General features: G+C 37.0%; 14 protein-coding genes across 27 annotated transcripts in view; 8 read left to right on the top strand and 6 right to left on the bottom strand.

The window, feature by feature from the left end:
* The window catches only part of LOC131348980 (C-type mannose receptor 2-like), a 6,794-nt gene extending 6,661 nt beyond the window's left edge, over positions 1-133 (bottom strand). The window contains exon 1 of one of the 2 annotated variants that reach the window (XM_058384238.1): positions 39-133. The gene's annotated coding sequence lies outside the window, so the exon portion shown is untranslated. The remainder of the gene's footprint in view (positions 1-38) is intronic. The other variant, XM_058384240.1, reaches the window with a different exon arrangement.
* A 16,402-nt stretch (positions 134-16,535) lies between these two features.
* On the bottom strand, positions 16,536-21,749 carry LOC131348915 (E-selectin-like). Of its 4 annotated transcripts, none has more exons than XM_058384156.1 (6): positions 20,676-20,698; positions 20,443-20,499; positions 19,164-19,544; positions 18,541-18,870; positions 18,360-18,451; positions 16,536-17,742 (listed from the first exon to the last, which is right to left on the bottom strand). In XM_058384156.1, the coding sequence occupies exons 1-6, from the start codon at positions 20,680-20,682 to the stop codon at positions 17,635-17,637; spliced, it is 975 nt and encodes a 324-aa protein (XP_058240139.1). In that variant the 5' UTR covers positions 20,683-20,698; the 3' UTR covers positions 16,536-17,634. The 4 variants fall into 4 exon arrangements, with proteins under 4 accessions (XP_058240139.1, XP_058240142.1, XP_058240141.1 ...); XM_058384159.1 differs by lacking the exon at positions 20,676-20,698 and adding an exon at positions 21,548-21,749 and having other exon boundaries at positions 16,537-17,742; XM_058384158.1 differs by lacking the exon at positions 20,676-20,698 and adding an exon at positions 20,768-20,865 and having other exon boundaries at positions 16,537-17,742.
* Positions 21,750-28,011: 6,262 nt separating this feature from the next.
* Positions 28,012-31,876, bottom strand: LOC131348943 (uncharacterized). The gene is made up of 6 exons (XM_058384193.1): positions 31,760-31,876; positions 30,809-30,861; positions 30,242-30,622; positions 29,632-29,961; positions 29,406-29,497; positions 28,012-29,109 (listed from the first exon to the last, which is right to left on the bottom strand). Exons 2-6 carry the CDS (start codon positions 30,837-30,839, stop codon positions 28,972-28,974), a joined length of 972 nt encoding a protein of 323 aa, XP_058240176.1. The 5' UTR covers positions 30,840-30,861; positions 31,760-31,876; the 3' UTR covers positions 28,012-28,971.
* A 2,686-nt stretch (positions 31,877-34,562) lies between these two features.
* On the top strand, positions 34,563-42,241 carry LOC131349515 (uncharacterized). Of its 2 annotated transcripts, none has more exons than XM_058385272.1 (3): positions 34,563-34,702; positions 35,456-35,613; positions 37,324-42,241. In XM_058385272.1, exon 3 carries the CDS (start codon positions 37,346-37,348, stop codon positions 38,951-38,953), a length of 1,608 nt encoding a protein of 535 aa, XP_058241255.1. In that variant the 5' UTR covers positions 34,563-34,702; positions 35,456-35,613; positions 37,324-37,345; the 3' UTR covers positions 38,954-42,241. The 2 variants fall into 2 exon arrangements, with proteins under 2 accessions (XP_058241255.1, XP_058241254.1); XM_058385271.1 differs by having other exon boundaries at positions 34,577-34,702; positions 35,440-35,613.
* Positions 42,242-42,246: 5 nt separating this feature from the next.
* On the top strand, positions 42,247-56,171 carry LOC131349516 (putative C-type lectin domain family 20 member A). Of its 2 annotated transcripts, XM_058385273.1 has the most exons (6): positions 50,411-52,127; positions 52,362-52,420; positions 52,953-53,342; positions 53,597-53,950; positions 54,074-54,168; positions 54,842-56,169. In XM_058385273.1, the coding sequence occupies exons 2-6, from the start codon at positions 52,384-52,386 to the stop codon at positions 54,947-54,949; spliced, it is 984 nt and encodes a 327-aa protein (XP_058241256.1). In that variant the 5' UTR covers positions 50,411-52,127; positions 52,362-52,383; the 3' UTR covers positions 54,950-56,169. The 2 variants fall into 2 exon arrangements, with proteins under 2 accessions (XP_058241257.1, XP_058241256.1); XM_058385274.1 differs by lacking the exons at positions 50,411-52,127; positions 52,362-52,420 and adding an exon at positions 42,247-42,412 and having other exon boundaries at positions 53,050-53,342; positions 54,842-56,171.
* Positions 44,693-48,344, bottom strand: LOC131349517 (uncharacterized). Its single transcript, XM_058385275.1, has 6 exons — positions 48,259-48,344; positions 47,298-47,356; positions 46,739-47,122; positions 45,897-46,226; positions 45,652-45,743; positions 44,693-45,486 (listed from the first exon to the last, which is right to left on the bottom strand). Exons 2-6 carry the CDS (start codon positions 47,341-47,343, stop codon positions 45,370-45,372), a joined length of 969 nt encoding a protein of 322 aa, XP_058241258.1. The 5' UTR covers positions 47,344-47,356; positions 48,259-48,344; the 3' UTR covers positions 44,693-45,369.
* A 3,449-nt stretch (positions 56,172-59,620) lies between the features above and the next one.
* Positions 59,621-63,696, top strand: LOC131348956 (putative C-type lectin domain family 20 member A). The gene is made up of 6 exons (XM_058384210.1): positions 59,621-59,707; positions 60,023-60,066; positions 60,708-61,097; positions 61,898-62,245; positions 62,492-62,580; positions 62,960-63,696. The coding sequence occupies exons 2-6, from the start codon at positions 60,033-60,035 to the stop codon at positions 63,065-63,067; spliced, it is 969 nt and encodes a 322-aa protein (XP_058240193.1). The 5' UTR covers positions 59,621-59,707; positions 60,023-60,032; the 3' UTR covers positions 63,068-63,696.
* A 1,321-nt stretch (positions 63,697-65,017) lies between these two features.
* Positions 65,018-68,902, top strand: LOC131348910 (C-type mannose receptor 2-like). 2 transcript variants are annotated; one of them, XM_058384150.1, is made up of 6 exons: positions 65,034-65,162; positions 65,502-65,545; positions 66,119-66,508; positions 67,303-67,650; positions 67,897-67,985; positions 68,154-68,902. In XM_058384150.1, exons 2-6 carry the CDS (start codon positions 65,512-65,514, stop codon positions 68,259-68,261), a joined length of 969 nt encoding a protein of 322 aa, XP_058240133.1. In that variant the 5' UTR covers positions 65,034-65,162; positions 65,502-65,511; the 3' UTR covers positions 68,262-68,902. The 2 variants fall into 2 exon arrangements, with proteins under 2 accessions (XP_058240134.1, XP_058240133.1); XM_058384151.1 differs by lacking the exon at positions 67,303-67,650 and having other exon boundaries at positions 65,018-65,162.
* Positions 68,903-70,272: 1,370 nt separating this feature from the next.
* Positions 70,273-74,337, top strand: LOC131348909 (macrophage mannose receptor 1-like). The gene is made up of 6 exons (XM_058384149.1): positions 70,273-70,418; positions 70,634-70,677; positions 71,313-71,702; positions 72,478-72,825; positions 73,090-73,178; positions 73,569-74,337. Exons 2-6 carry the CDS (start codon positions 70,644-70,646, stop codon positions 73,674-73,676), a joined length of 969 nt encoding a protein of 322 aa, XP_058240132.1. The 5' UTR covers positions 70,273-70,418; positions 70,634-70,643; the 3' UTR covers positions 73,677-74,337.
* Positions 74,338-75,731: 1,394 nt separating this feature from the next.
* Positions 75,732-79,759, top strand: LOC131348934 (macrophage mannose receptor 1-like). Its single transcript, XM_058384182.1, has 6 exons — positions 75,732-75,843; positions 76,059-76,102; positions 76,733-77,122; positions 77,898-78,245; positions 78,510-78,598; positions 78,989-79,759. The coding sequence occupies exons 2-6, from the start codon at positions 76,069-76,071 to the stop codon at positions 79,100-79,102; spliced, it is 975 nt and encodes a 324-aa protein (XP_058240165.1). The 5' UTR covers positions 75,732-75,843; positions 76,059-76,068; the 3' UTR covers positions 79,103-79,759.
* Positions 79,760-81,391: 1,632 nt separating this feature from the next.
* On the bottom strand, positions 81,392-84,931 carry si:cabz01076231.1 (calcium-binding protein 2). 3 transcript variants are annotated; one of them, XM_058384946.1, is made up of 8 exons: positions 84,703-84,931; positions 84,103-84,147; positions 83,670-83,823; positions 82,593-82,623; positions 82,280-82,423; positions 82,091-82,200; positions 81,821-81,968; positions 81,392-81,612 (listed from the first exon to the last, which is right to left on the bottom strand). In XM_058384946.1, exons 2-8 carry the CDS (start codon positions 84,138-84,140, stop codon positions 81,584-81,586), a joined length of 654 nt encoding a protein of 217 aa, XP_058240929.1. In that variant the 5' UTR covers positions 84,141-84,147; positions 84,703-84,931; the 3' UTR covers positions 81,392-81,583. The 3 variants fall into 3 exon arrangements, with proteins under 3 accessions (XP_058240929.1, XP_058240930.1, XP_058240928.1); XM_058384947.1 differs by having other exon boundaries at positions 84,103-84,154; positions 84,704-84,931; XM_058384945.1 differs by having other exon boundaries at positions 84,103-84,141; positions 84,703-84,930.
* Positions 84,932-87,407: 2,476 nt separating this feature from the next.
* On the top strand, positions 87,408-92,966 carry LOC131349316 (butyrophilin subfamily 3 member A3-like). The gene is made up of 9 exons (XM_058384913.1): positions 87,408-87,605; positions 87,773-87,829; positions 89,465-89,827; positions 89,988-90,278; positions 90,463-90,561; positions 90,662-90,712; positions 90,844-90,879; positions 91,486-91,524; positions 91,793-92,966. Exons 1-9 carry the CDS (start codon positions 87,599-87,601, stop codon positions 92,398-92,400), a joined length of 1,551 nt encoding a protein of 516 aa, XP_058240896.1. The 5' UTR covers positions 87,408-87,598; the 3' UTR covers positions 92,401-92,966.
* A 3,137-nt stretch (positions 92,967-96,103) lies between these two features.
* On the bottom strand, positions 96,104-102,085 carry LOC131349328 (serine/threonine-protein kinase TAO2). Of its 2 annotated transcripts, none has more exons than XM_058384928.1 (9): positions 101,880-102,085; positions 101,090-101,196; positions 100,519-100,603; positions 100,212-100,410; positions 100,067-100,135; positions 98,752-99,710; positions 97,677-98,449; positions 97,371-97,568; positions 96,104-96,961 (listed from the first exon to the last, which is right to left on the bottom strand). In XM_058384928.1, the coding sequence occupies exons 1-9, from the start codon at positions 102,065-102,067 to the stop codon at positions 96,702-96,704; spliced, it is 2,838 nt and encodes a 945-aa protein (XP_058240911.1). In that variant the 5' UTR covers positions 102,068-102,085; the 3' UTR covers positions 96,104-96,701. The 2 variants fall into 2 exon arrangements, with proteins under 2 accessions (XP_058240911.1, XP_058240912.1); XM_058384929.1 differs by having other exon boundaries at positions 96,104-96,940.
* Positions 102,086-134,982: 32,897 nt separating this feature from the next.
* Positions 134,983-142,393, top strand: part of LOC131349384 (serine-rich adhesin for platelets-like) — an 18,717-nt gene continuing 11,306 nt past the window's right edge. For 2 of the 4 annotated variants that reach the window (XM_058385016.1, XM_058385017.1), the window contains exons 1-8: positions 134,983-135,181; positions 136,946-137,001; positions 137,101-139,596; positions 139,860-139,967; positions 140,089-140,219; positions 140,475-140,536; positions 140,646-140,764; positions 141,039-142,393. The exon at positions 141,039-142,393 is cut by the window's right edge. In XM_058385016.1, coding sequence (XP_058240999.1) covers positions 136,968-137,001; positions 137,101-139,596; positions 139,860-139,967; positions 140,089-140,219; positions 140,475-140,536; positions 140,646-140,764; positions 141,039-142,393 — 4,305 coding nt within the window. In that variant the 5' untranslated portion in view covers positions 134,983-135,181; positions 136,946-136,967. The remainder of the gene's footprint in view (positions 135,182-136,945; positions 137,002-137,100; positions 139,597-139,859; positions 139,968-140,088; positions 140,220-140,474; positions 140,537-140,645; positions 140,765-141,038) is intronic. The other 2 variants (XM_058385018.1, XM_058385019.1) reach the window with 1 other exon arrangement.

The following is a 142,393-nucleotide window of genomic DNA, read 5'->3' as shown; positions in this document are numbered from 1 at the left end:
GCAATATGAGCTACAAAGAACGTGACATCAAAACATACCTGAAATGTAATAATGTAAATCTGCTACTTCTTGTATCGCTCCTCCTGACTATCTTCACCTTTCTGTCTTCTGTCTTCAACTTTCTACAAAGCCTTACTGGCTACTGTGGTTTTACAATAATGCAAACCAAGTCCTTTTTTTGAGTTTGTTGACGTTGGAACGGTGAGATGTTCTGACATTGATGACAAACTGATTTTCATTTCATTTCCTTTTGCTGTTCTTGAGCCAGGGCAGCACGGTGGCTTAGTGGTTAGCACTGTTGCCTCACAGCAAGAAGGTCCTGGTTTTGAATCCTGGGTTTGAACAGGCAGGGGTGTTTGGAGTTTGCATGTTCTCCCCATGCTTGTTTGGGTTTACTCCAGGTACTTCAGTTTCCTCCCACAGTCCATAAACATGTACATTAGTTTGATTGGTAATTCTAAATTGCCCATAGGAGTAAATGTATCTGGTTGTCTGTCTATATGTGGCCATGTGGTGACCTTTCACTCAATGTGTGCTGGGACAAGCTTCAGCAGACCCCCGTGAGCCTAATTAGGAATAAAGCAGGTATAGAAGATGGGTGGATGTTCTTGAGACACTCTGTTTATTCAGGGTCCTTATTTGAACAAACCAAAAACCATGGAAATGAAGGGAAATGTACATGTCCTTCAAAGTCCATCCTGAATAGGAAAATGGAACAGGTTTCCTTGATTGTTTTTTTTTTCTCTTTATTTATTTATTTTTTAATTATCTGGTCATTTTCATATAAATATATTAAATGGTGCAACTGGTATCTTAACCATTTGGTGAAATTTGCATCTTAAAATGAGCTAATCATTCATATTTTTAAGAAATATATTTGTAGATTTTGTTAAATGAAATATTGTGCTTTGTATATGTAGAAGATTTATATTTAGGAATGTTGAGAACTCTCAGCGGTGGTCTTAAGCCCGTATAAAATGGGAGGGTTGCATCAGGAAGGGAATCCGGTGTAAAACCTGTGCCAAATCAAAATGTGTGGACTGGGTGATCTGCTGTGTGATCCCGAACAATGAGTATGCGAAAGAACAACAACAAAAACAACCTTTTTTTCCTCTTTATTTTTTATCTTTCAGTTATCTGGTCATTTTCAAATAAATGTATTTAATGGTGCAATTGGTATCTTAACCAGTTGGTGAAATTTGTATCTTAAAATCATTCACATTTTTAAAAAAAATGTTTGTTAAATAAATTATTGTGCAATGTATATTTAGGAATTTAATATTTAGCAATGTTGACGATCAAGGATAAGTGCTGTCATGAAACACATGATCGTAAAAGTGAACTTAATTCCAGTGATTGAGAGGACATTCCAGTCCTCAAAGCTACTCAAAACAGTACTTTAATAATAATTTCAGAGGAACGACTCCATCCATCTAGTTTATAAATTGAAAACTCAGTTATATCTTAACATCTTAGATGCTATTTGATTTAAAAAAAAAACAAAAAACAAACCCCAACAGGTTATGAAAAAAAATCTGCCAATTATTAAGACAATTCCTGTTTGAAACTGAAAAAGCACAAGACGTTTCTCAGGGCACAATTCCTTGTGAGTACATCTCAGACATCCTAACATGAACTAGTAAAGGGCAATGAAACACTGGGAAGCTTAAAATGATGTCAGGTGGCATGAATGGCTGCAGTTGCAAATTCCTGATTTCAGCATTGATGTACTGAAAGGTATACAGGACTGTTGTCATGCTGGATGCTTATAATAAGAACATGGGCAGCATTGATCTTTTATTACATCATCTCATTCTACAGGACAGCATTTTTAAAAAGTGGAGGCATTGCTTAGAGAAAGGAACTAATCATGGCAATCTTAAGTACATTAAGCCTATATAATAATAATAATAATAATAATAATAATAATAATAATAATATAAATGATATACATTTCTCTCTCTGTTTATATTTTGTCACATTCAGATCTGTCTACCTGCACAGGCCTTTGCTAAACCAGACCAAGTGGCTGGTGCAAATAATGCAAATATGGAAAGCCTTAAAATAGCAACAAACAGTAAACACTGTAAAATGTTCTGTACTGTACTGTAAAAATAAAATAAAACAAATTCAGAAAATAATTTTTGACAGTAAAAACAGGTGGAGAAAGAAACAGTTTTCCCCAGGCTACAACTAAATTCTTATACAATTTGTATGCCAATTTGAGAAGGCTAGGCTCGAGTTCTGTCACACCCGGCAACCTGCATACAATTTTAACCAGTAACTAATAACATGAAAAGAATAAAACAGAAAACAAAACATACAACTGCAGGAAATTGTGTTTGCAATCTGCCATGAAAAAAACTTATTAGGACTCAAATACCTTGTCTTATGCAGGAAACTGAGTCTATATTTACAGAAGCTTCGACACGTGTTTGAGCCAGCTACAACATTTTCGAAATAGCAGGAGTTAGTGATAGCTTTAAGTGTGCAAACCACCTTATTTACATTACACTTCATAATAACTATGTGTAGGCCTGGTCACGAGAAACATTAAAAATGTTATGTTATTGATATTCGCTCATTAACCATTTAAAATCATAACTATAAATTTTTTGATCTGAGACTTGCTGCACTCCTGGACTGATGTCTCTTTAATTTTCTAAATGAAAGAGAAAAAAAAACTATAATAACACAGGCTGTCATCACCACAACAGAAGGGTTAACAATTTTTATTTTTAATAAATTAATTTTTTTTAAATTTAATTTAATTTTAAATTAATTTTAAAAAATTAATTAATTTCAAGCCCACTACCAAATCTATTGTAATTTGATTCTTTGACAAAATAAAATAATTTAAAAAGTAGTAACAATAGCAGTTCATTTATTTGATTAGAGAAACTTGCTTTACAAATATAGAAATGGACAGACATCAACCTTGAGAAATACAGCAAAAAGCTGCACTAAAAATTTCTTTATTACACATGTTGCTTGCTTAGGTATGACTCATTTTTTTTTAAAGGTTATCTTTAAGTTTATCTTAATATCTATTTATGAATTTGGCTCTTTGGATCTTTTCTTAATCTTTATCTTAATCATTTTTCTTCACAGAGAGGTGAATTTTTGATGATTTTGTTTTTCTCTAAAGCTGGATCCAACTGAATTAAGTAGAGAATAAACTCAAGATAGAAAAACCTAATGTACAATCAAACCATGCATTTCTGCTTGTCTTTTATTCCTGTTTGGGTTCTGATATTTTGATAGCTGTGATATGACTATCAACTTAACACAAATGTTAATATTTTTTGACTTCTTATTATATATTTCTTGCATTTAAACTGTGTTTAATAATTGTATTGATTGTGTCAAATAAAACATTTGCACATGGATCCTCTCACCTCTTCTGAGACTGTTCAGTTACATTCTGTTACCACAACATGAAAGTGACCACAGGAACAGAAACTGTGTGAGCTTATTAATACAGCTAAAGGTCAGGTATTAAAATATGAGTGAGGAATGTATTTCAATTCATTCACAGTACTGTATTTCTGAATTTAGATTTCAAATCACTACAGCGAAGTCTGACAATAACCTTTTTAAATATTTTTATTTACTTAAATGAATTAAATGAAGACAAACTGAAGACATGAAGAAATGAACACAATACAGAACAAATTAATGAAAAAGCAATGAAATGAAATTTCTTAACAATTGACTCATTCAGTAAACACAAGGATAGTATCAAGATTCATAAGCAAGAATGTTCTTAGTGAGATGTGTGGCTTGCATCTGTTTAGCACAGTGTGAAGGTTTATATATGTGGTTATAATAATGTATAAGATGTTCAACACAATCTTCTATTCCCTTAATAAAATTGAGATGCAGATACAGAAACAAGGCTGTTCAAACTTATCCACTGTTGGCTTTCATTCCATCTTCACATGATGGCTGATTAGAGACTAAGATGAACTGATTAAATGGCCCTTTGTAGATCAGATCGAAGACACCTGCTATAGACCATGAGTAGGAAAATGTACAGTAGTATAAAAGAAGAAAAATAACTATAACTTCCAACTGACATAAATACAAATATTTAATAAAATCAATATTTTAGACACATGATTGAAATGAATTAATATTTAAATGATAATAATCATGAATATATAGGAAAAGTAACCATGAAAGAAATCTAACCAGACACATCTATGATATTGTACAAAGCAGGTGTCCCTAATTAGGCTACAAATCTCTCCATTAGTCCAGCCACAACATTCAGGCTAAACTTGTTGATAAAAATTAAAAACATAAAATTAAAATAAAATAAAATTTAGGTAGACGCTAAAGTTAACAGTAATTAAATATAATTATTATGTATTATGAGACCATATTTGAAGACTAATATAAACTCCTGATTATATTTTTGCTAAAACACTATTTTCAGAACATGTTCACTCATCTTGGTTGTGCCATTCTGAAAAACTATTATACAGAATGAGCTATAAAGAGAACCATTCAGCTAGTAAAACTCTATATGCAGTTCATCGTTGCTTTTCTTGTGAAAGATTTTTCCATCTGGCTGCATCCTTCAGGTGACATTTATCTCCTTCGCTATGCCATGGTCCTCCAGTTTCTGCTTGATCTGGAAAAAAAAAGAATCAGGATTTTGCTGCTGAATAATCCAACCTCTTAATTTAATTTATAGCACAGAGTTGTTGAATGAGTAAGAAGGTGGAGATTAATTTTCTCACACAAAACTTCCAGGTGTACAACAAATTGCATTTATAGCAACTTTGTGTGATTTACCTGCTGTAAAATCGCTGCCTGAGAAGCACACTATTGTCTCCTCAAAACTTCAGTTTCACTACCTGCTGCATCACTGTGTACACTGTAGAAGATTATTAGAAGTGTAGAAGTGGATTATTAATGGTGGATGCTTTCACAAATGACTTGTAACAGGAACCAAAACCCAAGACTCACGTGTCTAACAGAAGATATAGTATTTGATGTTGCATAGTCAATCCTCTAATAGGCTGTTATTAAGAAAACACAGTTGTTAATTTGATCAGCATTATTTGAATGGCTAGGACGCCACGGAAGTCCAGACCCTTCAGGCCCACATATCCAAGACCAACCAGGCCTACTTATGCCAATCCAAGTGCTCTGTGGTGACAGCAACTGTTGAATCTCATTATTCTGTGTTTCATATTTTTGGACTGGCCAAATCTGTGTGATAGGTCAAGCAGTATCTCTGACTTCCTCACCCTCTCCCCCAGACTCTACATGGGACTTTGGGGCTATACAAATTTTACTCTTGTTAATTAATCAACTTTACTTAAATAGCATTGTTTTAGATCCTTTAGAACTAATTGATTTTATGATAGCTTTTTCAATCGAGAAAATAATTACAATAATATACATTTTGGGTACATCACACCACATTAGCAGATGAGTATTGTAAAAACTGCTGTTTCTTGTCTCTCTCCTCCTGATTGTCTTTAGTCTTTCTTAAAAGCTTTACTGGCTACTGTGGCTTTAAAATAATGCAAATCAATCCTCTTATTGAGTGTGTTGACATTGGGATGGTGAGATTCTTTGACATTGTCAAACTGATTTTAATTTCCTTTTCTTAAGACATTGTGTTGTGATCAGACCCCTTATTTGAACAAACCAAATGAAGGGAAATTTACATGTCCTTCAAAGAGGTTTCCTTTTTTTCTCTTTTAAAAATGTCTAAATGTAAGATGGTAAAGGCGGGGCTTCAGTGGGGCTTTTGAGTGCCATAATTCATCTTCAGTTGATCTTTCAGCTCCTTCCTACATGTGGGAGGGGTCACCACAACAGTCCACACAACAACTTAGCACAGGTTTTACACCAGATGCCCTTCCTGATGCAACCCTCCCATTTCTTTCCAGACTTGGGACCAGCACTGGGAATCAAACCCAGGCCTTCCACATGGTAGGCAAGAAACCTACCACTGAGCCACCAGCACCCAAGTCATGTCCACTTATTTTAGAATAAGTATATTAAATGGTGGCTTTATTAGCATGCTAGTTGGTGATATTTATGTCTTTGAATGAGACTAATCACTTATGTTTTTAAATATTTGTAGATTTTGTTAAATGAAATATCTCAATGTATATTTCAGAATTTTATATTTAGGAATGTTGAGGGTGAAGGATAAGTTCTGTCATGAAGCTGACTGTAAAACTGACCATGATTCCAGTGACTGAAAGTACAGCCCAGGACAACAGGAAGAGGTCATTTAAAATGTTCAAATTTAAAAATATAAAATATTCATTCTAATATTAAGATTTCACCACTCTGTGAGAATTCTAGGCATTCACATAGGTCAAGGCCTATTTTCAAGCATGCAGCATATAAAATGAAATGAAAACAAAATAGACACGTCAAACCTACTTGATTTGAAAAAAAAAATTACATTTTAATTTTAGTTATATATAAATAAGGTTATATATAAGGTTATAGGGGACAATGAAACACTGGGAGGCTTAAAATGGTGTCAATCAGCAAGTCCACAGTGCATTTTCATAGACAGAGTTTGTTGCTGATTCCGGCATTGGAGTCGTCATACTAAGCGTCAAACATTAGCACATGTGAAAGAATGCTTATATAAAGAACATGAGCAGACTCGGAGCTCACAGGGGAAATAATCATGGCAACCCTGAGTACATTAGGCCTATGTAGTAATAATAATAATAATAATAATAATAATAATAATGATACATATTTCTCGCTGTGTTTATAGTTTTCAGTGTCACATTCCTGCACAGTCCTTTGCTAAACCAGACCAAATGGATGGCTTTAAATAATGCAAATGTGGAAAGCCTTTAAAAAGAAACAAACAGTAAACAAGTTGTACAAATTCAGAACTTTTTTAACAGTAAAAACAGGTGGAGAAAAAAAGCTACAACAAAATTCTTACACACTTTGCATGGCAAAAAAAAAGAGAAGGTAAACTAATGTGGTACAGTATGTCAACACAACTGGTAAACAAGGTCAAGTAACACCAACAAAAAACAGCATTCAAAACTATTTTTAAATATTTAATTTTTCAGTATTCAGTATTTTATTTGTATGTTGAAAAAGGATGTTGAAAAGTAAAAATAAACAAACACTGAAGTATACTCGTAATGTGAAGATAATCTCTGTGCGTCTCACTGAGCCATTATAATACCAAATCACTTATTTAAACCAGCCATGCGTGTACAGGGTATGGACAAAGGAATGGTCAGAATTCACCACACAGATGACACACACTGATCACTAAAAGGAGGAGACTTATTACTAAAACGATAAATGTGTCCAAGTCAGCAAAACCTGAGGAATGGAAATATTAATGGAAAGATAAACAAGCTAATGGACAGGAAAGAAAAATGTCCTGGAACTTAGGCACAACAGAGCTCTGAACCTACTTGACCCTGTGTAGGATAAGCACAACATGGATGGATGCATGGTGTTATTTTGTCTTAAAATGGTGTAACCAGGATAACACAAACTGAACACCTGCAATTCTGTCTTATTCATTTGCAAACATACCAATTGCTTGACTGCTGTAAGGACTCACCAGAGGCAGGAAGTGCAGGATCCATATGCAGTTTATTAGGTCTAAGACAGCAAAACAGAATCGTAGTCGGAAATGTAGGAGACAGGATTAATCTGCTGAACTATCTTGTAGGGGCAGATGAATCGAGGGCTAAGTTTGCGACATGGCAGTTGAAGTCTGAGGTTTTGTGTGGACAACCAAACTCGTTTTCCCACTTGGTACTGAGGGTGTTGGTGTCTCTCAGTCGATCCGCCTGAATATGCTGTCTCCTGATGGCCCGCTGTAGATGGACATGGGCTCTCTCCCATACTTCCTGACTGCACTGGGCCCACACATCCACCGCGGGTCTGACCATGGAAACAGTGGTGGTTGGTAGCCAAGGACACACTGAAATGGCATCAGCCCTGTAGAAGAGTGCGTAAGGGAATTCTGCCCAGGGAAGGATCCAGGATCATTGTTCACGGCTACAATACGAGAGAAGGAATCTTCGATCTCCTGGTACGGATGTTCCGACTGACCATTGGTTGAAGGATGGTACCCAGATCTCAGGCTTACGTTGATACTGAGCTGAGTGCAGAATGCTTGCCAAAATCGTAAGGTGAATTGGGGCCCAGATTGGAGACTATATCCTCTGGTAATCCATAAATCCTGAATAGGTGATTGAAGGAATCAGTAGGATTTCGAGAAATGAACAATGACCACAAGGATGGTGGTAAATCCGCCCCTTTAACTCAGATTTGACTGTCATTTGCACTTTGGTTCAGATTCTATAAAATTACTTTTATTGTAGAATGTTCTGGTTTGAACCCAGACTGGTTGGGATCTTGGAAGTTGTTCTGGGAGAGATAGTCAGACAGTTGATTATAAACAATAGGTTCAAGAATTTTAGAAAGAAAGGCGAGAAGCTACCGGTCTGTAGTTGCTGATGTCTGAGGGATCCAGAGCAGGTTTCTTCAGAATGGGGATAAACCATGCTCTATTGAAGAAAGTTGGTACATGGCCAGATGCTATGGATCCATTGCTGACTGTGGTGATGAAGGGTAGGAGGTCTTGTGAGATGGTCTGGAGCATACTGGAAGGGATTTGATCCAGTGGGCAGGTGGTAGGATTGCAAGACTGGATGATTTGCAAATCTCTGGTGAAGGTCTGGTATATGTTGTCAGTCTTCTTGTTGAAAAAGATGGCCAAGTCTTCAGCAGTCAGGGAGGATGGAACAGGTGAAGCCGGGGGTTGAGGAGTGAAGAGATGTTGTGGAGTTGTCACCACAACAGAAGAATTACCAAGTTTTATTTTTAATAATTTAATTTGTTGCAAGCCCATAGCCTATTTCAATTAGATTCTTTGACAAAATAAAATAATTAAAGTAATTAAAATAATATACTGCTCAAAGAAATTAAAGCAACACTTTGAAAACAGAAAAGATCTCAATAGGGAAAAATATCATGCTGGATATCTATACTGATATGCACCAGGTAATGCGTTAGGAACAAAAGGATGCCACATCATTTGATGGAAATGAAAATTATCAACCTACTGAGGGCTGAATTCACCCTGAATTGAAGACACCCTGAAAATTAAAGTGAAAGAATAATGCAGCAGGCTAGTCCATTTTGCTAAAATTTCATTGCAACTCAAAATGGTACTCAGTAGCATGTTCAATGGCAAATGCCACTTAAGCTCCACAGTGCCAGGCAGTGGGCACAGGGCCCACTGGAGGAGATTGGGCCCTCAGGCCACCCTCATGAAGTCTGTTTCTTATTGTTTGGCCAGAGAAATTCTCACCAGTGGCCTGCTGGAGGTCATTTTGTAGGACTCTGGTAGTGCTCATCCTGTTCCTCCTTACACAAAGGAGCAGATACCAGTCCTGCTCATGGGTTAAGGACCTTCTATGGCCCTTTCCAGCTCTCTCTCAGAGTAACTGCCTTTCTCCTCGAATCTCCTCCATGCTCTTGAGACTGTGCTGGGAGACACAGCAAACCTTCTGGCAATGGTATGTATTGATGTGCCATCCTGGAGGAGTTGGACTGCCTGTACAACCTCTGTAGGGTCCAGGTATCACCTTATGCTACCACTAGTGACACTGACCCAAATGCAAAACTAGTGAAAAACAGTCAGAAAAGATGAGTAGGGAAAAAATGTCAGTGGCCTCCACCTGAAAACCATTCCTGTTTTGGCGGTCATCTCACTGTTGCCCATCTACTGTAGGGCACCTGTTGTTAATTTCATTAACACCAACACTCTTTGCTAGTTAACTGACCAGATCAATATCCCAGAAGTTTAATTGACTTACTCTGCTCTGCTATACTCTGATTAAAAAGTGTTCCTTTTATTTTTTTTGAGCAGTATAATAATTATAAGTTATAATTATAAAAAATAAATACAACATAAAGATGCAATAATTTCTTTTTCTGTAAATCTTGCTTGTTTGGGTATGATTTGAAGGCTGTCTTTGTAGCAGTATTGACTCACTCTAGATGTTGGGGCAGGTTTTAATTGCACTCTTGTTCTGAGAGTATAAAAACAACTGTAGTGACATCATATGGAAGCTCCCCTACCTATATCCGGCATGCTGAGTTCACAAGTGCGGACTGAGGATCTTTGCAGGATACTTTTAGCAATGGCCATCTTTACAGGAGTGTATGCTGTACACCACTGTGCTGATTATGTGGTGCAAATTGCCATTTAACAGTTAACATGTGGTTAAGAGACATTGGGACGTCTCAGTGGTTTGACTTTTAGGTCCACTTTGGGACGAATGACTGACAGAACACTGGACTGCATGAATGCAGCTGTTATATCCCTTAGATACTGATCATCAGGACTGCATGAGATCAGCATGTGTGGTTGTCCAATTAGACAGGGTTGTTGGGTTGGCAGTATTAGCAGACTTGCTGCTGTGAGCATATATTCACTCTGTGTTGCTTTTTGAATCTTTCTTTCTATCTGGCAAGACTCGTAGAACCGGCACACGTGATCTGGCCTGCTGCCTGGTGCTTTATCCTCCCCTAACTTGAATGGTCATAGGTTTAGCCATCAAGCTGTCACCATTTTGTCTTGTCCTTCAAATTTCTTTTTGCTTCTCTTATTTTGCTTCTCTCATTTTTTTTCTAAAGTAGTGATGTGTTTCTGTTTTATCTTTAGGGCAAATTAATTAATTTTGTGTTATTTGTCTTTCTTAATCTTGCCTGGCATTTTGATTTGAGTTGTGGTTTGTTTATTTAGACTGTGAACCTGCTGTTTCCTCGACTGCACATGACTGGTTTGGATGTTTTTGTTTATTTTATTTCTTTTCTTGATAGCACATGTGCTGATTACTTTGACAAGAACATTTTGTAGAGTGTCTGTGTGTGTGTGTGTCTGTATGTGTGTGTATGTGAGCTTGTTTGAATTCCTAATTAATTTATTTCCATTCAGAATTGGGATGGCCAGCAACAGCAAGAATGGCACCTGTATGTGTTGGTGGTGGTGCTTCTGACAGTTTGCAGTGCTCACAGTGAGGTGTGTGTGCTGTGATGTTGAGGTGCACATATAATTGGAGTCCTCTGAACTAGTTGTTTGACCTGTACATGTGTCTATGTCAGGGGTCTCCAATGCATCTCACTATCAAGTATTTGACATAGTGTTCAATTATGGAGGATGAACTGCAAGAAATTAGGGACTACGTGGCCCAGTTGTGAGCAGACAATGAGAGACTGAGGCCTGAGCTGACAGCAGTTGAGTGACCCTGGTGCAGCCTCTGCTAGTATGGCACAGCCAATTACCCTTCAGCCAGCTGATGCAAGAGTAGGTGCCGTTTTTGTTCCTTCCTAGAGAGTGTAGTTGTCCAAGCTAAAGCATGTATGATTGTACATAATGTAGCACCTGCCGAGCAGGCTTTTTTCTTGTTTGAGAGTTGAATATTGGATTGCAAGAAGCCTTTTTTTCTGATTGTGAGGTACTGGTAGTCCGTGATCCCCCAGGTGGTGGCACTGACACCCTGGGCACGTTGGGTATGAATTTGCTCAGTCCGTGCTACCAGGAGCTTTTTGGGCTGTATGGGCTCACTTTATTTGAGCTACCGCCTGTGATGACTGGGATGCTTTCCTGTTGCCTACAGTGGCAATGCTTCTCAGCCAATTAGACCAGTTTGGGCAGGAGAATGTGATAGTAATAACAGACAGAATTTAGCAAATTCATTGTGGCAGTACCCACTTAGGATCATCGAGCTGAGTCTGTGGCCTGTGTCTTGGTGGAAGAGTGATTCTTTAAGTTCGGGGTTCCTGGGAGGATCCATTTAAACCAGGGCCATAACTTTGAGTAAACTTGATTCACAAGTTGTGCAGCCTCTACCAGGTGGCTAAAACTCACAGTACTCCTTACCATCTGGCCAGTAATGGCCAATGTGAAAGGTTCAATTGGACTCTGTACAATTTGCTGTGAACCTTGCCCACTGGAAGAAAGAAGGACTGGGCATCTTGCCTAGCACAGGTGGTTTTTTTTTTTTTTTAAACACAGCCCCACACCAGGCCACTGGTGAGTCTCTCTTATATTTAATGTTTGGGCACGAACCAAGGCTGCCCATTGACTTTCTGAATGGCCAATGGCCATAATCAGGACTGTGCAAGACCAGCGCATGTCAGTGTCCAACTGGACCAGGCCATTGGGTCGGCAGTATTAGCAGACTCGCTGCCATGTGTGTATATTCTCTGTTATCCACCCAATGATCTGGTCTGCTGCCTGGTGCCTTATCTTCCCCCAACTTGAATGGTCATAGGTATAATGTTAAAGTCAAGCTGTGCACGGCGTATGATAATGGGTTTAGCCACCAAGCCATCATCATTTTGCTTCTCTCATTTTGCTTCTCTTATTTTGTCTTTTTTTTCTAAAAGTAATGTTTCTGTTTTATTTTTAGGATGAATGTTTTTATTTTTTCTGCATTGTTTATCTTACTTCATCTTGCCCAACATTTTGATTTGAGACTGTGATCCTGCTGTTGTGGTTAATGGTTGAAGTGTTTCCTCGTCTGCACATGATAGTGATGTGTTTTGTGTGTGGTGTGGTGTTGGGGTGCACGTGCGATTAGTCATCTCTGGATTAGGGGGGCCAGCACCAAATTCTGGAGAGATAATAATTGTGATCACTTGTTCTCCTGAGACTGAAATAATTTCATGTGCTATCTGAAATAAAGTCTATTTTGTATTTAACCCCTGATTCATCTGTAATTAAATCAAACCTGTGTGTCTCATGAACTTAATGCAAAGGGCAAGTTCCCAGTAGTAGGCCCCTGGGATAGCATAGTCGGTTACTTTGTTTAGCATTCCAAACTCAATGAATTACCTTTTCGTTTATGTGGGTAAACGATTGAGGGATTGGGGCAAATATCCATTTTTAGTGCTTTTGGGTTATGTCTTCATTGTTCCCAGCCACATCTTGCTTTCCTTTGTTTCAGTAGTTATTTTCTCTTCAGAGAAATGAATTTTATATATGTTTTTTATTTTAGATTATTGATTTTTTTTTCTAAAGCTAGCTCCAACTGAATCAAGAAAAAAATAAACATAAGACAATAAAACTTAAAGCACAATTAAACCATGCATTATGCACCTTATCAACTGAACTGAAAGGTTATAATAATAATAATAATAATAATAATAATAATAATAATAATAATAATAATTATTATTATTATTATTATTTGACTTTTGCCCATTGACCAACAGGGCGCCGGTGGAAATTGGGCTACTGTTGGTTGAAGAAGTAGAGGAGGGAGGAGAGTGTGTAGACAGAGAGAGAAGAGGAAAGGTAAAAGTGTGGTTCAGCATAGGACACCCTCACACTGTTTGTGTAGTGGGTACGCCTGTAAATGTACTGCGCATGTGCCACCTGTACCTGTTGAAGTTCGTGTGACAAATAAAGTAGAAGCCCATGTGCAAACTCTGCTGTGTGTTATTGCTTATTATACGAGTTGAACAAAACATACAACATACAGGAGACCAGGTGGAAGGGTAGCAAGGCTCTTAGTATAGTATCAGGAGTCAAGCTGTTTTATTATAGTGTGGATAGTAAGAGAAATGGGGTAGGTGTGGTCCTAAAGGAGTTTGTGAGGAATGTTCTGGAGGTGAAGAGTGTCAGACAGGGTGATGAGTCTGAAGTTAGAGATTGAAGGGGTGATGTTGAATGTTGTTAGTGGTTATGCCCCACAGGTGGGTTGTGAGTTAGAGGAGAAAGAGATTCTGGAGTGAATTAGATGAGGTGAAAGAGAGTATTCCCATGGGTGAGGGAGTGGTGATAGGAGCAGATTTTAATGGACATGTTGGTGAGGTGAACACAGGTGATGGGCAAGTTTGGAGTTAAGGAAAGGAACCTTGAAGGACAGATGGTAGTGGACTTTGCTAAGAGGATGGACATGGCTGTGGTTAACACTTATTTTCAGAAGAGGGAGGAGCTAAGAGTGACTTACAAGAGTGGAGGTAGGAGCACACAGATAGACTACATCCTATGTAGAAGAGGCAATCTGAAAGAGATTAGTGACTGTAAAGTGGTAGTGGGAGAGAGTGTAGCCAGTCAGCATAGGATGGTGGTGTGTAGGATGACTTTGATGGTCTTTAAGAAGAAGAGGTCAAAGATAGAGAAGAAAACCAAGCGGTGGAAGCTGAAAAAGGAGGAATGTTGTGAGGAATTTAGACAGAAGTTGAGGCAGGCTCTGGGTGGTCAGGTAGTGCTGCCAGATGACTGGGAAACTACAGCAGAAGGGATCAGGCAGACAGGAAGAAAGGTGCTGGGTGTGTCATCTGGAAGGAGGAAAGAAGAGACTTGGTGGTGGAATGAGGAAGTTCAGGATGGTATTCAGAGGAATAGGTTAGCCAAGAAGAAGTGGGACATGGACAGGACGAGTGTTGGGCTGTAACGTGTTAATATAATAATATTACTTTTCCTGGTAGCGAGTAGTGTAAAAAGTTACAAATAGTGGTACTTTTATTGACACCATTGCAAACACTGATTTGAAATCAGACATTTTATATTTGTAGTTGTCGTGCATGCACACGTCACTATTAGCAGCACCATAAGCAGTAAGCTAGCAATCTTGGAAGACCTTATGTTCAGCGGCTGGCATTTTTCCAATTACTTTGATTTTATCGGGACGAAAAGTGATAAGAACATTGTTCATTCATTCATTCATTCATTGTCTATACCTGCTTATTCCTAGGGTCACGGGGGTCTGCTGGAGCCTATCCCAGCGCACATAGGGCGAAAGGCAGGGGTACACCCTGGAGAGGTCACCAGTCCATCGCAGAAGAACATTGTTGTAAAATGTAAATTGTGTGCAGGTAGTGGTAAGACTCTTTCCACTGTGGAAAAACACGACCTCAAACCTCTAAAAACATGTATTAAGACAGCATGACAAAGTTAAGTTAGTGGAGATACACCCCAACAAAGATGAGCCCTCTGCAGCCTCGGAAGATGGCTGTAACCCTTCAATGGCTAATGTTGCCCATTTCCACTATTGATTCTCAATCTTTCAGATAGATCAATGGGAAAATACCGCTCACGGGCACCAGCACACTCCCAGGTAAAAAGCCATTTACAATCTTGAGATGGAATATGCTTTAATGGAAGCTGAGCTCAAGAAAACATTTCAAGAGGTAGAATATGTCTGTACCAATGCCGACATCTGGACTGCTAATCACAAAAGTTTTCTTGGGATGAGAGTTCATTGGATCAACGGGTCGAGTTTGCGGCGTGAGAAAGAATTTTTAACTAGTTTGTTTAACAGGGTTTTATAGAGTGAGAAGATGCCTAAGGAATGAAGAAGTGTATTAGTGCTGATCTTTAAGAATAAGGGTGACGTGAAGAGCAGCTACTATAGAGGGATAAAGTTGATGAGCCATACAATGAAGCTATGGGAAAGAGTAGTGGAAGCTAGGTTAAGGAAGGTAGTGGAAATTTGTGAGTAGCAGTATGGCTTCATGCCCAGAAAGATGACAACAGATGCAATTTTTCTCTGAGCATTTTGATAGAGAAGTATAGGGATGGTCAGAGAGAGTTGCACTGTGTGTTTGTAGACTTTGAGAAAGCGTATGACGGGGTGCCAAGAGAAGAGCTGTGGTACTGTATGAAGAAGTCAGGGGTAACCGACAAGTATGACAGGAGCAGTCTCCTTGGACAATGATGTTTGCAGATGACATTGCGATCTGTAGTGAGAGCAGGGAGCAGGTAGAGGAAAACCTGGAGAGGTGGAGGCTTGCACTGGAGAGAAGAGGAATGAAAGTCAATCATAGTAAGACTTAGTACATGTGTGAAAGGGAGGGAAGTGGAACAGTAAGATTACAGGGTGAAGAGGTGAAGAAGGTACAGAAGTTTAAGTACTTGGGGTCAACAGTCCAGAGTAATGGAGGGTGTGGGAAAGAGGTAAAGAAGTGAGTGCAGGCAGGTTGGAATAGGTGGAGAAAGGTGTCTGGAGTTCTGTGTGATTGAAAAAATATCAAGAGGAAGATGTACAAGACAGTGGTGAGACCGGCCACACTGTATGGTTTAGAGATCGTGTCACTGAGGAAGAGACAGGAGTCAGAGCTGGAGGTAGCAGAGCTGAAGATGTTGAGGTTCTCTTTGGGAATGACACAGTTGGACAGGATTAGGAACGAGTACATCATGGGGACAGCTGTTGGACGTTTGGGGGAAAAATTTAGGGAGGACAGATTAAGATGGTTTGGACATGTTCAGAGGAGGGAGAGTGAGTATATTGGTAGGATAATGTTGGACATGGAGCTGCCAGGCAGGAGGCAAAGAGGAGGTATATGGATGTAATAAATGAGAATATGAAGCTAGTGGGTGCAAGTGTTGAGGATGCTGTGATAGGGATAGGTGGAGAGAGATGATTCACTGTGGTGACCCCGAAGGGAAAAGAAGACTGTATTTCTAAATCTAGATTTCAATTCACTATAGCAAAGTCTGAAAATCACCTTTTTGAACATTTTTATTTACTTGTGAATGAAGACAAACTGAAGACATGGTAAAATTACCTAAACCAATTACAATACAGAGCAAATTTAATTAAAAAGCAATGAAATGAAATTTCTTATAACAACTCACTCCTTCAAAAAAGCCCATGGACAGTATTCATAAGCAAGAATGTTCTCAGTAAGATGTGTGACGTTTGCATTTGTTTAGCGCAATGTGAAGGTTTATATATGTGGTTATAATTATTTATAAGATGTGACACACACAATCTTTAGTTTCCTTAATAAAACTGAGACGCAGATACAGACACAATGCTTTGAACACAGGAATGCTTACAGTACATCCACAAAGAGATGATGTGATGGCTTTCATTTCAGCCAAACCTGATAATTAATTAGAGATGAAGATAAACTGATTAAACTGCCCTTTGTGGTTTAGATTGAAGACACCCCTCTATAGACCATGATTAGGAGAATGTACAATAGTATAAATGAAGAAAAATACCTATCAACTTCCAACTGATTCCAACTTCTAAATATTTTAGACACATTACAAAGATTTAAATAAATTAATATTTAAATAGCAATAATAATAATAGCGAATATATATGAAAAAAAGAGAAAATCTAAAGAAATCTAACCAGACTCATCTAAGATATTGTATAAAGCAGGTGTACCTAATTTGGCCCAAATCTCTCCATTCCTCCAGCCACAACATCTAGGCCAAGCTTGTTGATAAAAATTATAACGATAGTAGAAAAATAAGTAGAAGCTACAGCTAAAGGTAATTAAGCATAATTATTATCACATTATGGGGATTATGAGACTATATCTGAAGACTAAGATAAACCCAGAGTAGACGTTTGCTAAAACAATTTTTTTCAAAACATATTCACTGATCCTAGTTGTGCCATTCTGAAAAACTATTATACAGAATGAACCAAATTATCAAGAGAATCTTTCATCTAGTAAAACTATTTTGCACTTTTTTTTAAACCCATTTTAGTTACCCATCAAGTTATAAATTGAATACAAATTGATTTTAATATATATATTTTTTCCATGACACTACATTTACATCACAACAGAACCTGATACAGAATTTAAAAGTTATAGGCGGAGAACTGAGAAATTTATTTACAGTCCATTGCCACTTTTCTTCTGAAAGACACTTCCATCTGGCTGCACCCTCCAAGTTACGTTCATCTCCCTTGTTATGCCAAGGTCCATCAGTTTCTGCTTGAACTGAAGAAAAGAATCAGGATTTTACTGCTGAATAATACAATCTCTTATTTTCATTTTTATAGCACAGTGTTGTTGAATCAGTCAGAAGGTGCAGATTAATTTTCTCATACAGAACTTTCAGGTGTACTTCTAACTGCATGTTTTTATTAATACCCTGCTTGTTATATGTTATCGTTTCAATTGTATGAACTAATTCACAGGGACTTAAACAACACATGGACATGATGTAGCTTCCTGTAAGAAGGAATTGTTATTGCCAGTGTTATTTATGGTTACCTTGAGAAAGAAAAAAGATAGGATGTTTTCAGCTACAGAGGCATATTGAGTAAGATGGAGAAGCCCTGTCCTTCTCTGTGTGTGATTTTTCTCTTCTTTTTTATTTATGTGACTGGATAATAAAATAAAGTTTTGTAAGACCTATTTGGAAAGATGATCCTATTCTGTTACCATTAATCCCAAACCTTCTAAGTTAAAGCATTTTCTTGAGTTTTAATGAGCAGCCTGGTGGTAAACTGCTTTATGTTTTTAACAGTGTTGAAGTGTTAGCATGGTTCAAGGATTAATAATGACACAGGACTACTTCTGTCTACAAAATATAGCAACTTTGCATAACTTACCTGCTGTAAAATGACTGCCTGAGAAGTAGCATCAAACACACTATTGTCTCCTTGAATCTTCAGTTTTAATACTTGTTTTCTCACTGTATATGCTGTAGAAGGCACAGTGGCTTATTGATGGTGAGTGCTTTATGGCTTTCACAAATGACTTGTAACAGGAACGAAAAACCAAAAGGCTTACGTGTATGACAGAAGAAATAGTATTTGTTGTTGCAAGGTTTATCCTCTAACAGGCTGTTATTAACAAAACCACAGTTGCTATTTCGATCAGCATTATTTGGATAGCCAGGACGCCACGGAAGTACAGGCCCTGCAGACCCATTTGTCCAAGTCCAAGCAAGCCTATTTATGCCAATCCAAGAAGTACCCTGGGGTGACACCAACTGTTGAAACTCATCATTCTGTGTTACATTTTTTGGGCTGGCCAATGCTGTGTGATAGGTCCGGCAGTAAACCTGACTTCCCGACCAGCTCAGGGGTGAAGGGTTAGCAGTAAACCCTTTTAAGGTAGCTGTAAAATAATAAAGTTACAAATAACCTATTAAAATGAATTTAGAAATGAACATGCAGCATGTCACACTGCCACTATCATGACATTGGTTATACTTATGCCCTCTTTCAGTAGTTAGCAAGTATTTAGTGCAGAATTCAGCAATCTTATTTGCAAATAGTGCTTGGGAATGTGGCATAAAGCAATGGGTTAGTCGCCCTCTATACTTTTGTGGATAGACAGTTGAGTTACAGTCTGTAAGCATTAAATCAATGATTCTAACAAAATAAATCAAAATGCAGATTTTGGCTTACCACTGTAACATATGCAGGGTTTCAGATCTGTGCAGGGATAATCCGCCCAGGTTCCATTTGAGTTCATTGCAACACAGGTTTCATTCCCACCAAAATTATCAGGCTGTCCAGTGGCCCAGTGGAATCCAGCTATAGTCATTGCTGCCCCATAAACGGTAAAGTACCAGATACCGACTCTATTGTATAATCCGACCCAGCCAGTTACCGTCAGGCCATGTCTTTCTGCCTCAGCGGTCAACCTATTCCAGTCATCTGCAGTCTGCATCATGGCTAAATTTTTATTGTTTTTCTCGCAGTAAGTTCTCGCATCTGCCCATATCATTGGTGTTTTAATCAGATAATAATCACGACGGACATCTTGCAGGGTAGTTGAGACAACACCTGTTGATTTTTAAAATTTTCATTTTAAAAATCCAAAACAATGGACAATTAAGATTTTCTAGATATCATGATCACATACTTGTGTAACTTATACCTGACCATCAAATCTAAATATAGGTCTTTCCCACACTGTTGCCACAAAGTTGGAAGCACACAATTTTCTGGAATGGTTTTATATGCTTTAAAAACAAGATTTCCCTTCACTGATCCTGTTCCAACATGACAATGCGTTTGTGCACAAAGCAAGCTCCATAAAGAAATTGATCTAAAAAGTACTCAAGTGGCCTGCACAGCTCTGATCCCAATGCAACTGAGCACCTTTGAGGTTAAATACAGGTGTTCCTGCATTTGAGCCTTCTGTGAAGAGTGGAGATTATCATAACAGCCTGTGTATAGATGCCTAAGTTTTTGAAATGTGATATTCAAGATACATAAAAGTTCCACATACTTTTGGCCATATAAATGTTAAAAACATACAATTCTGCTTACCAGTACTGTTATACTGTAAACATGCAACCCTCAAGTACAGAGGTACTTGTACTTGTATTGCTCCATCTTGATTTTTTGAATGATAAATAATTTAACTGCTGTTTAATAAAGGTGTGAAAAGTTAAATAGAAATAGACCTGGACTTTGGGGCTACTCAAATTTTGCTCTTGCAGAACCGAGTAAAAGTATTTGCGAAGTAAATTAATTAGCTTTCGATGAAAAGCATGCCATTGTCTTTGGTTTCTTTACAACAAATCAGTTTTATAACATGATGGATTTTCAAGCCGATATTAAAACTAGTCGTTAGATGTAGACAGTACTGTTTTCAAATTCTTTACAATTCTTCCTTTTATTTCATTAGGAGTATAAGAAGTATGAACACAAAAGTGATGTATTAACTTGCTCTTACCAGTGAGACACAGGAGAAAAAGATTCAACTTCATGATGGATGTGTAGGATGAAAGTACTAAAACAACGAACACAATCAACAGGTTATGAAACACATTAAAAGCAGTCCTCCCATCCTGCACACAGCCATAAACACTCAACAGAGTATGATTACAGAGTGGTGTGGAGACAACAATCTCTTATCTCCTGCCTAGCCAAGAAGGCCAAGTAGCACCTCGACTTCCAAGAGCCTACCTCCCATCCTCACCACACTGTAAAAAAAGTGTTTAGTTAAAACTATGGCATTCCATCTGTAAGAAAGACCGCATTGATAATTAAACGATCACCTATGCACAACTCCGAGGCGGACTGACGTGCTTCACCGCAACCTGAGCACACGCAATAAGCAAGAGCAGCGCCTTGTTATGCGCAGAGAGGCGCAAGAAAGAGAAGCGCGTGCAGGAGGCGGGGCTCTGCTGATGAGAGTATTTACGCCATTTAAGGATAAAATATAGTTATACTGTGTGCGTTAATGCCTTATAGTAAGTTTTCGATTCTCATTCTTTATTTAATAATTAAGATTAGCGTGTTTGTGTGCTATATTATGTACATAGTTCAATCAGTAATACTCGCTATAATCCGCGACGCACGTGACGGATTATATTTAGTCATGTTTCTGTACGTGTGACAATGCTTAGCATGGGTTATTAATACTTTGAACATGCAGGTAGTTATTGCACGTTACTGTTTAGTTTACTGCTGGATGAATGTATAGATGCTAATTTGATAATGCGGTTACTTATATTTGTTATTTGTTTAATTGCAGAGCCACACACATACACCCATATCCTGTAAAGTCAAATGAACGACTGTTTGCCCATGCCTACTCTTCATCAAACACCCTTAATTCAGCTATCGGCCTGGTTCCTGTGTTCTGACCGACACCCGGGAGTGATTACCACACAGATTAAGACTCGGCAACAGAATTTATATACAGTCCTTCTAAACACCATCAAAACACTAGCACTGCGCCATAAAAACAGAATGCATAGTTTGTAGTGTATATTATTCGAGAAAAATGAGAGCAACATGATATGCAAAGGCAAAAATGTGACATAAAAACATACCTGAAATGTAATAATGTAAAAACTGCTGTTTCTGGTATCGCTCCTCCTGACTGTCTTCACCTTTCTGCAGTCAGTCTTCACCTTTCTACAAGGCTTTATTGGCTACTTTGGCTTTACAATAATTCAAACCAGTCCTTTTACTGAGTTTTTTGACAATGGGATGGTGAGATTTTTTGACATTTGACATTTGATATTGACATTGACTGATTTTTTGACATTTTATCTGTCTCCTTATTTGAACAAACTAAAACCAATGGAAATGAAGGGAACTTCACGTCCTTCAAAGTTTCATATCCTCAAAGTTCCTCCTAAATGGAAAAATGGAAGAGATTTCCTTTATATTTATTTTTTTTCTCCTAATTTTTTTGTCTGGTCATTTTCAAATAAATTTGGTGAAATTTAGATTTTAAAATCATTCATATATATATATATATATATATATATATATATATATATATATATATATATATATATATATATATATATATATATTAAGAATTTTATATTTAGGAATGTTGAGGATTAAGGATATGTGCTGTCATGAAACACATGATGGTAAAAGTGATCTTGATTCCAGTGATTGAGAGGACGGTCCGGGAGAGCCGAGAGGTTATTTTAATATGAGCATGGGCTAATTCACCACTGTTTGAGAATTCTAAGCTATCTAAGAGGTGAAAACCCTGTTTAATGTTCCAGCATACTTAGACCTATGCCACTGGTAAAGTAAATAAAATGAGAACAGAGTGAACATCTCAAAGCAATGCAAAACAAAACTTTAATTATGATTTCAGATGTATGGTCAGTGGTCCAACTAGCATACAACCTTGAAACCACTCTATCCATCTAGTTTAGAAATTGAAAACTCAATTACACATTGGATGCTACTTGGATTTTTTAAAAACCAACAGATTATCGAAAATCCTGCCAATTATTAAGAAAATTATTGAGTCCTGCCTGACGAGCAAATGCTTCCTTTTTTCTGGGGCCACAATTCCTTGCGAGTACATGTCAGACAGCCTAACATGATGTGGTAAGGGGCAATGCAACACTGGAAGGCTTAAAATTATGTCAGGTGGCATGAACAGCTGCAGTTGCAGATTCCTTGGTTCAGGTAGATCGAGTTTGTTGCTTATTTCAACACTGATGTAATGACAGGTACAGTATACAGGACTGTTGTCATGCTAAGGGTCTATGACAAGTGCATGTGATATGATGCTTATAATAAGAACATGGGCAGTGTTGATCTTCGATTACGTCATCTCATTCTACAGGACTGGCATTCTTACTAAAAATGGAGGCATTTCTTGGAGAGAGCTCAGACAGGAACTAATCATGGCAACCTTAAGTTAAGAGTACATTAAGCCTATATAATAATAATAATAATAATAATAATAATAATAATAATAATAATAATAATAATTAATAATAATAATAATAAAAAAAATAATAATAGAACTCTTAGACATTCCTCTCTCTGTGTTCAGTGCCACAATCAGATTTATATACCTGCACAGTCCTTTGCTAGACCAGACCAAATGGCTGGTTTAAATAATGCAAATACTGAAAGCCTTAAAAAAAGCAACAAACAGTAAACAGGTTGTACTGTAAAATAAAACAAATTCAGGAATGAACTCTTAACAGTAATACAACAGGTGGAGTTGGAATCATTCTTTCCTAGGCCACAACAGAATTCTTATATACTTTGCATGGCAAATAAATTAAAAAATGAAAAGTTAATTAACACGGTTCACGATGTCAAAAACACTGGCAAACAAGGGTCAAGTAACACCAGAAGGTAAACAGCATTTAGAACTATTTTTAAATACTCAGTTTCTTTTATTTGTTTGTTTTTTCTTCAAATGAGGGTGGCAATAATTAATGTAGTGCCAATTCAAAGCTTCAATTATATAATTAGAGAAACTTTCTGTATATTTTTCTTTCAACTTACAAGTCAATTTTTACTGTATAGCATGTTGAAAAAGGCTTTTCTAAAAACACACAAACACTGAAGTATAATGTGACGATCATCTCTGTCCGTCTCACTCAGCCATTATAATACCAAATCACTTATTTAAAACAGTAGTGCACAGGGCATGGGCAATGGAATGGTCAGAATTCACCAGACAGCTGACAGACTGATTTTCATTTACGCATTTCCTAATTTGAACAAAAACAAAGTATGGAAAGTGATGGAAATGTAAAATCTGGTGTCCTTATTTTGAAGGTAGTTGTATAGAAAAGACTAGAAGATCACTAAAATGATCAATGCCTCTGTTGCATAATTCAACAAAACCTGAGGCATGGGAACATTACAGCAAAAATGAACAAGCTAGTGGACAGGAAAGAAAAAGGTCCTGGAACATAGACACAAAAGATCTCTTAATCTACTTGACCCTGTGTAGGATAAACGCTACACAACATGGATGGATGGATGAATGGAAGGATAGGTGGTGTTATATCATCACGATCCAGACTGTGTTTGGTTCACTGCTATGTTGCTGACTCATGACTATGCTGCAAAGTACAACTCCAAATACATTATGATGATACTACAGTTTTGGGACTCAATGTGAGAACAATATTAGTGCAGCATACAGGAAGCAAGTGGAGCAGCCCAGAGTATGGTGTATAGACAACAAACTTATTTCCTGCCGAGAAAAGAAGCCCCAGTAGTGCCTCTACATCCTATATCCAACCTCCTATCCTCACCACCTTCTACAGAGGATCATAAAGAGCATCCTGACCAGCTGTGTTGCTGTTTGGGACAGGAAATTGACCCTTAAGCCCCTAAAGCCAATTGTGAGAACAGATGGAAAGATCAGTTGGGTTTCCTTACCCAACACTGATGCCTCTTACATCAGCTGCTACATATGCAAAAACACTACTATTGTGGACGTCCTCTCTCACCTCTCTCATCGACTACAAACCCTACTGACATCTGGCAGTTGCCACAGCTTTCATGCCACCACCACCACCAGCAAAAGTTTCTTCCCTGAGGCAGTCACTATACTCAACTTGCCCTTTTTCAACACTCACTTGGATTATTCATACCCATAACCCAATATGATCCTCTTGTGAGAGTCTTTTTTTTATTGCTGCTACATCTATTACTGTTACACAACATGGTGTATTGTCTCATCCAGCACTGTCCAGTTCTTGACCATAATTCTTTCTATAGTAACAGTTCATTCAGGAACTCAGAGACTTGGATAGTGGACACTCCATAATAATCTAATACTAAAAAGATAAGAAACATTTATTTAGGTACAACTGGACATACAGTATATTTAATATTTCATGAAAGCAGCCTCTAGTTTCAGAGCATCGCAACAGTCAATAAAATTTCCACCATAGGAAAGTCATTATAGAAGATTATGCAATTTAACAAGACATTTAGATATTCAGCATTTTCTAATCTGAGAACTAATCCACACTGTTTTACATTACCATTAAGTCACTGCACCCAAACAGACTAAATGTTTTTCAGCATATAACCATATTAGTATAAAAAGGCATAAATGAGAGAAAATGAAGTTATAAAAACATTAAACCATTTACTGCCTACTGTGATTTACAATAATACAAACCGGTCTATTTATTGTTGACAGTGAGTTTGTTGATATTGGGATGATGAGAAATTTTTACACTGTTGACTGATCTGATTTTCACTGTGACCTGTTCTGAGACATTGTGTGTAATCAGTCTCTGTATTTGAACAAACCAAAAACCATGGAAATGAAGGGAAATGCACTTGTCCTTGTGTATCCTCAAAGTTCAAAATAGAAACGTGAGAGTTTTTATTAGTTTTTGTTTCTTTCTTTCTTATTATTTTTTTAATGCAGAAATTAAAGACTTGGCACTTTATTTCTTCTTATGTACACTGATTTTAAGTGACATGTTCATGTTTGGTTATCCGGTCATTTTCAAATGCATGTATTAAATAGTGCTTTGTTTAACATGCTAGTTGGTGAATTTTGTGTCTTAATATGAACCTAATCATTCATATTTTAAGAGATATTTGTAGACTCTGTAAAATTAAATGAAAATCTTGCATTTATGTTTAAAATATGTCCTTATATTACCAGATTAGTGACTACAGTGTTGGGTCAAGCATAAGCACTGTCATGAAACTGATTGTGAAAGTGATTGAGTAAAAGGAAGAGGTCATAGACAAATGTTTATTTTAATATTGAAATGAGATATTTCACAACTCGAAATATGAGTATTCTAGGCTATCTACCCCTTTTGATGATTCAGCGTATTTCGACTAAGGGCCATAACACAACAAAAAATTGAGGACGGAATAGACACCTCAAAACTACTTTAATAATGAATGATTTCTGAGGTCTGGTCAGTGGTGAAACTAGCATGTGAGTTTGAAACCACTCAAGTTGAAATCAGACACTTGATTGATTCACACATGTTGATGATACTTCTATGTACCAGATTCAAGAGTGTGCTGCTAGCTTGAAGTAAACTACTTCAGCCAACTAGTTTAGAATTTGAAAAAATAAATAAATAAATAAATAAATAAATAAAAAAGTTGCTATTGATAAGCAAATGATTCCTTTTTTCTTGGGCCACAGTTCTTGTATGTAAATGGCAATGAAACACTGGAAAGCCTAAAATGGTGTCAGAAATGGCTGCAGTTGCTGCTGTGCATTCTGTTAGGTCAAACCTGGGCATTTTACGGCTTTGGACATCCCTGTCCCTGCATTAAGTCAGTCATAAACATAAATGAACAAGTATTTATGCTGTGCACACAATACAACTGTGTTGCTTTTATTTTGTAAACCGTTTTCTGACGGAGAGTTTATTAAGGAGTGTACAGTATGGTGGACTCTGCTGCCCTGATATGCCCAGAGAAAAAGGGAGCATTTGAGAACGTGCCCCTCTCCCGACACACTGTAACGACAAGGGTTGAGGACATCACGGGAAATCTGGAGCTTCAGCTGAAGAACAGAGCGGTCAACTTTGACTATTTTCCACTGGCTCTGGATGAGAGCTGTGATTTGAATGAAGTCGAGCAGTTGCTTATCTTTAACATAATGCAAAACACCTTTTTCAGTATTTGTGAAGATTAACAAATTAAAAATAAAATGAAACAGTGATGCAATGATTTTTTTTTTTGTTTTAAACTGTTTATTACTTCTATATTTTATCTATATTTTCCTCTTTGACCTACACAATTCTTGAATTTACATAAATATTTACAGAATATCCTTCTGATTACCAGTAGCAGCTAATCAAAATATAGAATTTATTGCTTTTTAGAATGGGAGAAAACCCTCCAACACAGTTCATATTTGTTATGTGGCCCCCTGTAGAAATTAATTGCCCAGCCCTGTATTAGATGATGTTGCTGATTCCGCAGATGTGATGAATGAGAAAAAGAAAAAGCTATTGTGCCTCATTTATAAAGAATGTGTAGACACAAAAATGAGCCTGAAATGTAAAGTTTATGGAACCTCCCATGCAGATACTGGGATTTTTAAAGACATTTTTGGCGGAATTGACCTTATTCTGGAAACTTTGATCCACGCCTACAGCAAGCTGCAACATTTTACCACCAGCAATTAGTGACACCGTGTGGATTTCTAGAGAAGTACAGCTAAATATTCAAGCCACCCGACTCACGTTACATTCCTTTTCTAATTATGCAACTCAATAATAACTGCATATAGGCTTTCTGGACAGAAGCATTAAAGCATAAATCATAAATCATAACTATGTATATTTCTGTGTATTGTTATTTATTGTTCATATGAACTAATTGCAGTAAACTGTTTGTTTAAACCTCTTTCTGAATGGAACAATATGTTGTTATGTATTTGTATTATGCTAAAACAACACCATTATTTTTATTTTATTACAGGGGGGTCCAAAATCTGACTCCAGGGCCAAATGCGCCCTGAACAGATGTTAACTGGCACACAATTTCTTTTTGATTCTGTTTGTGGTCCATCAGCAAATGTTGCAATATTTCATTTTGCCTGATGGTGGCAGCAAATTAGCAAAAATGTAAAAGACTCATGGCTACAGAAACAACAACAACAACAAAACGTGGCAGTGACAAGGAGCAAATTGAGCATTGAAATCCTCAACCCTGTTTTCCTCAGCTGTCCATGGTGAACCACCAAACCACCAATTACCCAACCATATGATGGAAAGAACTGTGGGATGCTGGAGAGTTTTAAAAAAAATCATTTAAGTTTTAACACAGATACATACTGAAATAGACAGATATAAAATTGAAGCTGTCATATCATTAAATAAGTTTTTTAATCCACAAATATTCCAAACAATAACTTGCATTTCAAAAAATAACATCAGTTAATTGGTCTTATCTGGTAATAAATTTCTATGTAAAAACTTAAAGAAACAATTAAAAAGTGTCATTTTATTTGAATATCTTTATGCTTTATGCATTTCCAATAAAGTATGAAGTATATTTCATTATAAGATGAAGATCAGTATTGTACACACAATGCTATCTGAAAAATAAACAGTTCTGTACAGAAAAATATTAGTTGTTTTTGAAAGAAAGAACTTCCTAAACAAAAAAAACTCTCAATATTCTTCTTCCTTTTACAGACAGTAAATTTTAAATGTATAGCATTTTGAAGGCCAAGTTCAACCCAGATTTTTGTCTTCTTAGGTAATAAATGATTTTTATTAATAATTAACATGGGTATCTGGAGCTTAACTTATTCTAATTATATTATCAATGATCTTCACATTAATATAGATTTTTAGAAATTACTATTTTGTACTTTGTTTTCATTTAACTGGTTTAAATATGCCGTATTATATGCATTCAAGTTACCTGTTACATAATGTTCCACATCTGTGTATTCATTTCCTGAATGTTAAGCTTAAGAAATTGTTTGAATGTTTTTTTTAAACCACCACTTATGTTTTAATGAAAACATTAACGGCTAGCCTCAAAGCAGGCTTGAGCCCCAAAACTTGATCTTCTCTGGTTGAATACATTCCCCAAAACACTAACAAGTCATTCTGCAGTACATTTCTGCATGAACTTTTGTGAAGTAGGCTATTCTAGGTAGGCTAGTTAGAAGTAGGCTGTGTGTATCAGAATATTCTACATTCCTATTCTCTGGTTAACATATGCAAGTTTCATTTAAGAGATTCATGAGACATTTGATAAATAAATGTTAGGAAAACATTAATCTACCCTCCTTGCAACTAGCTCCCTCTGATAGTAATTTAGGCCCAAAATGATTCTGAAAGACAAGCTAAGTAGAAATAGAAGGGAACCAAATTCTGCATTCAAATTCCAGTAAAGCTGAAGGTGCTAGTCTGCCACTAAAAGTGCTATGCAAATCAAACTGAATATATAAAGCTGTTACATAACAATAAGCCACAGTGACATGGAAATGCTGAAGAAACTTTCACCACTTGCTTTACTGCGATCCACAACTAAAAGTCTTGAGGTACAGGCTACTGATATGTTTCTTTTGAAAGACGTATCCATCTGGGTGCACCCTCCAGGTCACCTTTATCTCCCTCGTTATGCCATGTTCCTTTAGTTTCTGCAAGACCTGAAGAGCAGAATCAGGATTTTACTACTGAATGGTAAATTTCATTTATACCACAGAACTCTCAAATTCCTAATTCTGATTGGCCAGAAAGTCCTTTATTAGTTTTATATTAATGTGCTTGTTGTAATACATTACTGTTTTTACAGTAACAGCTAATTCACAGGGAGTACATAATCTATGGTTAATAATAATAATGGTTTAATCTGTTTCTTTTGTGCACAATGAGTCTGGAGTTAGATTTTAGGGTTTATGTTATCATAAAGTGTTAGTTAAACTAGCAAAATGTCATGACTTACCTGCTGTAAAACTGCAGACTGAACAACAGGATCAAACACACTCTTGTCACCTTGAATCTGCAGTTTTACTACTTGATAGATCTCTTTATACTCTGTATAGACAACAGGCAGACAAAACATAGGCTTATAAGTTCCTTTTTGGGAATGTAAGTTTGCCACAGACACAATGGTTTACACTGCTCATGTAGGACTTATGGTAGCAAGTCAAAAAAAAAGAAGGACTCACGTGTGTGACAGAAGAAATTGTACAGGTTGTTGCATTGTCGATCAAATAAAAGGTTGTTAGTTGTCATAGCACAGTTGTCATCATGATCAACATTATTTGGTAAGCCAGGACCCCACCGGACTAGCAAAGGCGTGATCCAATCCGACCACAACCAAGTGTCCCTATATAGGCCGAACCAAGAAGTTCCCTGGGTTGCTGCCACTTGTTTTAATCGACTGTTCTGTGTGCTAGTGATGGCTCTGGCTAAATCTGTGTGATATGTCTGGCAGTGAAACTGACTTCCCCACCATGTCATGGGAGATGTGTAAGAAAAAATCGCTCCTGTGGCAGCTGTGAAAACATAATATTACAAATATATGTTAAAACATTTGTTTAAAGACCAAGGAATGTGCTATAAACATGAAGCATATCTGAATTACAGTACGTATGAGTGCTGTCTGTTATTCTCTGGTACAAACCAATTGTGATAACTTTGATATATATCAATAGCTATCCTAGTTCTTAAGAAAACCATCTAGGCTGCCACAGAGTAGAACAAATAATTATGTATATGAATGTGGCTTAAGCCTTGGGTCACTCAGGATGAGCATGAGATAGTGGATTAGCTTACCATTGAAACATATGAAGGGTTTTAAATCTGTGCAGGGATAATCTGCCCAGGATCCAGTTGAGTCTATTGCACAACATTCCTCATTTCCACCTAAATTATCAGGCTGCCCAGGAGCCCAGTAGGTTGCAGTAGTCATCAGATAGATCACTTTATTGGACCAGTACCAGTCATAGACATCGAGGAACAGTCCAACCCAGCCAGTTGTTTCCAGACCTTTGCTTTCTGCTGCAGCGTTCAACCTGTACCAGTCATCGTCTGTCCGCACCGTAGCCAGATTAAGATAATTGCTTTTGCAGTACGCATTTGCATCTGCCCATGTTGATGGTATTGTGATCATATAATAATCATGGCGGAAAGTTTGCATGGCGACTGGGACAACACCTGTTGCAATATTTTATTTTAAAATGTGTATATAATGGACGAAATAAACAAAACAATGTTTTTGGTTTTATTTAAAAAGTAGCCAGTACTAATCATACTGAAATTTATATTCACTGGAAGCTCAGAAAGTCAAGTACATGTATTTAAAAACATGAGCACAAATGTATATAATAAATATATTCTCACCAGTGAGACACAGGAGCAGAAAAAGACTCATGGTGGATGTGGAGATGAAAGCACTAAAATAAATAAGATGGTATGTTCAACTGGTTCAAATTTGCTTAACTTAATTCTAAGGAATGCATATAAGGGGGTAATTGAGGTATTATTTGTTTTCTATAAATACATTTATTTCTGCAAACAGCTGAGCATCTCATAGCATTCTATATATTTTTTTCTGTATCATATATCTGGATTTTTTTCCCCAGTCAGTAGTTTGCACAAAAAGGTTTTAACAAAGCACATATTGGGCATTATCACAACAAATATTACGAGTAGTTATTTTTATGTAATATATATTCCAGTTGCATAGCAATACAGGTTATATGAGGTTGAGGTTATATGAGGTTATATTTTAGGTTTTGTGTTATCAGAAAGTGTACTTTTTAACATATGGATCAAACACACTTGTCGCCTTGAATCTACTGTACGGTTTTACTGTTTGATAGCTTGCTTTATACACTGTAGAAGAGACAGCAGGCAGACAAAACATATGCTTATAAATTCCTTCCTTGGGAATTTAAGTCTGTGACCGACACAATACTTTACGACTCTCACATAGGAATTCTAGCTGTAGAAGATCTTCATAGATGTAGAAATGCTGTCCAATTCACCCATGTTATACTTTCAGAGCATCGCATGGTGTAAAGGATCAGTTATTCAGTTTGAAAGTCTACAGGATCTACATTTAGCATTTTATCAGAACAAAGATGTTCTGATATAATAAACAGTTAAAATCATGTCAATGATGTCATTGAATCACTGCATTATTCCAGCAGTTCAATTGGGTAAATTTTTTTCACAATATAATTAAAGGTCAAATGACAGAAATTGAAAGCCATAAATAATAAATCATTAAACCAGTTAAGCAACATGGGCAGTAAACAGTAAAGAGAAGAAGTTAATGTCAAATCATACCTGGAAAGTAATAGTATGTCTGCTGTTTCTCCGGTGGCTCTGGATGTTTTCGATTTCTGGTGGCAGCCTTTAACTTAATAAAGCTTAACTGGCTTCTCAGTGTTTACAATAACAAATTCACCATGTAAATCAAGTCTCTGTTCAAAGATTTCAAAGCTCTACTGCCATCGGGATGGTGAGAATATTCAACAGACATGAGAAAGACTGATTTACATTTCGACTTTTCCTAGGACACCCTGTTATCATAAGTCTCCTGATTTGGACAAAACCAAATTGTTTGCAAATTAAAAGAAAGGAAATATTCTTTCAAAGCTCATGAGGGAGAATTAAAAGGGGGGGGGTATTTTATTTTATTTTTGTATTTTATTGTAGAATTATTTTGAAGACTACTACAGCAATACAGTATTAAATGTTTAGCCTTAAAGATGCCTCTGATGCATGTCAGGAGTTAGATTTTGAGTTCATGTTCCTGGTTTTCAGAAGCAAGCAGTCCATATAGGAAAACTGCAGTTTGGCAAACAACTGGGGGTGAGGATATCTCATCAAGGGCCTAGGAAAGTCAAGCAAAATGGATTAGTGCAAATCTATTAAGTTTAATGTGTTGCAGTCAGGAATTTTGCAGTATTGGCAAGTTTGTGGTTAAACAAACTGACGTAGATTTCATAAATATATGATTTAATGTGTAAGTGATGGCAATGGCGGACCGTCAGGGCCAGCAAGGCCTTCTCTGCTGGCCTAAACAGCAGTGATCTGAATCACTGACTTGCATTTTAATATATTTAATATATTTTTCCATGAATGTATATTAAATTATTCCCAATAGTCTATTCTCTACATTTCATAGCTTTTCCCTTGGTTGCACTGCTTCCAGTAGTGTATATTTATGATAAGAGTATTTATCCAATCATATTTCAGCTAGTGGCTAGTAGTATCAATAGTGCAGGCGCCCGTAGCTTACAATAAGTGGCAATGAAACTGTTCCATTAGCCAATCAGATTTCGAGTTGGCGTCACTGGGGCCATCTAGCAGGCCCCATGTCTTTTGATTGGATAATTGGAGTAGTCAGAGGCAGCAAACCGCACAAACTGAATAAAATATATACATTTTAACTCACAATGGCTGACAGAGGAGAAGAAATCGATTTGGTCGCAGACATCCTTACAAATGCATTTTCAAGGCGGACTTTTCAAGAAAATACTTTTGAGTCTTCAAAATAGTTGATAAGCTTTTTCAAGAACCATTTATGCTTTTGGGTTTTCTTTCTTTTCTGGGTTTTCAGTTTGCCTTCATTCCAGATCCCCGGGGTGGGCTGTGGGTTATTTATTTTTTATGTTTTTTCTGCAGTGAAAGGAGACTTGTGAGACTGAATTGTGTTAATTTGTTTTTTTCTATATGTAATGTAATTTTATTCATGTTCGCTACAAGAGCCTGCGACACAACGCACTGTTATACAGTGTTTCTATATTCGCTGCGTCTCATTTCGGATGCTGCATTCATCATCAAGAATGTCTTTTTTGAGAAAAGTAACTGTAATAAAATTGACTATTCCTTGTGAGGTGTGAAATACTGTAGACTAATTTCTTTTTTACTTTGTTTTTAACGGTTGATTAGTATCTATTGCCGTGGCGTCATAATGATGCTATAGAGGTGGATTAATTCAGGAAGGACACCAGTGAAGGCCTAGGTGTGAAACGGCCCGCCACTGAGTGATGGTGGCTTTCTGATTTGGCTCAGTGTAGTGTGATATTTGTTTATTTTTAAATTAATAACAGTACACAGTAATAACTGTACAGTTGTTGTTGACTTTGGTCAACAAGTTGATTTACATAAGCGTGTACAGCTAATGTACCATGAATTTGTTATGAGTTTACAAATAGGCGACTCAAGTTTCAAGACTCAACAGGACAGTTCTTGGACTGTAAAATGGCTGTGGTGGTTTGCTTAACTGACGATTCTCAATGCTAGACAATGCACTGGGTGAAGAGTTTTGAATAATATGCAAATGGTATGAATTTGGAGACATATTTCTGCCATTAAAGGTTACATAATGCTTTGCTGAACAACTATAGCTGTTGTTAACTGGTATTTTTACTAGTTTTGCTTCAATACTGTAAGGCTGTATTTTGCAGGTTCCCATTACTGAACAAGATTCAACTGTGACCTGATTTGGAAACTATTTGGAAACCAGATTCAGAAATTTCTGATTCAGGAGTGATTATGCTTCTTTGCTTTATTATTACTATGAACCAATACACCAAGACAAATGTGATTTGTACTATGAAAGCAATTGTTCCATTGTTAAATCAGATTCAGGAGTGACACACTTTAGGAGTGTCTCCTTTGCACTGGATATCACACGACGTATTACAATGGTTATATGCACCAATTCATCTTTCACAACTGATATGTTGCTAACTTGCCTGAATCCAATGTGTACATCCAACAACATATAAAGATATAAACATTGCTTAATCAGAATTAGGATTAACTCGATACAGAAGCTATTGTAAATCAGATTCAGGAGTGACTTCCTATAGTAGCCATTGCTAAATCAGAATGAGGAGTGCTATTAATCCAGTGATGTGTTTCAGAAGACATGTTCTGTAATCTGTATGTATCCAAACAGACCATTTGCCTCTGTATTTGTGGCCTGTTTGACAGGAAATTGGGTGAATCTCTAACATTTAGAAGAAACAATCCTCCTTCGCTCCTTAGACTTGAGGATTAATTTACATTTACGTCATTTGGCAGATGCCCTTATTGAGAGTGACTTACAATTGTCACACTCACACACACACATACACACACACTCAAAGGTTTGATGGCAGTCGAACCTGGAGGCAATTTCCCCAACTGGGACTCTCTTAACCTTGTTCTAGTAGTTTAACAGCCTCTGGTGGATTTCTGGTTAACATTTCCTTAGTCACAAGGGTTAATTAGAAGGTAATTTCATTCATTCATTATTCAATTCATCTTTCATTATACATTATTTATGTATTTTATTGAAGATCAACCCACCAACTAATTTTTAAAATCTCAGAATTGCTGACCTTTTCATACTGCATGACTTTTTTTTCCACTTAAGTTTAGACTTTTAGATATAGTGTTATCGATGCTATGCAATCACTTGAGACACATAGAATACAAATGTTGAGTGTCAATCACCTAGGTTTGCCGTTGTATTTATTTTAATTTTTGCTGTTCCTTACAAGAATTGGGATATGACATGTCTATAGGAAAATGAAAGTATCTATGGATTATTGTCCTTACATTTTACAATTGCCTTCCTAAATAAAAATATGGTCGATAGAACTGGAATAAGGTTTCAATAAGTTGCATCTGATAAGAGAATTGATGTGAATTCAAACATGCTTGAAAATATCAGAGCCACTGTGATTGCTCCCAGACTGGGAATGATAGAAAAAACAGCATTCAAAAACAAACAAATATACACAAGTGTATAAATTTAACCTTAATACAAAGCAATCAATCATATGTACAGTATATTGCAGTGTTAGGATTAGGTAGTGCAATTATTTTAAGTACAGTTATAAAGTATGCATATTATTGATGTCTATATTACCATCTTTATATGTTGTTGGATGTACACATTGGATTCAGGCAAGTTAGCAACATATCAGTTGTGAAAGACGAATTGGTGCATATAACCATTGTAACAGATCGTGTGATATCCAGTGCAAAGGAGACCCAATGAACCAAACTAAACAGACAACTCTGTGGATGGACATGTAGAGCTTTTCCTATGAGTAGGGAACACGGAGGCAGTGTCCAGGATGGGATTGTTCCAGGAGTTTCACACTGAAGATAGGCCTCATCTTCTCCACTTGTTGCAGGTAATTCAGATGCTTTCCACAGTACCATGCCATTTTCTAGTAGTTGCTGTGGTAGGCTGGAGCCTTTCACCTTCTCCACAATATGGAATATGTTTAGCTACCAGGACAGGTCCTTAGTCACACAGATTCATAGATACTTGGGTTTGGTTATGCCATTGGGTGTCCTAATGCCCCATCAGTGTTCAAGGCATTGACAGGTAACAGACAATAGGATATATTCTTGGATGATCTTCTTATAGATCAGCACATCCAGCATTTACGGCAAGTTCTAAGAAAATATTGAATAATTTCCTAAAAATAGAATATTCGATTTTTGATTCAGTCGTTTGACCATTTGAACACTTTTCCAAATCTCATTAAAGGAGTGAATGCACTTTTGGAGAGTCTCCACAACTAAAAACAAATAATTGTTGAAGACAATCTTGAGTATAGTAAGCACTCATAACATAGATTTAGAGTCACATTCAGAGCTGTCACCATAGACAGGCCTTTGCATTGTAAACAAAAGGCTGATTTAAATTATTAAATACTTAGGACAAAGGTTGCAGAATGGACATGATGACTGCGACAATGCCAGCGTTTTATAATGCACATTAGCTTCAGATTATGACATCCAAATATATAGTATAAATTGAGGACATTTTTTTAACAGTAAAAACAAAGAGATAGAGAAAGAATTAGTTTAGCCTAGGCTTTAACAACGTTCTCAGAAGCTTTGAATGGCAAATGAATGAGGGGGAAAAGAGGCCATTAGATAAAATAAAGTAACACAGGCTGTCAGCAGCACAAGCACAAGGCTTTGCAGATAAAACAATATCAGTGGTAGTAATAAACTGATTTTTTATTTTATTAAAGTAAATGTCATCATATTCATTTGGCATCTTATGCATTCATAGTAAATTCATTTCAAAAGGCTTTTCAGTGTAACTAAAATAAAATGAAATAAAATAAAATAAAAATAATGCAGCAGGAAGTACTTGTTATGTAAGATTTGAAGGCTGCTGATTTTAGATCTTTGCTGCCTGCATCTGATCTACTGAGCCATTACAATACCAAATGTCTTATTCAAACCACTCCTATGGTGTATACGGGTGACAGAATGGTCAGAATTTACAACACAGATGACTGATTTCCATTTTCCTTTCCTTTGAACAAAACCAAATAGGTGGAAATAAAAAAAACAAAAAATAAACCAGATCCATTATGTAATTGATAATGAAGTTCAGTGTTCAGTGTTTGGTCCTAATGGAAATGAGTTTATTTGCCTTCTTGAAAGGGAAGGGACATGAAGAACGATCATCATTAATTAAAAAGGATTTTGTTATTATTTTATATGCATTCAACAAACAAAATACACAAAAAGGTACACGATCCAGGTAATCATTTCCACTCAAATCTTTAAGGCACCAGATCCTGCTCTGGTATGTTTAGCACAAATTAGCTTCTAGTCTTCAGGTGTGTGATAATACTGCAGGACTGCAAAACTAAATAACACAGGCTTTCCATGCCCCTGATTTCCATTTACCTTTCCCTTATTTGAACAAAACCAAATAGGCTATAAAAAAGTCATTCTTTTTTTTTTCTTTTACCATATCCATGATGTAATTGGTAATGAACTTCAGTGTTTGGTTGTAATTGAAATGAGTTTATTTGTTTTATATTTTTATTTATATTTGTTTTATATTTATATTTATCTGGTGTGTGTGACAGGAATTTCAGCTGTAGTGGCCAAATGAGGTATGTAGGTGGTAAAATTGCTGTCTTTACCGACACCACTGCTGTCTTTACCGACACCACTGCTGTCTTTACCGACGCCACTGCTGTCTTTACCGACGCCACTGCTGTCTTTACCGACGCCACTGCTGTCTTTACCGACGCCACTGCTGTCTTTACCGACGCCACTGCTGTCTTTACTGACGCCACTGCTGTCTTTACTGACGCCACTGCTGTCTTTACTGATGCCACTGCTGTCTTTACTGACGCCACTGTTGTCTTTACTATTGCCACTGCTGTCTTTACTGACACCACTGCTGTCTTTACTGATGCCACTGCTGTCTTTACTGATGCCACTGCTGTCTTTACTGACGCCACTGCTGTCTTTACTGACACCACTGTTGTCTTTACTATTGCCACTGCTGTCTTTACCGATGCCACTGCTGTCTTTACCGATGCCACTGCTGTCTTAACTGACGCCACTGCTGTCTTTACCGATGCCACTGCTGTCTTAACTGACGCCACTGCTGTCTTTACCGATGCCACTGCTGTCTTAACTGACGCCACTGCTGTCTTAACTGACGCCACTGCTGTCTTTACTGATGCCACTGCTGTCTTTACCGATGCCACTGCTGTCTTTACCGATGCCACTGCTGTCTTTACTGATGCCACTGCTGTCTTTACTGATGCCACTGCTGTCTTTACTGACACCACTGCTGTCTTTACTGACGCCACTGCTGTCTTTACTGACGCCACTGCTGTCTTTACTGACACCACTGTTGTCTTTACTGACACCACTGTTGTCTTTACCATTGCCACTGCTGTCTTTACTGACGCCACTGCTGTCTTTACTGACACCACTGTTGTCTTTACTGACACCACTGTTGTCTTTACCATTGCCACTGCTGTCTTTACTGATGCCACTGCTGTCTTTACCGATGCCACTGCTGTCTTTACTGACGCCACTGCTGTCTTTACTGATGCCACTGCTGTCTTTACTGTTGCCACTGCTGTCTTTACTGTTGCCACTGCTGTCTTTACCGATGCCACTGCTGTCTTTACTGACACCACTGCTGTCTTTACTGACACCACTGTTGTCTTTACTATTGCCACTGTTGTCTTTACTGATGCCACTGCTGTCTTTACCGATGCCACTGCTGTCTTAACTGACGCCACTGCTGTCTTTACTGATGCCACTGCTGTCTTTACTGTTGCCACTGCTGTCTTTACTGTTGCCACTGCTGTCTTTACCGATGCCACTGCTGTCTTTACCGATGCCACTGCTGTCTTTACCGATGCCACTGCTGTCTTTACTGATGCCACTGCTGTTTTTACTGACACCACTGCTGTCTTTCCTGACACTGCTGTTTTTGTTGTCTCTGGTGTTTTGTCTGGTTTTGTTTTCTTTTCTTTTTTATGTGCGCTGTTTCATGCCAGTGCTACCTTGATTGCGCTTCCTGCTTCGGCATGTGTTGAATCGATGCAGCATGTGCGACATCGTCCTTCATCGTTTTGCGTCGGATTTTTTACTTTTTTGAATTACACTACTCACAAAAAGTTAAGGATATTTGGCTTTCGGGTGAAATTTCAGGATGCACCTAAAATGCACTATAACCTTTACAGGTGAACTTAATTTGACCTTCTCTACACTTTTGAATGCACATGTCCAACTGTTCAGTGTTTCAGTACTTTTTGCATAATTTGCTGTTCTCTAACAAGGTGCTTAATGGCAAAATTCACAACTGGTGTTTGATCCATGAATCGACCAATACATTTTCTGGTTCAAATGGAATTGGTATTTAAACAGTCCTCTTCATCATGCTGTTCATATATTGACATCATGAGACCAAGACCACACCTAACAATTGATCAACAGTACCTCGACCTTGCGAGGCTTCAAACAGGATGTTCTCAGAGGGAAGTGGCCACTGAGCTTAGCGTGTCACTGAGTGTCATCAGCAGGTTGCGACAGAGATACAGAGAGACTGGAAGAGTCACAGAAAGGCATAGAAGTGGCCACATCCCACATTGATGACCGCTTCATTGTGAACAGTGCCCTGGGGAACCGGATGATAAATGCCACTCAACTCCAGGCACATTTAAGGAAGGTGAGAGGCACCCAAGTGTCATGTCAGACCATTTGAAACCGTTTACATCAGCGTGGTCTGCGTGCTAGACGACCTGCAAGGGTACCTGACCACACCACCAGGCCAGGGAGTATTTACGCTGGACGAGGGACCAGTGGGCCTCAGTGCTGTTCTCTGATGAAAGTCGATTCACGCTGAACAGAAATGATGGCCGCCAACGATGTTGGAGATGTCAAGGAGAGCGCTATGCATCAGCCACTGTTGTCACCAGACGAGCCTTTGTTGATGGTGGTGTTACAGTCTGGGCAGGTGTGTCTACTCAATACAGAACTGCCCTACATCTTGTGAATGGTACAGTGATAAGCCAATACTACCTGAATAACATCATTAATCCAGTCATTGTGCCCCTACATGAACAACACAGGCCTAATTTCATCTTCATGGATGACAATGCTTCAGCTCATCGAAGTCGCATCATTAGGGAACGGCTGCTGAGGGCTGGGGTACCTCAAATGGAGTGGCCTGCACTTTCTCCAGACCTGAATCCCATAGAAAACCTATGGGATGAGCTGAGTCGCCGTGTAGAGGCTCGTAACCCTGCACCCCAGAACCTCAATGACCTGAGGGCCGCTCTTCAAGAAGAGTGGAATGCCATGCCTCAGCAGACAATCGACTCGTGAACAGCATGAGACGTTGTTGTCAAGCTGTAACTGATGGTCAAGAGCACATGACAAATTATTGAGACATTGACATTTTTTGTTGTTTTATACCCACCACTGTTGGCTTTTGTTTCAATAAATTGTTTGAGATGAGGAAATCACCATTGCAGCTTCTACTTAAATGCCCTACTTTCATGATATAATATCACTGTAGCATGAACTTTTTACATTTTCCATAAATTTCACCCAAAATCCAAATATCCTTAACTTTTTGTGAGTAGTGTATATTGGGTTTACTACTAAAAGAGAGTCTTGTAGGTGGAAGTTGCCAATGCTGTGTCACCTGGCTGGTCTGTTATTTTTATGGGAATCACTTGTATATGGGTTTCCTTTGGGTATTTGTTGGGGTTCTATCAATTTTCTTGAGTTGTGTTTCTTGCTTGTATGATCGATTGTTTTTTTCTTAGTGTGTTCTAGGCATTGAGCCCCCAGGGCAGGCCTCAAGTTGTCCTTCCTGTCAGGTGGTGGTGCTTTCATCACTGCATGTTGTATGGCTATGCATGATTTCACCAGTGTGCTGTGTGTGAACTGTGTGTATTGGTCGAGGTAGCGTTTGTTGTAGACAGTTAAGGAGGTTGAAGTTGAGCCTGTCCTGGGTTGACTTTGGCTTGTGTAGTGTACACAATCACCCCAGTGGATGACTTGACCAAGGTTAAGAATGTGCATCATTCCTTATAAAGAAGGAACTGCTGGCAATTAGAGCAGCGAGTGGTTCCTGAGTGCCCATAACAAGTGAGTCCTCATCAGATGAGATGGAATTGTAGGCTGTGGTACCAGGGTGTGAGCAGACAGCACCTGAGTTAGTATTAGTTTTTTAGACCAGTCAATAGCATTAAGCCCGGTGCAGGTGAGTCAAAGGCACCAAGTGGCATTAAAGGGAAACTTTTTAAGACTTTGGAGCCAAGGTAAGAAGTTTTAGTGGGGGAGAATGGGAGGGAGTTGCAAAGGACAGGGTGGGAAATGGCAAGTTGCCCTTCTAACCCCCATCATCTTTCTCAATCAGCAGGATGGGGTCATGGGAGCCCTCCTCAGCCTAGGTCTTGCGCTATAACGGGCATTTTTAGACCTTGGGACTAACTGTGTTTTGGCAATCGTTGGGGTGACAATCCAAGAGTGTGGGGTAGATTGTGGTGAGTCACACAGTTGAGTTGTGCTTTAAATCTAGGTTTTAATGAGTGGGGTGTGGTTTAATTACAGAATGTTTGGAGAGTATATATATACTGGGTAGCGCCCCAGTGTATATATATTATTCCCCAGTTATATCCAGTTATATCCCCCAGTAATATATATAATCCGGGGGATTACCCATATAACCCAGTTTGACCACACTTTGGGATATCCCATTTCGAGTATCGCTCAGGGCTGCTGCTGTGTTGATGGTATATGTTGATTGCCTACTTGGCTAATGCTGAATAGACTGCTTTATGTTCTTTTCTCTTGCATTTCTTCCCCTTAGTTGACAGAGTTAGTTTTTCAGTCACAGTAGTGGATGTGTGGGCCTTTGGCTGCTCTCCCTTCTTCTGAATTTTTTGCCGATTGACGTTTTAGCTTGTGGGAAATATTTGGCCTCTGGGTGTGTATGACAGGAATTCCAGCCATAGTGGCAAAATAATAGTAGCTGAACAAGGCAGTAGATGTTGCTTTGATGTGGTGCATAGTGTAAAATCGTTTTCTGTTCTTTTAGGTGGAATTGTTTTACACCTGAAAGAAGTAGCCTTCTGGTTATCTAAATGGAATTGCAGGGTGGCATTCTGTGGCACTGCTGTCTTTACTGATACCACTGCTGTCTTTGCTGCTGCTGTCTTTACTGACGCTGCTGCTGTCTTTGCTGACACTGATGTTTTTGCTGGCACTGTTTTTGTTGTCTGTGTGGTTTCATTTTGTTTTGTTTTGTTTTGTATTGTGGATTATGATGGGACAGGGAAAAAAGATCTCCAATGATGTCCTCACTTTCTGCTGCAAGGTCTTGGAATTCCCAAACCAGTCAGTTATGCAGCTGCTCAGGACACTCTTGATGGTCCCTTTGTAGAACATGGTCAGGATGGGGAGAGGAAGATGGGCTTTTCTCAGCCTCCGTAGATGCAGCCAGGCTTTCTTTCTTTCTTTCTTTCTTTCTTTCTTTCTGCTGAACCAAAAACAGAATCACACTTCCATTAGGATCAGATAAAAAGGATAATGCCCAAACATGGTGCCGAGCAGCATCCTCAACAGGACCAGTAGTGGAGCAACATCCTTGGCATGGAAGAAAAGCAGAGGAGCAACCCTGAGGAAATGTGGCAGGTAAGTCCAGATTGGACAAAAACTGACCCACAGATGTTTTTTTGGATGCCCTCAGCGATACTCCTTGGCTTTGCCAGTCTGAGAAACACATCCTAGACAAAAAACTAAATGGATGATCCTACTAGGTCTACAAAAAGGTCAAGTCATTCTGTCACGTTTCAGGGGGATGCAGCCAGTCAGACCCAAGTGCAGGATAAGAACAATTCTTGTTTTTAACTAAAATAGCCTAAACCATATAACATAACAAACATAATATGAAATAAAAAAAAAAGAAAAGAAAGCATGACTAAAAACAAAGACTCAACTTAGAAAAACCTAATAAAAACCGAAGGCACCAAACACAACAACAAACAATGACTTGTCAAAGACAGACACAAGAAGGAATGTATAAATAAGACAACACTTTAGGAAAAGGAAACAGGTGAGAGGATGCATGACATAATCATATGACATTCAACAAGGTATAGCAATATACCTGCAAGCACCCCCTCTGGTGGTCTGGCAGGGAATTGTCCCAGTAGTTCTTGACATCTCTTTGAAAGTGGAAAGCTGTTAGCAAATTTTGTACTGAAAAAAAAAATCATGAATAGAAAAAGAAATTTCAAAGAAATTTTATGATCTGTTTACATTCAAACAAAGCTTCATTTCCAAGTGTTTATGCCATTCCTGTGTTGTCCTGGATCTCAGTTACTTGGCTTTGTGTGTTGAGTGCTAACTTTTTGACCTGTTTTTTAATCCCTTCTGTTAATGTACACAACAGGTGTTGTCTCAGTCACCATCCTGCAATCTCTCAGTCATAATTATCTGATTGACACACAAGTGATGACATGGGCACCTGCAATGAAATATTGCAGAGAATATTATGATGACATTGCTACAGTGGCAAGTGACAACAAACGGGTCAGGCTGAGGAAAGAAGAGACAGACAAAGGTTTTTCGTCCTGTGCCTGGATTGGACTGTACAATGACCATGAAAGCTGGTGCTGGTCCTTTAATAACGTCTCACTGAAGAATCAAATGTTATCAATGTGGTAAGCAGGAGAGCCAAATAATGTGTACGGAAAATTGAAGCATAGACCAGATGGGAGAATGTTGGGATGATCCCTGCACAGACCTACAGCCCTTCATATGCTACAATTGTGAGTGAAATTGAATATTTTATTTAAGTAATCCAAAAAATGAAATGTGGCTCCTGAGTGGCTGAATTCGAATCCCAACAAAACCACAACTATCCCTTGCTGGAAGCAAAACTGTCTGTGGTATCTAGGAGGAAGGGATAGCATATTGTCAATCATAGTGGCATAGCACTTTCCCCTGAGTGTCTTAATACAATAATTTTTTTTTTATTTTATTAATATCTTTTTTTAGCTAGCGCCACTGGCCCCAACAAGATTGTTGGTGTTGCAAGTTCCCTGCTGAGCTGATTTGATGCTCAGGGTTAATGCCAAAAATATCACACAGATTTTGCCAGCTCAACCACTGCAACAGAGACCAACCAGTTACTGCAGGTGGTTTACTACAGGAATATTCCTGTTTGGCTTGTTCAGAGACACTTAGAAGTGGGTGGATAGGACCTTTGAGGATGCTACAAACCTTGAGTGGCTAGATAACCCTACACAACCCAATAATGAAGAAAGTAAGTACCGGATTAATCATGGATAGACCATGTAATGACCTCTACCCTTTCTTCTGTCACAACAGTGAGTCTGTTAAAACATAACTATGTATGTTTCAGTGTACTACTATTTATTGTAAATATTAACTATTTGCAGTCAACAGTTTGTTTAAACCTCTTTCTGAATGAAACAGTACGTTGTTATGAATAAAATAAAATAGAATATCATAGAATAGAATACTTTGTCATTGTACAGCTGCACAGCAAAATGAAGGCTCTCTCACAAACAAGAAACAAATCAAAAAGTGTTATATTTTATTTAAATACCTTGCCAATGAAGTATGAAGCATTTTTCATTAAAAGATCAAGATCAGTATTGTACACAGTGCAATCTGACAAACAAACAGATCTGAACAGAAAAATGTTAATTGTTATATTAAAGAAAGAACTACCAAAAACACCAAAAAAACCCTTAATATTCTTCTTCCTTTTGGAGACAGTAAATTTTGCACAGAAGCTATAGCTAACAGCATTAAAATGTATAGCATTTTGAGGGCCAAGTTCAACCCACATTAGCTTCTTAGTTAACAAATAATTTTATTTTAATAATTAACATGGGTAGCTGGAGAATAACATATTCTAGTTATATTTTCAATAATCTTGGCATTAATAATATATATATATTTTTTAGATATTATTCTTCTTGGCTTCCATTCAATTGTTTTAAATACTCTTTATTTTATGCATTCAAGTTACCTGTTACATAATGGTCCATATCTGTGTATTCATTCAAGCTTAAGAAATTGTCTAAATGTTTTTTAAACCACCATTTGTGGACTTTGGAACTTTTCTATGAAACTAAAATTTTAATGAAAACATTCAGGGCTAGCCTCAAAGTAGGCTTGAGCCGCAAAGTTTGACCTGGCAACTTCTCTGATTGAAGACATTCCCAAAAACACTAACAAGCCATTCTGCAGTACATTTTTGCATGGAATTTTGTGAAGTAGGCTATTAGGCTAGTTAGAAGTAGGCTATTCTATATGCATATTCTGTGGTTAACATATACAAGCTGCATTAAAGAGATTCATGAGACATTTGATTTAAAAAAATGTTGCAACTAGCTACCCCTGATAGTAATTTAGCTCCAAAATTATTCTGAAAGACAAGCTGAGTGGAAATACAAGGACTTAGGGGAACCAAAATCTACATTATACAGTTTCTATAAAGCTGATGGTGATAATGTCTGCCACTAAAAGTGCTATGCAAATCAAACCGATTGGATATATAATGCTGTTACACAACAATAAGCCACCGTGACATGGAAATGCTGAAGAAACTTTCATCACTTGCTTATCAGGCTACTGATATGTTTCTTGTGAAAGACGTATCCATCTGGGTGCACCCTCCAGGTCACCTTTGTCTCCCTTGTTATGCCATGTTCTGTTAGTTTCTGCAAGACCTGAAGAGCAGAATCAGGATTTCACTACTGAATGGTAAATTGGTTTAATCTGTTTCTTGGTTTATGAATTTGCAAAAGACATTTGTGCATGATGAGTCTGGGGTTAGATTTTAGGTTTTACATTATCATGTGTAGTTTGTTTGTGAAACTAATGTAGTGACTTACCTGCTGTAAAATGGCTGACTGAACAACAGGATCAAACACACTCTCGTCACCTTGAATCTGCAGTTTTACTACTTGATATTTCACTTTATACTCTGTAGAAGAGAGAGGAGATAGACGAAACTTAGGCTTATAAATTCCTTTTTGGGAATTTAAGTCTGCCAAAGACATACGGCTGAATGGATTGTTAATGATGGATGCTTTACAGGTTGGATTTATGGCAGTAACCCAAAAACAAAAAGACTCACGCATGTGACAGAAGAAATTGTACAGGTTGTTGCATTGTCGATCCACTAACTGGTTGTTAGTTGTCATAGCACAGTTGTCATTGTGATCAACATTATTTGGTAAGCCAGGACCCCACCGGAGTAGAGAAGGCGTGGCCCAATCCGACCACAACCAAATGTCCCTAAATAGGCCGAACCAAGAAGTGCCCTGGGTTGCCGCAACTTGTTGTAACTGACTGTTTTGTGTGCTAGTGATGGCTCTGGCTAAATCTGTGTGATGTATTCGGCAATAAGTCTGACCTCCCCACCAGCTCATGAGAATAGTGTATTGAAAAATCGCTCCTGTGGCAGCTGTGAAAACATAATAGTAGAAATATTTGTTAAAGAAAAAGTCATGTTTTCTTGGAATAGAAATGTTTTCTTGCTTCTGAAAGATCAAGAGGTGTCCTATATACATGAAACATATCTGCTTTACAGTATGTATGAGTGCTGTCTGTTATTCTCTGGTACAGAGAATGTGTTGCATCAGAATGTGTTACGAACCCATTGTGATACTCTCTTAGGGTCTAAAAGAAACCATCTATGCTGACCCATAGTGCAATAAATAATTATATAAGTGTGGCTTTAAATTTGGGCCACTCAGGTTGAGCATAAGATAGTGAACACCTTTAGGTCATGAGGTGATGACTTGATGTGAACACCTTCTTTAGGACATGAGGTGATGATGCAAGGAAACACCCTGTCCTTTGTATAAAGCCACAGTTACATACATAACCTTCAATTTTCAGAGTACATGCAATCAAAAGTGATTGGATTTGAAGACTAATGAAGTAAATCAAGGTGTAGATGTTTGCAAGGCTTACCATTGAAACATATGAAGGGTTTTAAATCTGTACAGGGATAATCTGCCCAGGATCCAGTTGAGTCTATAGCACAACATGCTTCCTTTCCACCTAAATTATCAGGCTGTCCAGGGGCCCAGAAGGTTGCAGTGTTATTCATCAGATAGATCACTTTATTGGACCAGTACCAGTCAGTGACAATGACGAACAGTCCAACCCAGCCAGTTGCTGCCAGACCTTTACTTTCTGCTGCAGCGTTCAACCTGTACCAGTCATCGTCTGTCTGCACTGTTGCCAGGTTAAGATAATTGCTTTTGCAGTACGCCTTTGCATCTGCCCATGTCGAAGGTGTTGTTATCATAAAATATTCATGCCGGAAATTTTGCATGGTGACTGGGACAACACCTGTTCCAAAATTAAATTTTTTTAATTATTCTTATTATTTTTTTGACTGGTTTATTTTTATTTAAAATTTATTAAAACCAATTATACTGAATATTTAAATTCACCGGGAGCACGGAAAGAAAGTACATTTATATAAAAATATGAGCACAAACATTATTTCTAAATAGGTTCTCACCAGCAAGACACAGGAGCAGAACAAAACTTATCTTCATGGTGGACATGGAGTTGAAAGCACTGTAAAGAAAAAAAGAAAGGTTTTTATGTTCAACTGGTTCCAATTGGCTCTAAGATGAATAAATTAAATAAATAAATAAATAATTTAATTAATAAATAAATAGGGAACTTAATTCTAAAGGAATGCATATAATTTCTTAGGGCTAATTGAGGTACTATTTTTTTTGTCTATTGACATATTTTCTGCAAACATCTGAGTGTACAACCTTCTATAGCCTATATATTTCTTTTTTCACTACTCAATAGTTCACTTTAAACTCTTTAGAAGAAAAAAACAGCAGACAAAACTTAGGCTTATAAATACCTTTTTAGGAATTTAAGTCTCCCACAGACACAATGCTTTATGACACTTACGTAGGAATTATAGATGTAGAAGATATTTAAAAATGTAGAAATTCTTTCCAATTCACCCACACTATACTTTCAGAGCTGAAGCAGGTTTTTCCCAGAGAAAGAAACTGAAAATGAATCTCATTGGTTCTTAAAGGAATAGATTAGAAATTGGGGTTTGTAAGTAACTAAGTGATTATGGGAAATTCATGCTGATAGGCTATCAAATCTGTTTATAGTTGTTATAATGTACATAACAGTAATTCCACATCATCACACTGCCCATTTTTATATAACATGATATTTCTTCATGTTTATTCTTTACAAAGCAGTGATAGTGTAAGGGCTCAGTTATTCCGTTTCAAAGTCTCCAGGATCTAGACTCTGGCCATTTATCAGAACAAAGTTTTTAACAAAGTATGTATGTAATAAATTGTCCAAATTGTAAAATCAGAGTGTACAATAGATGAGAGAAAGAGAAAGCCAAATAAGAGAAAACCGTAAATAATAAAATTTTAAGCCGGTTAAGCAACATGAGCAGTAAGTAATAAGAAGGAAACATTAAAACATACCTGGAATGTAATAATATATCTGCTGTTTCTCCGGTGGCTCTAGATGTTTTAAATCCCTGATGGCAGCCTTTAACCCCCTAAAAAAACTGGCTTCTGATGTTTACAATAACAAATGCACAAGGCAAATAAGGTCTCTTTTCCAAAGTCTGCCGTCATCAGGATGGTGAAAATATTCAACATACATGAGAGACTGATTTCCATTTTGACTTTTCCTAAGACACCTTGTCATAATCAGGTCTCCTTATTTGAACAAAACCAAATTGCTTGCAAATTAAAAGAAAAGAAATATTCTTAAGCACTTTCAGAACTCATGAGTGAAAATCAAAAAAGGTTTATTTTATTGTATTATTTTGAAAACTACTACAGCAATACAGTGTTAAATGTGTCCCTGATGCATGTCAGGAGAAGCAATGATCTAGCAGTTAGCCAAACCAGGCAATGGTGAGAATATCACATCATGGACCAAGGAGAGCCAAGTTAAAGTGTGAGCACATATTTATTAAGTCTGAAGTGTTGCAATCTCAAATTTTGCAGTACTGGCCAATTTGTAGTTGAACAAACACACATAGATAACATAAATACATGAGTGTGGAATGTCTAAGTGATAGTGGATTTCTGTTTGGGCTCAGTGCTTATTTTTAAAGGTTTGCTCATTTTTGAAGGGAAATTAAATGTTAAATCAATAACAGTACAGTTGGTGTTGACTTTAGGCCAACAGGTTGATTTACATAAGAATGTACAGCTAATGTACCATGAATTAGGTGATAAAAATTTGACAGGACAGTTCTTAGACTGTAAGATGTCTATGGTGTGTTTTGCTTAACTGAAGATTCTCAATACTAGATAATGTGCTTGGCAAAGTATTTTGAAAAATATGCCACCAGCGTAACTTTCGAGAAATATTTTTCTCATTAAATGTTACATAAGGCTTAGCTGAACAACAATGGCTATATAAAAAGAGATTCTCTGATTCTCTAAATCCAACTTGCTTTACTACTCTCTGGCTGTATATTGCAGGTTCCCATTACAAAACAAGATTTGTCTAAGATTTAGAAGATACTCAGGAGTGTTTAGGTGTTTCAGAAGATATGTTCTGAAATCTATTTGTATCTAAACAGATTTTTTTGTCTCTCTATCTGTGGCTTGTTTGGCAGAAAAATGGGTGAATCTCTAACATTTAAACAATGCGATAAGGCACAATAATCCTCCTTCACTTCTTGGAGTCTTCTGTAGTTTGTATGAAATGGTCTAACACACACATACACACACACACTTAAATTTCTGATGCCAAGTCAAGTCAACTTATCCTCTCTTAACCTTGTTCTTGCAGTTTAAAAGCCTCTGATGGATCAATGGTCAACATTTCCTTAGTTATAAGGGATGATTAAAAGGTCATCTTTTAGTTTATGTATTTTATTGAAAATCTACCTATGAAATGATTTTAAAAAATCTCATAATTGCTGGCATTTTCACACTGCAGGACTTTTTGTTAAACCACTTAAGTTCAGATGTTTGGTGGTCTGGATGCTATGCAATCACTTGCAGATGAGGCACATAATATACAAAGGTTTATTGTCTATTACTAGGAATATTGTTGTATTTATTTTCACGTTTGCTGTTCCTTACAAGAATTTGGGTATGACATGTCAAATCCTCTACAGAAAATATCTATAGATTATTGTTATTATTGTTTTTACATTTTGCCATTGCCTTCCTAAATAAATAGACGGGTGAAAGAACTGTAATAAGGGTTCAGTTGCCAATGATCACAGATCAATTTGATATCGTTTCAGATTCTCATTGTTTCTTTCTCAGTGTTGAATCATTGTTGCTGTGGTAGGCTGGCTCTTTTCACCATCTCCACAATATGGAATATGTTAGGCTGCCAGGAGAGGTCCTCGGTGAAACAGATAGATGGATATTTAAGTCAGGTCACTGGAACTGTAATTGGTTATGCCATTTGGGTGTCCTAATGCCCTATTAGTGTTCCAGGCATTGACAGGTAACAGGCAAAAGGATATATTCTTGGATGATCTTCTTATAGATCAGCACATCCAGAATTTATGGCAGGTTCTAAGAAAATATTAAATAATTTCCTAAAAATAGAATATTTGATTTTTGATTCAGTCGTTTGACCATTTGAACACTTTGACATATCTCAGTAAAGTAGTGGATGCACTGTTGGAGAGTCTCTACAACTAAAAACAAATAATTGTTGTAGACAATCTTGAGTATAGTAAGCACTCCTAACATAGATTTAGTGTGGCATTCAGAGCTGTCACCATAGACAGGCCTTTGCATTGTAAACAAAAGGCTGATTTAAATAATTAAATAATTTGGACAAAGGTTGCAAGATGGACATGATCACTGAGACACTGCCAGTATTTTATAATGCACATTGGCTTCAGATTATTAGATCCTATGTGCCAAGACTAAAGATTCCAGGTATAAAAGTATAAATTGAGGACATTTTTTATAGGAAGAAGTAGTTTAGCCTAGGCTTCAGCGAAGTTCTCAGAAGCTTTGAATAGCAAATGAATGAGAAGGAAAATAGGCCATTAGGTAAAATAAAGTAACACAGGCTGTGAGCAGCACAAGCACAAGGCAAAGAGCAGATAAAACTATATCAGTGCTCGTAATAAACTGATTTTTTATTTTATTAAAGTAGTGTCATCATATTTTATATATCATGTGTCATCACACTGCATGCATTCACATCATTTATTCATTTAAATAAAATAAAATTATGCAGCATTGCAGAGCTTGTTATGTAAAGATTTAAAGGCTGCTGTTTTAAAATATCTTAGATTTTAGATCTTTGCTCCCTGCATTTGATCTACTCAGGCATTATAATACCAAATGTCTTATTCAAACCACATCTATGGTGGATACGGGTGACAGAATGGTCAGAATTTACAACACAGATGACTGATTTCCATTTTCCTTTCCTTTGAACAAAACCAAATAGGTGGAAATAAAAATAAAAAAAATACCAGATCCATTATGTAATTGATAATGAAGTTCAGTGTTCAGTGTTTGGTCCTAATGGAAATGAGTTTATTTGCCTTCTTGAAAGGGAAGGGGCATGAAGAACGATCATCATTAATTTAAAAGGATTTTGTTATTATTTTATATGCATTAAACAAACAAAATACACAAAAAGGTACACGATCCAGGTAATCATTTCCACTCAAATCTTTAAGGCACCAGATCCTGCTCTGGTATGTTTAGTGCAAATTAGCCTCTAGCCTTCAGGTGTGTGATAATACTGCAGGACTGCAAAACTAAATAACACAGACTTCCATGCCCCATTCACACTGCCTGATAATCTTAGCAAAAAAAGAATAATCCAGTTTTCATCAGAATAAAATAAACTGCATTGGTCATTAATCAATATTAACTTTACTAGGCTGGGATTGTTCCTGATTGACAGCAGGTATCTTTGTAATCAAATGCATGGAATTTCAGTAAATTATATGGAAGACATAGTGGTGCAGGTGAAGCCTCACAGCTGCAGGGTTCACATTTTGTGCAGAATAAAAATCAAATTTACACATTCAAATGCAAGCAAGAAGCAGGATCAGTGTCCAAATGACAGATTTTACAACATGTTATAAGCCTGATGTAAAACAAGCTGAAATCGTCAGCTGTCCCAAGATGGCAGTATAGTTACAGCAAGTAAGAGCTTCAAAAATTGTTGTAAATGTAAATCAGCTTCTGCCATCAGTGTTGTAAAATTCATTCTGTCTTTGGTAAACACTTGTGAAGAGGATTGGATCTGAAGATATATGCTTGCATTTTTTTTTAGGAATCATTTCAGCTTTTTAAGACTATGGAGATTTATAGACATATAGTGCTGTAGCCATCAGGTATGTTTTCATCTTTATATTGCTTGATTTGTAAAATTGTATGGCTTTTTTCCCCTTTTGTCCTCAACTGTGTAGAGCTGTACTGCAGTGTTCTCTTTAAAAGTGGGAAATTTGCAACATTCATTCATTCATTCATTCATTCATTCATTCATTTATTTATTTATTTATTTATTTATTTATTTACTTATTTACTTATTTATTTATTTGTTTGTTTATTTATTTATAAAATTCCAGCTACTCATCTATCAAAAACATCATGAAGCCAAATCTTTTCCTTCTCCTGTGTCTCAGTGGTGAGAGTTGTTATTTTGATAAATTCCACTTTCTTTTCTTTCTTTTCTTTCTTTTCAGAGATAATATTATATTTCTTCCAGGAATCTGATCACCGGATTTTAATAAATCAAGTAAAAATAGCAAGCGACCATTTATTTTGGAAAAAAAAATTAATAAAAATAATTTTTAAAAAAACCAAGAGATCATTTATTTTACCAAGTCACCTTTTGACGTAAAACTGCAAAAATTATACTATATGTACATAATGTACTATCAAGATGAACAAGGATCAACTTAAAGGATCCAATGAAATTTTATGATCTGTAAATATTCAAACAAAGCTTCACTTCCAGGTGTTTATGCCATCCTGTTCCATTCACTTTTTTTCCTGCTTGTCATTTACCTGGCTTCTTGACTTTTTTTTAATCCCTTATGTAAATGTACATGTATTTCATTGCAAAAAAAATATATTAGATATATAAACTCTAAAGATATTTACCTTAGGATCTTCTAATCGGAATCTAATGTGCATTAAAAAAATATCACCAACAGTTGTTGTCTCAACTGCCATCCTGCAACCTCTCGGTCATAATTATTATCTGATTGACACACAAGTACTGACATGGGCAGCTGCAATGAATTATTGCAGGAAATATTATGATGACATTGCTACAGTGGCAAATGCTGATGACTGGATCAGGCTGAGGAAAGAAGAGACAGACAAAGGTTTGACATCCCGTGCCTGGATCGGACTGTACAACGACATTGAAAGCTGGCGCTGGTCCTTTAATAACGTCTCATTGAAGAATCAATTGCTAGCAATGTGGTATGCAGGAGAGCCAGATAATGCATATGGAAAGGAAGCATGTGCTACCATTAACCAGCTGGGAGAATGGAGGGATGATCCCTGCACAGACTTACTACCCTTCATATGCTACAATTGTGAGTGAAATATTTTATTTAAGTAACCCAAAAAGTGAAATGTGGCTCCTGAGCCACAACTATCCTTTGCAGGGAGCCAAGGAAGCAAAATTATATGCGGTATCTAGGAGGAAGGGATAGCATATTTTCAACCATAATGTTATTAGACAATCATAGAAATCTGTGAGCTCATGCATGCAGGAGAAAGCAGATAGCACTTTCCCCTGAGTGTGTTAGTACAACATGTATTTTTTAATTAAATGTTTTTTTTTTAGCTAGTGCCACTGGCTCCAACATTATTGTTGGTGTTGCAAGTCCCCTACTGAGCTGGTTTGATGCTCAGGCTTACTGCCGAAAATATCACACAGATCTTGCCAGCGCAACCACTACAAGTGAGAACAACCAGTTAGCGCAGGTGGCTTTAAAACAGGGATATTCCTGGTTTGGCTTGTTCAGAGACACTTGGAAGTGGGTGGATAGGACCTTTGAGGATGCTACAAACCTTGAGTGGCTAAATGACCCTGCACAACCCAATAATGGAGGAGGTCATGAGGACTGCGGGGTAATTTATACCGGATTGATCATGGATAGACCATGCGATGACCTCTACCCTTTCTTCTGTCACAACGGTGAGTCTTTTAATTATCATGACATCATTATTATTTGAATTTTATTGAATATTGAAAATTTCAAAATTATGGTGCTTTCTTTCTTGCTTTGATGATGTCCCATTGCGATTTTATGTCTTCCAGATATTCCAACAGGGAAACGGCAAATAGTGAAATTGCAAGTTAATTCCGGTGAGAACATTTTTGACCCTGCTGTGCAGTCAACCATTTTAAAGAAGGTAATTCACTTTTATTTCTTTTACAGATTTGTTATTTTGTTACAGCAAAAGAACCCCCACTAGTTTCCTCCTAGTTTCCAAAATGGGCTACTGTAAAGATGTGTGTGTGTGTCTCTGTGTGTCTGTGTGTGTAGTGGTCTGAGATTCATTAGCATCCCACTAGCATAGACTCTAGATCCACCATAACCCTGACCAGGCTAAAACACTTACCAGGGTGAACTTTTTGCCACAATTTGCAGTCTCCTACTGCAAGTTTACTAGCGTTTGGCTTCTTGCGATTTTAGACACATTTCCTGATGAAGAAAACCAATTTGATATTGCACAAAATTTGTGTTGGATCCAGATATGAAATGCTGAATAAATTACAGCCTGGATGGGATAGTCCATCACAGCTGTTTTTCATTTAAATAAATGCTAGGTCTTGTGTTTGCTATATCTAACACCCTAGGTTCATCATGTAAAGGCTGTGTTAATTAGCTGAGGGGTAATAAATCATACAAAACTCATCGAGGACCTATTGCACGAGAGTAGAAACCTAGCCCTTATCACATCATAATAGAAAATGCTGAAGGCATCCCACATTTCTCATTTTACAGATTTTTCAGAAAATGTTGATTTATTTTAATCATGTATTATTAATACTGAGCAGCAAAATACATGTTCTGTTTTACAGATTGAGCAGAAACTAGAGGAACATGGCTGGTTAGAGAACACCACAGTGACCTGGAAACTGCAGCCGAATGGAAATGACTTTGACAGGAAAAAGAAGGGTGATATTTAAATGCTTTCTGTTCAGTCTAAGGTTTTAGCCGCAAATTTAATCAAGGTATTGACAAAAGAATGATATATGTTTGTAAAGACTGTCTTGTTCTCTGTATATTGCATTTCTTTATTATTGCTACCTGTTCACTCTTTTGCCAAATCATTTTTATTACTAAAAGACATTGTTTTTTAATCTGATGAACATAATACTGGCTATAAAATTAGCAGCAGGAAAGGTTGGTGTATTAAGGATTATTGCATTTCTAACATAGTTTTATCTCCATCCCTGTGGCCCAAACCTCAATTTTGTGTTTAGACTCAACTGGGGTTAGAAAAACGTCTGGCATTATGTAATACCAACTTGTTCATTAGAATGCTTGCAAATCATCCATTAATGAGCCGTCCACTGGTCTTGACATCACACTATCCAAAACGCTTGCAAATGTAGCTCCAAAGGCACAGCTTTAAACTGATGTGTATGCCAAACATAAGATGAAGTATAAAGCATGCTTGCACTTTATGACCGTCCTTTAAATCCTAAAACTAATCCTAAACTGTATGCAGTTAATTTGGACCAGCAAACTGCAGCTTTTGTTCTCTTTCCACCTTTGGTTTTTTGGTCTCATAAGAGGCATTTTTTTAAAGACTCAATGACTATTAGCACAAGGAAGAATTGTTCATTTTAAGAACCTTTCTATGAACTTATGCTAGAATGAGAGCTGTCATAATCCAAAAATGTCATTAAATTATTATACATTTCTTAATATTAAGCATGTCACTTTATTTCTATTGTACTGCTTTTCACTGTTTTTTGACCTTGTAATCTTGACTTGACATATCTAACTTCTTCAACTGGAATTTCAGACTGCTGGTACTCTTAATCCTGACCTAGTGGTCGAGTATAAAGATATGTTTTTGTAATAGAGACGGAAACACTTCTGTGAGTTGTTCTGCATGAGGCTCCTGCCAAATACAGTAAATGTAAGTGGATTAAACTGTGCACATCTCTGGTCTGCATTCTTGAACTATATCTGAGTTTTTTTTGTGGACTTTTGGCTTATTTTTACTGTGGACTTTCTGTAGCATGTAAAGAAACTGTAACAGGAATAAAAGTAAATGTATAACATGAACAAAAGACCTGTAAAGGGTAATGTATGAGGATGCTATTTGCCTTTATTATTTACTGGAACTTGCCACATTTTCTTTCAGTCATAAGCTTTCGTAGGTAGTAGCTGTTTTTACTCAACATTTATTACAAAATGTTGAAGCCTTCCAAAAAATTTCAAATAAATTTACATTTCCATCAATTTTAGTACCCTTTCTTTTGACAGGAATGTAAATGCAAATTATTTTAACATCGGATGGATGGATTGATTGGTGGATGAGTGGAAGAATAAATAGATTTTCAGTGATTAATGCAATAATTACAATTAGGATTATTCATAAAGCAATACTTTGGCAGTATATTAGACCACATATATCTAGTACTAGTACTATTAGATTTATTTCAATGTTTGCCATCTTCACATACATTTGTGTGTCACATTAATTAGAATACCAAAAGAAAATGTCAGTTTTCTTGATTTTTTGTTTAGCTTTGTGAAAAACATGGTTTAATATCTGTGTGCAGGCAGCAGATGATCAGTTTAGCCTGCTTGTCCGCTCCGTAGCCTTGCATGCTGATTGTCAGTGATTAACTGTTCCTGTTCTGAGACTGACTTATGCTCCAAGAAATGAGACCTTCCCCAGTGGGATGGATACCATAGCACACTAAAAGGACATTGTTTTTGGAGCACCACCCAGACATCCAGTAGTTCAGCAACCATAACCTGCTTTAAGCAACATCAACGCATAACTAGTAAATTGACTTTGATATTTTTTTCATTTCAAGCATTGAGATAGAAATGGTGAAATGGACTTTTTTGCCAGACTGAAGCAGTTCTGTGTCAAGCTGAGGGATGGGGGCTATTTTGACCCTGGAGGTGGAGGATTATCCAGTGCACTCCACCTGCATTTTCCAAACCTGTATGACCATAACAATGGCTAAGAAATAAGGCTAAGCTGTAAAGGTTGGTCTATTTTATGATGTAGTGTTTAGGGTAGAGTAGGGTTAAAACTTCTTAAAGTATGAAATCCAACTCTGTAAATTAGAAAATATGCAAATTTGCAAATTCGCTGCTGGGCTTTTTTGGTGATGGAGCTGGTGTTGAGTGACCAGGTGAGGTCCTCTGCCAGGAAAAATCCAAGGAATTTGGTGCTTTTGATGATCTCCACATTGAACCCGTCGATGTTCAGTGGAGAATGATCACTCTGTGCTGATCTCCGCACTGGGGAAAATCACTCTCCTGAAGTCAACAGAGACAGGTTGTTGACTTTACACCAGGCTGTTAGTCGCTGCGCCTCCTGTCGGTACGCTGACTTATCGTTCTTGCTGATGAGTCCCACCACGTTGTGTATGTAGGTATGTCTCACCAACTGTCAATATATATTTATTATTATGTGTAAATATTGTATAAATGGTGATATATAAAACCAACTTTATCACAGTAATAATATGGAGATGGAATTTTTTTATTATTATATTCACAGTGTAATTCGCGGGTGGCAAATAGGTGGACACCTGCATGCTCTTTCATAGCATCTCAGTCCCGTGCAGGCAATCAGTGCTGACACGCGGCACCTGCGCACACCGCTATATAAACCCCTTTGTTTTTTCCAATGTGGACATAGTCTGTGTCATGTATCAGGAGCAGTAATGGTTCTGAGAGGTAATTTTCCTTAAGTGATAATGGTAATCATCCCAAATCCCGCCTGATTTTCCCCCAGAGCAGGATTTAGAAAAGTTTTATTTAGGGTTAGGCCAAGAGTTAGGACTCTCCTCCGCTTTCCCGGATTAATTGTCTGTGTGAGTGTTAGTGGATTCCGACTACACTTCCCAGAAACCACAGCAGTTTACTCTCTCTCAATTGATGGACTTTTGCGAACAAACAAACACACACACACACACACACACACACTCTAACTGAGACACTGTTCAATTTGTGCCCTCACTTCTGACTTTACGAAGCCTTTCTCCAATGGATATCATTCTGGTTTAATGGCTATTTTGCTGTTTCTCTGTTTACATGTTCATCCTGTTTGCTCATCTCATGATAGATGACCGTGTGTTTTTACCTCTGCCTTTGTCAGCATGAAAACATTTGAACTTCATTTGCATCCTTTTTTTAGTTAACTTTTTTAAGTGCTGATTTTTATCATACTAGTTACCCTTTTGTATTTGCCCAGCTTCACTGTTTTAAGTCTTTTGTATTGCTGGTTAAAGGGTTTATTTTTAACTTTCACACTAACCCCTTTCACCCTTAGTGAAGCTCATTAATACTAGCTCATTTGTGTAAACACTGCAAAAAATCTGATAATACTCCACCCTCTCTGTACCTTGTTTATTGTCCTGTATCAATCTTATTACTGCTAATGTAATGACAACTTTTCATTAAAATGCTTGTAAATTTGAGCTCATGTGGACGCCATCTGGTGGCCAAAACCTCTATTTTTAATGCAGATTTTAGGGTCAAGTGGGGATTGACCTTCTGATTTTATAAAATTCAAATTTGTTCATTAGAATGCTTGCAAATTTGGGCTCACCTACGCCAGCGACTAAATGAGGCATGCTCTTGAATTGAGGTCTCTATCACACCAGCCAAAATACTTGCAAATTGAGGCTCAAATGGTAAACCTACTAAATGATGTTTATGCCAAACGTAAGAGCGGTGCAGCATATGAAAGTATAAAGTAATATTCATTACAGAGCATTTTATGCTTTAAGATATTTTTAGGCTCATGGAACTGGACTGAGGTTTTTACTTGTGATCAAATCCAGAGACTAAGATGACTAAAATGAGTTTGTGTCTTTTAAAACCAGTTCTGAGTCAAACGTCTAAAGAAATACAGTGTGTAAAAAAAGAATGCAGCATGATGGATGAGTTGCACATCTGGATGGATGGAATGACAGATGGATGGCCAACAATGAAAAATTCCTGGGTCTCTCTCTACCCACCTTCTCATTAATCCATCACTACACTGGCCATTTAAAAAAAAAAAAAAAATTTAATTGTTACATTAAAGTACATTTGACAGCAAATTAAAACACAATTTCCATTCTTTTTAGTTTGCAATTAGTATCTAATTAGTTCCATATATAACATAAAAAATTATATTATATTAGGTCCTGCTTGATTAACTGTTGAATATTTTCTTATAACTATAACAGCATGCAATTAATTCCTGACTTATTCAGGTGCTAATAAAGAAATAGGAATGAAGCAGGTGTAGGTTTCCATTTACTCTAATATTGTTTGTCTTAATACATGACTTAAAAATGGCTTTTCATTAGTTGATTTTTTTTAGTTAGTTTTATTTAGTTTAATAGGAGAATCAGTTACCATAGTCATTATAGCTGCTTATTTTATGGCACTAATAAGGTTTTAGATCACGTTTGGGATTAATAAAATATTTGTTAAATAGATAAAAAAATCTATGAAACTTTTCTGTATTTTTATATTTCTGTATTTTGTTTTAATTTCTTTTTTCCATCTTTTTATACTGACATTTCTGGTTTGTTTGCTATAAATGGAAATCAGTCTCCTTGATGGAAATGATGACCATTTTTTTGCATAAAAGTTTCTGGAACCATTGCGAGTTGAGCACAAAAGTCTGAAGAGGAGAGGGTGTAAGACATATAGAGCTTGATTCTTTACATTTACATCTTCAGTGTTTACAGGTTTGTTCACTGTTTGTACTCTTTGTTAATGACTTTTTGTTGCTTGGATATGGTTCAAAGTCTGTTTTTTCCCCCTTTGTCTTATTTACTTGAGCAAACATTTGTTTGATATCCTGTTCACAGCATTAGCAGTAAAAAGATTATTGGGTTGTATATTTTTTTCTAAATCTGGGTTTTTCATAACTCTGCATGTTGGATCGAGACATTCAGCTTTGACATCCTTATATATATATACACCTAGATATAGATTCAATTGGTTTTGTTATGATGCTTACTCTTTCAGCTATTATTATAAATTGTTTGTATACTCTACAGTTACTTGATCATGATGAAGCTGTTCAGTCTCCTATGTCTGATTGGTGAGAAATGATTTTTAATTCTTTTTAGATCACATTATTCTTAGAGAAATTATTTTATGATAATTTGTTGGGATTTTTGGTTTAATCTTAAATTTATACAAAATTAAATGAAATTGATATTTAAATAAAAAATATAAGTGTTCTGAATAATTGTACTAATTTATATTGGTTAATGTTAGCACTTACTACTATTCAAATTGCTGATTATTTATGACCAGGAGTTTAATATTAGGTGCTGGATTATAAATCTTGATACTATGATGCTATACAGGGGCAAATATGGTAACATTATGCATCTTACACATGTTAGTGGTCATTTACAATGAGGTAAATGGTGACGTTTTACAGAATGCACTGTAGACAAAATATGTTTAAAAATGAAAATATATCTATTTACATTTTAAAAAGAAAATTCACTGCAATATTCTGTTGTATACTATATATACTTTGTTTTAGGGGGAAAAATTTTTTTAGTATCAAACAATGAATTAACTGTTTTCACCAGAGGCCAAAGAAAAATAATAATCAAATTTGCACCATTTACTTGTTGCACAGTTTTACTGTTTTTCATAAGTATTCCTGTTTTATCCCTAGCCTGCCTTTATTTATTTATTTAATTTATTGATTGATTTTGCCAACAGGTTTCCCATTTGCCCTGTCCATCCCAGATTGGACACAGGTTGCCCCTCTTCTCATCAAGCAGTTAATGACTTGGCCAATGGCGCAGAATTACTGCAGGACAAACCACCTTGATCTGTATTCAATTACAGGTCCACGTGACCAAGCAATGCTAATTAATGAAATGAATAATCATAATGAGATGGTGGCTGTCTGGACAGGTCTGTACAATGATCTGGACAACTGGTACTGGTCCTATAATCACTTGCCATTGAAGAATCAAAGTCAGTGGTACTTTGCTCCAGGATACCCTTATAATGAATATGGACTAGCTGTGTGTGGAGCAATAAACAGGAATGGACAGTGGGAAACTGTCAGCTGCTACTACACTATACCCTTTATATGTTATGATGGTGAGTCAACATGCTGATTTCATTTCACGTGAATGAGTTGTACAGGATAACTAGATCTCTAAGAAATGTGATTAGTACTGATGTTGAAGGTCTGTCTTGTGTTTCTAAGTTTAATTTGCTTCGCAAGAATTGTGTTTAATATTATTATTACCATTCCTAGTTTTAGTGTGTTTCTTTTTCCTTCTGTTTGCCCTGCCATTTCAAATCTTATATAGCTTGCTCTACCAAACAAATATTGTTTCTGCTGTAACTTGTTGAGTGTGCTGACAACAAAGGGTTAACGGGAAACTCACCCCAGGTTTGCGAGTACAAGTTCATTATTTCTTCAATGTTTACAGCAGGCTCAGTCACACATCTTTTTGTCTGTATAGAAACATTAATTGTTTAAGGTACTTTTGAGTGTTGTATGGATAGTGCCAGACAGGCTGGTTTCAGTATTTCAGAAACTCCTCACCTCAACATCAGGAGTAATTTCCATGTTCATGTGAGAAGTTGGGGTTGAATGACCAGACTAAATTCAGCTGACAGGAAGGCCAGAGAAACTTTTTTTTAACATCCCTATAAACAGAAAAGCCACTCAGAACAAAAACTTCCCTGATGTTCAGCATTTTCTGAAATACTCAATCCAGACTGGTGAAGTCAATCATGTCAATGTCTATGTAAAAAAATTAAAGTAAATTGCTATTGTTTTCAATGATACTTGTCAAGAACATGATTGCTTTGAAAAATATTGAATTAGAAGCTGCACCATGAAATAGTAACAAATCAAATCTGTATGTGTTTTTTTTTTTCTGTTTTAGAGACAAACAGTTATGCCAACAGGTTTGTTGTCTACCCTCAGGATACCTTTAACTGGTTTCAGGCTCAGACGTATTGCAGAATCTATCACACAGATTTAGCCTACACGTTCAACAACGATGACGTCACCCTTGCGGTGCAATGCGTATACAAAACTAGCTATACTGGTGCTTGGTTTGGTCTAACTAGAGACACTTGGAAGTGGTCAAATGGGAGGGCGCCTTCATACCTTCCATGGTCAGCTCTCCAACCAGATAATTATTATCTGTGGGAGAATTGTGGAGTGGCACAAGATGGATTGCTCTTCGATGCAATATGCACCAACTCGTACTATTTTGTCTGTTCTGCTTGTGAGTGTTTTATTTTCTTGAATTTTCCATATGTAACAGGTGTAAAAATAGTATTCATTTGGTTCTGTCTTTGTAGTTTCTTTGCATGTTCTCTCTCTCTGTGTGGGTTTGCTATAAATTCTGTTTTCCCCCTCTAAACACTTTTTTTTTATGCTGTGTGGTGATCCAGGGGATCAAATCAGTGCTTGTATCATGTCTTGAATATTCTGAATTATACTTTTTGAGGTGTGTTTTTGTCTTCCACAGATCTAAACAAGACGCAATTCTTGAAACTGGAGGTGTTGTCAGATGCGAGTGTGCTTGACCCTGCCGTGCAGTCGACTATTTTAGATTTGGTAGGTTACATGAAGGGTCTTTTTTTTGTATGCTTGTGTTTTTATATATTTTAGAAATGTCAAGTATTAACCTGTACTAGTGTTGTAGTTTATTTTAAATATTTATTTTTTATTATTATTTATAACTTTATTTATGTTAAATTTTATTTATTCAGTCGGCAATATTCCAGATATTGTTTTTGCACAGCAAACCAAAAAAGTATTATTATTATTATTATTATTATTATTATTATTGGAGGATTATTAAGCTAAATTTGGCTTTAACCCAGGATCAATGTTTGCCCAGCTCTGGAGGAGTAATATTACAGAAAGAGTATTACTTAAAGTAACAGAACAGGTTTTTATTCATCAGTAATAAAATATTGGTTCTGTTCTTCAGATCACCCAGAAACTGCATGAAAATGGCATGTCAGTGAACACCACTGTAGCCTGGAAGGTGCAGCCAGATGGAAGCATCTTTCACAAGAAAGAACAGGACAAAGAATAAGCTTAAAATGCTCCTGGATTAAAGAATTAATTTGAATTATTATAAGGTACTATAATGTACCTGATAATGATTCATTTAGATGCAAGAAAAACAAGTAGATTCAATAAAACAAGTAGAATTACTTGAATGAATGAGGAATGAGGAAATACACATAGAGGACAATATAATAACAATAGTTATGCTAACGTGTTAGCATAGTGCAAGATGATAATTATTATTTTTGGCAGAGGGGACAAGCTAGATGTACATTTAAATGATATTAATGTTATTGCTAGAATATAGACATTCACTAGTTGATGTGTGTACATATAAGTATATAGTATTTGTACATGCATACATAATTAATTAATTAAGACAACCTATGTAGTATCTGTGATGGGAATAATTATTCATTTGGTGGTTAGTGCATACAAGCTTGACTGCCCTTTACCACTGCCCAAGACACTAACATGCTTCATGGTGCCTCTGCATATGCAAACATGCTTCCACAGCTCAGGTGATAGAAATCAATGTCTGAACCTTTCATTTACATCGTACCTATAAGTTATTAATGCCTTTCTTAATTAGACCCAACAAGGATCATTATTTTTTCTTTCAGTCTGTACATCCTGATTATTATATGAATAAAAAAAATCAAATAAATGTTCCAAAAAGTCTTTCTGTAATCGTTCTGAATCTGTAATCAGTAACACCTGGAAGCTTTTCTGTAAGAAGGAAGTTTTTTTTGTTGTCAGTGTGTGTGTGTGTGTCCATCTACATACTTTGCCTCTGTCTTGCTCATTTGGTATTAATATAAATTTAAATGTAAAATTATTATTCATATTCTAAATTGTTAAATTCTTGTAAAGCTGCTTTGTGACAATGTCCATCATTAAAGGGGTTCACAAAATTAAATGGAAGAAATCGAACTGAAAACAGACAAGCAACAAAAACACATAATAATAGTAATAAAAATGATAATAAAGATGATGATGATGATTAGGAGAAGACGAAGATATAGAATAAAGAGGGAAAGAATATGCTATAATGGTGATCTATACAGTGTTTATGTGGCAAACATTTTTAAAAAAGTATGTTTTTGTGTAAACGCGATATCCATTAAGTGCACCCAGGAGAGCTTTCAGGTCACATTAAAATCTCTTCCACTTCCACTTCATTTGCTCTGCTTTAAATAAACAATTTGGTGGCCAATTCATTCAAACAATATGCTTAGCAAAGTACAGAGTGTTTTTGGCCAAGAACAACAACAACAGCAACCACAAAAACGCCTAAAGAAATAAAAAATGTGTAAAAAGAAAAAAAAAAGAATGCAGCACGATGGATGAGTTGCACATCTGGATGGATGGAATGACAGATGAATGTCCAGCAATGAAAAATTCCTGGGTCTCTCTCTACCCACCTTCTCATTAATGCATCACTATACTGGCCTTTTTTTATTGTAAAAGTTTCTTACATTATAGTACATTTGACAGCAAATAACACAATTTCCTTATTGATTCTTTTAGGTTTGCAATTCGTATGTAATTAGTTCCATATATAACATAAAAAATGATACTATAATAGGTCCTGCTTTATAACTGTTGATTATTTTCTCATAACTACAACAGCATGCAATTAATTCCTGACTTATTCAGGGGTTAAACAAGAATGAAGCAGGTGTTGGTTTTAATTTAATCTAATATTGTTTATCTTAATACATCAGTAGAAATGACTATTTATTAGTTGTTGTTTTTTTTAGTTAGTTTTATTTAGTTTAATGGGAGAATCTGTTACCATAGTCATTATAGCTGCTTATTTTATGACATTGATAAGATTTTAGATCAAGTTTGGGATTAATAAAATATATTTGTTGTTTAATATATTTTATATTTCTGTAATTATATTTCTGAAATATAAATATTTCTTAATTTCTTTTTTCCTTTTTATACTGACGTTTTTGGTTTGTTTGCTATAAATGGAAATCAGTCTCCTTGATGGAAATGATGACCAGTTTGCATATAAAGTTTTGGAACCTTTGAGAGTTGAGCACAAAAGTCTGATGCTAGAAGAGGAAAGGGTGTAAGACATAGAGCCTGATTCTTTACATAGTTTCCAGGTATGTTCAATGTTTGTACTCTTTGTTGATTGGATATGGTTTGAAGTCTTATTTAGTAGCATATATTATCATCATGTTTGAACATTTCAGAATATACTTAGGCTTAACATTTGTTCCATATCCTGTTCACATCAGTAAAAAGATAATTGGATTATATATATATTTTTTCTAAATCTGCTCTGCATGTTGGATCGAGACATTCAGAGTTCAGACTTCCACATATGTGTATATATATATATATATATATATATATATATATATATATATATATATATATAATTATGATTTTGTTATGATACTCTTTCAGCTATAATTATAAGTTGTTTTTATACTCTACAGCTACTTGATCATGATGAACCTGTTCAGTTTCCTATGCCTGATTGGTGAGAAATGATTTTCAACTCTTTTTTTAAAATTTTTTTTTAGATCAAATCATTCTTAGAGAAGTGATTTTGATATTTTAGTGGGATTTTTGGTTTAGGCCTAAATTATAAAAAAAAATTAAATGGAATTGATATATAAATAATAAATATACTTTTCTATATAATTTAATTAATTTGTACTGGTTAATATTGACACTTACTACTGTTAAAATTGCTGACTATTTATGACCAGGGGTCTAATATTAGGTGCTGGATCATAAATCTTTATACTATGATGCTATACAGGGGCAAATATAGTACCATTATGCATCTTACACATGTTAGACATTACAAATGTTTCACATTTTACAGAACGCACTGTAGGCAAAATATGTTGAAATGAAAATATATAATCATTTTATAAATTTCAGTTATACTTTGTGTTAGGAAAAATTTTTTTTAGTATTAAACAATGCATTAACGGTTTTTACCAGAGGCCAAAAAAATATTTATTTGCACTTGTTTTTTACTAAGTATTTCTGTTTTTTCCCTAGTCTGCCTATTTGTTTTATTTATTGATTTGATTGCCAACAGGTTTCCCATTTGCCCTGTCCATCCTAGATTGGACACAGGTTGCCCCTCTTCTCATCAAGCATTTAATGACTTGGCCAATGGCGCAGAATTACTGCAGGACAAACCACCTTGATCTGTATTCAATTACAGGTCCACGTGACCAAGTAATGCTAATTAATGAAATGAATAATCATAATGAGATGGTGGCTGTCTGGACAGGTCTGTACAATGATCTGGACAACTGGTACTGGTCCTATAATCACTTGCCATTGAAGAATCAAAGTCAGTGGTACTTTGCTTCAGGATACCCTTATAATGGGTATGGACTGGATGTGTGTGGAATAATAAACAGGAATGGACAGTGGGAAACTCTCAGCTGCTACTACACTATACCCTTTATATGTTATGATGGTGAGTCAACATGCTGATTTCATTTCACGTGAATGAGTTGACAACTAGATCTCTAAGAAATGTGATTAGTACTTATGTTGTAGGTCTGTCTTGTGTTTCTAAGTTTAATTTGCTTCGCAAGAATTGTGTTTAATATTATTATTACCATTCCTAGTTTTAGTGTGTTTCTTTTTCCTTCTGTTTGCCCTGCCATTTCAAATCTTATATAGCTTGCTCTACCAAACAAATATTGTTTCTGCTGTAACTTGTTGAGTGTGCTGACAACAAAGGGTTAACGGGAAACTCACCCCAGGTTTGCGAGTACAAGTTCATTATTTCTTCAATGTTTACAGCAGGCTCAGTCACACATCTTTTTGTCTGTATAGAAACATTAATTGTTTAAGGTACTTTTGAGTGTTGTATGGATAGTGCCAGACAGGCTGGTTTCAGTATTTCAGAAACTCCTCACCTCAACATCAGGAGTAATTTCCATGTTCATGTGAGAAGTTGGGGTTGAATGACCAGACTAAATTCAGCTGACAGGAAGGCCAGAGAAACTTTTTTTTAACAACCCTTTAAAGAGAAAAGCCGCTCAGAACAAAAACTTCCCTGATGTTCAGCATTTTCTGAAATACTCAGTCCAGACTGGTGAAGTCAATCATGTCAATGTCTATGTAAAAAAATTAAAGTAAATTGCTATTGTTTTCAATGATACTTGTCAAGAACATGATTGCTTTGAAAAATATTGAATTAGAAGCTGCACCATGAAATAGTAACAAATCAAATCTGTATGTGTTTTTTTTTTTCTGTTTTAGAGACAAACAGTTATGCCAACAGGTTTGTTGTCTACCCTCAGGATACCTTTAACTGGTTTCAGGCTCAGTCGTATTGCAGAATCTATCACACAGATTTAGCCTACACGTTCAACAACGATGACGTCACCCTTGCGGTGCAATGCGTATACAAAACTAGCTATACTGGTGCTTGGTTTGGTCTAACTAGAGACACTTGGAAGTGGTCAAATGGGAGGGCGCCTTCATACCTTCCATGGTCAGCTCTCCAACCAGATAATTATTATCTGTGGGAGAATTGTGGAGTGGCACAAGATGGATTGCTCTTCGATGCAGTATGCACCAACTCGTACTATTTTGTCTGTTCTGCTTGTGAGTGTTTTTTTTTTCTTGAATTTCTCCATATGTAACAGGTGTAAAAATAGTATTCATTTGGCTCTGTCTTTGTAGTTTCTTTGCAAGTTCTCTCTCTCTGTGTGGGTTTGCTATAAATTCTGTTTTCCCCCTCTGAACCCTGTTTTTATACTGTCTGGTGATCCAGGGGTTCGAATCAGTGCTTGTATCATGTCTTGAATATTCTGAATTGTACTTTTTGAGGTGTGTTTTTGTCTTTCACAGATCTAAACAAGACGCAATTCTTGAAACTGGAGGTGTTGTCAGATGCGAGTGTGCTTGACCCTGCCGTGCAGTCGACTATTTTAGATTTGGTAGGTTACATTTTTTGTATGCTTGTGTTTTATCAAGCTAAATTTGGCTTTAACCCAGGATCAGTGTTTGCCCCGCTCTGGAGGAGTAATATTACAGAAAGAGTATTACTTAAAGTAACAGAACAGGTTTTTATTCATCAGTAATAAAATATTGGTTCTGTTCTTCAGATCACCCAGAAACTGCATGAAAACGGCATGTCAGTGAACACCACTGTAGACTGGAAGGTGCAGTCAGATGGAAGCATCTTTCACAAGAAAGAGCAGGACAAAGAATAAGCTTAAAATGCTCCTGGATTAAAGAATTAATTTGAATTATTATAAGGTACTATAATGTACCTGATAATGATTCATTTAGATGCAAGAAAAACAAGTAGATTCAATAAAACAAGTAGAATTACTTGAATAACTTGAATGAATGAAGAAATACACATAGAGGACAATACAATAACAATAGTTATGCTAACGTGTTAGCATAGTGCAACAGGACAGAGGGGACAAGCTAGATGTACATTTAAATGATATTAATGTTATTGCTAGAATATAGACATTCACTAGTTGATGTGTGTACATATAAGTATATAGTATTTGTACATGCATACATAATTAATTGATTAAGACAACCTATGTAGTATCTGTGATGGGAATAATTATTCATTCTGTGGTTAGTGCATACAAGCTTGAATGATATTAGCATTCCCTATGACATTACATTACAATTCTGACCTTTCCCACTGCCCAAGACACTAACATGCTTCATGGTGCCTCTGCATATGCAAACATGCTTCCACAGCTCAGGTGATAGAAATCAATGTCTGAACCTTTCATTTACATCGTACCTATAAGTTATTAATGCCTTTCTTAATTAGACCCAAAAAGGATCATTCTTTTTTCTTTCAGTCTGTACATCCTGATTATTATATGAATAAAAAAAATCAAATAAATGTTCCAAAAAGTCTTTCTGTAATCGTTCTGAATCTGTAATCAGTAACACCTGGAAGCTTTTTTTTTTATTGTGTGTGTGTGTGTGTGTGTGTGTCCATTTACATACTTTGCCCCTGTCTTGCTCATTTGGCATTAATATGAATTTAAATGTAAAATTATTATTTATATTCTACATTGTTAAATTCTTGTAAAGCTGCTTTGTGGCTGATGTTTAATGATGTCCATCATTAAAGGGGTTCACAAAATTAAATCGAACTGAAAACAGACAAGCAACAAAAACATAATAATAGTAATAAAAATGATAATAAAAATGATAATGATGATTAGGAGAAGACGAAGATATAGAATAAGGAGGGAAAGAATATGCTATAATGGTGATCTATACAGTGTTTATGTGGCAAACATTTTTAAAAAAGTATGTTTTTGTGTAAACGCGACATCCATTAAGTGCACCCAGGAGAGATTTCAGGTCACATTAAAATCTTTTCCACTTCCACTTCATTTGCTCTGCTTTAAATAAACAATCTGGTGGCCAATTCATTCAAACAATATGCTTAGCAAAGTACAGAGTGTTTTTGGCCAAGAACAACAACAACAGCAACCACAAAAACGCCTAAAGAAATAAAAAATGTGTAAAAGAAAAAAAAAAGAATTCAGCATGATGGATGAGTTGCACATCTGGATGGATGGAATGACAGATGGATGGCCAGCAATGAAAAATTCCTGGGTCTCTCTCTACCCACCTTCTCATTAATGCGTCATTACACTGGCCTTTTAAAAAAAAAAAAAAAAAAAATTTAATTGTTACATTATAGTACATTTGACAGCAAATTAAAACACAATTTCCTTATTGATTCTTTTTAGTTTGCAATTAGTATCTAATTAGTTCCATATATAACATAAAAAATTATATTATATTAGGTCCTGCTTTATAACTGTTGATTATTTTCTTAACTATAACAGCATGTAATTTATTCCTGACTTATTCAGGTGCTAATAAGGAAACAAGAATGAAGCAGGTGTAGGTTTCCATTTACTCTAATATTGTTTGTCTTAATGCGTCCCTAGAAATGCCTATTCATTCGTTGATTTTTTATTTTTTTTAGTTAGTTAGTTTTATTTAGTTTAATGGAAGAATCAGCTAACATAGTCATTATAGATGCTTATTGTAGGCCATTAATAAGGTTTTTGATTAGGTTTGGGATTAATAAAATATATTTGTTGTTAGATATCTAAAGATAATCTATAAAACTTTTCTGTATTTTTATATTTCTGTATTTTGTTTTAATTTCTTTTTTCCATCTTTTTATGCTGAAGTTTTTGGTTTGTTTGCTATAAATGGAAATCAGTCTCCTTGATGGAAATGATGACCACTTTGCATAAAAGATTTTGGAACCATTGTGAGTTGAGCACAAAAGTCTGATGCTAGAAGAGGAGAGGGTGTAAGACATAGAGCCTGATTCTTTACATTTAAATCTTCCACGTTTACAGGTATCTTCACTGTTTGTACTCTTTGTTAATGACTTTTGGTTGCTTGGATATGGGTTGAAGTCTGTTTTTTTCCCTTTGTATTATTTAGTAGCATATATTATTGTATTTGAGCACACATTTTATTGAACATTTCACAATATACTTAACAAAAGATTATTGGGTTATATATTTTTACTCTTTCAGCTATAATTATAAGTTGTTTTTATACTCTACAGCTACTTGATCATGATGAAGCTGTTCAGTCTCCTATGTCTGATTGGTGAGAAATGATTTTTAACTGTTTTTAGATCACATTATTCTTAGAGAAATTATTTGATGATGATTTGCTGGGATTTTTGGTTTAAGCCTAAATTTATACAAAATTAAATGAAATTGATATTTAAATAATAAATATAAGTGTTTTGAAAAATTGTACTAATTTATATTGGTTAATGTTAGCACTTACTACTATTAAAATTGCTGATTATTTATGACCAGGGATCTAATATTAGGTGCTGGATCATAAATCTTGATACTATGATGCTATACAGGGGCAAATATGGTAACATTATGCATCTTACACGTTAGTGGTCATTTACAATGAGGTAAATGGTGACATTTTACAGAATGCACTGTAGACAAAATATGTTTAAAAATGAAAATATATCTATTTACATTTTTTAAAAATTTCACTGCAATATTCTGTTGTATACTATATATACTTTGTGTTAGGGGGGAAAAATTGTTAGTATCAAACAATGAATTAACTGTTTTTTTTTTACCAGAGGCCAAAAAATAAAATAAAATAAAATAAAATTTGCACAGTTTTACTGTTTTTCATAAGTATTTCTGTTTTATCCCTAGCCTGCCTTTATTTATTTATTTACTTTATTTATTGATTGATTTTGCCAACAGGTTTCCCATTTGCCCTGTCCATCCCAGATTGGACACAGGTTGCCCCTCTTCTCATCAAGCAGTTAATGACTTGGCCAGTGGCACAGAATTACTGCAGGACAAACCACCTTGATCTGTATTCAATTACAGGTCCAAGTGACCAAGCAATGCTAATTAATGAAATGAATAATCATAATGAGATGGTGGCTGTCTGGACAGGTCTGTACAATGATCTGGACAACTGGTACTGGTCCTATAATCACTTGCCATTGAAGAATCAAAGTCAGTGGTACTTTGCTCCAGGATACCCTTATAATGGGTATGGACTAGATGTGTGTGGAGCAATGGACTGGAATGGAAAGTGGATAATTATCAGATGCCTCATCACTATACCCTTTATATGTTATGACGGTGAGTCAACATGCTGATTTCATTTCACCTGAATGAGTTGTACAGGATAACTAGATCTCAGAGATGTGATTAGTACTGATGTTAAAGGTCTGTCTTGTGTGTATTTTTATTACCATTCCTAGTTTTAGTGTGTTTCTTTTTTTCCTCTGCATGCCCTACCATTTCGAATATGATATAACTTGCTCTACAAAACAAATATTGTTTCTGCTGTAACTTGTTGATTGTGCTGGCACCTAATGGTTCACGGGAAACTCACCCCAGGTTTGCAGAGAGCAAGTTCATTATTTCTTCAATGTTTACAGCAGGCTCAAAAATATGCTAGGTTCATAATTGAAGGTCAACAACTTCTGATTGTGGGAAAATGTGATCTAATCATAGTGTCATATGGATAGTGCCAGACAGGCTGGTTTCAGTATTTCAGAAACTCCTCACCTCAGCATCAGGAGTAATTTCCATGTTCATGTGAGAAGTTGGGGTTGAATGACCAGACTAGTTTTAGCTGACAGGAAGGCCAGAGAAACTTTTCTTTTAACAACCCTGTGAACAGAAAAGCAGCACAGAACAAAAATGTCCCTGATCTGCATTTTCTGAAATACTCAGTCCAGACTGGTGAAGTCAATCATGTCAATGTCTATGTAAATGAATTAAAATAAATTGCTATTGTTTTCAATGATATTTGTCAAGAACATGATTGCATTGAAAAATATTGAATTAGAAGCTGCACCATGAAATGGTAACAAATCAAATCTGTATGTGTTTTTTTTTTCTGTTTTAGAGACAAACAGTTATGCCAACAGGTTTGTTGTCTACCCTCAGGATACCTTTAACTGGTTTCAGGCTCAGTCGTATTGCCGAACCTATCACACAGATTTAGCCTACACGTTCAACAACGACGACGTCACCCTTGCGGTGCAATGCGTAATGCAAACTAGCTATAACGCTGCTTGGTTTGGTCTAACTAGAGACACTTGGAAGTGGTCAAATGGGAGGGCGCCTTCATACCTTCCATGGTCAGCTCTCCAACCAGATAATTATTATCTGTGGGAGAATTGTGGAGTGGCACAAGATGGATTGCTCTTCGATGATATATGCACCAACTTGTACTATTTTGTCTGTTCTGCTTGTGAGTGTTTTATTTTCTTGAAACTCTCTCCATATGTAACAGGTGTAAAAATAGTATTCCTTTGGCTCTGTCTTTGTAGTTTCTTTGCATGTTCTCTCTCTCTCTGTGTGGGTTTGCTATAAATTCTGTTTTCACCCTCTAAACACTTTTTTTTATGCTGTGTGGTGATCCAGGGGTTTGAATCAGTGCTTGTATCATGTCTTGAATATTCATGTCTTGAATATTCACCTATACTTTGCTGAGGTGTGTTTTTGTCTTCCACAGATCTAAACAAGACGCAATTCTTGAAACTGGAGGTTTTATCAGATGCGAGTGTGCTTGACCCTGCCGTGCAGTCGACTATTTTAGATTTGGTAGGTTACATAAAGGGTCTTTTTTTTTGTATGCTTGTGTTTTTTTTGTGTTTGGATATTTTACAAATGTCAAGTATTAATTTGTACTAGTCTTGTATGGACAGGAATTTTTTATTATTATTTTAAGCATTAATTTTTTTTTTATTTCTAAATTGGTTGTTAAATTTGATTCATACAATTGTCAATATTCCAGATATTGTTTTTGCACAGCAAACCAAAAAAGTATTATTATTATTATTATTATTGTTGGATTATTAAGCTAAATTTGGCTTTAACCCAGGATCAATGTTTGCCCAGCTCTGGAGGAGTAATATTACAGAAAGAGTATTACTTAAAGTAACAGAACAGGTTTTTATTCATTAGTAATAAAATATTGGTTCTGTTCTTCAGATCACCCAGAAACTGCATGAAAACGGCATGTCAGTGAACACCACTGTAGCCTGGAAGGTGCAGTCAGATGGAAGCATCTTTCACAAGAAAGAACAGGACAAAGGATAAGCTTAAAATGCTCCTGGATTAAAGAATTAACCAATGTATAATTTGAAATGTCTCTAGAATGTACCTGTGATAATGATTCATTTAGATGCAAGAAAAATAAGTAGATTCAATAAAACAAGTAGAATGACTTGAATGAATGAAGAAATACACATAGAGGACAATATAATAACTATAGTTATGCTAACGTGTTAGCATAGTGCAACAGGAGAATTATTATTTTTGGCAGAGGGGACAAGCTAGATGTACATTTAAATGATATTAATGTTATTGCTAGAATATAGACATTCACTAGTTGATGTGTGTACATATAAGTATATAGTATTTGTACATGCATACATAATTAATTGATTAAGACAACCTATGTAGTATCTGTGATGGGAATAATTATTCATTCTGTGGTTAGTGCATACAATCTTGAATGATATTAGCATTCCCTATGACATTACATTACAATTCTGACCTTTCCCACTGCCCAAGACACTAACATGCTTCATGGTGCCTCTGCATATGCAAACATGCTTCCACAGCTCAGGTGATAGAAATCAATGTCTGAACCTTTCATTTACATCGTACCTATAAGTTATTAATGCCTTTCTTAATTAGACCCAACAAGGATCATTCTTTCTTCTTTCAGTCTGTACATCCTGATTATTATATGAATAAAAAAAATCAAATAAATGTTCCAAAAAGTCTTTCTGTAATCGTTCTGAATCTGTAATCAGTAACACCTGGAAGCTTTTTTTTTTTATTGTGTGTGTGTGTGTGTGTGTCCATTTACATACTTTGCCCCTGTCTTGCTCATTTGGCATTAATATGAATTTAAATGTAAAATTATTATTTATATTCTACATTGTTAAATTCTTGTAAAGCTGCTTTGTGGCTGATGTTTAATGATGTCCATCATTAAAGGGGTTCACAAAATTAAATCGAACTGAAAACAGACAAGCAACAAAAACATAATAATAGTAATAAAAATGATAATAAAAATGATAATGATGATTAGGAGAAGACGAAGATATAGAATAAAGAGGGAAAGAATATGCTATAATGGTGATCTATACAGTGTTTATGTGGCAAACATTTTTAAAAAAGTATGTTTTTGTGTAAACGCGACATCCATTAAGTGCACCCAGGAGAGATTTCAGGTCACATTAAAATCTTTTCCACTTCCACTTCATTTGCTCTGCTTTAAATAAACAATCTGGTGGCCAATTCATTCAAACAATATGCTTAGCAAAGTACAGAGTGTTTTTGGCCAAGAACAACAACAACAGCAACCACAAAAACGCCTAAAGAAATAAAAAATGTGTAAAAGATTTAAAAAAGAATTCAGCACGATGGATGAGTTGCACATCTGGATGGATGGAATGACAGATGGATGGCCAGCAATGAAAAATTCCTGGGTCTCTCTCTACCCACCTTCTCATTAATGCGTCATTACACTGGCCTTTTAAAAAAAAAAAAAAAAAAAATTTAATTGTTACATTATAGTACATTTGACAGCAAATTAAAACACAATTTCCTTATTGATTCTTTTTAGTTTGCAATTAGTATCTAATTAGTTCCATATATAACATAAAAAATTATATTATATTAGGTCCTGCTTTATAACTGTTGATTATTTTCTTAACTATAACAGCATGTAATTTATTCCTGACTTATTCAGGTGCTAATAAGGAAACAAGAATGAAGCAGGTGTAGGTTTCCATTTACTCTAATATTGTTTGTCTTAATGCGTCCCTAGAAATGCCTATTCATTCGTTGATTTTTTATTTTTTTTAGTTAGTTAGTTTTATTTAGTTTAATGGAAGAATCAGCTAACATAGTCATTATAGATGCTTATTGTAGGCCATTAATAAGGTTTTTGATTAGGTTTGGGATTAATAAAATATATTTGTTGTTAGATATCTAAAGATAATCTATAAAACTTTTCTGTATTTTTATATTTCTGTATTTTGTTTTAATTTCTTTTTTCCATCTTTTTATGCTGAAGTTTTTGGTTTGTTTGCTATAAATGGAAATCAGTCTCCTTGATGGAAATGATGACCACTTTGCATAAAAGATTTTGGAACCATTGTGAGTTGAGCACAAAAGTCTGATGCTAGAAGAGGAGAGGGTGTAAGACATAGAGCCTGATTCTTTACATTTAAATCTTCTACGTTTACAGGTATCTTCACTGTTTGTACTCTTTGTTAATGACTTTTGGTTGCTTGGATATGGGTTGAAGTCTGTTTTTTTCCCTTTGTATTATTTAGTAGCATATATTATTGTATTTGAGCACACATTTTATTGAACATTTCACAATATACTTAACAAAAGATTATTGGGTTATATATTTTTACTCTTTCAGCTATAATTATAAGTTGTTTTTATACTCTACAGCTACTTGATCATGATGAAGCTGTTCAGTCTCCTATGTCTGATTGGTGAGAAATGATTTTTAACTGTTTTTAGATCACATTATTCTTAGAGAAATTATTTGATGATGATTTGCTGGGATTTTTGGTTTAAGCCTAAATTTATACAAAATTAAATGAAATTGATATTTAAATAATAAATATAAGTGTTTTGAAAAATTGTACTAATTTATATTGGTTAATGTTAGCACTTACTACTATTAAAATTGCTGATTATTTATGACCAGGGATCTAATATTAGGTGCTGGATCATAAATCTTGATACTATGATGCTATACAGGGGCAAATATGGTAACATTATGCATCTTACACGTTAGTGGTCATTTACAATGAGGTAAATGGTGACGTTTTACAGAATGCACTGTAGACAAAATATGTTTAAAAATGAAAATATATCTATTTACATTTTTTAAAAATTTCACTGCAATATTCTGTTGTATACTATATATACTTTGTGTTAGGGGGGAAAAATTGTTAGTATCAAACAATGAATTAACTGTTTTTTTTTTACCAGAGGCCAAAAAATAAAATAAAATAAAATTTGCACAGTTTTACTGTTTTTCATAAGTATTTCTGTTTTATCCCTAGCCTGCCTTTATTTATTTATTTACTTTATTTATTGATTGATTTTGCCAACAGGTTTCCCATTTGCCCTGTCCATCCCAGATTGGACACAGGTTGCCCCTCTTCTCATCAAGCAGTTAATGACTTGGCCAGTGGCACAGAATTACTGCAGGACAAACCACCTTGATCTGTATTCAATTACAGGTCCACGTGACCAAGCAATGCTAATTAATGAAATGAATAATCATAATGAGATGGTGGCTGTCTGGACAGGTCTGTACAATGATCTGGACAACTGGTACTGGTCCTATAATCACTTGCCATTGAAGAATCAAAGTCAGTGGTACTTTGCTCCAGGATACCCTTATAATGGGTATGGACTAGATGTGTGTGGAGCAATGGACTGGAATGGAAAGTGGATAATTATCAGATGCCTCATCACTATACCCTTTATATGTTATGACGGTGAGTCAACATGCTGATTTCATTTCACCTGAATGAGTTGTACAGGATAACTAGATCTCAGAGATGTGATTAGTACTGATGTTAAAGGTCTGTCTTGTGTGTATTTTTATTACCATTCCTAGTTTTAGTGTGTTTCTTTTTTTCCTCTGCATGCCCTACCATTTCGAATATGATATAACTTGCTCTACAAAACAAATATTGTTTCTGCTGTAACTTGTTGATTGTGCTGGCACCTAATGGTTCACGGGAAACTCACCCCAGGTTTGCAGAGAGCAAGTTCATTATTTCTTCAATGTTTACAGCAGGCTCAAAAATATGCTAGGTTCATAATTGAAGGTCAACAACTTCTGATTGTGGGAAAATGTGATCTAATCATAGTGTCATATGGATAGTGCCAGACAGGCTGGTTTCAGTATTTCAGAAACTCCTCACCTCAGCATCAGGAGTAATTTCCATGTTCATGTGAGAAGTTGGGGTTGAATGACCAGACTAGTTTTAGCTGACAGGAAGGCCAGAGAAACTTTTCTTTTAACAACCCTGTGAACAGAAAAGCAGCACAGAACAAAAATGTCCCTGATCTGCATTTTCTGAAATACTCAGTCCAGACTGGTGAAGTCAATCATGTCAATGTCTATGTAAATGAATTAAAATAAATTGCTATTGTTTTCAATGATATTTGTCAAGAACATGATTGCATTGAAAAATATTGAATTAGAAGCTGCACCATGAAATGGTAACAAATCAAATCTGTATGTGTTTTTTTTTTCTGTTTTAGAGACAAACAGTTATGCCAACAGGTTTGTTGTCTACCCTCAGGATACCTTTAACTGGTTTCAGGCTCAGTCGTATTGCCGAACCTATCACACAGATTTAGCCTACACGTTCAACAACGACGACGTCACCCTTGCGGTGCAATGCGTAATGCAAACTAGCTATAACGCTGCTTGGTTTGGTCTAACTAGAGACACTTGGAAGTGGTCAAATGGGAGGGCGCCTTCATACCTTCCATGGTCAGCTCTCCAACCAGATAATTATTATCTGTGGGAGAATTGTGGAGTGGCACAAGATGGATTGCTCTTCGATGATATATGCACCAACTTGTACTATTTTGTCTGTTCTGCTTGTGAGTGTTTTATTTTCTTGAAACTCTCTCCATATGTAACAGGTGTAAAAATAGTATTCCTTTGGCTCTGTCTTTGTAGTTTCTTTGCATGTTCTCTCTCTCTCTGTGTGGGTTTGCTATAAATTCTGTTTTCACCCTCTAAACACTTTTTTTTATGCTGTGTGGTGATCCAGGGGTTTGAATCAGTGCTTGTATCATGTCTTGAATATTCATGTCTTGAATATTCACCTATACTTTGCTGAGGTGTGTTTTTGTCTTCCACAGATCTAAACAAGACGCAATTCTTGAAACTGGAGGTTTTATCAGATGCGAGTGTGCTTGACCCTGCCGTGCAGTCGACTATTTTAGATTTGGTAGGTTACATAAAGGGTCTTTTTTTTTGTATGCTTGTGTTTTTTTTGTGTTTGGATATTTTACAAATGTCAAGTATTAATTTGTACTAGTCTTGTATGGACAGGAATTTTTTATTATTATTTTAAGCATTAATTTTTTTTTTATTTCTAAATTGGTTGTTAAATTTGATTCATACAATTGTCAATATTCCAGATATTGTTTTTGCACAGCAAACCAAAAAAGTATTATTATTATTATTATTATTGTTGGATTATTAAGCTAAATTTGGCTTTAACCCAGGATCAATGTTTGCCCAGCTCTGGAGGAGTAATATTACAGAAAGAGTATTACTTAAAGTAACAGAACAGCTTTTTATTCATTAGTAATAAAATATTGGTTCTGTTCTTCAGATCACCCAGAAACTGCATGAAAACGGCATGTCAGTGAACACCACTGTAGCCTGGAAGGTGCAGTCAGATGGAAGCATCTTTCACAAGAAAGAACAGGACAAAGGACAAGCTTAAAATGCTCCTGGATTAAAGAATTAACCAATGTATAATTTGAAATGTCTCTAGAATGTACCTGTGATAATGATTCATTTAGATGCAAGAAAAATAAGTAGATTCAATAAAACAAGTAGAATGACTTGAATGAATGAAGAAATACACATAGAGGACAATATAATAACTATAGTTATGCTAACGTGTTAGCATAGTGCAACAGGAGAATTATTATTTTTGGCAGAGGGGACAAGCTAGATGTACATTTAAATGATATTAATGTTATTGCTAGAATATAGACATTCACTAGTTGATGTGTGTACATATAAGTATATAGTATTTGTACATGCATACATAATTAATTGATTAAGACAACCTATGTAGTATCTGTGATGGGAATAATTATTCATTCTGTGGTTAGTGCATACAAGCTTGAATGATATTAGCATTCCCTATGACATTACATTACAATTCTGACCTTTCCCACTGCCCAAGACACTAACATGCTTCATGGTGCCTCTGCATATGCAAACATGCTTCCACAGCTCAGGTGATAGAAATCAATGTCTGAACCTTTCATTTACATCGTACCTATAAGTTATTAATGCCTTTCTTAATTAGACCCAACAAGGATCATTCTTTCTTCTTTCAGTCTGTACATCCTGATTATTATATGAATAAAAAAAATCAAATAAATGTTCCAAAAAGTCTTTCTGTAATCGTTCTGAATCTGTAATCAGTAACACCTGGAAGCTTTTTTTTATTCTGTGTGTGTCCAAACATTTTTAAAAAAGTATGTTTTTGTGTAAACGCAACATCCATTAAGTGCACCCAGGAAAGCTTTCAGGTCACATTAAAATCTCTTCCACTTCATTTGCCCTGCTTTAAATAAACAATTTGGTGGCCAATTCATTCAAACAATATGCTTAGCAAAGTACAGAGTGTTTTTGGCCAACAACAACAACCACAAAAACGTAATTTATTGATCAGTGATCTTATATTTCTTATATTTGTTGTTTGAAAAACAAGCCTTTTGATAATTGCTCATTTTTCTGCATGAAGAATCTGAATCAGGGAGGAATATTTGTGCTAAAACAGATTATGTTTCAAAACCATAGTTCCAACAGACACTGAATAAACATGGTATGTTTGAGAACAATTGAATGGACATCGTTTTACAAGAAGGACAAATAAATACATAAATAAATAAATAAATAAATATTCACTCCTGTTTCAATTGATCACATTCTTAAAATCATTTATTTTTCTTCCTCTGATTTATATACTGCAACTAAAAGAGGCTTGGGACCATATGTTTTTTAGGCAGGATAAAATTAATAACAACATAGCCTCATATAGCCCTATATAGCGTGATAAAGTGCTGTAAACTCCATACAGCCGCATTAACATTATAGCTATTTAGACAGGATGTAATCTCTTCTACAATTGCTAAATAACAGAAGTGTAGTTGATAGTGATAGCTGATTGAGTTCTATGCTGTTGTTTCGTTCAGCAAAATTTATAGTTTTTAGTTACACAGATGGGTGTGAATGTTTGTCTTGCGCCTCTATCCATCACAAGACACTTTATTTGTTAAGAAAAACTATTCAAATAGTCACTTATTTCGTGCCAGCGATGTAGTTTTAGAGGTGTCAGGACTCGCCATAAACAGTATCATTATTGTGCTGTATGTTTAACATCACTGTATGCCACAATTATTATTAATTTCGTTTTACCGAATTGTTTTATACAAAAAAGGAAAATGTTGTGTGCATGCCCGTCTGTGCTTAATTGTCTGCTTTGAGTATTTCCTTTTCGCTTTGTGTGTGTGTGTGTGTGTGTGTGTGTGTGTGGAGATGAATTGGACAGGATTGAAACTGAGAATGAATTGGACAATGGGAAGTTTGGGTTTTGTCATATGCAGCAGTGCAGGTATTTCAGCAGCAAATAAAAACAGCTGTCGTCTTATTATTAATGCAGATATGTGAATTAAAGAAAATACGATGGATTTTTTCTACAGAAGCAGGGGGAAAAAAACCTTCTAAACATGTCACGAACATCTATAGAACATTTCTTTTTTCCTTCATAAACTTTAAACACCTCTAGCGCTAAACACAACTAGAGAATTCAATGTAATGCCTCCCTCTGGTGGCACAAAACAGGAACTGCACCCTACAATCAGTTCCCTGAAATCGTGTAGCAGGATAAGCAAGAATCTAGAAGCCAAAAAAAAAGGGCCAGTATTTTTCCAGTATTGTACTATTTTGAATAAAATCTAAGACAGTAACACGACACAACAGCAGGATTCCAAGGATTTTAATACCATTTAATTCCGTACATATAATATTTGCGTACAGTATGATTAACGTTATATCTTTTGTACACAAGCTAATTTTTGACAGATAGGATCTACTGAAGAGTTTTATTGTGAATACAGCCATCACAAGCATAGGAAGTACAAGAACTGTGGATGGTGAGAGAAGGTAAAACAGTCCGTAGTGACATCTACTGGGCGGACAGCATCATAACAAACTCTAAACCACACACACACACACACACACACACACACACACACACACACACTGAATTAATCAAACTCAACCCATACCAAATATGCTTAGACACAAGTGATTTTCCAGTCTGCATTATACTACTACTACTACTACTACTAATGATGATGATGATGATAATAATAATAATAATAATAATAATAATAATAATAATAATGTGTGTTTGTGGTACCATCAAAGTCCACAGTGCCATCTCCATTCAGATCCATCTCCTTCAATATCTCCTCCAGCTCTCCTTTTTTGAGTTTCTCACCCAGTAATGTTTTTACTGCCTCCTTCATCTCATCTAGAGTGATCTTTCCATCCCCGTCTGTATCAAACTAACCAAAACAAGAAGCTTTATTTTTTCTTTATTTTGGGTTTGAGTTTTCAGTGTGCTGGCGGAAAAAGACGTGTGTGTGTGTGTGTGTGTGTGTGTGTGTGTGTGTGTGTGGCAGTTCACCTGTTTAAAGGAACACTTGAGTTCTTTCAGTCCCAACATATGAGCCGTCTCAACCATCATCCTCGGTCCCATCAGCTCACAGAAATCATCAAAATCCATCAGTCCACCCACTGTAAGTTGAATAGGTAGTAGGATGGTTACAGAAGAATAGGTAAACTATATACACTAACACACACACTAGACACTCACACCTCATCTTGATCTGCTGAATGATTTCCAGTAGCTCCATCTCAGTAGGCATGTAGCCCATCGTCCTCATGCACTCTGCCAGGTCTTTGTAGTTCAGATATCCATCCTGGTCATAATCAAACTCCTTAAACGCCTCGGCCAGCTCTAAACAGCACCACCACACTTACTTCAGAAATGGTTTCCATGTCGTGGTAGCTGATTTATCTGCAACACCTCTACATTAACTTTTGATCAATCCAATAGATTGCAAGGGTCTGAGTAAATGTTTTTTTTACTAAACAGTTTCAAGAAGGAATGGATGAAGGACACTCACCATCTAATTCAGGCTGGGATAATTCTCTTTCCTAATAAAGGAATAGAGTTCGAAGAAAAGTCTTTTATGACTGTAGTATCACGACTTGACTAAATCTATCACTAAATCAAACAGGCATCTTGCTCACCATTTCTCACACACTCAAAGACAAACACAATTCAACAAGTAGGCAGCAGCCACACACTTAGTCATGAAGTTATGAATGAAGATGTTACTTTTTATTTTGCGTTTCTTTTGTAAATCCTTGTTGAGACTAATTAAGAGAGGCGTTAAGCTATGATGAGCTGTTATTACAGCTGCCTGGAAGGCATTACAAGGAGATTAACCCCCTCTACACTGTTCACATGGAAGTAACAGAAAGACACACACACACACACACACACACTTTACAGACATTTCTGCTTCATTTCTGTTTCATATCATATCATACAGTACCTTGCATGAGTATTCACTCCCCTTGAATTTTCCAAAATTTTGTGTTGATACCTTCTCAAATAGATTTCTTAGGAATGCGATCACATAAATCTACACAAAATATCTCCATAACATTAAGGTGGTGAAGAGTTAATATATAGTTTGATTTTTGTTGCGATTAAATCAATTACATTTGACCTTTTGACCTTTTGCCAAATCACACAGCATCAGGAAAATTTGGAATATGCTGAATGTTTGGCAGAAACACTGCTCATTATTATGAGAACACTATTTCAGAGTGAAGCATGCTGGTGGGAGACCCAAGCTGGGTGGATGCTTTTTTCCAGCAGGACCTGGCAACCCAGTCAGGGTTGAGGGCAAGATGGATGGAGATAAATACAGGGGACCCTATTAGACCCCAAGCATGCTGTATAGGTAAAAATCCCAGTTGAGGGCAAGATGGATGGAGTTAAATACATGGGACCTTATTAGACTCCAAGCTTGCTGTATAGATGCTGTAAAAATCCCAGCTGAGTCCAAAACCATTGCACTAAACCATGTGGAAAGGTTCAAGGGGGTGAATATTTGTGCAACACATAGTAGCTATTAAAACTATTTAGCAGGTTTGTCTGTGTTTTTGTGTGCATGTGTCTGGTAATATACCTGTCCAAACACATTATTAAGCAGGTTTGTGTACATCTTATTCATGGCTTCTTCATTAGATTTCTTGGTTTTTGTTTTCTTCACTGTATCTGATGATGATGATGATGATGTCTTTCGTAGGCTGGGTTTAAGAGCAACTCCTTCAGCTATAGCACTGTGACAGGAAGAGAGAGAGAGAGCAACATATATATATATATATTTATTTTTATTTTTTTTTTAGAAAATCTGTAAACACACTCAGGAAACAAACAAATTGGCCTGCATAAACATCTGAACTTTCCAACATCAAAGCATCAAATTACATTCCAATGAATTAAATCTAACGTCTATTAAAAAACAAAAACCTAAGCCATATATAAAACAAATCTGGAGCACTCAGCACCAAGCTACTCTTAGTTCATTAAAAAAATATATAAATACTGTTTTCTGGTACCTGTCTGTGGAAGGTGCTCTCTCGCCCTTCTGTGCCATTCTACGGCTCAAACAAGAAAAGACAAGAAAAGAAGAGTTTAATTAATTTATTTATTATTTCATGAATCTTAAATCGAGTTCAGAATATCACGTATAAGCTAATAAGCACTCGGACAGCACACAGCACATAAAAAGAAATACACAGATGAATCCACACACTTAGACTGCAAAAAGCTCAACTCTTTTTTTCTTTCTTTTCTACAAGATTTTTTTTGTTTGCACAAGAAAAACAAATGAAACACTATTTTAAAGTCAAGAATCCAGTACATAAAAGCAGCATAAATACTAACTAAAGAAGACGAACAATATCTGGCCAAAATAACATCTGGTCTCCTTACTTTTAAGCGGATATCTTACTGTTGATTACACGTCAGATTGATTTATGTGTCGTTGTGTTAGACGTATTATTTAACTGGCCTTAAAACTATTATTTAAAATATCATATATTTGTATTATATGGACATTAACAAACAGGGTTTTTAATGGTATGGTACATATCTGAGCAGATTCACTGCACTGCAAAAAGTGAAAATAACTTGTACTAGTTGTTATAGTGTCCTACCTTTAGTTAAAGGAACAGGTCCGAGAAGAGAGGGATGAGATTAGGGCTAAAAGACTGAATATAAGCTTCTGTATGCAACCACACCAAAAGCACTAGACTAACACGGATGAAGCCACTGAGATCGTTCCACTTTTTGCTTGTATATTTTTTGTGTGCTCCCTGATTCCTCCTTCTCCTGCCTTCCTTCATCCGTCCTCCATTGGAAAGGATAAGAGGTGATTAGCAGGTTAAATGTGGTCAGATTAGTGTGCAAACATGAGAGTGTGTGACAGAAGAGCAAAGTTCAGAGTAGTATTCGTGCTGATGGTAAGCCAAAATAACAACACTAATATGAATTATTACATTATTACAACCTGCTATCACTCGGATGCAGAAATGATTATAGAAATAATTTTAAAGCCATTATATCAGAACAATTGTATTACATAGCTGAAAAAAAATGGAAAATTGCTTTCTACTCGAAATGTTTATTGGCATTTAGATAGGCTTCTTGTCAGTCATTTTGTAGCCATAACTCCAATGCCTAATAACATCATCTATCCATATTTTTTTGCATTCAGTGTTAAGTCTAGTTGAATCACACTGGAAGTGTTGGAGAAGCTTTGTTTATTGGGACCGGGACAGTGAGTAAAAAAAAAAAAAAATCAAATCTTATTCAGCTCCACCGATTTAATTGTCAGAGACTTGACTCAACACACACACACACACACACACCAAACTCTCCAAATGTTACATAATGCATCTTTAACCCTTTACTGCATGGCGTTGCCATATGGCAACTATTAATTTATCTCCAATTATTTTGATAGATTATAACTCAAAACTACTTTTTTCTATGTAACTGGAAAAAGGTGGTTTTAACTTAAAAAAAACCCCCAATAAATACCATGTCACATGACTAGTGACACATGACACGTGACTTTTCTGCAGTCACATGGCATGGTGAAGGTCATCATCAGGGGGCTCTCAAAATTTGATGAATATTTCAATATTTACACAAAACTGCTTAAAGTAAAAAATTAAAACATTATCTGAGGTTAGTTTACATTTGTGTTTTATCACTTAAGCTAGTTTATATATTTTGAGTATTCTGATAAATGCTAAAATGTAATCGTTGCCATATGGCAACAACATGCGATAACTGAACTGGGGTGCAATTCATGAAATGAAAATAGCCTACATAGGAAAGGCATGGAAAGACACGATGATCCCCTTCAAAGGCAAGAACCAGCTGAAGCAGTATGTCCCACTGAAGCCGAAACGCTGGGGGTACAAGGCGTTCATTTTGGCAGAACAGAATGGCATTGTATATAACTTTGATGTCTACACAGGGCCAATTCAGCCACCTAATGGATACCCTGACATTGGTGCAAGTGGTAACATTGTGTTGAAGCTGGCCTTTGTTGTACCCTGCAACATGCCATACAAGATAATCTATGACAGGGGTGTCCAATCTTATCCACAAAGGGCCGGTGTGGGTGCAGGCTTTCATTCCACCTGAGCAGAAGCCAAACCTGAGTCTACTGAAAGCCAAGATCTGTTGATTAGCCAGTTGGAAACAGGTGTAGCTCCTGCTTGGTTGGAATGAAAACCTGCACCCACACCGGCCCTTTCTGGATAAGATTGGACACCCCTGATCTATGACAACTGAATCTGAAATGTGGATCTTCAAGTACTCCTTGAAAAAAAGAAGATCCACAGCATAGGAACAGTCAGACAAAACCGTCTTGCAGGATGTACATTCATGAATGACCAAAACATGAAGAAGAAAGGACAAGGCACACATCAGGAGAAGATTACCACTCATGATGGTGTGAACCTGAGGGCTGTCACATGGTTCAGCAACCACTCTGTCACACTTCTGAGCACCTTTGTTGGAGCAAATTCTGTGACACGTGCAGAGACAAAATAAAAAGCATGAAAGGAGTGGATCTTCTTGATAACTACCACACCAAGATCCACTCCAAGATGTGGTACCATCGGATCGTGTTCCAGCAACACTGACCACAGGCCCTTACAAGGAATTGAGAAAGGAAGATGTAAGGTGCTTGGATGCAAAGGCATTGCGAGGACCAAGTGCTCAAAGTGTTCTGTCTACCTCTGCATCACAAGTGAGCAGAACTACTTCTTGGAATTTCACAAGGGCTGAAATAGAATTAAATTAGGAAATAGCATGGAGGGTTAGAATGACAGTAGGATTAAAATGTAGGACATAAAAAGGTCCACAATGAAAATACAAATTGGTTATACTTGTCCAATGTCTTTTAGAATTGTAACAAATTTGACCATCTTTCTGGGTGGACATACCTGTGCTATAATCTGTGATTAACTGTGATTAAAACAACACTAATTTTGTTGATCTAAAATTGAGTCATGAATTTCATTAAATAAAATTAAGATATGTATAATCTTTTGTCTATAAAAAGTGTGTTTTCTAAGAAAAACAAGACATTATGATACTTTCCACCACTGCACATTGTTGCCATATGGCAACAATTTATAAACTACCCGCATAAAATTTTTTTTTTAATTTTTTACATTTTTTTTTGTATATTTTTATTTCTTTAACTAATTTAAGCAATAAAAATCGAAAAAAAAATTTTTTTGATGCAAGTATAATAATTCATGCAGTAGAGGGTTAAACCATAAAAAGACTTCAAACCAGTAAGACAGAATAATATATTACTGTATAAAACGCGCCCTCGTGTGGCGCAGGACAAATTTCCGAAAGTGAAAGCAGCACACACAGGCGTTATTTCCTGATCTCGATGGCGGACCGAAATAGAATCGCGACCTTTTTATCATTAAATCTTAAATTTAAGCTGTAAAAAAAACACAGATTAGGTTCAAGATTCTAATAATCTGCACGAGCTGATCTGAAGACAGTGTGGACAAAATGAAGGGTAAGCTCGCGCACACGGTCGCATTCGTGGCCTAATTATCCATGCATTTTAATGGAGATTTCCTGTAAAAACAGACTGGGAAAGAAGCAACGTCGTTAACTGAATGATTGCGCGGTTTTTACTGATGTGTTTTGAGCTTTACTCTGATTATTATTTTTTGTTTCCAGGAACGTTCTTGTGTTTCAGCATCGTGGTTCTCTGTTTGAGGCGCATGATGGCTGCAGGTAAGAAAACTGAACGCAGAAACCCTTTGGATTAAAAACAGACCAATCACATGAAATCAAACCTCCTTCACTGAAAGAAATCCTACCCTATTCTACTGATAGGCTGAATACACCTACAAATGTTTTGCAAATTCATACCAGATTTCCAGATTTAAAACACATATTTTGACCTTCAGCCATATCTATCCTTCATTATAGTGTTACCTAGCATGTGGTATGGTCAAAAGTATGCAGACACCTGACCATTACACCCACATTGTACTTCTTCACTCAAAAGTTGGAAGCACAGAATTGTATAGCATGTAACAATGCAATTTACCCTTCATGGGAATTAAGAGGCCCAAACCTGCTCCATCTCTTGTGGGTGAATGAGCACAAATCAACAAAGTCACTGTCTAGAATCAAACCAATAAGAGAAAAAACCACAGACAGAACAAAAAAAATGGAAAATCAAACCATTGGTAGATCAAAGCAACAGTGGAACAAACCACTTGTAGGTCAGACTAGTGAATGGTCTAGCCACTGGAAGATCAAATATTGAAAGGTAAAAACTAAAGGTAAAAAAAAGTTAAAAACTAGTGCAAAAACTTTTCACTTCCTTTTCTGCAGTCACATGGCATGGTGAAGGTCATCATCAGAGGGCTCTCAAAATTTGATGAATATTTCAATATTTACACAAAACTGCTTAAAGTAAAAAATTAAAACATTATCTGAGGTTAGTTTACATTTGTGTTTTATCACTTAAGCTAGTTTATATATTTTGAGTATTCTGATAAATGCTAAAATGTAATCGTTGCCATATGGCAACAACATGCGATAACTGAACTGGGGTGCAATTCATGAAATGAAAATAGCCTACATAGGAAAGGCATGGAAAGACACGATGATCCCCTTCAAAGGCAAGAACCAGCTGAAGCAGTATGTCCCAATGAAGCCGAAACGCTGGGGGTACAAGGCGTTCATTTTGGCAGAACAGAATGGCATTGTATATAACTTTGATGTCTACACAGGGCCAATTCAGCCACCTAATGGATACCCTGACATTGGTGCAAGTGGTAACATTGTGTTGAAGCTGGCCTTTGTTGTACCCTGCAACATGCCATACAAGATAATCTATGACAGGGGTGTCCAATCTTATCCACAAAGGGCCGGTGTGGGTGCAGGCTTTCATTCCACCTGAGCAGAAGCCAAACCTGAGTCTACTGAAAGCCAGGATCTGTTGATTAGCCAGTTGGAAACAGGTGTAGCTCCTGCTTGGTTGGAATGAAAACCTGCACCCACACCGGCCACCCAAACCTGCTCCATCTCTTGTGGGTGAATGAGCACAAATCAACAAAGTCACTGTCTAGAATCAAACCAATAAGAGAAAAAACCACAGACAGAACAAAAAAATGGAAAATCAAACCATTGGTAGATCAAAGCAACAGTGGAACAAACCACTTGTAGGTCAGACTAGTGAATGGTCTAGCCACTGGAAGATCAAATAATAAAAGGTAAAAACTAAAGGTAAAAAAAAGGTAAAAACTAGTGGGGGTTGTTGTAAATTTATTTGCTCTAATAGTTGAATATTTTTTTGTAATTCTTTCCCATCTCTCCCTCTCTCTTTCCCTCTCTCTCTCTCTCACACACTCTTAGAGACTTTTTTTGTAAACTGTTCTGAGACTGTAATTATGGGGAAATATGGTTCCTCTGTGGTTCTCCCATGTTGGCTTACCCCTAACACTAACGCAGAAACATGGGAGGTTCGTTGGTACCGCCCAAACCAGTTCAAAGAGCCACTATTATTTTACACGGACCGTAAAGTCATTACAGACTATCAAGAGATTTACAAGAATCGGAGCTCACTGACCCAGCGCAACCCTCAGTCTACCGGGCTCAAACAGGGAGACGTCTCCTTGAAGTTGGACAACCTTGGTTTGTCAGACATTGGGATTTTTCACTGCTACGTGAGTGGAGACACATCATATGACAGCAGTACTGTGACACTCAGTATAACTGGTGAGTAGATGTCTGGTGTGGTTCAATTGTTGGATGGATGGATGGATGGATGGTTGGATGGATGGTTGATGTTTCTCCACACATCTGAGAATCATTATCTTTATCCCCCTCCCTCTCCAATCCCTCTTTCTCTCTCTCTTTTCCATTTTCCCTCTCTCAGCTCTGGGCTCTATGCCTATCCTTTCTCTGGAGCACCACCACGACTCTGTGAACCTCACCTGTACTTCATCTGGCTGGTTTCCTCAACCAAGACTCCTGTGGAAATTCACCAAAGAAGGAGATGTTCTTTCTGAGCTTCGAACCCCCATTTACACTAAACAAGGGAACGGCCTGTTTTCTATTAAGAGCTGGGTCATCCTGTCATCTTCTGTCTCTAACACCATCACCTGTTCTGTCGCTCTGTCAGAGGAGAAGAGAAATGTGAGCGTGAACTTAGAGCCCCGCGTATCAGGTTGGTATAATGTTTGATTTCAAGTAAGGAGACATAGGGAGGTGTGAAAGGAATCCACAATTTTAAATCTAACTAGTTAAATGCAACACTAATTATCTTATATTTTTAAGCACATTATTGATCAAAGTAGGTCAGCCTAATCGCCTGCGGTGTTTTAACACTTAATACTTTTGCCCTCTTTCAGTTGAGAATAGTGGAGTGTGGAAGATTCTTTTCACTATGGCACTGTTGTGTGTACTGGCTCTGATCGGCATTGGCTTCTTCCTCTACAAAAAATACAAAGGTTTATTTATATTATTTATATACAGTTTTGTATGTTTCGTGCAGTGCACTGTTGTGATTTTATTCCTTCTTTTTTATATATTTGTGTATCTTTGTTGTAGGATACCATGCAGTTAGTAGAGGCAAAATGCCAGAACTACAACATCCAATAGGTATGTGCATCCTTTATGTCTAAAACCCTTTTACTGGTCTACAGAAAATATGTTGTGTCTGTGGAAGTTTACATATTCTCATTTACTGTGTTTCTGCATTTCATTCCTCCATTTTTGATTTTATTTTTCAGTTTGCATTAAAGCAAACATGGTGGACTTGACAAAAGGTAAGGTATGATTTATGTTTCTTCCAGTGTAAATGAAATGTGAAATTGTGTATAATTTTAAAATTTAATGGACATAAAAAGCCTACACACCCCTGTTAAAATGGCACATTTTTTTCACCCTCAAAGTGAAAGTACAGTATATTAAACTATGTGGAACACAGGAAACTTGGTTGCATAAGTGTGCACACCTTTTTATAATTGGGAATGTGGCTGTGTTCAGAATGAATCAATCACATCCAATATAATATTCAAAAGTAATCATGTGCCATGCTGATAGACCCTTACCCAAAAAGACTTATGCAACCAAGTTCTAGAAACTTTTTTATTTTTCCCTAAAATAGCTAAAGGTGCTTCTACATGTTACTGTATTTTAAAGTGTACTTTTACTTATACAGTGTGTTTGTTTCCTGAGATTACTATATATATTTTTATATATATATATATATAGAAGGGTAACACAATTATTTTTTAGGACCTGCTGAATAAAAACATACTTTCCCATGACTGTAAATATGTATAGTTTGAGAGGAAAGGTTCATCATATGCCATTCATATTTAACCTATCTACCAGATAATCACTATTTTTTTTCAATATTTCATTTTAAGGTCAGCCTACAAATATGGAGGACTTAAGAAAAGCAACAGGTAGGTCTGCTTGTTCAAAATATCAGCATACAAGGAAACATAGACGTTTTACATTGGGGATGCAAGGATTTTAAGCAGGAGATGCTGTAACTTCACAAATAAATGATAGTCAAATGACATACAAACTCCCTCAAACTATATAAAATACTCTGTTTATGGAGTATTGTTATTTCTTATTTGCTTATATATTATACTATTATATATTATAGTAATTGCATTTTCCAAATATTGAAGTGTAATTTATTAATTATTTTTTCTCACTTCACAGTGGCCATCACGTTAGATAAGGAGAAGTGTAAGAAAGAGCACCTAAGATTTAACCCTCATGGTAATCTTGTGAGAGATGCAGATGAGGCTGCTGATAAGTATAAAGCACATGGTTTTCCTTATGAATTATGTGTAAAAGGAAGTGAGAGTTTCCACTCGGGTCGTGTATATTGGGAAGTTGGATTAAAAGTACCAAATGTTCCACCCAAAACGTCATGGCTGATTGGAGTCGCCAAAGCTTCATATACCATAAGTGATGAAAAGAGTCATTTTACTCCTTCAAATGGATTTTGGTTTTTGTGCTCAGACCCAGAAAATGGTCTCCGTGTTAACACTGAACCCGAAACCTCACCTTTGGTAGACACAACACCAGAGTGTGTTGGAGTTTTGCTCGATTTTGACAAAAGTGAGCTTTCATTTTACAGTGCTACAGATGGTGTGCATCTCTTTACAATGAGAGTCAATTTCCAAGAGGAAGTTGTGCCTCTGTTTAATCCAGGAATAGGTGATAAGGCTCCACTACACATAAAAAACCCACAGGTTAACACACAAAACGAGGCTGGAGGGAGTACTAGTCCTACAGCCAATGTTACAAATCAACATGTATAAATAATACTAAGAAAGAACTACGTTTTTTCCATTATGGAAGCTCAAAATGGAACCACGTGATTATACTTTAGTCCCTAGTTCCTTGTTGTTTTATGTAGTGATGTGTCTTCATAGAATGTTGTTTCATTTCACCATGTACTGCACCAGCTGTATATGGTTGAAATGACAATTCTTGACTAGAAAATGGACAAAATTCGTATTGACTTTTATTGAAAAGTTTGGATTGTTATAATTACTAAAAATTGCAAAAAACAAAACAAAAAACATTCACGTAACTCATTGGACTGATGGGTTTCCTGAAACGGCTGGTCAAATATTCCACTAACTCTCATAGACATTCATCAAACATCAAACTATCTTTACATTTTCAAACTTTCAGACTGGCTTTGTCATGTCACCATCAAAATTTGTCATGATTAACTTTATCTATCTAGATACCTCATGCAATGAGACAAAAAATACCACACAAGCAGTCACACTGTGGGTCCTTTTGTATTGTTTAAGCTTTTAAGCCTCTGTTTTCATTCTTGTTTATATTGATGATTAAAAAAAACAATTTATATGAACATATTGCATTTTGGAAATATTACAGGTACGGATGGAAGGCAGCTTACCATGTTAAAAAAGCATGTATAAAAATGTGCACATTATTTTAAGTGTGTGTGTTGTGTCTTTTTAGATTTTAAAAAAAAAAAAAAAAAAAAAAAAAAATTGTGCCAAAATTGGAAAGACTGGTCTGTGTTAAAATGCAAATATGTGTTTAAATTTTTATCAACATTTAATGGAAAAACTACCATAATTGTAAATCTTAATTAAATCTCAGTTTTAACCAGTCCTTTAGTCAACTTTGTACGGACATTATTTCTAGTATATAAGCTCAATGGTTTAGTCGATGTAAAAAGAGAGCCAATAACGATACATTTTTTATGGGTGGCAAGAAACAATGCAGTTATTTGCATCTATTTTGCATTTATATGTTGAATTGCTGCAGTGCTTTTTTATATATACAAATATACCTTGAGTGAATGCATTTCATAGTTTTTTGTTTAATAAAATGTTTTGTTTGAACAAACCTGTTGCTTAACTCCCCCTAGTGGCAGACAAAAACAGTGCAGGATCAAATGGCGTTAAAATTCCGTCTAATGCACCACAAACCGAAATGAAACACAGCACAAGCTACGAAATGCAAATAAAGGTGTGTTATTTCTTGGTGATATACATTAATCTGTGTCTCTAAACAGCTTTTCCTCTAAAATCTTTACAATGCCATTTAAGAAAACACAAGGAAAAAAAAAATCCAAAATGTAGCACTTTTATATAAGTCGATATTTACAGAATGTACACCTTCACAAGGCTAGCTAGCACGCTAATACGAGTTCATTGTTTATACTATAAATCAACATACAGTCAATGGTCTGGGGATGGAAGATCAAAAAAAAAATAAATCAACATAAAAAATATATAAATCCTAAGGGATAAAATAAGGTTCAAGTATGTGTATGTGTGGGTTTTAGGGAATAGGTGGGAAAAAATAGGAACAGTGTAAAAGGAGGATCGTGATCACACTGATATTTTAGCTTATATAAAATACTGCAGAATTATAACCCTAAAAACAAACAGTAAAAAATTTTGATTGCTATCAGGTAATTATTGGACAAAATAAATGAAAGGAAACAATTCTACAAGGACTTAGCCTCTTCTTGGTCAATAGATAGTCAGCACTAACAGCAGAGATGAGATTAAGACCAGGTTTAAAACAATGTGATGCCTTAAAACCAGACAAAACAATAACGGAGAGAACATGGAAACCTTGGCTAGCTTGCTTAATAAAAACGTTCTGTCGGTGTTGATACTTCTTTGTATCTACACTGACTTTGAGGGAAAAAAAAAATGCTTCAGCTGAGGTTTATGTACTTACTCAGTTCCAGTCCCTGATGGTGTCTTTAAATCTGTCATTTTAAGCCAAAATATTACTAGAAATCTTCCTAATGGATTGATTTGAATATTCCCCCCCTTCATCAGGGAAACAACGTATTTAAGAAAGAATTTTGCTAGCAGTAAAAACTGTGGGGTTGTGATTGTAGTACCTAAAAACAAATCGCTAACTAGCTTAATTGTTAGCAATGATGGCATAGATAATAAAGGTAATAATAAACAAAAGGTTAAACAATATAGCCAGCCAGATAACTAACCTTATGGTTAATGAAATAAAATATGTAAAACAACATATGGTTAGTGATGCACTGAGGGGCCGTCCCTGGAACAGCTAAAACAGTGGCTAAATAACCAGCTAGCAAGATATTTATCAATGTGTGAAGTACAGCAATATAGAAACTAAATTGTAAAATGGCTGCACATTGCATAATAAACAGCAAGCTAGGTTGTTAATTAGCTCCAATCACTCAAATATATACACAAAAATTTACTTAACATACTAGCCAGCTAGTTTTATGCCAGAAGATAAAAAGAACTGGATGGTTATCACTAAGTGGTTAAAAAAAATGAGCTAGCATGCAGTGTACCACATAAATGAATAAATCATTCATTTGATAGCTGTATACTGAGGAATTTTTTTTTAAAGTAACTAAACCAAATAACATGCTAGCTTTTTTTAGCCAGCTAACATTACTCTAGGACAAGCAGAAATATGTAAAATAAAATAATTAAAAAAAAAAAAAAAAGTTACTTAATATACAACTAGCTGACTAGTGTTACACCATCACATAAATGTCAAAGGCTAGAAAACCTAGCTAACATGGTGTTAACTACTGTCAGTTTATTTAAAATAAAATAAATAGGGTCTTCTTTCCAAATAAGTAAAATACTAGCCAATTAACAAGCTAGCAAGCCAATTAACAAGCTAGCAAGGTATTTATCAGCCTGGAATATATAGTAATACATTGGCTTGCTAGCATTACACTGAGGGGTTGTTCTTGGAGTAGTTCAGATAAATAGCTTGCTTGTTGATAGTTAGCCAAGATAACTCATTAGAGTAATGCATAAAAAGTTCTTAAACACAGCTAACTGGCCAGCATTAATCATTAATGGTATAATTGACAATATACAATTCATATTGTTTTGCTGTATGAAATAAAATGTCAAGTATAGCAGCTGGCTAGAGGTGTACTGAGAGGGTTATCCTTAAACAAGCTAAGCTTGTTAGGTTGTTGGCTAGCTACCATCACTCATTTTCTTCTACATATTACTTTTATTTCATACAGAAGCTGGTCAACTTTATACTGCAGGATCACCCTTGGAGTAGTTAAAAATAAACAGCTAGCTGGCTGGGATGTTCACTACTGTCACTCAATAAGTATTAAATGAGCTGGCGTTTTACTTAGAGGCCATAACTAAACATGAGAGACAGCTAACAGTAACAGCAGTTTGCAATGTTGTCATCACTTGGTATAGGATTTCAGTATTGGTACGTCACCTCAACAGGACTGGAACTGAGAACCACCTTCATAATTGCAATCAACATATTAGCATAATAGACTTACTGTGAAATTTCCACCAGAACATTTATAATTATTTTTATATATATATATATATATATATATATATATATATATATATATATATATATATATATATATATATATATATATATATATATATATATATATATATATATATATGAGTTACAGTCCAATAATACGAGATAACATGGTCCCAACATAAGTTTTTGCCAAAGACAGGTACATAAATTTCAGATGTTTATATAGAAGTCTTTCACAATCAATCCATAGCGAGACTCCACTGGCCAAACAGGATTAGCATCGTCATAAAAAAGAAAATGGACAAAAGAGTTCATAAAGGAATAATTACATCCTTTGCTGCGGTCCATGTGTGATGTATTTTGAGCTGCTTCGTCAGGTGTATAGGAGATTTCGGCTATGTAGCAGTGTTCACACACACACACACACACACACGCCTAAGTCCCAATGCATGTCAGTGAGGAGGATAAGAGGTCAGTTTATACGCATAAATCTATTTTAACACTTTGTGTTTGGGGTGAAATGCTGAAATGTATAAGGACACAAAAGAGTGTGTGTGTATATACGATCGCTTACTTACTCAAGCCATTATTTGTGTATAGTCAATGGACACACTCATATACAACCACTCACAATGTACAAGGGTGTGTGTGCGCGCGTGCGCGTGTGTGGTCAGTGGAAACACTGATGCACAGCAATCCAAAAAATGTGTGTATGGTCACTTATCCAACCCATTCCAGGATTGAATGTGTGAGTAAGAGTCTCTCCCTCAGTGTTTGTGTGCGTTTGTGTGTGTGTGTTGAGCTAACAGACAGCAGCTCCTCCACGTCCCTGTTTCTTCAGTAGTTGAATCCGGTTGTGGCAGTAGAATTTAATGGCTCTCCAGTCACGCTGGTTGCTCACCAGTAGGGGGCAGTGCTGCAAACATCTCTCACAGTCTGCCTTCGCCGGGACGCGCAGCTCCACGATGTTTCGCTTTAGGTGGGTTTCTACGGCAACCCGCTCCGCTTCTGACCATGGCCTCTTCAGCACACCACGCTTGCCTGAAAAGTGGGGTAAACGTTCTGCCCGAATGCCGTAGGACATTTATTTTAAAATCTTATTTTTGAACATATAGTACAGAAGATGATAACATTTATTTTTCAATTTAAGTCTTACTGGCTTAGCTTATATTAGTAAGCAAATGTTCTATGCATGATGCAAAATTAGGTATGACAAATCCAAAAGTGGTCCAATGTTTTAGTTTCCCACTTTAATTCCTGCCTAAATGTTTCCATATACTGTTTCATCTTATCATATACATGTTTTCTCATTAAACCAGTATATAAACATTACAATAAGAACATGATCAGGCAAGAAAGTAGTAAAGATAGATGTTGGCTCTGGTGCATGCAAGTAGCTGTTCCAGTCAAAGTCTAACATAACATGTAAAACAAGCAGTTTTCACAATGTTTAGTCATAAGTCACTCTTACCTGATTTTATTTGTGCGCTCCGCCTCTTGTGCGAAGCTGAGGGGGAGGGCGTAGTGGGCGAGGGGGCGGGACTGGCGTTTTTAGGTGGGCCTCGGCCGTTCACTCCTGTCATCTTTCCCACCTCTATTCTTTCATTACTCTTCTCTTCTTCTCCGTCCGACTCCTCTGAGAAAGAATCTGCTGAATTCCCAGACATTACTGAAGGTGAGAGAAAGGAAAAAAAAAAAAACACATAAAAATTCTGCAGATTTCAAAGAAAGCAGCAGCATGATGCACATTGTTTGTTCTCTTCTTTTTAGCTCTCACCATCCAGCTCGAGGCAGATGTGTTTGAGGCTCATTCCTCTGAACAACACACCATCTCTCTCCCCATACAGCACAACACGGCCCACTCTGCCCATCAGCGCTGGGTCTTGGCCAATCCTGGCGCAGCTTTGAGTGACGTGATACTCGCTGTGCAGGAAGTGCTCAAGCCTCTCCTTCTCTCCCTCATCCATCAGCAAAAGCTGGGTGAGGATGGCGACTTGCCTTCGCGTGCGTGGTGATGTCAGTGCTGCAGGGTTTTTAGCCCCACTGGAACGTGCTAATCCACGCAGGAGGTCGGTGCCACGCAGAGGGGTGGCAGGAGAATGATACGGCCGAGAAAATACATAAGGGCTTTCAGGATCGACGTTCACATCCGTGGAGGTTTTCAGAAGCAAATCGAGGCAGGATTCAGAGTGAGGTGGAAGAATTAGCGGCTGAACCCGACCGCGCTTTCCTAAAACACCGACGCGGGGCCTGTGGCACAAAACCTGTCGCTCGAAAGGGGATAAAGACACTTCAAGAGGGGAGCTGGAGTTAGAGGATGGAGTGATGCGACTGCGGTAGTCATTTATGGTCAGCTTTGCCATCTCGCACTCACGATGGCGATTATACAGGATAAGCAGTGCCAGGCTGGAGTGGCACAGCAGACGCCAAGCCTCTGCCGAGCTGCTCGAACGTGAGAGGGACAGGAAGGAAGTGTGCTGCTGACGTCGGAGATACAAAACCAGGGTGGAGAGAGAGGACAGGAGAGGAGACACGTGGGAGCGGTGAGAGCTGGGGGAGAGATAAGTTAATATATTAAGTATAAAATAGTAGTTACAGAGATATAAAGCTTAGAGGAAATAGAGGGAAATAATCTGTTCCATTAATCAGTATTACATCACCAACTTTCCATTCATGTTCTTGATCATTTGGGGACCAAGTACTACCCTCTTTTATTTCATAAGTCTGAAGTCTTTCATTATTTCAATAAGTCTGAAGCTTTAAATCAAACTGCACTAAACTGAGTGCGTTTCTACAACAATGACTTGTCCCTTTACACAACAAACAAAGTCTTAACAAACAGTACTGAATACCTAGCACCATTCTTCTCTTCTCCGCTGTCATCGTCCCTCATTTCGGTCAGATCCAGCTCCTCATCTTCTACCTCCTCTCTTTCTTCCTCTTCATTTCGTCCCGGAGTGGGAGGAGCTTCTTCTTTCGCTCGTTCCATCTCCTCCTGTTTCTTTTGCTTCTCTTCTTTCTCCTTCTTTGGCCGTCTCCCCCTTTTGGCTGGAGGACTGGGGGACTTTTTCACAGCTGCTGCTGTAGGTGCCTTTTTGGGTGGAGTGGAGACAGAGGCGGGGCTCTTTTTGTTGGAAGGACGGCGTGTAGGAGGAGAGAGGGAGAGGGAGAACGACATGGCCGCCGAACCAGAGCCAGACGAGTCACGAGAGAAGAGATTGGGGGTGGCTGAGGAGGAAGAGGAGGAGGAAGCAGAGGGCTGTGGTGAGGTGAACGAGTGTGAGCCACGTGTGTGTGTTGAGGATGGTGTGTGAGAGGCTCGTGGGCCATGAGACAGTTCCATGGCATTCCGGATTTCCGGTTGCTGATCGTGGTGCTTTTCAAGATGCCGAGCCAAAGAGCGGAAATGGCGGCCGCAGTGAGGACAGTGCTGCTTCCTGCTGGCGCTGCGGCTAATGTTTATGTTTATGTTATTGTTTATGTTTGTGGTAGGTGGGGCTAAAGGTGTCTGGAAAGGTGAGGAGGATGGAGGGAAGGAAAGAGGGCTGGGTTGAGGCTTTTTTTTGGCTGTGTTATTCGTCGTTTTCCGCTTCTTGCGTCTCCGCATCATGCGGCCCCTCAGCTCTTCAAGGTCTTCTTCCTCTTCGTCATCCTCTTCCTCATCCTCCTCTTCCTCTTCATCTTCCTCTCGGTCTGAATCACTGGCCTCGGAGCGAGACAGAGGAGACGATGAAGGAGAGAGAGACCACGAGGGAGTGAGGTAGTCTGAAACTGTGAGAGACAGAGGGAGAGATGGAGCTGCCTCCTCTTCCTACAAAGACAAGCAGACAAAAATGTTGAAAAATGACTACATAGCAATGTCAGTTATATTTAGATTGATGATATAGCTTATATTTATTATTAATAATAGATAAATATCTAATTAAACATGAAGAACTGTCATAGAGCAAGTACAAAACTACATATTATTTAGAAGAAATAAAAGGTTACAAATTTAAGTTACTTATTACAATTCTGTATATTTATCTCTATTTGTCATCACAGAAGGCCAGAACCTGAACCCTTAATAATTTACTATATTTTACATGGAAAATATTATTGAAGTTTCAGGTTATGTTATTAGTTGTATGTATGTATGTATGTATGTATGTATGTATGCCTCATCACCTTCTTAATATTGCTGTCTGGACTGAAGGCGCATTCAAATCCTCGTGGTGATACAGAGCGATGGAAAGCCTAAGAAAATTACGTAAAATTATTAGATATACAATTTTAAATTCCTATTAGTACTGTCTTGAAAATGTTTGATTACCAGCGCATTTTCGCCCCACTCAGCCAAGTTGTAGTCCACCGTAATTTCCTCGCCCTTGGCGATGTCTCTGATCGCTATGACAACCAGTCGTACCTGACTCCCACAATGTACCTCTCTGATCCTGCAGTTAGGTGGTAGAGGTGGAAAGAGCACAGGGCCGCGAACACCACTGGCACCTTCTTCGCCGAGCTCCGATACACTATAAACGTAATCATATACATCCACAAAAAGCATCTCAATTACAGACCAGTTTCAGGAGTATCTGCATTCGATCTAAATGGGCGAGCCGTAAAGAATAAAAGCTTACCAAAGCTGGGATGGATCAGCGAGATAGTAAGGACTACTGGGAGGGGGAAGCCGGTCCTCTGCTTCATCTGGGTACTGCCCTTCACCTGTAAAACAATAATAGCAGAGACTCTGCTCCTTTATGTACTCTTCATACAACAGAAGTAAAAAAAAAAAAAAAAAGCTCTGACAGTACTGCACGCTGTAATTCATATTACAGTTTTCACACTATATAAACAAATGTTTTTGTGACTAACCATCACACCACAAACTGTCTTTAAGCATCCCATTCCAAAACCATGGCAAGTAATATGGACTTGGTCCCCCCTCTCTGTTGTTATAATAACCTCCACTCTTCGGGGAGGGATTTTCACTAGGTGTTTTACTATAGCTGGGAATATTTGGACTTTTAGGTCCTGATATAGTCTGAGGAGACCTGTTGGCAAGTCAGAATTCCAGTTCATCCTAAAAGCGTTCAGTGGTTTTGAGGTTGAGGCTCTATGCAGGACACTTGAGTTCTTATCCATTAACCTTGGCAAACTGTGTCTTTATACTCATTTTGTACACAAAGGCATGTGTGTGTGTGTGTATACCTGGGCTGTAACTGTGTTCAGACAAACTTTCCTCTTCATCTTCAGTCACATATGCACGGTCGCACACCTTCACTGGAGTGCCCTTCCTCTTTCGGCCACATACTCGCCTGTGAGACAACATCCCAGTTACACCAGCATACACTACCATGGATCTATTTAGAAATATTATGCACTGCTCTGATCACAGCCCTGCAAGTTTTATAACACATAGCTCGGTTGCTGTGTTTACATGTAATAACACATTCATGAATTCTCAATAAGATGATGTGTGCATGCATATATATATATATATATATATATATATATATATATACACACACACACACACATATATATATATATATATATATAGCATATAATTGCTAGAAATTAATTGCAAAAGTATTATGTAATAAACACAGGGAAATGACTTGATTGGGATATAAACACTGTCCATGCACATCTCCAGCTAGCATAGCTACAGGTAACGATACAGCTAAAATAGCCCATTGAATGCGTTCCTTTTTTTGGTTTGCTTATCAATAACATGCAATGCAGTGTCTTACAAAACAATTCGGCAAAATCAGCATTTGCAATCTGGAAAAAATGGGGTATCCGGTTTTCAAATAATTCTGTACTCCTTTTTAATGCGAACTGCTACTATTATATGGACAAGAGAAACAAACAAGTTAGCTTAGCAAGCTAGCTAATTGTATTGAAACCCTTGGGCTGTCTACAGACGGAACGCCACGATTCTGTAACATTAACATAACGCCCCGTTTCCCACACGGAAAACGGATTTTTCACTAACCCCCGAGGTGGCGGAGGCTTGCCACCGTCTCCATCGCTGTCGAGAGTCGGTGGCTCCCGATAGTCAAAAGGCGACCGTACGTTCTCCGCCATTAGGGCTCCGGTAAAGACTCCACTGCGCATGCGTACTCCGCCATTAGTGCTGGTACAGTAGTACCTAACTGCTCCGGTAAAGACTTTGCCGCGCATGCGCACTGAGCTTTTAGGGCTAGTTTGACATCGAGCGTCTTCGAGATCTTGAGTTTGTCCATCAAATCTAAGAGATCTTCGAGTTTAGGTGTATAACCCTACAATAAAAATGTCCATTGTACAAAGAAACCAGCAAGCAAACAACAAACAAATAAATAAAAAATAATCCAAACAGAACAAAAGCTTAAATTGACGCTTAAAAAAAGCTTAAAAAAAATGACGATAGCCTTTCTGTAGTACCAGTAGTACCGACATAATTCAAAGAACTTAACTTTATCTTTTCTCTTCACATGTTTTGCAGCGTTGAGCAATGTAGCCAATCATAGAGCCGTCTGTTGGGCGCGTGAACGCAGTGGCCAATCAGAACTGTCCCAATTAGTTATAATTGAATTAGTCATCCACTTAATTCTGCTCAAACGCCGGAGTTTTTACGGCGTGACTTTTCATCATGACCAAAATAAAAAGTGTTAGAATGTAAATAAGTGTAATTATGTAAATGAGAGATTCACTGTGCTTCAAGATAATTAGTGGAGTTTCAAGACTGCATAACTCATTGAGCTCGCGCTGAATTGAAGTGGTTGATAGCTTCAGTAATTATATTTAAAGGGAGAGCTCTGAATACTGACATACCAGCAGACTATTGCCATAAAATATTGTCTCTGTCATGTGTCAATAAATGATGGGTGGATCTTTAAACAAAGACAGTCACCCAAACATGGACTGCTACTTACTTGTGTGACTGTGGTTAAATAATTGGATAACCAGCCAACCAGGTGGTCAGAAGGCATGAAATAATAACTAATGTTTCCACATTACTATATTGTAGTATACAGGTGATTTGTTATCTTTAGGATAAATGACACGGAACAAATCCAAGTTAGTTCAATTTTTTTTCATTTATTACTCAGGCTTCACAATATCCACTAATAAATAAATTTAAAAAACAAATTTAATAGTCTACATTCTCACATTTTTTCAGTGAAGCAGTTAGTGTACCTGCAAAATACCTTTGTTTACATATCCGAGGAGTGTAAATCAGTTTCTTAACAGTTATGCAACAAGCCTGCTACAATAGTTAGCAAAAACTGAAAAACGAGGGTGTGGTCAAGCATCAACTGTGTATGTAAAGGAGTCGGACCAGCAGGTAACGTGTGATGATTCTCACCTGTGTCTTATTACTGCGAGGTTAACTTGTGTTGCTTTGTCTAGCTCTTGCTAACAGGTTACAGAGGCACTACAAACACACAGCGTGTGAGGCCATTTAGGAGAGCTAGCACATACATACACACACCTTTCTATTGAGTCTTTCTCTCCACTCTCACAGTCACCAGGTTCTACAAACAATTAGTCATGTTAGATTTTCACAGCATGTTTACATATATAGGTTATTACTGTTTCTGGCACAAGGTTTTGCAAAATAAGTAAATAAATATGTAAAGAAATTTTGAAAATAACCTAATACAATAAATAATGAAAGAAAACTATAACATTCAGGTTGAAATGTTTGTTAACGTTATCGCAACAATACTAGTATAACGTCAAAAACTTTGCACATTTCACAGTCACTGTTACAGAGAAATGCTACACAGAAGCAGCTAGAGCAGTGTGTTAGTAGTGTTCACATGCTAGGCTTCTGCATTCACTACTGATTTCATCACGCTCCTGTTGATTTGCACGAGGAGTACTGATTAATGGGGTGTCTAGTTAGTAGCACTTTTTTTTTTTAACAGCAACACATCCAATTTTAGCAGCAAGAACAATGTTAAAGTTATTTGTTCTGAACAATCAAGTTCCCTAAAACTTGGTATCATATGCCAGCTTCATAAATATCTTGCATCCTAATCTGCTAACCAGGTAGCATGCTAAATTAGAAGGCTTGCTAACTAACTAGCAAAATAAAGTGATGTCTGCTCTCCTTTGTAGTCCGAGTCAGCAAATTAAAGGTTTTTTTTGTAATGTTAAGTATTCTTTTTACTGCTTTTGTTCATTTTGTTATATCCACTAATAAACAGCTCTGTCCACTTTTGCTGTTTTTATGTATTAAAACTAACTATTTAACTATTTCATGTGTGACGTCTACACTTGTAGGCTACATTGATGTTGATTTGGGGTCAGTTTTAAAATGTTAATTAAGGGGGTAACCATTTTAGATCGAGGAGCAAATAAGAGAAATGATTAGGAGAAAACAACAAAAAGATTTAAGTGTTTAAGATCACTGTGAGATGCCACTTGTTAACTGTGAAGCTGAAACATTTGAAATCATATCGTCCATGTTTTGATAAAGTAAATAAAGCTCTAAATCACAAAGGAATGCAACCACTGGTCAACTGACAAATTTATCTCATAACCAGTGCAGTAAAGCTCCATTGCCCAGTATAGTCAACTGTGTGAAGCAATAACTGCCACTAAACTTGTTTATGTAATAAAAGGACCATTATTATTATTAATAATAATAATAATAATGAAATCTGTTTAGATATTTAGGCAGTTAGTAAGGTAAGTTAGGGAGGTAGTTAGTTAGCTAAATCAAAGAGCTGACCACCTGATGAGTTTCCATTTAGCTGGTAATCATAGCATTTACCCCAATTAATGTTTTGTACATTATTTCATAAGCTTGTTAACTAGGACATTTTAACTAGCTAATAGATAACTAGCTGTGTATTTAGGTTATAGAGTTTTGACCAAATACAGGACAAATACAATCTTGCTATGAATTAAAGAATTAAAAGCTGTATATGTAAAGGAAAGGCTATGAAACTCAAAGTGAATTTCAGCTCATTTGAAATTTGTGAGTACCGACTGCTCCAAAACTGATGTTGGTAAAATAACCTGGTAAAATTGAAGTTGTATTATGGGCCTAACTTGAGAGTCTTTGTGAACCTATTTACACGACTCTGTGAGCACTTGCCTGACCCTGGACACCAGCCAGGTCTATGATGATGCTACATTTCACAAATGAGACTGAGCCACTGCAGACCAGTGAAGTGTTACTTATAAACTTTCTGTAGCACACAAGCAGCATTAGACATTTTCAACTTGACCTTGGAATTACCGAGCTCTGTTTGAGCCATGTTTGGTCAAAAAATGTTAACTGCTGGCTGTTGGATAAACTAAAAAAATCAATGCACAAAATCTGGCCAGAACTAGCACATTAGATGTATTAATCAGTTAACGTTGCTTATCTTTGGCACCACCTTTTTTCAGAGATGCACAACACTATTCCCAAGCTGTGAGTACAGCTACGCCTGGATCTCAGTTAAGGGTGTGACTATAGAAGGTTACATCCCTATAATACAGTCTGAAATAGTATTATTAAACTTTTTTTTAAAGAAGTGAATTCCGGGAAAAAATCCAACTTCACTACAGAAATCAACCAAATAGATCTATCCAATAAAAACCAACAACCAGTTAAAAATTAAAAATCTGTATAGCAATGTGTAGCTTATTAGATGAATGCCCATGCTATTATCTTGTAAGCAACATGGCAGTGAGCATTGTTATGTTATGTCACTGTGATGCATTTTGTCACCATCCTCTTTTGAATACAGTTGCTACAACACGACTACAACTAGAAAGCCCATCGAAAAATAAATAATCAAATTACATGGGTAAACAAACTATACACATAAACAAGCAGCTAACTGGATATTTGCATATTATGTTCACTTTTTCTCTTGTTCATTGTTACATAGGTGAATACTAAAATAAAATAATTTTCTGACCTCTGGAGACTGGTTAGTAAACTAAAAAATTGTTTACACATTGTTTACTCCACCCCTATGTGGAAGCAGATCCTGCAATGTACTAAAAAAAACTTCAAAACCTAAATCATGAACTTTTTCTAGAATGCCATTTGATTCCCGAATCTGATTGGTGAAGTCGTTCTCAGGATTATATTTATTCCCTCATTTTCTTTCTAGAGTAAATTTCTTTTTTTCGGTAACGGGACATGCCACATGAAATGGTTTATTTGGGGGGTGGGAGGGGTGGTGGTTCATAATCTATAATCTTTACCCTATCTTAATTGATAAGGACAAAATGTATATATCACATTAAAAAGCTGCTTTGGTCAGATAGAGTTATTTTATTTTGGATTGTTTTTTCCCATATTTTTCTCCCTAATTGAGTCTTAGCCAAGTCCCACCTACCACTTAGGTCTCACATACATGACAACTGCCAACCAAAGAGGCTATTAGCCATTATGTATTTCCTCTGAAACACATAAAGCCTGCTAAACGCATCTTTTCAAACTGCTGCTCATGCTGAGTCACAGGGTGAAATAACACAGCTGGAGGAAAGCGCTATCGGCCCTCTTCTGCATGCATGAGCTCACAGATGCCTGTGATTGGCTTGTATTCACTGGGTGAGTGATTATGCCACTGCCTCCCACTCAGAGAACACTCCTGGCCCTGGAGAGCATTGTTTGGATTTGAACTCACGATCTTCAGATGACAGTGTAAACAATTTGCTGTTGTGCCACTCAGGAGCCATTTTGGGTGTTCTTTTAAAACGGTCAGTGATCATAATGCTCAGTTGGGTCATTGACGGTCATTCTTGGGTCAACAAGGGCAGGGCTTAAACTGACTTGAAATTAATCTCACTTATGCACTTGACTACTGGTTTTAATGAACCAAAATAGTTATTTAAATGTTAGCTAGCTGTCTACTTAACATCAGGTGCCTGGTGCTAGAGAGGTAATGTTAATTAAGTCAATCGGTTAGCTGGCTCATATTAGCTCAGTGTGGTGTTTAAGCAGATAGCTAGTTTAGCTGATGTGTTATCGATGCTGTTATGTTGTGCAATTAAAACCAGAATTTATTGTCAAATAAATGAGAAGAAAATAAAAGGAAAAAAAAAAACAACAAAAAAAAAAACCTAAGCCTCGCCCCTGCTGACTCCCTGCTGTTTCTCTGCAAAATCAGGATGCACCCCACACACAGTAATCGTCTAGGTTTCTTGCTCGTTCTCTTGCTCGGAGTGCAGAAGGCGAAGGGCGTGAGCGGCCATGTCGGTCCAGTGGATCAGCTCCAGCAGAACCTTGTAGGTCCAGAGCTTTGTGGCAAAGCTGCCAGTACCCTCGACCTCATCCAAACCCTGCAAGAATACACACACACACACATACACACCCCAATTAGGATTACTTCCTGACATCCTTGGAACCTTCTTTAGATATAATTAATACTGCAGATTATTAATGGCATGCATACACCTATACCTTGGTATAGAGGGAAACCACACTGCATAGAATTAATCATCTGACACACACACATTATATATATATATATATATATATATATATATATATATATATATATATATATATATATATATATATATATATATATATATATATATATACATAGGTTGCTAAGGTTAGCAAGAATGAAATTCAATCAGTGAATAAAAATTCATATTGAATTTGATTAATTCAGTTCTGTACATCAGTTCCACATGAATGAACTGAATTACATTAAAACAGTTTGTTGGGATGGGCCAGGATGAGCCAAATGCCCCCACACACGGTCACAACTGCCAGACTTTCCTACCACTGTGAGGACACTTGGTTCCCACCAGGGATGTAACTGTATATGAAGACATTGTTCAGAAATAGACGTTAATGTGTTCTAAACAGGCACAAATAGAGACGTGAATCGGAGGAGCATGGTTCCTTTTTTTTGTCGATCTTTATCAAAAATCTTACTGGAAAACCATGTGGTCAGTTATGTGTGGTGATGGAAAAGTACCTTTTTCAATGTTTTTTTTTTTTTTTTTTTAAAAATTCTAATCCAAATACATGCACAAACACACACACAGGATTGAAAGAGGCAGAGTGAAGGAGACGTCTGTGGTCTCTCCTTCTTACAGACAGTCTCACGGGGAAAGAGAGACAGATGTGTGTGTGTGTGTACAGAATGAGAGTGAGAATAAGAGAAGTGTCTGTCTGAAAGTGAGTGTGTGTGTGTACAACTGTTTAATAAGGGAAAAGAGCATGTGTATGAGAAAAAGCAGACAAACTGCAGAGGTACATATATTCCTTTGTGGCCAGGAATAAACTGTACATATGTATATAAGACTTTTAAAGACTTTGGATGATTCTGTATGGAAAAAATACATTTATCTTTTAAATATGTTTCTTGTTTGAATATTTTTATATATTTTAATCCATGCAGACACAAGGAGAACGTGCAAAACTCTTATACAGCTCAGAGGCCCTGGAGCTATGAAGCAACACCACTTCTCTCTGTGCCAACATGACACTCGGAACAGGCAAATTTACTAACCCTTCTGGTTTGGGATGCAGCATGTACCTGTGGTATGTAAGAATAAAATTTTAGTAAGAATATCAAACAAACACTGTTTATCAGGGCAGCTAGTTACTGCACCTACTTAGTATGGGATCTACTGGCAGCTGTTGTATCCTGTGTCTGTGTGTGTGTGTGTGTGGGAGGTGCTACTTTACCGTAAAGAAGGATTTACTGACACATCCTGGCAAAGTTCCAACCCGAGTGATGTTCGGCCCATTTTAGATTTATTATGAAATGACTTCTTAGCTGTGATTTGATGCCAAAGAAAAACTGGCAAAAACCCACTGAAGAACCATGTTTGCTACTGTAGTCACTACACTACAGCAAAACCCACCATCAAATACTTTTAATTGTTGTCCCAGAAGTGATAAATAGTGGATTTTCTCCCAGGATAGAGTTTTGTATTAAAAAAGCTATAAAATACTCATTTTGATTTCTGGTGCACTTTAAAATCGCCTGCAAAATAAATAATTATATAATTTTCATAACCCGAGCCCAGATGCACCAGCAGTTTTGAAGGCTCTAGCGCACATGACCATTCCAGTCATTAATTTGCTTACCATGAAAGACTTGTGACTGCACCATGTGTAAATGCAATATGATCCTGGGTCCGGGCAGTGAATAATTAGTTAAGCTTGTCATGTGACTTCCTGGTTTAAGTTTCACAACACTGGGAAAGTGCATGTAGCTTTGTACATTATGCCTTTGCAATATATATATATATATATATATATATATATATATATATATATATATATATATATATATATATATATATATATAATAAGGGAGTATTCAGAGCTAGAGTAAATCACACGTACCATTTTATTGTCTCTCCAGAGCAGGATGCTTTCATGCATTTTGCAATTTAATGTTTCGAATTCGTCACTTCATGTTTTGCATTTTATGAGAGCTTTACATGAGTGATTCAATTGCAGCCAGCTATCCTTGATCCATAGTTTTATTTTTTTGCTGAGTAAGCATGTTAGTCGATATTTGTTGCACCTTTTTTTAACAGCGATATATTGATTGTTTCTACATCTGTTTCATAATTTTATTCTTTTTATAAAATGCTGAACAAGCGAGACAGGAAATTGAGAGCTAGGCATTTGGGAAACCTTTGCTACTTAGGCTTGGTTTGCCTTTTTTTCTTATTCATACTGCTCGTAACTGAATGAACCAAACAGAATACAAGATAATGGATGAGGCATGTAAGGGTAAAAAGAGAAATATGGAGAATGAAAAAACTTGTTGGAAAGCGTACATATAAATCCCCCAAAAAGCACCCAGTAATAGAGAACACATCAGCTGTTTTGTTCTTGCTGTTGTAAAATCTGCAATACACTTGTATGTCATACATGCTTATAAAAACATGCTAGGAAATCTCTCTTCATTTCTCTTTACCCACCTGGACACAGTGAAAGTCAGGCAATGGTGCACACACGTCCTCTCCGTTCTCCAGCAGTGCTCCAGTGCTATGAAGCAGATGCCCAAGTCGATCCTTCACCGTATTCCTAACATTTTCATACTCGCCTTCTATTTCTTCACCCAGCTCCTCCACCTCTCGGGCAATCAGGCACTCTAGCATCTCTAGGCACCGGCTCAAGGCTGAGTGGGCGTGGCCAACCCGCTGCTCAGAGCTTGGTGTGTCGGTGCAGAGGTCAAAGATCAACAAACGCTCACCCTCAGGGACGTGATTTGATAGAAAGCTCTCTCGTTCTTTCTGAATAGGTAACAAGAGAACAGTAGAGACTGACGTGAGTAAGTAGGCACCCTCCTACTTAGGACGGATGAACTGACATTTTTAAGGATCATATGAGGGGAAGTAAATATTTGGACATTTTAGTTCATACATCCACTTCAGATTTACTGATATAAATCTGTTTTGTCCCATTCCTCTTGCCAAACTGTCTTCAGTTCCACAAGGTTATGATGGCCCTTCTGATGGACTCACAACTTCAAAATCCTCCATAAATTGTCTAACAAATATCAAGTTATTTTGGCTGTATGTCTGGCATTGTTGCCTTAGGAAATCATCCATCATTTGCCCCTGCAGGGTTTGCAGAGCAGCAGCCACATATCATGATGCTCCCACCCCCATGCTTCACTGTGGGTTTGGTGTTCTTGGATTCATTCTTTCTCCAGACATCACCACACAAATTGTGGCCAAAGAATTATAGAAATTATGTTCTTGGTTGAGGTTTCTCTTTTTCCCCCTCTCTTTTTTTCTTTAGTATAAACATTCTGGTCATCCTGGGTACCCACAATGTTATCTGATTACCTAATGACAGAGGCGCAGTGGGATTTTGCCATCACTTCATCTCTATGTAAAGCAAGAGATGCAGATCTATACCTCTTGCACATCGTTAATTGTGTCTCTGCTGTAACTCAGCATACCTGTCGTATAGCTGTATTGCATCCTGGGACTTTAAGTCACTGGATGTCACTGTTGGATTTCTCACTTCTTAGTTGAAACTGCTGATCAGGGGAAAAAAGAAGTGCTTGCAAAATCCATTAAATTCCAACGAAATTGTACTAAATGTGTGGCATCTGCACGAAACACGGCCACAACTGTTTTATAGGAATAAGGGAAACATTTCTGCACAACTACTGTTAGAAACTGCAGAAATATTTCACCTTAATAATGTTTAATGTTCCTCAGGGTGCAGTTTCCCTTTAAAACTAACTACTATTGACTGCATCAGACATCCTCCCTCAATCCACTTAAGTTGATGGATGGGTTACTCCAATATTCCAAGCTAATTCGGTTTACATTGAAAGCAAAAGGCTAGTCTTGTTTGCGGCAGGAATAGCTATGAGGTATAAGTAAAAAATAACATATTTATTTTAGTTTGTATGTATTTTTTGACACTGTCTAGAGAGCACATTAACAGGTGCAACAACAGCACGTGATTTACAGAAGTGAATGAATAAGACTGTAATGCGTAATATAACGGTACACATGCAGGCGGCAAAGATTTCGAGTCAGGTTTTAAAAAATAAAATAAATGCATCCCGTAAATACATCCCATACTCACATATAATTCCAACAAATTTTTGCACTCCTGCTGCAGTAAGTGAGCGAGAGCAACAGCTCGCGCAGTGGCCGACCGACCCAGCTCTGAGTCTTTCTGGCCCTCCATGACACGCGCTGAAACGGGCTGTATTTTATCCGGACAATCCAGTACTTTTTTCCCTAAATCGGATCGACAATGTCGTCGAGGTGCTTATATCGTGCTGCGAACGTCTGAAACGCCAGCAATGCGCGTGATATTATGAAGTCGCCCTGCTGTAAGTCATTCCGACCACTACTGCGCAGCCAAACCACCGTCCAGGGGGCGTGGCCTGTGAAATGATTTCGCTGCTACGTCATCGGAGCTAAACAAAACATCTGCATATATATATATATATATATATATATATATATATATATATATATATATATATATATATCTCGAAGCTTCATTTTAATTGTGTTACATCTATGCAAGGAGTAAAGTATGACATGGTCTGACATTTGCTCCTTTAATCAATTGCTAATTAAGTAGAAAAAAATAATTTACACCACTGCAGATGTGCAGATGAATGCTCCTCGAATCTGATTGGCTAGAAGGTGTGCGTAATTTAGGGTTCAATACCATGACTCGGAAAGTAGGTTTAATAACAGGCATTAAGGTACTTTCTAATAAGTTATTGTTATTGTTACAGATCATCCACAGGGAGTTGTACAAGGGGCATAATGTACAGAGGGCTCCACAAAAACTAAAGCGACGCAGAAAAAAAAATGCTGAAAAGTAACATAGGCTAATTTAAAAATATTTGTTGGGCTCTCTTACTTATTTTTTTTTTATCTTCCAGCATCAGTGCTCAATAGCCCCGCGCTCTTCTTCCACTACATAAGCAAAGCTGCAACCACTGAATACATGAAGCATCCAATACTCTACCACTTAATTCTTTTTTCTGATTAAAGAAGTACATCTATTCTTGTTAGAATATTTGAGTTTAAACACACTACTCGCACTATTTATACATGTGATAAGTATGTGAGTGCATAAAGTATATGACTTGGGACGCACCTTAACACTAATAATATACAGATTTTAAAAACATGTTTAACAAATTAAAACCTATCATGCACAATGTTTTGTTGATTTTTTTTAGGAGATATTTATTTATAATCATAATCTAACACAAGTTGCAAAATATGACACTCCAGATCGTGCTTTTAAATGAAAATTTTGTCCTCCGTTTGTATGTTGTGCCGCATCACACCCCTCCAAGTGCGCATTGTTTTCGTGCATAGTTTTCCATGTGTTATACATAACATAATCTATTCAGGATAGTAAAAATAAAAATAACTCCTGTTATAGCCCCATATCCCTTAAAGAGACATCACTTTTTTGTATTTATAGTTCCAAAAAGGCACATTTACTTAGCAATAGCAATAATTTCTATAAAATGTTAAATTTATATATGCTATGTACTATTTTTAATATTAAAGGTCATCTGTGGTAAGTGCAATGGATGCGTAGGCGCATTTATTATATATTTACATTATTTGGCAGATGTACTCATTCATAGCTATTTACAATTTATACAACTATTGCAGAAATTGAGGGTTAAGGGCCTTGCTCAAGGATTCAGCAGTAGATTCTTGGTGGCCTTCCAAGTTTACAACATTCCGAGCATGCGTCCAACACCTTAACCACGCGTCTATCTCTTCCCTTTTGGCACAGCGCGACATTCATCCAAAGAATTTTCAAATTAGTCACCTAATATGAAGAAAGCGTCACAAAACACACGCTCCCACAGATTTAACTGTTAATGCTGCTGGGGTACGGCAAGTAAGAAGGATCAAGATAACCCAGTGTGCTGTGCATCAGTGGCCACAAGGGGGCTCCAGAACACTACAAAATAAAAGATTATGTCTTTAAATTCTTGTGCGTGAACAGTCTGCAATATTCAGTAAAATATTGCCCGCTTTCTTCCAACAGACAATGTGAAATGCCCTCTAAAACAGTTAGGAATAGAAATTAGTCCAAAATGTTTAGAAACACAACTTGCAACATTTTGCAAACACTTCACTAAATATTTTAAGATTGAAAGCACTCAACTGACAAAGCCTGAAACCAGTGGCGGGCCATGCATTTCACACCTAGGCCTTCACTGGTGTCCTTCCTGAATTAATCCACCTCTATAGCATCATTATGACACCACGGCAATAGATACCAATCAACCGTTAAATAACAAAGTAAAAAAGAAATTAGACTACAGTATTTCACACCTCACAAGTAATAGACAATTTTATTACGGTTACTTTTCTCAAAAAAGACATTCTTGATGACGAATGCAGCAAACTGCAATCTCCGGAGGACGCGGCATCCGAAATGAGACACAGCGAATATAGAAAAACTGTATAACAGTGCGTTGTGTCGCAGGCTCTTGTAGGAAACATGAATAAAATTACATTACATATAGCAAAAAAACAAATTAACACAATTCAGTCTCACAAAAAAAAAAAACAACACAGCCCACCCCGGGGATCTGGAATGAAGGCAAACTGCTTGTTTTGTGCAAAAGAAAACCCAAAAGCTTGTAAAAAAGCTTTCCAATGGTTCTTGGAAAAGCTTACCAACTATTTTGAAGAATCAAAAGGATTTTCTTGAAAAGTCCGCCTTGAAAATGCATTTGTAAGGATGTCCGCGACCAAATCGATTTCTTCTCCTTTGTCAGCCATTGTGAGTTAAAATATATATATATTTTATTTAGTTTGTGCAGTTATCCAATCAAAGGATGGGAAATTGCCAACGTAAACGTATGCCTGCTAGATGGCCCCAGTGACGCCAACTTGAAATCTGATTGGTTAATGAATCAGTTTCAAGGCCTTACGGGCGGGCAACACATGATGTCAGCCACTAGCTGAAATATGATTGGATAAATACTCTTATCATAAATATACACTACTAGAAGCAGCGCAACTGAGAGAAATGCAAGTCAGTGATTCAGATCACTGCTGTTTAGGCCAGCAGAGAAGGCCTTGCTGGCCCTGATGGTCCACCACTGCCTGAAACACTGCCCTACAAATGGTCTGAACATTGTGTTTTGTGTCTTTACTAATGGCCAACCTAGGCAGTTGCGATCAAACGTGCTCTAATTTGTATAAGTAAGCTAAGATTTGGTGGCGTGTTAGTGGTGACAGTGAGTGTAGGTAAGCAGAAACAACTGTGGTATCTGATGTTGCATCCATTGAAGGTGACTGTTTTGCAGCACCACTATCAACAACATCTATTTCCACATTCTTTGACACATGGGACGCTGCACTTTCAGACACAGCTGGAGTAATTTGTGGTAAGGGGCCTGCCAGGACCTCATTTGTGGATGAATTGGATTGGAGTTGACAACACACCAGGCAAATGAGAAATCCATCAAATGTTCTGCCAGATTTGTCAGTCTCCAGGATCTGTAGAGAATTCACCCCTATTACATGCACATGCTGCCCTATGACATGTCATAGTGCTGCAAATGGCTGCCTCTTTTCACATCTGATGTCAATGTACTAACCACATTGCCAAGAGTTCTGTTAAAATGCTCCATATTTCCATTACCCATAGGGTAGTAGGGAATGGTGTGTGATTTGTCTACCCCAGGGACCCTAAGAAGCTCACTGATTAACTGGCTTTCAAAGCATTCCATAAATACAAAGATACTTGTCTCATAGAACCCTGGCAACTTGCCTGGCAGACTGGTCACAAAAATAAATGCTTGTGCTCGCCCACACTGAGTTTGTAGACATACCATTTGCATTAGCCGTCTGTGAGTGACATTGTTATTGACAAAGGGAACTCAACTGAAAGCATCGCAAACCACATTCTGAGGACTTATTTTATGTCATACTAGTTGAGCCAGTTTAGCCACCCAACTTTGCATACAGCAATCAAGCTTAATCTATAGAGGTATCCAAGGCCAGGAGGAAAGGGCAAGAAAAGTCAGGGTGAACAAGGATGATGCTTCCAATTAAAGATGCCTTTAAACACTCACAACCCTGCTGTGGCTGCCCAATCACTGGGCTTTAGTTTCTTGTTCTGCCTGCACAGGGCAACTGCTAGGAGATGCCTCCATTTTAATGGACTAATTAGGGATGAGACAGAAGATGTCTCAATGAGACAGAAGATTATCAGCCCAGACAGAAATCATCGTCCTTGAGCAAGCATCTAAATGTATCACATATTGACTATTTCAAAGTCAGGAATTCAAACGATAGTCTGGATAGTTACACTGTACCTGTCAAAGATGACACTACACTAGACTTGCTGGCACCAGGACTGGCTCCTCCCTGGATTTGCGAGAAAATGGCTCCAGTTCCATCTAGAGAGGTATCCACGGCCAGGAGTAAAGGGCAAGAAAAGTCAGGGTGAACAAGGATGATGCTTTCTATCAAAGATGCCTTTAAACACTCACAACCCTGCTGTTGCTGCCCAATCACTGGGCTTTAGTTTCCTGCAGGGCAACTGCTAGGAGATGGCTTCATTTTAATGGACTAATTAGGGATAGTGCTACTAATAAATGATAATTCCCAGAAATGAACAGATTTTCATTTGTTACTGCATCAGCCTCCATCACGTTGCCAAGCAGTCAACCTGGTATGGAAGGGAACATCCTTTACTGGTTTCTTTTGTTGAACCAATCTTTTCTGCTGCTGACAGAGTGTTGTTAATTTCACCCTGAGGTTATTGCCAGTTCAGCAATGTAATTAGCAAATATTCATCAAACTCAAACACCTTATATGAAAAGTAAAATTTGCCACATCATAATGACCACACCAGCAGTAAAAACTATGCCAAATAAAAGCAGTCCAATTTTCAAAATTGTCTGTATTAGACAAAAGTCTCCAAAAGGCTGTATTAAATTCCAAAATGATGATGACAAATTCTAAATAGAATTGAATGTTTACAAAATTAGATTACCCAACATATCTTAATGGAACTGTATTAGAACTAGGTGGTTTTATTCTTTATTATAATTACATACATTATAAAGTAATTTGTTGGCGCATAACCCACTCAACTTGTCTTTTTTTGCATTTATATGCAATTACAAACTACAGTTCATCTCAACCCACAAAACAGACTAAAGTCAAATATGTAATGAAACAATGTAGTATAAGTGTTTAACAGACTAATCTAAATGGTAGGAGATAATGATAGATGAGATACACTTTTATAATCCCCCTTCAGCTAAATTTATGTTCACATAGCAGCGCAAGTAAGAAAAGTAACATCAAAGTATTGAAAAGTAGTAAAAAAAAAAAGTGTAAAATAAAAATAGCATGAAATTGAAAAAATGAATATTTAAAAACAATAGAATCAATAAGATGAATCAGTTTGGATGTACATATGCTAGAGTTATATTTATATATACACACACGTGTTAATATCCATGGTATTTATATGTGCAATATCTGTGGAATACCAGTTAATTGTTGGGTGCGTGTGTTTAGGTTGTTGGAGTAGGAGGAACTAGTATTGTTACACTTTGGAATCTGATAGCTGATGGCATGAAGGAGCCTGCAAGACATGATGAGGCATGTGGCTTTTGTATCTGTGGCTGAACCTGCCCTTTTCCTGCTTCCGCTCAGCATAGAGAGGTTGAGAAAGATTATCTATGATAGCGTTCAGCTTCCATTTAATCCCCACCTCCACCCAGTTTGCTGGCACCACCATTCACTAGAAATGCCCACACAAAGAAGATAATGTTGGCCATTACAGACTGGTAAAACATTCAGAGCAGAATTATTTTTTTTTATTGTTGATTATAGTTCTCCCTGTTGGAGACTGACATCCTGTTGGGACAAGATGGTCCCACAGACAGCTGACCTTAACACTTGTTATACTTGTCTGTGATGCAAGTGGGCCAGACTGTTGTATGTCAGGCTGCAAGGATGGGCCAGACTAGCAACAGTGATGCACCCCAGGGAACCATACTGTTGTGGTTCTTGTTCTCCCTCTACATCTCTTACTTTTGCTTTGATTCAGGAATGTGCCACCTACAGAATTACTCAGATGACTCCTCCATTGTTGACTGTATCTCAGATGATATCAGAGGAGTACACAGACCTTATCACAAGCTTCATAGGATGGTGCAACAACCACCTTCAGCTAGAGCCCCCCAGCTCTGTCGTGGGGAGGAAATGGAGATACATCTACCTTGGGGTGCAACTCAGCAACCTGGACTGGTCAGACAATACTGAGGCCCTCTATAAGAAAGGACCGGATGTTCTTTTTGTGGATGCTCAGGTCATTTAATATATGTACTAGGCTGCTCTGAATGTTTTACCAGTCTGTAATGGCCAGGATTATCTTCTTTGTGTGGGCATTTCTAGTGAATGGTGGTGCCAGCAAACTGGGCAAGATGGTGAGGAAGGCTAGCCCTGTGATGGGGATGGAACTGGAAAGTGTGAAGGCAGTGACGGAGGTGGGGATTAAATGGAAGGTGAACGCTATCATAGATAATTTTTCTCAGCGGAAGCAGGAAAAGGGCAGGTTCAGCCACAGATACAAAAGCCACATGCCTCATCATGTCTTGCAGGCTCCTTCATGCCATCAGCTATCAGATTCCAAAGTGTAACAATACTAGTTCCTCCTACTCCAACAACCTAAACACACGCACCCAACAATTAACTGGTATTCCACAGATATTGCACATATAAATACTATGGATATTAACACGTGTGTGTGTATATATAAATATAACTCTAGCATATGTACATCCAAACTGATTCATCTTATTGATTCTATTGTTTTTAAATATTCATATATATTTTTTAAATCTTATGCTATTTTTATTTTACACTATTTTTTTTACTACTTTTCAATACTTTGATGTTACTTTTCTTACTTGCACTGCTATGTGAACATAAATGTATCTGAAAGTATATCTCATCTCTCATTATGTAGATTCTAATCTCATACCATGTAGATTTGTCTGTTAAACCCTTATACTACATTGTTTCATTACATATTTGTCTTTAGTCTGAGGAAAATATGTTTTGTGGGTTGAGATGAACTGTAGTTTGTAATTGCATACAGTATAAATGCAAAGAAACACAAGTTGAGTGGGTTATGCGCCAACAAATTACTTTGTAATGTATGTAATTATAATAAAGAATAAAACCACCTAGTTCTAATACAGTTCCATTAAAATATGTTGGTTAATCTAATTTTGTAAACATTCAATTCTATTTAGAATTTGTCATCATCATTTTGGAATTTAATACAGGCTTTTGGAGGGTCCAATTTTGAAAATTGGACTGCTTTTATTTGGGATAGTTTTGACTGCTGGTGTGGTCATTATGACGTGGCAAACTTGACTTTTCATATGAGGTGTTTGAGTTTGATGAATATTTGCTAATTTGCCCTATAAGATGTATGTATGTGTTTATTGTTTATTAATCTGTATAAGATGTGTTTGTGATCATATTTTATAAGATGATTGTCATATTACATATTTATATCTCATGTTTAATTGTTTGTATGTGCTGATTATTGTTTAGTTGCATGTAAGCTATGTGTCTATAATTTGTTTATTAGCTGTTTGATACTTGTTTACTCTAGGATTGTGTAAAGTAACACCTAGTTGATATATAAGTGGTGGTGACTCACAGTAAGACACTGTTGTGTGTGTAATATTAACTTGACAGGTTTGTTGTCCTAAGGGATGGGTGTCTATAGTTTTTTTTTAGTTATTTGTCTATATTTGTATAGTTGTAACGCCGAAAATATCAGTAATGGTATATGGTAGTGGTATAATATTAGAATATGGATATTTGGCACAGAATTGCTGGCTTAAAAGGCTATTGATTAAATCTGAATGCTCGATTTATGTTGTAATTGAAATTTAAGTGTCTAGTATCAACTGTCTCCAGACACACTGACGCATTAATTCTATCTGACATCCAAAGAGCGTGGGATTTCGGTGTGGCAGACCACAGAATGTACGTCACAAAGGCCCAGATCACAAGTTTTTTAACAAATAAGTATTGCAAAACAGCCCTGCCCTTTTAAACAATGTGACACATGTCATCAAGTTAAAAAGCAAAGATCCGTCTGTGGCATTATTTTCTTTAAACCAGTTTAGAGGTGTTGTGTAATCATAGCAACTGTGCCCTAAAGGGAAGTTGTTTATAATTTGTATTTTTGTATGTTCCTAACTTGTAAAATGTTAATAAGTAGTACAATTTTCTAACAGTGCGGAAAACATTTGTATAGTTAAGTATGTGATGATTTTAATTACTCTCCACTGTACCATCATGCAGCTGAAGTGTTGCTATTAGCAGGTCCAAATATGGATCTTGGCACTGACAACCGCTGTAGACCTGAGATTTTTTTTGATAGCATAAAGTAGCTCTATTCCAACTTGCAAATATACTTATGGGAAATATACTTGCAGATATACTTTGCAGTACAAACATTTCACAAATTCACATTTGTTAGCTGAATATGCAAAAAGGTAAGGCACAAACATAATAAGTAAACATCTAGTAAACACTGGATACCTGACATAATAACATACAGTGTCAAGAACAATACTTATTTTTCATTATATAAATAATTCAGTATCCATTCAGCAAATCCATTCATAACACAGCACTATTTAAGTATTTTATTTAATCTTTTATTTCAATCGTAAATCAGTAGCCACTTTGCATTTGCGTCTTTTTTCTGTCACTTGAAAAATTTCAGGAATGCACACTTTCTGGTTTCTTGGCAATATGACATGTGGTGTTTTTCTTTTGTATTTTTAACCATGAAAGAGAGACAAAAAACAGGGCATTTGGCGAGGAAATGATTGTTTAAACTGATACTTGATAGCAGAAAGCAGGAAGCAATTTGTCTCAACATTACAACATTAAAATGCAACTTATGCTTTCAAAATACATTGTGGGTTTTTTTTTTCTAATTAGAATAATAATACTTAGTATCATTACACTAAGTAATGCTTTAGCTTTTTTTTTGTCCTTTCCTTAATGACAGTAATTTAATGCCTGTTTTACAGCATGTATGTGAATGCAGCATATTAATATGTTAAACATAGTCTGTGTGTACCAGCACTGTGTAATTTTAATGCTCTATTTGTCTTTTAACTGCTGTGTGTTATCATTATGGAATTTTAAGCCTATTCTGTGTTTTTCTTTATATCTGTGAGTTGAAGCTTATTCTTTGCTCTAATTTTTATTCATCTTTCATCCTTCTGCTCAAAGTTTTGCAGACAGTGTTTCCATAATTAGCTTCAAAGATCATTCTTCACCCCTAGCTTGTGATCCTGAGATAATAAAAGCTCAAAACCTTGACTTGCCGGTTCATCAATATGTTTTGTTTTCACAAGACGTGGTAAGCGTAAAAAGGAGTCATTCCAGAAGTTAATCTGCCCTACCCATTATGTTTCAAAAGTCTGCTTGTAAAAAAAACAAAGGAAGACCATTGGAGTTCTACGTAAAACAAAGTTCTGAGGTGTTGGGTAAGAAATGCTTTCATTTGGGCTGTTGTAAGTTATGGTCCAGCATGGTTTAGTTAACACAGGGAAGTATGGACAGAATAACCAGTTCTTCGTTTTTGTTTTTGTTTTTTGTTGTTTTTTGTTGGACTCAACACCAGTGAAAAGACTTTTGTCTTTTGATTTATTTGGCTGCCTGAGAAATCATATCCCCCAACACACACACACACAAAAAGTGGCACAAATTTGCAACTTTGCACCACCCCAATGGATTTTAAATCAAGATACGATTGAATTGTAGGATTTCAATTTAAATAAAAGGGTTTAACAAAAAATATTGCATATCTGTTTTTCATCTCCATTTTCACTTAGAAGTAATCGGACGAGTGACTGAGAAGATGTGGCCTGTTTTCTTGTTATTTCAAATTAAGGAGCTAAAAGGTCTGGATTACTTCAAAACCCATATCCTTAAGGAAGCGAAAGAAAGACTGTGCAAGCAGGAGTTTTTTACATTTTTTTTTACTGCATTCACCAGATCAAAGTTTGTGCAAATTTTTCTAGCTAGCATTAACCTGCTCTAAGATAGCTATCTAGTTATTGCTTGAAGTTATATTAGCAGTCTCAAATTGATCCAGTGTGGTGAGATAGTATTTAGACAGTGTGGCCACAAATGAATATACTGAAGCCACAGTTAAAGCTTCTCCTGGCCATGGTAAAAATCCCTCCAGATCTATTTTCTGGCCACAAAGTTCTTCACTTGTGGCAACAATTGCTCAAGTCAGAGTGAAATGAAAACCTTAAAGGAGCAACATAAATTAAAGTTGAATCATTTTTTCCTAGAGAAGCGAAAACGACTCATTTGACCCAGTCTTTTTTAGTGAGTGAGACACAGAGAAATGAATGACACATAAAGACACACTGAAGTCTTTGTGATTTTCCTTGTGAGTTCTTAAAGCAAACAAACTTTATTGCTAGTTTGAGTGAAATAATCTTGATCTTGTTGACTCGGTGGCTTTATACCGGTTTTTGTTTGCTTTAGTTAAACAGCATAGTTAAAACGACACCAAACCTGGAGAGAAACAATGATCTCTTAAATGCCAGTGGGGACACAAGGTTAACCCATAAGGTGATTAACCTTCAGGGTTCAAGGTATATATCCAAAATGGTCATGGATTAAAAAAGGTCAAGTGCCAAGCCTATAAATCTGCTTAACAAAAGTAAGAATCAAAAGCTTTAAAAAGCTGTTAAGAAAGAATGTCTACTCACTTGACATGCCTGCTCACTAAACCTGTTTGCTAGTTAGTTAGAATTAAAACATTGGCTTTCCAATGAGAAAGTGAAGAAGTGAATATAAAAAATATAAAAAATGTTGTTATGATACAGTTTAATACTGTTGTTAGGGTAATCATACTTCTGGTTTCCCTTTTCAGGAAACAGATTTCCAACAAGCTCCCCTAACTATTGGTACCGCGTCACTCGATTGCAATAAGAATGAGTGGAATTCATATGGGTCTTTTTATAATGTCATACTTCACTGCGTATACAAACATTACTAATGCTTGAGTGACAGGAATAGCTTAATCTATTTAACTCTCTGCATTGTGTTCTCTCAGACAAATGTGACTTTTTTTTGGCAGTGACGCATGTGATTTTTATGCATGGTGTAACAAGAAGAAAGCAGAAAAGAGCAGAGATTTTTTAAAGTAACCACAAATAGGGCTAACTTTCACACAGAAATGTAAACAAAGATATATCTAAAGCGTAAATATACGCTGCACGTTAACAAAAGTGATAGGTTTGTGATAGATAGAAAGTCATAGATAGACTTGTCCAACGTCACAATCCAGATTTAGTCGACTTTGCTGTTGTAATGGCATCCACTTTTTTTGAGAAGGCTTTCAACTGAATGTTGGAGTGTGGCTTTGGGGATTTGTGATCATTCAGCTACAAGCGCATTAGTGGGATAAGGTACTGATTTTAGGTGAGGAGTTCATCAGTGGGGTTAAGGTCAGGGTCATTTGAGATCTTCCACTCCAACTTCGGCAAGCCATGTCTTCATAAAGCTTTGTGCACAGGGACATTGTCATGATTGTCAGTTTGGGCCTCTCAGTTCCACTAAAGGGAAACTGTTATGTTACGTTATATAGAGACATTCAGTACAATTGTGTGCTTGGCAACACTTTCTGGATGAAGCACATAGGTGTGATGTGTTGTGTAGAATGTGAACATGACATACAACAGAGCAATAAAGTTTGTAATGTGAATATTACCTCTGAGCCACTCATGATTAAAGATTAGCACACCCATTATCATGATGTTCGTAATTTAGTAAGACTGGGAGTGTGCAACAGTGGTATCTTAATAGATACTTAATAGTATCCTATTTGTTTATTTACTATAGGTCTCATATAGCAATCCGTTTTCTTTTGATGGTATGTACAGTCCTACAGTTTAGAATAATGTCAGAAGTTTGAATATAGATGTTCAGAATTTTCAGTAATAAATCCTTGCCATGATTTGGTGACCCAAATCAGCAATTAGTTCCTGTAATCAATGTTATATTTCCCATAATCAATCATTTCTTCACCACATTTGCATTTATCTCTCTCTTAAAGTTAATAAAAAACAAACAAACAAAAAAACAAAACCAATAATAATAAAAATGGGTCTGGGACATTTTGTTATTTGACACAATGTTGTTATTTTGTCTTAGTGTCTATAATGAAGAATTTCCATATTCCTTCATCATAAATAAATATCATGTTTGCCAGATCAGTTGAATTTAATGATTTATGACTTAAGTTTATAAATGTAAGCCTGGATAGCTGTCATAAGCGACCAAGCCTATGTTGAACAATGAGAACAATGTATTTTTGAATGGCGGTTTCTCTCAATATTGTACCTTTTGTCATTTAGAGGTTTGAACAGTATATACAATGCTAATAACAATGAAACACATTGGTTTGGGTGGAGAACAATAACAAAGAAATTTCCATAAACAGCTAAACCAAACAATAGAAGACAAAGAGCTATACAAGTCTAGACAGTGTCATTGTACATATTGTTCATACATAAACAAAAAATCATTACATAAATAAACTAACTCAGAAATGACCTTTGACACAAAATCAATTTTAGTTTGACAATTTATGACTCATCCGTTTTAAAATAACGCAAGCATTCTAACGAATACTGCACTTGAAATGATGTTTATTGCCAGCGCTGTAATATTTCATAGCTTATAATATTGGAAATTTATATTAATATAATACAATAATATAATAAAATTATATTGAAATATTTAACACAAGACATTACTACTAAATGAACATTTTTCTGTTGAGTATTTTATGAGTACAGTTGCTGTTTGTAGATGCATTTTTATACATTTTTATCGAAAATTTGTAAATGATGGGTGTGACCGAAACTGTCATTTCTACCTGTAGTTTACTGCCTTAATAACATTATGTACCTGCAAAGCTGCTACTTGACACTTCTGGAAAAGACTTTTTATATGATTTAACAGTTTTAAGCAACTGTTTTTCAGAATAAAGATGGGCTGTTAATCGTCAGACTGAACAGTTTTGGTTCAGTGGACATTTCATGGTTATTTTTGCACACTTATTTATTTAGTATATGCATTTTATCCAATCCAGTAGCACAGCTGAGCAACAAAGGTCCTCACTTATGGCACTTAACCATGGCTCTCTAGCAGGGTATGCAATTGTGCATCCAGACTTTGGTGTATGCTCCACATTTTGTGGATTAAGGTTTTGTTTTGTTGAAGTGTTTGTTGTAAACTCTTTGCTATTCCACTCAACCTATAATCAACCTATTTAGTTTTATTAGTGACTCGTGTATTCAGTCCACGCGTTCAGTGCACTTCTATCAAAAAACATCAATCCTTAAACATCTCAACAGCAAAGAGATCCAACTTTACATTCAATTTCAAATTCAGACTTGGTCCATGTATGTATGCAGCAGCATATTCAAGATTCAAGATTCAAGAAGCTTTTATTGTCATTTCAACCACCTATAGCTGGCGCAGTACATAGTGAAATGAAACAACGTTTCTCCAGGACCTGGTGCTACATAAACATACAACAACAAATTCAATACTAAACAACAAACAACACCACAGAGCTAGGACAGAAGTTTGTCTTAGCCACGTAAAGTGCACAGTGTGCAGCTAGATGCAAACAGAGCATAGACAAGAGCATAGAAAAGACAATAAATACAATAAAGACAACACAAAAGAACACAGGACACTTAGCGCTGAAAAGAAATAAAAGAACGTGTACTGGAATGTAAGTGAAATTAAAATTATTATTAAAAAAGTATTGTGCAAAAATATTGTGCAAGAATACACAGCAGCGGTTCAGGTAGTGCAAATAGAATAAACATAAATATAACCATAGCAGCGGATGACAGGTAGAGGTAGTGCAGTAAGTAATGAACAGTATAAATTATGTGTGTGTGTGTTTGTGTCCACACAGTCAAGAGAGAGTGTGTGTATCTGTGTGTGAGAGACAGAGAGTTAGTATACAGTTCAGTCCTGAGTGAGAGTGTGTGTGTGTGAGAGAGTGTAGAACAGTCCTGAGTGAGAGTGTGTGTGAGAGTGTAGAACAGTTCAGTCCCGGGTGTTGAGGAGCCTAATGGCTTGAGGAAAGAAACTGTTACACAGTCTGGTTGTGAGGGCCCGAATGCTCCGGTACCTCTTTCCAGATGGCAGGAGGGTGAAGAGTGTGTGTGACGGGTGTGTGGGGTCAGCCACAATGCTGTTGGCTTTGCGGATGCAGCGTGCGGTGTAAATGTCTGTGATAGAGGGGAGAGAGACTCCGATGATCTTCTCAGCTGTCCTCACTATCCGCTGAAGGGTCTTGCGATCTGAGACGGTGCAGTTCCCAAACCAGGCAGTGATGCAGCTGCTCAGGATGCTCTCGATGGTCCCTCTGTAGAACACAGTCAGGATGGGGGAAGGGAGATGGGCTTTAATCAGCCTCCTCAGGAAGTAGAGGCGCTGCTGGGCTTTCTTGGTGATGGAGCTGGTGTTGAGTGACCAGGTTCTTCGCCAGATGGACACCAAGGAATTTGATGCTCTTGACGATCTCCACAGAGGAGCCATCGATGGACAGCGGAGAATGGTCACACTGTGCTCTCCTGAAGTCAACAACCATCTCTTTGGTCTTGTCGACGTTCAGGGAGAGGTTGTTGGCTCTGCACCAGGCTGTTAGATGTTGCACCTCCTCTCTGTATGCTGACTTGTCGTTCTTGCTGATGAGACCCACCACGGTCGTGTCATCAGCGAACTTGACGATGTGGTTGGAGCTGTGCATTGCTGCACAGTCATGAGTCAGCAGAGTGAACAGCAATGGACTGAGCACACAGCCCTGAGGTGCTCCAGTGCTCAGTGTGGTGGTGCTGGAGATACTGCTCCCGATCCGGACTGACTGAGGTCTCCCAGTCAGGAAATCCAGGATCCAGTTGCAGAGAGAGGTGTTCAGGCCCAGGAGACTCAGCTTCTTAATCAGCTGCTGAGGGATGATTGTGTTGAATGCTGAACTGAAATCTATGAACAGCATTCGAACGTAGGAGTCTTTGCAGTCCAGGTGTGTGAGGGCCAGATGCAGGGTTGTGGTGATGGCGTCTTCCGTGGAACGGTTAGGACGATACGCAAACTGCAAGGGGTCCAGCAAGGGTGGTAGCTGTGACTTGATGTGCCTCATGACGAGCCTCTCGAAGCATTTCATCACGATTGGTGTGAGTGCAACGGGACGGTAGTCATTGAGGCAGGAAACCGTGGACTTCTTTGGCACAGGGACGATGGTCGTTGTCTTGAGGCACGTAGGGATGATGGAGCTGCTCAGCGAGATGTTGAAGATGTCAGTGAAGACATCTGCTAGCTGCTCCGCACACTCCCTGAGAACTCTGCCAGGAATGTTGTCTGGTCCAGCGGACTTCCGTGGGTTAACTCTGTATAGAGTTCTCTTCACGTCAGCCGTGGTGAGACAAAGCACTGGGTCATTAGGAGGAGGGATGGTCTTCCTCGCTGTTGTGTTGTTCTGTGCCTCAAACCGAGCGTAGAAGTCGTTCAGCGCATCTGGAAGGGAGGCGTCACTGTCACAGGCAGGTGAAGTTGTCCTGTATTTGGTGATTGCCTGAATGCCCTGCCACATGCGCCGGGAGTCTCTGCTGTTCTGGAAGTGGCCGTGGATACTCTGGGCATGTGCACACTCGCCTCTCTGATGGCTCGGGACAGTTTGGCCCTTGCTGTTTTTAAGGCCGCCCTGTCCCCCGATCTGAAGGCAGAGTCTCTCGATTTCAGGAGAGCATGCACTTTCGTAGTCATCCACGGCTTCTGGTTGGGGCGTGTTGTGATGGTCTTGGAGACAGTCACGTCATCGATGCATTTCCCGATGTAACTGGTCACTGATGCCGTGTATTCCTCCAAGTCAATAGAGTCGCCGTTGGTTGCAGCCTCCCTAAACATATCCCAGTCAGTGCACTCAAAACAGTCCTGAAGAGCAGAGATGGCTCCTGCTGGCCAGGTTTTAACCTGTTTCAGAACCGGTTTAGAGCGTCTGACGAGAGGTCTGTATGCTGGAATCAACATAACAGAGATGTGGTCTGAGTAGCCGAGGTGGGGGCGGGGCTCCGCACGATACGCGCCGGGAATGTTTGAATAAACAACATCCAGCGTGTTCGCCCCTCTCGTAGCAAAGTCCACATGCTGATGGAATTTAGGGAGCACTGTTCTGAGATTTGCATGATTGAAATCTCCGGCGATGATAAACAGTCCGTCGGGGTGAGCATTTCCGTACAGCTCACACAGAGCCTCCTTAGCATTAGCGCTGGGTGGAATGTACACTCCGATAATGAGAGTAGTGGTGAATTCCCGGGGTAAATAAAAAGGTCTGCATCTAACAGTTACAAACTCCACTACCGATGAGCAGTAGTTAGACACAAGCACAGAGTCCTTACACCATGCCGTGTTGATGTAAACACACACACCGCCACACACTGTCAGCACGAAACACGGTTAGTCCGGCTAGCTGAATGGCGGCGTCCGGAACTCTGTCGCTGAGCCACGTCTCCGTGAAAACAAAGACGCAGCAGTCTCTGAACCCACGCCGTGTAGTTTGCATATGCTTTGTGCAGGTGGAGGAGCCTGTCCTTAAGTCATTGAAACATCCTTGGGGCTCCAAACAATCCAAACGGAAGGGTGAACATTGGTGTGGAACCCAAATGGAGTGAAAAAGGCAGTAGTTTCACAAGATATTGAAGTCAAGAGGATACCCTTTAAAATACAGTGTTGAATAAAAGTGAGACACACCTAACTGATTGAGCAGAATATATAAATATCATAAGACATGGCATTAGCATGACTTTTCTAAAGTTCATTCGAAAACAGACCAACTATTCAGTCTTGGGCACCAAGACCACTGGGCTGCTACAATATTTTGGGACTCTTCGATTGTTGCCATGTTGACCATAACAATGCGTTCCTCCTGAACCACATTTTTTTGTATTCAGGGAACCGGTATGGGTGGCTGCATACAGCCACACCTGGAGCAGTCTCAATGTGGTGTTCTATTTGAGTTCTGTGCAACCAGGTAGAGGCAAAAACACATCAGTAAATTTCTCTTCAACCTGCGCTCTCTACCACCTGAGAGGTGGTCTCTGTGGGGCAATTTCACAATATCTCAAATGGGGAAAACCCTGTGGAAGCTTGAGGGACCACTTATACTGTAAATAACACAGGCTTAACTTATTCCTTATCCCAATTCCATTGTGCACAAATGTACAAATCAGATTTTAAAGTGATTGATTGAACCATACGTCTAACACTGTGGCAGGGGACACAGCTGGGCTTAAAAAACTAAACAAAAATTCTAACAACTTAACAGTTACTGTAGCTTTTGCTCTGTCAGGGCCAACTTGTGTGTGTGTGTTGCATGATCCAACTGCGACTCTCTCTCTCTCTCTCTCTCTCTCTCTCTCTCTGTCTCTCTCTGGTTACGGTTGTTCCTGAAACCACAAAGTGACTGCCAGTAATGGTAATAACATACAGGTGAGAATCATGATAGTTTACCTGCCATTTCTACCCGTCTCCTCTCCATACACAGTTGACACTTGACGGCACCCCAACCACCACACTTTATTATCATATATTATGCACAAGAGAGGCTAAATGTGAATGGTGTGAATGTGCACGGTGTCCTATGAAGAACTGGTGTCCTTTTGAAGATGTCAGTCACAATCTCAGTATTTATCAGACCAGAATGCAGTGCTTACTGTGAATGAATGATCATGTTGATCTATGTTGCACAATAATGGAATGTTTGTAGACTCTGAGGCCTGGTTTAGAAATTCATCCATGCATGTGTTCCTTATGTTAAATGAAATGAGATAACTACACTACCATTCAAAAATTTCCTTGTGTTCCAGTTGTGCACCAGGGCCTCCTACTCCTTTTTCTGCTCTGTTCAGAACCAGTTTGCGCTGTTCTATCAAGGGAGTAGTTCACAGCATGGTAAGATATGTTCTTACCATGAAAATGAAGAAGGCTCTTTCCTTCTGGCCATTTTCAGCCTGTAAACAAACCCACAACTCCCGAATTCTCCAGATACTAAATGAACCTAAAGAAGTCCCTTATACAGTACAACAGTCTTCAGCTGTGCTAGCACAATTGCAAATTATCAGTTAACCTTACAAAATGATCAACTTGGATTATCAAACAACATGAGTTTGAGACAGAGGACTGATGGTTGCTGATAATGAGCCTCTGTGTAACAATGTAGATCTTTCTTTAAAAATCACCTGATCAGTTTTGTTTTTGAAATGGATAAAAATGGGTTTTTCTTTGGAAAATATGAAACTATCCAAGTGATCTAAAACCTTTGAACGATAGTGTACATCTGGGCCGGGTAGGGTTGAAAACTAAAAAAATGTACTGTGTACAAAGTTTCTGCTACATGTGTTGGGTAGAGAATTGTATCTATTCAATGTATCTATTTATACTTCCTTAATAACTTTGGTTCCCTCCTTGTAATTAACTTAAGACATTCACTTAACAATCAACTTAACATACCTAACAAGTAATCAGTGCCAAATAGATGCCTCACTTAATCTTTCATAAGTTCTAAAAGTGGCTCTTGTGGCATCATAGGCACTACTTGTTTGTGTACATTGTGTGTGTGTGTGTGTGTGTATTTGCATTGTAACCACAGAGAAGGTCAACAATTTCAGTGGTTCTGAAACTCATTTGCAGGCACAGACAGTTTTAAACCCACTCCCACCTGCAAAATTCTTCTGTACACAAGCAGTAAACATGCTTTTATTTACAGGCACAAGAGTTTCCATCTCACACTTCTGCAGCTTTTTGTTTGCTTTTTGTTTGTTCATCACAGTTTCGATGTAGTGCCTCAGGGCTTCAGAGGACTGCTATTAATATGTATAAATGCTAGTGTATGTGACAGTGATGACAATGAGGGCTGACCTCAAACTATGGCCTTAGAATTTATAAGGTTCTTTCTCTGATTCTTTTTTTCCCATTTTATTTAGAATTGTCTGATGTACACAGTTTTGCTCATAACATATTTATTTATTTATTTATTTATTTATTTATTTACTTACTTACTTACTTACTTACTTACTTACTTACTTATTTACAGTATCTCACAAAAGTGAGTACGCCCCTCTAATTTCATTTTAGTATATTTTCTCAAGGGACAATACTATAAAAATGAAACTTGGCTATATTTTAGAGTAGTCAATGTGCAGCTTGTATAGCAGTATAGAGACGGTGCAGTTCCCAAACCAGGCAGTGATGCAGCTGCTCAGGATGCTCTCGATGGTCCCTCTGTAGAACACAGTCAGGATGGGGGAAGGGAGATGGGCTTTCCTCAGCCTCCTCAGGAAGTAGAGGCACTGCTGGGCTTTCTTGGTGATGGAGCTGGTGTTGAGTGACCAGGTGAAGTTCTCTGCCAGATAAACAGAGTAGTCATTGTGCAGCTTGTATAGCAGTATAGATTTACTTTCCTCTGGAAATAACTCAACATACAGCCATTATTGTCAAAATAGCTGGCAACAAAAGTGAGTACACCCTAAGTGAAAAAAGCTGTATATCGTTTAACCGTGCAAAGTCACATTTATCATGTTCATGTATTTGTCAGCTTGATAGGACCATACAAATTTGTGTATCAAATTTTAGAGCATTTAAAATTTGGTGCTTTGAATACAATTCACTCATACTGACCACTGGATGATCAACATGGCACCTCATGGCAAAGAACTATCAGAGGATTTGAGAATTAGAATTGTTACTCTCCACAAAGATGGGTTAGGCTGCAAGAAGATGGGTAACACCCTGAAACTGAGTTACAGTACAGTGACCAGGGTCATTACAGAGGGTTTTCCAAGACAGGCCTTGCAAGAGTCAATCAAAGAAGTTGATTCCTCGTGCTGTATGTCAGGTGCAGAAGCTGGCTTTGAAAAACAAACGCATGAGTGCTGCCAGCATTGCTTTAGAGGTTGCTGAAGCGGGTGGTTAGCTTGTCAGTGCTCAGGCCATACACCACACACTGCAACAAGTTGGTTTCCATGGCTGTCATCCCAGAAGGAAGCCTCTTTTGAAGCTGGCCCACAAGAAAGCCCACAAACAGTTTGCTGAAGACAACCTGTCCAAGAGCATGAATTACTGAAACCATGTCCTGTGGTCTGATGAGACTAAGATAAACTTGTTGGGGTCAGATGGTGTCCAGCATGTGTGGTGACGCCCTGGTGAGGAGTGCCAAGAAAATTGTCTCTTGCCTACAGTTAAGCATGGTGATGGTAGCATCATGATCTGGGGCTGCATGAGTGCTTCTGGTACTGGGGGGCTGCGGTTCATTGAGGGAGACATGGATTCCAGCATTCTGAAGCAGAACATGATGCCCTCCCTTCAAAAACTGGGCCAAACGGCAATTTTCCAACATGATAACGAGCCCAAACACACCGCCAAGATGACAACTGCCTTGCTGAGGAAGCTGAAGGTGAAGGTGATGGAGTGGCCAAGTATGTCTCCAGACCTGAACCCTATTGAGCACCTGTGGGGCATCCTCACGCAGAAGGGGGAGAAGCACCATGTGTCTAACATCCAGCAGCTCTGTGATATCATTATGGAGGAGTGGAAGAGGATCCCAGCAACAACATGTGCGGCTCTGGTGAATTCCATGGCCAGGAGGATTAAGGCCATGTTAGATAACAATGGTGCTCACACAAAATATTGACACTTTGGACAGAGTTTTGACATGTTCACTTAGGGTGTACTCATTTTCATTGCCAGTTATTTATTCAATAAAGTCTTCATGTTGAATTATTGTTAGAGGATAGTAAATCTGTACTGCTATACAAGCTACACTTTGACTACTCTAAAATATATCCAATTTTCATTTCTATAGTATTGTCCCTTGAGAACATATAATAAAGTGGTTGCTGAAATGTGAGTGGTGTACTTTTGTGCACTTTTGTGAGATACTGTAAATACTTATTTACTTACTTTCATCTTATCTAACTTTCCAGTAGAGCACGTAAGAATTGGGAAAGGATTACCTAAAGCTCAACTGATAAAATGTCATGACAGAAAATGGTTTCAGAATATATATGCTGTGACGTCTCCCACTGAGTCACTAGCGAAGCAATAAAAAAATGCTGAAAAACCGCTCCACTGAAAATGCCCAAGAACAAACAAAAGAATATTATTTGCTAAACTACGATATTATTAACATAAATACCATAGCACTGTTAAATTGTTGAATATGATTTGTCCAAGGGTGTTAAATAAATATAAATATTCTGTAAGAGGATGGCATAAGCATTTCTGTAGTTCCAAGTCATTCACAGTGGCCAACATGGAAGGCCTAACAATAACTGTTATTAGATTTTTGTTAAATTTTATTTAACAACAAAATACGTATATTTATGTCTTTAATGTCATCACAGTCAGTTGATTACCTGGCAAATGATTACCTGGCAACATGACCAGATATATTTCTTTTGCTGCCTTCCACTTTGCCTAGTCATGCTATGCATTAAATGCATGTACTCTTTCTTGACGAGAAAGCACATACTTCTGAACATAACAGAAGAAAAAGTTGCCTAGTTATGCACGCTGTCAAAGTAAACAAACTTTTATTTCTTATGTTATTTCTTGTATAATTTGTTACATTATTTAATTTCCCTTGATGTATTTTTTCACATTTTATTTAACCCTCTCTACCCTAACCTTCTCAACACTCATGGATGTCATAGATGTTTTACAAGTTTAAATAGGTTTGTAAATGGAATAAAAAGCATGACTTTTCATTATGTTATTAGCAAATTGCAATTGCTGGCAAATTGATGTAGAATGTGCTGAATTACTCAGGTGTTTTATTCCTTAATTACTATATTATGACAAGCCTTTTCTGTGGGACGTATTCTGACATAGAGGAGATTTCTAAAAACAACATTTACACATGAATTTGTCAAATTCATAAAATTTCACTGGGGTCAGAAACACACTAAATCACTAGTTATGTAAGTCTCTGTGAGCATACATGGTGAAATATTTAGATGTACTGACGCATGAGTTAGTCCTAACGGCATGTGCATCACCACACCCATCAGCCACTGCAAGTATTTAGAATAGAATGCAAATAGGTCATTAAATTTTTTTTTACTTGAATGTAATGTCAGATCCACCTAACCCCAGAGAAAAACAATGAGTATTAGCAGGAATTATGACTGTGAAGAAGTAGAAAAAATGCAGAGAAGAAAAAATCTGCAAAGTCATTTGTGAAAACAAACCCTCTTATTTTTTTTTTTTAAGTCAATCCTTTTACAAATTGCTCATCTGTGCTGTGTAAAGATACAATTTACACTGTTCCTATGTCACCTCAGACTTCTAGAACATGACGTAAAGGAAGAAATCAGCAAATTTAATTGCTATTTCAGTGATTTCAGTACTCATTTCACTACAATGATCAGCAGAATGTTCATGAAGTGTATGGAGAAATAAAAACGCATGCCTACAGGTGAAATTTTAACATAAACTGAAAATAAAACCTGTGAGGAATAGGAAAAAAGAAAAAAGAAAAACGCATGAACGTTTTTAAACAAATTATGTTACTTAACTTTTTATATTTATTGAAATAGTTTGTTCTTTGTGAACTGAAACCCAGAATTTAGTTCTGTAAGAAATCGTATATGTATTATTTATACCTTCCCTGTTATTACTTGCTCGCATGCTACAAGAAAAAAAAAATCAAGCTAATAATAGTCATGCAGCATTGCTCAATACAATGTCAACAACAATGTAGGAGAAAAAAAATTTAACAGAAACCAAACGTATCAGTGATGGATAACATGCCCTCCCCACGGCCATCATCAGATAATCTTTGCGTAATGTAGTTCACCACCATATTACAGCTTGCGGTAAGGGTTACTAATGAATCAAAGACAATTCCCATTCTCATTGGCACAAGACAACTACACATATTTCTATTTCTTTTTAAAATACAATCACTTTATAAAACCTGGAAAAACCTGTTGAAAGTTTTCCGCCATCCTTACCACCACCCTCTTACACATCCACATAGCATATTAGGAGTATGTTAAGGAGTAAAGTTATCCTTCCTGCTTCTAGATACACATGCTGATACCATCAAGGTATTTTAGCCGTAAAAATGATAATGAAATGATGAACAATAAGTGAAGGATAAATACTAAATGGTGGCTTTACTGTTTGAAACCCAACAACAGTTAACATCGAAAAGTTTGAGTGCAATGTAAATTGGAGGAAAACATAAATTCAACTTAAAGTATTGGATAATAAGATTCAATAGATTATAAATAAAGTTTTTAGTTTGTGACAAAATCTTATTTGCAGCAAGATTAGAAGCTATTGTTTTTGTTTGCTGCACTTGAATAAGTCAACAGTGGAATGCAGATTTCCTGCACTTGAATAAGTCAACAGTGGAATGCAGTTTACAATGGTGATTTCAAACCATACAAAAGGCAAGCATGAAAGTGTCAGTATGTTGTGTATGACGAGGTGAAGAATGATGACAGGTATCATCCCTCAGTCAGCATCATTGGAGGAACAAAAAAGGTTACTGACTCTGATGACACGGAGCCTATAAAAGTCGAGACATGCATTACTTTAGAAGGCTGAATACTGGAACTATAACACTGACCAGAAACAGAGGATTTTAATTTATAAAAACTGAATAATAGAACTGTAACTTATCTGTTGCTGAGTTTAAAGAGAGACTATTACTGAATATTACAGAGCAACAGGGTGAGTTTGACTTATATTCATAATTTTTATTCAGCATAAATAAATAAATGTAATACAAGTATATCACTTTAATTTTTTTTTAAAATTATATTATTAATTTATCTCAGCATGAAAGACCTTTTTTGTCATATTTATTATTTGGAAAATGTTATTTGCTTGTTTTTATAGCTGCTTTTTTCTAATGCATTTTGTAATTAATGTATTAATGTAATTTTGGGTAACTTCAACAAGCAAAAATCACACAGCTCAATAATGTAACGCAGTATATTATTCACTTATGTAATGCAGTATATTATTCACCTTGTGTTAACAAGACCGATACATTTTTTTATTATTTTTACCCACTAATATTTGGAGGGGGAAAACGGATTAGCCAAAAACATGTGGCCAAAACCAACAACAGTACAAAACAAGTCTTGTTTAGATTTATATCTTATAGAAATAAAAGGTATTGATATTGTATAAATGGATTCTATGTAAAAAATATGCAATGTTCTGGAGAAACCTGAGAGATTTTACTGAATCCTGGCAAATTTATTTAATTATTTATTTTAATTAATTTATTTATAGTTTTATTTTTTTTAAACTTTTTTTTTTTTTTTTTTTTTTTTGCATTTTTTCCCTTTTCCTCTCCATTTTTTCCTCTATGTTTTTAAACAAAATTGACATTTTAAATCTGCCCTCACTAGCTTTTGAGCATTTTGGGAGTGAAGCCAGTTTGACAAATCACAAAACAGCAAACAGCAAAGGAAGGATTTAAACCTTGACCAGCACATATAGATTTGTAGGTTAGACATCCACTTTAAGTGTATATGAAAATGAATCATCATATCAATATACCAGCATGTATAGGGCTGGGCTTTCCTGCACTGCCACTAAAATATGCATCATAGAACATGTTCTGAATCTACAATTTCTTACTAGTATAACTGAATCACTATTGAAACTGACAGGTATAGCAGAAAAACTGAAAAGTACAAAACCTACCAAACTTGTTTAGATCTGGAAATAAGTTTTGCTGTTCGGAGAATCTGAGAGATATCTGACCGCTGACACAATAACTTTCCTGTCACCTGCAAAACTGTATAGGTTTTAAAAGTTTATAGTGACTGAGCAAAGGAAGACACCAAAGCTTTGAGAGTACAATGGGATCCATAAGTTAATGACCTACAATTGCTTACATGTTCAGTAAAATTCTATAATATAACATATATGCAGCTACAGCAGTTCCAATTTCATTAAATCAGTCAATGCTGTGAAAGAAAAAATGGTTTAAATTTAAATTGCTGTCCCATTAAATAAATTTGGCATAAACTGTATGATTAATATACCCAGTTATTTAAATCAGTATATAATAATCTTAATATACTTTTTATGTAGATTTCAGTCTAAACTTGCTATTAATTATTAGTCATCAGGTTTAACTTTAAGTAACGCTGATATATATCTTTATACCTTAGGGCAGGGAGTTTCTAAAGCATTGTGAAAAACTTCCCAGACTGGTTTAGATGCTTAACCTTTTGAAGAAGAAAAGGGTGCAAGAGGTTTCAGGAAACACTAGGACAATAGTGACCAATGTATAAAACTCTGATGAATGCAGATTATGAAAAGAATGCAGTGTGACTAAATAAAACAAATGTGAAAGGGAAAACGTTAAAATGCTTTAATTATTTATTCATTTTTAATTTATTAAAATCCTATTTAAAATACTTATGTTTTTCCTGCCAATATTGATGTATAATAATAATGCAATATCATTTAAAGGTATTATTTGAAAACAGTCAGGATGAAAAGAAAAGAATTGATCATGTTGACGATAGGTAAGTTCTTGATCTGGCCATCATTCACCCATCATTGCTTATTGCAGATCTTGTATCATAATAATAATAATAATAATAATAATAAAGCTTGCATTATAGGTATCCTTCTGAGAGCTGTAAGTGGAGAAAGCTACACTTCTGCAACATCACCAACTGTTCCAGCTGAAACAATTACAGAAACATTAGAAACCCTAACAACTCTTAGTGAAATATCAGAATCCACAGTTGTCACATTTTTCACATCACCAAGTTCTTCAGATGGAACAACTGGAGGAACGACACTGGAAACCCTAACTAGTCTTAGTGAAACATCAGAATCCACAGTTGTCACATTTTTCACATCACCAAGTTCTTCTGCTGGAACAACAGCAGGAACGACACTGGAAACCCCAAAATGTACAAGTGAAACATCACAATCTACAGTTGTTGCAACTTCAACATCACCAAGTTCTTCTGATGGAACAACTGCAGAAACAACACTGGAAACCCCAAAATGTACAAGTGAAACATCACAATCTACAGTTGTTGCAACTTCAACATCACCAAGTTCTTCTGATGGAACAACTGCAGAAACAACACTGGAAACCCCAACTAGTCCAAGTGAAACATCAGAATCCACAATTGTCACATCTTCAACACCACCAACTACTTCTGATGGAACAACTGCAGGAACGACGCTGGAAACCCCAACTACTCTTAGTGAAACATCACAATCCACAGTTGTCACATCTTCATCATCACCAAGTTCCTCTGATGGAACAACTGCAGGAACGACACTGGAAACCCCAAAAAGTACAAGTGAAACATCACAATATACAGTTGTTGCAACTTCAACATCACCAAGTTCTTCTGATGGAACAACTGCAGAAACGACAATAGAAACCCCAACTAGTCTAAGTGAAACATCAGAATCCACAATTGTCACATCTTCAACACCACCAACTTCTTCTGCTGGAACAACTGCAGGCACGACACTGGGAATCTCAACAACTCTTAGTGAAACATCAGAATCCACAGCTGTCACATCCTCAACATCACCAACTTCTTCTGCTGGAACAACAGCAGGAACGACACTGGGAACCACACCTACTCCTGGTGAAACATCAGAATCCACAGTTGTCACATCTTCAACATCACAAACTTCTTCTGCTGAAACAACAGCAGGAACGACACTGGGATCCCCAACTACTCTTAGTGAAACATCAGAATCCACAGTTGAAACATCTTCAACATCACAAACTTCTTCTACTGGAACAACTGCAGGAACGACAATGGGAACCCCAACTACTCTTAGTGAAACCTCAGAATCCACAGTTGTCACATCTTCAACATCACCAACTTCTTCTGCTGGAACAACTGCAGAAACAACACTGGAAACCCCAACTAGTCCAAGTGAAACATCAGAATCCACAATTGTCACATCTTCAACACCACCAACTACTTCTGCTGGAACAACTGCAGGAATGACACTGGAAACCCCAACTACTCTTAGTGAAACATCAGAATCCACAGTTGTCACATCTTCAACATCACAAACTTCTTCTGCTGGAACAACTGCAGGAACGACACTGGAAACCCCAACTACTCTTAGTGAAACATCAGAATCCACAGTTGTCACATCTTCAACATCACAAACTTCTTCTCCTGGAACAACTGCAGGAACGACACTGGAAACCCCAACTACTCTTAGTGAAACATCAGAATCCACAGTTGTCACATCTTCAACATCACAAACTTCTTCTGCTGGAACAACTGCAGGAACGACACTGGGAACCCCAACTACTCTTAGTGAAACATCAGAATCCACAGTTGAAACATCAACATCACAAACTTCTTCTGCTGGAACAACTGCAGGAACGACACTGGAAACCCCAACTACTCTTAGTGAAACATCAGAATCCACAGTTGTCACATCTTCAACATCACAAACTTCTTCTGCTGGAACAACTGCAGGAACGACACTGGAAACCCCAACTACTCTTAGTGAAACATCAGAATCCACAGTTGTCACATCTTCAACATCACAAACTTCTTCTGCTGGAACAACTGCAGGAACGACACTGGAAACCCCAACTACTCTTAGTGAAACATCAGAATCCACAGTTGTCACATCTTCAACATCACAAACTTCTTCTCCTGGAACAACTGCAGGAACGACACTGGAAACCCCAACTACTCTTAGTGAAACATCAGAATCCACAGTTGAAACATCAACATCACAAACTTCTTCTGCTGGAACAACTGCAGGAACGACACTGGGAACCCCAACTACTCTTAGTGAAACATCAGAATCCACAGTTGAAACATCAACATCACAAACTTCTTCTGCTGGAACAACTGCAGGAACGACACTGGGAACCCCAACTACTCTTAGTGAAACACCAGTATCCACAGCTGTCACATCTACAATATCACCAACTTCTTCTGCTGGAACAACTGCAGGATCAACTGCAGGATCAACTGCAGGAACAACTGCACAAATGACACTGGGAACCTCAACTGATGTTAGCCATGCATCAACTGGATCAACTGCTGTTACTGAAACATCAATGACTATAGCAGACACGACAGAAACCCCATCAAGATCAACTACAGGTATCACAATAACAAAAGATAAATTTTGGAATATGTGACTTGCTAGGAGTAATTCGTAGCTCCCTTTATAAAGTCATCTGGGCTAAAATGATCCATTCGGGCAAACTAAGGTCGCGATAGATAGATAGATAGATCGATAGATAGATAGATAGATAGATAGATAGATAGATAGATAGATAGATAGATAGATAGATAGATAGATAGAAATGTAAATCTTTTCTATTATCTGTTTTCTTAATTATCAACTACTGCTACATCCACAGACATTAGTGTTACACCAACATCTACAGAACTATCATCAACTACAAGTCCTGCCTTGGTAACATCAATCAGTGCTAGTACAGTTGCATCACAACCTCCATCTACTTCAGGTATCACAATGGAAACATTTTATATATAGTATTTTAGTTCATTCATCACATTTTCATGTGACTATGAAATTAACATTGATGTGATATTTACCTTTTGTTTTCTATCTAAACTTTTCCACAGTTACCCCTACAAGCTCTGGCCCACTTTTCTTAATGCAAATTAAATTTATCACAGAAGAAGCATTTAATAATGACTTATTAAACTCATCTTCATCTGCCTACAATGACCGTGCAACTCGCATAAAAAATGAGGTCTGGCTCATGGATAATCATTTATTTCTCTGCTATACTATATTTCTTTCTAATTATTTCAATGTGCAGTTTGATTTTGATAATCTCATTCATACCATTTATCTTGTCCAACAAAAGGGAAATATATTAGCAAATTCCAAGTACATCTTTATATCTTTAGATCGGTAGCAGTGATTATGCAGTTGTTGTAAGCTCTGATAAAAAGCACTTGTGTTGATTATTACTGTGATATTAATTATGGCATTTCTATTTTAGTTTACAGTAATTCTTCAGGTCAGATTCCCTAACTTCAGGATACTGTTAGTACTTAGATTCAGGTTTGTATCAAGTTCACTCATGCACCATTTGTTAAAAATGTTATTTATAAGTGTTTGTATGTAACACGGAAAATAAATAACCTTTTCAAATGTGCTCTTGTTCATGTAGCTCTGGGTCAACTGTTTCATATGTTGACTTATTCTTTGCTGAAAGTCTGCCTCCTGATTCTTCAGTTATTAATGCATTGATGAATGCAAATACAAGCTTTCAAATTACAGGCGTCTTTGGTAAGCCATGGGGATAAAACAGTATTTAACATTTGAATGTCAAAGTTGTTATTTATTCATTTGAACTGTAGCTGTCTTTATTGTATGCATTATGATCATAGCATTGAAATAATAGTCAGTCTGTGAATAGTCACATAATACTATAACATAGAGTAGTAACTGTCTATAAAAAGTTGTTCTATACTCAAAATATACTTTTTATGAAAAAAATCCTTTATATAACTACATAGCTTTCTTCATGAAATATGTATCCTTTGTTTTCTCTTAATTACAGTAATTGGAGCTTCAACTGAATCACCCCCAATGACTTCAACACAGACTGCAACAACTGCAGCTACAACAGACATCACAACAGAAGTTTTAACTAGCACCAGCTCTACTACAGCTGCTGTCTCAGAAACATCAACTACCCTGTTGACTACAGAGAGTACAATACAAATGTCAACAAGCGTAAGATCTGAAACAGAATCCACCACAGTTATCACAATAGAAACCTCCACAGTTGCTACATCAGAACCAGCATCTAGCACTATTTCAAGATCAACTACAGGTGTCACACCAGAATCCACCACATCTGTTACATCAGAACCAGCATCTAGTACTGTTTCAAGATCAACTACAGGTATCACACCAGAACCAGCATCTAGCACTCTACCAAGCTCAACTACAGGAGTCACACTGGAAACCTCTACAGTTGCTACATCAGAACCAGCATCTAGCACTGCTTCAAGATCATCTACAGGTGTCACATCAGAACCAGCATCTAGCACTCTACCAAGCTCATCTACAGGCATCACACTGGAAACATCAACAGTTATTACATCAGCACCAGCATCTAGCACTCTTTCAGGATCAACTACAAGCATCACACCAGAAACCCCAACAGTTATAACATCACAACCAGCATCTACCACTCTTTCAAGCTCAACTACAGGTGTTACACCAGAATCCTCCACATCTGTTACATCAGAACCAGCATCTAGCACTCTTTCAAGCTCAACTACAGGCATCACACTGGAAACCTCCACAGTGGTTACATCAGAACCAGCATCTAGCACTCTTTCAGGATCAACCACAGGCATCACACTGGAAACCTCAACAAGTGTCACATCAGAACCTGCGACTAGCACTCTTTCAGGATCAACCACAGGCATCACACTGGAAACATCTACAGATGTCACATCAGAACCAGCATCTAGCACTCTTTCAGGATCAACCACAGGAATCACACCAGAAACCTCAACAGGTGTCACATCAGAACCAGCATCTAGCACTCTTTCAAGCTCAACTTCAGGCATCACACTGGAAACCTCAACAAGTATCACATCAGAACCAGCAACAAGCACTATTTCAGGATCAACCACAGACAGCACACTGGAAACATCAACAGGTGTCACATCAGAGCCAGCATCTAGCACTCTTTCAAGCTCATCTACAGGTGTTACATCAGAACCAGCATCTAGCACCTTTTCAAGCTCATCTACAGGTGTCACATCAGGACCAGCATCTAGCACTCTTTCAAGCTCAACTTCAGGCATCACACTGGAAACCTCAACAAGTATCACATCAGAACCAGCAACAAGCACTATTTCAGGATCAACCACAGACAGCACACTGGAAACATCAACA

The sequence above is a fragment of the Hemibagrus wyckioides genome, linkage group LG29, assembly GCF_019097595.1.
Source record: "Hemibagrus wyckioides isolate EC202008001 linkage group LG29, SWU_Hwy_1.0, whole genome shotgun sequence".
In the NCBI taxonomy this organism is placed as follows: domain Eukaryota; kingdom Metazoa; phylum Chordata; class Actinopteri; order Siluriformes; family Bagridae; genus Hemibagrus; species Hemibagrus wyckioides.
This window is presented reverse-complemented; position numbering and strand designations above follow the sequence as displayed.

Coding starts and splice junctions, on each gene's coding strand:
- LOC131349316 (XM_058384913.1), top strand. Junction 89,828..89,987: donor TGTGACACTCAGTATAACTG/GTGAGTAGATGT, acceptor TCCCTCTCTCAG/CTCTGGGCTCTATGCCTATC. Junction 90,279..90,462: donor CTTAGAGCCCCGCGTATCAG/GTTGGTATAATG, acceptor GCCCTCTTTCAG/TTGAGAATAGTGGAGTGTGG.
- LOC131349328 (XM_058384928.1), bottom strand. CDS start 102,067: ATGCGCGGCAAAGTCTTTACCGGAGCAGTTAGGTACTACTGTACCAGC. Junction 101,197..101,879: donor AAGCCTCCGCCACCTCGGGG/GTTAGTGAAAAA, acceptor GTTGTCTCACAG/GCGAGTATGTGGCCGAAAGA. Junction 100,411..100,518: donor GCTGATCCATCCCAGCTTTG/GTAAGCTTTTAT, acceptor TTACGTTTATAG/TGTATCGGAGCTCGGCGAAG.
- LOC131349517 (XM_058385275.1), bottom strand. CDS start 47,343: ATGTCCACCATGAAGATAAGTTTTGTTCTGCTCCTGTGTCTTGCTG. Junction 47,123..47,297: donor TCTGCTCCTGTGTCTTGCTG/GTGAGAACCTAT, acceptor ATTTTGGAACAG/GTGTTGTCCCAGTCACCATG. Junction 46,227..46,738: donor ACCCTTCATATGTTTCAATG/GTAAGCCTTGCA, acceptor ATGTTTTCACAG/CTGCCACAGGAGCGATTTTT.
- si:cabz01076231.1 (XM_058384946.1), bottom strand. CDS start 84,140: ATGGCACAGAAGGGCGAGAGAGCACCTTCCACAGACAG. Junction 82,201..82,279: donor TCAGCAGATCAAGATGAGGT/GTGAGTGTCTAG, acceptor TTCAACTTACAG/TGGGTGGACTGATGGATTTT. Junction 81,969..82,090: donor TCAAGTGTTCCTTTAAACAG/GTGAACTGCCAC, acceptor TGTTTTGGTTAG/TTTGATACAGACGGGGATGG.
- LOC131348943 (XM_058384193.1), bottom strand. CDS start 30,839: ATGAGTCTTTTTCTGCTCCTGTGTCTCACTG. Junction 30,623..30,808: donor TCTGCTCCTGTGTCTCACTG/GTGAGAATATAT, acceptor ATATTGCAACAG/GTGTTGTCCCAGTCGCCATG. Junction 29,110..29,405: donor AGTCTGCAGTTTTACAGCAG/GTAAGTCATGAC, acceptor TCTGCTCTTCAG/GTCTTGCAGAAACTAAAGGA.
- LOC131348915 (XM_058384156.1), bottom strand. Junction 18,871..19,163: donor ACCCTGCATATGTTACAGTG/GTAAGCCAAAAT, acceptor ATTATTTTACAG/CTACCTTAAAAGGGTTTACT. Junction 18,452..18,540: donor CTATTTCTTCTGTCATACAC/GTAAGCCTTTTG, acceptor TGCCTTCTACAG/CATATACAGTGAGAAAACAA.
- LOC131349516 (XM_058385273.1), top strand. CDS start 52,384: ATGAAGCCAAATCTTTTCCTTCTCCTGTGTCTCAGTG. Junction 53,343..53,596: donor ACCCTTCATATGCTACAATT/GTGAGTGAAATA, acceptor TTTTTTTTTTAG/CTAGTGCCACTGGCTCCAAC. Junction 54,169..54,841: donor AGTCAACCATTTTAAAGAAG/GTAATTCACTTT, acceptor TCTGTTTTACAG/ATTGAGCAGAAACTAGAGGA.
- LOC131348934 (XM_058384182.1), top strand. CDS start 76,069: ATGATGAAGCTGTTCAGTCTCCTATGTCTGATTG. Junction 76,103..76,732: donor CAGTCTCCTATGTCTGATTG/GTGAGAAATGAT, acceptor TTTTGCCAACAG/GTTTCCCATTTGCCCTGTCC. Junction 77,123..77,897: donor ACCCTTTATATGTTATGACG/GTGAGTCAACAT, acceptor TTTCTGTTTTAG/AGACAAACAGTTATGCCAAC.
- LOC131348956 (XM_058384210.1), top strand. CDS start 60,033: ATGATGAAGCTGTTCAGTCTCCTATGTCTGATTG. Junction 60,067..60,707: donor CAGTCTCCTATGTCTGATTG/GTGAGAAATGAT, acceptor TTTTGCCAACAG/GTTTCCCATTTGCCCTGTCC. Junction 62,246..62,491: donor CTATTTTGTCTGTTCTGCTT/GTGAGTGTTTTA, acceptor TGTCTTCCACAG/ATCTAAACAAGACGCAATTC.
- LOC131349515 (XM_058385272.1), top strand. CDS start 37,346: ATGAGGTATGTAGGTGGTAAAATTGCTGTCTTTACCGACACCACTGCT.
- LOC131348909 (XM_058384149.1), top strand. CDS start 70,644: ATGATGAAGCTGTTCAGTCTCCTATGTCTGATTG. Junction 70,678..71,312: donor CAGTCTCCTATGTCTGATTG/GTGAGAAATGAT, acceptor TTTTGCCAACAG/GTTTCCCATTTGCCCTGTCC. Junction 72,826..73,089: donor CTATTTTGTCTGTTCTGCTT/GTGAGTGTTTTA, acceptor TGTCTTCCACAG/ATCTAAACAAGACGCAATTC.
- LOC131348910 (XM_058384150.1), top strand. CDS start 65,512: ATGATGAACCTGTTCAGTTTCCTATGCCTGATTG. Junction 66,509..67,302: donor ACCCTTTATATGTTATGATG/GTGAGTCAACAT, acceptor TTTCTGTTTTAG/AGACAAACAGTTATGCCAAC. Junction 67,651..67,896: donor CTATTTTGTCTGTTCTGCTT/GTGAGTGTTTTT, acceptor TGTCTTTCACAG/ATCTAAACAAGACGCAATTC.